The 144,179-nt window shown below is 29.2% G+C and overlaps 4 protein-coding genes across 4 annotated transcripts; 1 reads left to right on the forward strand and 3 right to left on the reverse strand.

The window, feature by feature from the left end:
- Window positions 1–16,154: 16,154 nt before the first annotated feature.
- On the reverse strand, window positions 16,155–17,168 carry LOC113859443. The gene has a single exon (XM_027492217.1). It carries the CDS (start codon window positions 17,166–17,168, stop codon window positions 16,155–16,157), a length of 1,014 nt encoding a protein of 337 aa, XP_027348018.1.
- Window positions 17,169–17,592: 424 nt separating this feature from the next.
- On the reverse strand, window positions 17,593–29,467 carry LOC113858084 (ycf3-interacting protein 1, chloroplastic). Its single transcript, XM_027490539.1, has 6 exons — window positions 29,109–29,467; window positions 28,995–29,039; window positions 28,045–28,158; window positions 27,314–27,394; window positions 18,700–18,864; window positions 17,593–17,849 (listed from the first exon to the last, which is right to left on the reverse strand). Exons 1-6 carry the CDS (start codon window positions 29,370–29,372, stop codon window positions 17,760–17,762), a joined length of 759 nt encoding a protein of 252 aa, XP_027346340.1. The 5' UTR covers window positions 29,373–29,467; the 3' UTR covers window positions 17,593–17,759.
- Window positions 29,468–61,802: 32,335 nt separating this feature from the next.
- On the forward strand, window positions 61,803–66,804 carry LOC113858948 (beta-amyrin 11-oxidase-like). The gene is made up of 8 exons (XM_027491757.1): window positions 61,803–62,049; window positions 62,143–62,623; window positions 62,845–63,108; window positions 65,213–65,302; window positions 65,913–65,991; window positions 66,125–66,231; window positions 66,342–66,463; window positions 66,559–66,804. The coding sequence occupies exons 1-8, from the start codon at window positions 61,817–61,819 to the stop codon at window positions 66,656–66,658; spliced, it is 1,476 nt and encodes a 491-aa protein (XP_027347558.1). The 5' UTR covers window positions 61,803–61,816; the 3' UTR covers window positions 66,659–66,804.
- An 11,159-nt stretch (window positions 66,805–77,963) lies between these two features.
- LOC113857744 (CTP synthase-like) lies at window positions 77,964–83,692 on the reverse strand. Its single transcript, XM_027489919.1, has 22 exons — window positions 83,408–83,692; window positions 83,113–83,192; window positions 82,912–82,998; window positions 82,778–82,828; window positions 82,543–82,660; window positions 82,391–82,447; window positions 82,240–82,304; window positions 81,968–82,051; window positions 81,715–81,765; window positions 81,554–81,616; window positions 81,423–81,469; window positions 81,238–81,307; window positions 81,090–81,152; window positions 80,909–80,998; window positions 80,775–80,813; window positions 80,441–80,668; window positions 80,280–80,365; window positions 79,395–79,443; window positions 79,239–79,319; window positions 79,061–79,154; window positions 78,301–78,497; window positions 77,964–78,102 (listed from the first exon to the last, which is right to left on the reverse strand). Exons 1-21 carry the CDS (start codon window positions 83,523–83,525, stop codon window positions 78,304–78,306), a joined length of 1,815 nt encoding a protein of 604 aa, XP_027345720.1. The 5' UTR covers window positions 83,526–83,692; the 3' UTR covers window positions 77,964–78,102; window positions 78,301–78,303.
- Window positions 83,693–144,179: the final 60,487 nt, after the last annotated feature.

Genomic DNA, 144,179 nt, shown 5'->3' on the forward strand with positions numbered 1-144,179 from the left:
AATTTAGAGAGAAAATTGGTTAAATCTATTTATTGGTCGATTATAATCAATGGAATCATAAAATATTTCATTTACTTTGGTCAAACTTATAAAAGCTTAAATAACAAAGTAGTAATAATTAAACAAAGTCTAAAGAGGAAATGTAACGCTCCAAATTTTTGTAATATTGATTATTATAATATATATATATATGTGTGTGTGTGTGTGTGTGTGTGTGTGAATGGATGTTGGAATTGCACTTGAGTGCGTGATGAGTATTGAATGATGATATATATGTGTGTGTGCGTATATGATGAATGTGGATGTTGATTGTGCATCGAGATTCACTATACTGAACTGTTTGAAATAGGCTGAGTGTAGGGTGCAGGGTGTTCTCGTAGTAGTGAGAGAGGTCTCGCTGTAGCAAGAGGGCCCTGGGAGGAAGGCGTGAAACTGTCGCCTTCTTGCTGTAGCAAGAGGTCCTTCGCTATAGCGAGAGACCGACAGTTTGTAGTACATTTTTAGGTGCAATCTCGCTATAGCGAGAGGGTCTCGCTGTAACAAGATTCTGTAGAAATTAGAGTATAGTTTCCTCTGAGATTTTCACTATAACGACAAGGGGAGTCGTTGCAGCGAGAGTGTCTCATTGTAGTAAAAGTGTCGCGACCAGAGGGGTATTTGAAAGGATTAGGATTTGGAAAATTCATTTCACATTCCTCTCTTCAAAATCCCTTCGATTCTCTCGACCCAAAACTCTATTTCACCGACTAAATTGCCTCCAAAGTCGTTCGTAAGCTAGATTAAAGGTTGGATTTGTGTTAGAAACGCTTGGAGGTGAGTTTTAATGGTTAGAGTTTTAAAGGTCAATTTTCATCCCTCTTCTCTGTTTTTTGGGTTCTCTTTGATTTCTCATGGAGTTTCCCATGTTTTTTAGGGACGAAATTCGTGTGGGGAACATTTTCTACTGTTAGTTTGTGTTGGGTCTTCGATTTGAGGTAAAGGGACTCTGCCCTATCTCACTGTGTTTGATTTATTATTTATTTTGTTAAATATTGCAATTTTGTTGAGATAGAGAGTAGAAAATATGTGTTGATGAAAATTATTGTGTGTTTGAATACAATTTGATGTGTGATGAGATAGTTGAACCCATTATGGTTGACTGTGTATTGTGACATGCCATTGATTGGTGATTTAATAATGTGATTTGATTGTGGTAAATTCTTATGAGGATTTACTGCTTAAGTGTGCTATGAATGAATGCGTGTGTGTACGAACATGAATATTGTGTGCAATTGAAATGTGTGTGAATGAGGCATGTTAAATGCGATTGTGAATATGCTATGAATGGTTTAGTGATACACTAGAGGTGTGGAAGATGGGGACGGTAGAAATACCTTGAAGAAGAGAGAGTGGTGGTGACACCAGCAGTAAGCGTGGATGCACCACAGGTCACACACTTTCCTCCTAACTAAACCTCTGACCAGCACTTTTGCCGAGCGACTCGTCATCGAGAACACGTGGTATCTGTGATGCAGGGGTAATCGGCGACCATCCATGGTGTGAAACTGTTATCATAGTGTCACAATGAGCATGGCTACGTGTGTGTAAATATTTTGGTGTCGTGAGTGCATCGATTGCGAATTGTAATGAAATGCTTGAAAGTGTTGTCTGTGATTGCCTATACTTGAGTAGAATATGTTACAATACATGTGGGTGTGCACAGTGAGTCTCTATGTTTTGTGTGTGCTAGATAGTGTAGAGTACTCACCCTTACATTTAATTTTCAAGTAACCAAGACGATCAGCATTGGACCTAGTGAAGGGATGAATGAAATTGTTATAGGACTGAGATTTTATTTTAAAATTTTGATGTAATTGGATTGGTTCTGTAGCAGTTATTGATATAAACTTGTAATCCCTTATTATTTTAAAATACTTTGATAAAATTTTGTGTTGGGAAATTATTCTTAAATGAAAATTTTATTCTTCCCATTTTGCAAAATTTATTATTTTGAAATTAAATTAAGGTGTTACAGGAAACATCAAAATAACATGAACATACATTATTCTCATAATGTACAAGATGTTGACATTTTCAAAATAGACATTAAAATATAAAAAAATACATTAAGACTCTTTTACAACATTTACAAGATACAAAATATAACAAGTCCTAATGAGCAGCCTATCCATCACAGGACCAAAGAGACACTAGTCATCCCTGTGCCATCCCACTATCATTGTGATATCATCGGAGTCGAGATTGTCATAAGATCCGAGATATAGATTACCAGAGTTTGCGGTACCAGTAACCCTCTCAAAAGTCTATCGAGATGATCGTAATCATGGTACGTAAACAGGTAGGTCAAGGTTGCTGGGGTCCTCATGGTGCCAGGAAATATGTACACACAAAAGGTAAGATGTATTTTACTTAGGGAAAAATCAAAGGAACACTATAGGCTAATTCTATTTCCATCGTAATAATATCCCTAAGTACATCATTAACAGAATTGTCTACAAGCCTAATTCTCTCGATGGGTGTTGTCATCCTAGTTCTCTGAAATTTTTACATAAGGATGAGTCTCTATTTTTATTACTAAGCATACAATCACAAATAAATCTATGATACAGATAAAGAAATTATACAATCATCATATAATAAGATCATTAATTATCTAACTTATTCTATTTAGGTCCCTTATTACTTTAAACTTTCATTTCTCACTTCCACTGCCCCTAGGATCTCTTGAGGTCTTTCATTTCTTACTTCCACTGCTCCTGGGATCCCTCGAGGTCTTCTTGAACATAGATAGTTGCTGGATAGCCATAGCTACACAGATACAACTTGTGCTGACCCGGCCCCTTTTAGCAAAAGCATGGTTAAGAGTATTTGTTAGGAAACGAGTGTGAAGCCTATAATGTAACACCCCGAATTTTGATAATATTAATTTGAAAATGATGTTTTATGTGTATTAATTACATGGATATGTGTATGTATGACTGGTTGGGCTGAAATGGGCTAAGTGCCTAAATACAAGGCGAGATACTGGGTTGTTCTCGCTGCAGCGAGAGGGCCTTGGGAGGAAGGACCATAATTGTCGCCTTCTTGCTATAGCGAGAGACGTCTCACTATAGCGACAGAGCGACAATTTAGGGTGCATTTCTGGGTGCAGTCTCACTATAGAGAAAGGGTCTCGCTGTAGCGAGATTCTGCAGAAACCAGAGTGTAGTTTTCTCTGTTTTTTTGCTGTAGCGAGAAGGTGTGTCGCTGCAGCAAGAGTTTCGCGACTAGAAAAGGATTTAAAGGGGGCTATGGTTCAGGGAAAGTAATTTCTCCCTCTCCCTTCGAAATCCCTTCGATTCTCTCACTTCGAAACCCTGTTCCACCGATTAATTGCCTCCAAAGCCGTTCGGGAGCAAGATTGGAGCTCGAATTTGTGTGGAGAATGCTTGGAGGTGAGTTTTAAATGGTTAGGATTTTTATTTTTCCTTCCCTTTCTCTGTTCTTAGTAATTTTCTCGGGGTTCTCATGGAATTCTTCCATGTGTTTAGGCCGAAAGCCGTGTGGGGAGCATTTCTGTGGTTGAGTTCGGGCATGGGTCTTCAATCCAAGGTAAGAGGAGACTCTATCCTACTCCTTTATGTGTGATTTGCTGATATTTTGTGTGATATTGTGATGTGGCTGAGTAAAGTGTAGGAAATTACTGAGATATGTGATGTGGGCACTTGTGCCGTTTATACACGTGTATATATCTGAATGAACATTGTGAAAATGTGGGCCCGAGGGCCGTGTAATATGAATAAAAATAGGCTAGGGGTCTTGTGTCTTGAATGACTTATGGGCTATGTGCTATGTGTGCTGTGAAAATGAAATGTGGGCCTAGTGCCGTAAAGTTGAACAAATATGGGCCTTGTACCGTGTACTGTTAAATGTGGGCTATGTGCCGTATACTGAAATGTGTGTGACTAGGGCGTGTAACGCCGTTGTAATGTGATGTCAATGGTTCAGCGATACATTGGAGGTGTGGGAGATGAGGACGGTAAAAATACCTTGGGGAAAAGGGAGTGGTGGTGACACTGACTGTGGAACGGGTGCACCACGGGCCATACACTCTCTTCCTGACTAGACCTCTGACCATTACCTTTGCTGAGCGACTCGTGACTGCCCACGTGGTATCCGTGAGGCGGGAGTAACTGGCGACCATTCATGGTGTAAATCTGTGATCACAGTGTCAATGTGAGTGTGGCTGGCATGAGTATGCATGGGTTCATGAATTGTGCTTATGGATGTGATAATGCTGCCTGTGCTTGTATTTGTTTAATGTATTGGAAATGTGCTGGAGCTGAGACTCTATGCTTAATTGTATGTTTTGGTAGTGTAGAGTACTCACTCTTACAGTTATTTTTCAGGTAATCAAAACGATCAGCACCAGACTTAGTAAAATGGGCGGATGAAACTGCTATAGGACTAGGATTTTAATTTGATATTTGAATGGGTCATGTAGTAGTGACTTGATAGAAATTGTAACCTCTTTCCTTATTTTAAAATATTTGATGAAACCAAGGCTTGAGAACCTTATTTGAAATGAAATTTATTTTATTCCGAATTTACAAAATTATGATTTATTGAAATTAAACATAAGGTGTTACATATGGTGCTCTACTCTCATTTGTCTTGCACAATTTAAAAGGAGCATCTGCCACCCTCATTTCTCCAATAATTCTCAGTCGTCCCCATCTTCCATACTTCCAGTGTATCTCTGAACTATCCATACTCATCCTTATCATATTCCTTCTTCATTTCATTTCTCTTTCCATATTTTCTATCTCATCTCTCTATATTTTACTCTAATTCCTTAATACATCATACATTAATCAACCATTGCTGAAAGTAGATCACCCTCAGACTCAGTCTATAACATGCGTACATATATACTCAGAGTAAGAACTATATACATCATGAAACATCACATACATAATTCAAAAATAATAAAAACATATTCTCATCCAACACATACTTAAAATCATATGCTTTCATAAACACAAACACAACAGTTTCGGGAGCTATTGCTAGGCCGACGTTCGCCGACTTGAGTTATAGATCGATTTCTACAACCACATACGTAATTTCAACCAAGGGAAGCTACTTACCCTCGGGTGAGGGGAAGGAGCGAATACTGACCATTTTTGCCCACTTTTTGGATCAATCTCTATTCCTTCCTTTGGTCAGGAATAGTCGGCCTTGTCCCCTTCCCTTCCCTCGCCCCTAGCTACATAGCTACATAGCTACATAGCGAGTTGGCTGGGTACGGTCCTTTCCCCGTGATATTTTACGTACCGATTATTTTGAATATATCATTGTAGCTTGTCTCCCTTATTTAGGGCCCTAAGGAGCTTCCTCAAATGTGTTAAATGGTTGTGGAAACTTGGTGATGAGAAAGTGAGAAAATGATGGTTCACAGACCAAGGTAGTTCTACACCTTATAGAAAAGAGTTTTTCTGAGTAAAGAAGAATTAGAGAGAATAGAAGTGGAAACAAGAAGTTCGAGCCCTGAAATACTTGCATACGTTCCGTGGAGTCAAAGTTTGAGTTCGGATTAGGTGAAGTTTCAAAGTTTCTAAGGCTTTTCTCTGTAATATAGAAGAGAGAGTTCAGAGGAAATGATAGAAGAACGTAGGTTTTGAAATGAAATGAAATTTTTATACTGGAAATCTCTTAAATACCCCTTAACCCCGAGCGCTCCTGCTTGAGCGACACACTGGTCGTCTAGGCGGGATACATCTCGCCTCAGCAAGATCTGCAGACAATGATTTTCCAACGTGTTTCTGATATGCTCGCTTGAGTAAGCTCCATTTCGCCTGGGCGAGATGGCATCTAAAGAGTACGATATTTTTCTTGTGAGTCTTCGCCTAAGCGACTCATCTTGCCTGAGCGCTAAATCTCGTTTGAGCGAGATTCCCTACGTCACTTCTTCTAAAACTCTTCTTGATTCACTCCTACCACATCCTAATACTATTTAATATCAAACAAAACATAATTTTTTGAATGATGAAAAAGAGGGTGTTACATACTCCCACACTAAAAGTCTTGAAGGTATGATCTTAGTCATCATCGCCGAACTAACCCTCTATTTCTTCTAATTCTTCTAGTACCAAGTCCTCGTCATAGTGATCTCCTTCATCAGCGATAATCTCTACACTAATAATCTGCTTTGAGGTAAAAGTGGCTGGTCTTCCCATCTAATCATAGTCGTGAAAGGTATACATGTAGTTCACGGCATCAGGTGTCCAAACCATTCCTCTATATACATACAAACACAGTGTGGTGTATTCTACCACCAGCAAGAAAATCAAAAGGAACATTATATCCTATGGTGAGTTCTACTATATATACATCATCAAGTTCATTTTCATTCATTAGGTACAATAAGCCTACAGTGGCTCTGCCATTTTCTAAATATATAATTTAGCCTACTTTCTATGATAAACTCTGCTAATCTAATAGGTCTCTGTAGGGTGGTCATCCTCGTTCCCTGAAATTTTATTTGTAAAAATGAGTTCTCTCCTCACCATTAAAGCATAACAAACATACAAGTATGAAACATCACAGCAGCACATACAGTACAACACATATAAAGAATATCATAACTCATGCACTGTAACTATAATAAGATCTATCTCTTTCTCATATACGCACTCTCTCATGCATTGTGATCACAGTTAACTATTGCCTGCAGCATTTCATGAGGTCTTACACATAGAGGTAAATGGTTGTCGATTTGCCCATGCACATGGATACTGTCACATATCTCAGAGAGCACTAACTAGCAAGTGTCCTAGTGCAGTTGTAGCAAGTTATAAAATTAAGAATTCATCTCAAGTATCATCCTCAGGGATTAGTTCTTTCAATTACCACTTCACAAATCAATAACTATTTGACTTAAGCAAAATTTGAAGTGTTTTGAACATTTGAAGACAAAAGTAATAAAGTGCAGAAAATTATAAAGTAACAACAAAACAAAATGCAATGTTCAAAATGAGATGATATGTGAATGAAGTTAGGAATGATTTTACTTCTTTATCAATTGCCAAACTAAATGAGATCTAAACTCTAAGTTTCTTAATTGATTGATGATCAATTTCACTAGATTAATCTAAGTTCAATTCCTTGACTCAATGATCCTAATATTCAATTAACTACCCTAATTATTTAAGTGTAAATCAATCAAACATTGCATTAAGCATGAGAAATTAAGATATCACAAGATCGCGAATTTTTATTCCTAAGATATCAATAACTTTGACATTCAATTCAAATATGAGAAATTAACTCAACTTCTAATGATAAAAATCCACTAGGTTCAATTCAATTAAATAGCTAATCCAAAAATTACATTAAGGATAGAATTAAATGTTCAATAAAATCAAGATATTAGAATCCATATCCATAATCAATTTATAATATCAAAATCAGATCCATCAATCCCTACAAAAAAAATATAACATGTTCCTAAAAGAAAAAGAGAAAGAAAGAGTAGAAGAAGACAAGCTGCAAAATTTCTTCATAATCCCTAGCTTGATTCCTCAAGGTCCAAAGCTTGGAAGCCGCCACGAATCTCCCTGTCTAACTCTCCTAAGGTATAGAAATGAAAAATTTCTGGCTTTTTATAAAATTCCTGCTCTTCTGGTGTGGTTACTATCTATACAGAAAGTAACCATGTGCACTTTATGTAATCACTTTATGTGAAAATAGTAGTCACGTGTAGCTTCATCCCTTCAAACAGACTTGTGTGTAGTTACTATATGTCTAGAAAGCAACCATGTGCATTCTTACTCCTGAACTAAGGCTTTGCAGTGATCACTTTTACAAAAATAGTAAACACGCACATTCTTCCACTTGGAGAAAGGCTCTTATCCTTAATCTTTGTTTTTCCACTCTTTGTATCTAAAGTTGTCACTTTTATCCAATTTCTTCTCTGAAAACCTTATCCTTAAGACTCTTAGCTTAGAATCTCCTGCAAACTAGTTCAATCAACAAAATTATATCAAAATTCTACTAAATCCAAACAATTTGAGCTACTAAAGATAAAAATTGACTTTATTGAATAATTATATATTTTTGTGTAGTTTTCATTTTCTAAATTACCTTTTTTCTATAAAAAAAATAGCATAAAAAACTACTTAAAAACTTAATAAAATATGGATTTATCAGATACAATGTACATAATAATGGGCCTTTAGCAAAAGTATAGTCAAGAGTCTACTCGAGAAATGTGTATGAGGCCTATGATGCTTCCACTCTAATTAGTTTATGCATAGCTACTACAAATAGCATTCACCACCCTCATTTTTCTAAGATTTTCCAAATCATCCTCGGACTTTATACCCCTAATATATCTTTGTAACTATTTACACTAGTCTCTTTTATCACTACCACTTACAAGATACTTTCCTAAATGAATTTTTGGGCATGAAAAACTTAAGATTTGTTTTTGGAATTAACTAACTAAAATTTCATAGTAAAAGTTATGAATAAAACCTATTTTAAGAAGTTTATATGATTTTGCTATTTATTATTATGTATGTGCAGTTAATATTGTAAATTATTATCTTGAACAATACGTACTGAGAAAAATGCTAAAATTTAGGAAAGATAATTTTTATTAAGACCGAGAGTGTGATATTTGACAATGTAACTATAGTATGTGATTTAATTTTAATGTGTTTTAACTGTACGATTGGAGCTGAATCCGGAGGTGTTCGACCTCTGACAAAATTGTTTGATTATTTAATTGTAATTCAATGAAACATTAGTATGATTGTGTATTGTCGTTTGAAAATTTATGTATGTTTGAATATTATCTTAAGGGAGTAGAAATATGACTTTTGAAATTATATGATTTGGGTTGAGTTCAGAGATAGCTGACCTTCAGCATATTTCACTAATTTGTATAAGGTGTTGTTTGAACTGTTAAGAATGTGTGAAAATGATTGCATGTGAAAGAAAACTATGAAAAGATAACTGCTGAGAAAATGGTGTCATGAAAAACTGACAAGATTAAGTATAGATAGTTACAAAGGTACACTAGAAGTACAAAGTTTAGAGACGATTTGGGAAATCTGGTAGAAATGAAGGTGGTGAATGTTCTTCGTAGTGGGTGCATATGAAATACTAAAAACAATAGCATCACAAGCCTCATACTCCATTTCTTGACTAAACTCCTTATTATACCTTTGCTAAAAGGAGTTGTGTGAGCACATTTGTATCCGTGTTGTTTCGACTAACCAGCGATTATCTATACTTAGAGAAGACCTTAAGGCATCACAGGGGTAATAAATGTGGAATTATGATATCTGTGTTATAACACAACAATCTTGTGATTATAATACGTGTGTTGGAATAGATTGATTGGTGTAATTATAATATAGGTATTGTAATACATCAACGAGTGTAATTATAATGCATGTATTGTAATGCATTGATTAATATGATTAAAACTCACATATTATAAGATATTGATTGATGTTAAAAAATATGAAATGGCATATCTTAGTGTATATTTTGAAATATTAATGATGTACTTGTTAAAATGTCTAAGTTGCTGTAATTTTATTAATATAATATGCAAACTAATATTATTGGTGTATATTGTATTTAATGATATTTCTGTATTACTTGTTCATTTATAAAATAAGGGATTTAATGAGGTAGTGAATACTCACTCTTACATTTACATTTTTTAGAAATTTAAATGAAAAATGATCTGTTCTACGATCATATTCTCATTGGTGTTACAAGGAAGAATTTGCTCTATTAGGATTTAAGTTATATTAAAGTTATAATAATTTTGATTAAGTCATGATTAGAAATTGATTTTGGTATGTAAATAATTTGATGTTGATTTTTAGAAGCTTAAAGAGTTTGATAAATTTTATTGTAATTAATTATTTGAAGTATATTTGTAATATTTAGTAGTTAATTCTCTCAATTCTACTTTTATCTTAATGTTTAATTTAAATTGTAAAAATACATTTCTATGTTATGAATGAGATTTATATGTAAAGTTTTAAGATTTGATAACTTCCATTATTTTAATATTTAAATCCACATAATTTTTTCTAATTTATCTAAAATGTTATCTATTTTAATTAAGTTTTATCAAAATTATGTAAAAATAATAATAGAGATGTTATAAACTTTACCTTAGGTCTCATGCAAATTAAATCATTTCCAAAGTTTAATTCCTTAAACAACCATTTTATTAAAAATATTTTTTATTCCATAAATATTTATTTTTATAATTAAAATTTAAATTAACAAATTTTCTCCATAATTTTTAGATAAAACTATGTGTCTTTAAATTTCCTATTGCACTTAGGGATAAGTAAGAGTGGAAACTAGACTTGTTGAGCCAAAATTAATTTTTTTCTATTCTAAAATATCAACTAAGATTTTCTTATTTATTGTAAATAAATCATCTCATTTTTGTAAATAAAATAGTAAAATTATTATTTAGGCGTGAAATAAATATTTTTAAAATTATAATAAATTTGTATAATTACTTTAAGGCAATTGTTATTTAAACAAGCATTGGAGGATGCTAATACCTTTCCTACACTTAATTAGCTCACAAACTCATATCCAATTTGAAAGTCCATATTATTTTCAAAAGTTTTTTCCAAGATTTTCTTTAAATAAACTTTAGTAGTGACTTCTTTGATTTTTTAGAAAATATTTATTTTAATTGGTGTTTTTAAAAGCTTTCTCTGTCATATTACTATTTACATTGCAATAATTGTGCACTAATAAGTCATTAGGTTAGGTTGAGTTTCAACGATACAAAATTGACACTCAACCTGTACTTTGTCAAGTTTCAAGTTTTTTACTTGAACAAACTCAACTACTCGAACCAAACCACTCATTTCATTTGGTTGGTGAGGTTATTGGATTTTGTTGACATGTGAACACCTATAATCGTGCTAATGTTTGCACATATAGAAGTAGTGAAAATTAGAGTTGTCAGTATAAGCTATAGCCCCTAACTTACTCTACATAATCTATTAAATAACTCTTTTTTTAAGCCCTATATATTATAAAAGGTTAGATTAGGGTAAAGGTTAAGGGTGGTTTAGCCCACCTTTTATTAGATAAATGAATAACTATGGTGTTATTTTTTTAATAAAAAAACATGTTTATTTATAATTTTGTATTAAATTATTTTATTTAAATATTAAAATTTATATTTAAATACAAAAAATATACTTTGAAAATAAAAAATTCTATCAAATAAGTTATCTGTGTCACAACCCCTTTTTATAGAGAATTAATGACATTTCCGCTTACTTTTTTTATATTCATTTATTTAATTTATGAGGCATTATATATCAATACTAGAGTATAAGTTTTTCAAAAACTAAACTCCAACATTCAAATACACAAATAACGAACCTCATAGGCATTTTATATACAATATTCAAAGTCTTTATATAAACTTCCACATTTAAATATGCTAACTCAGTGAAAATCAAATACAAGTGTTTAAAACATAAATTACATTACTTGAAAAGTATAGCCCAGCAGTCTAGACTTATTACTATAACCTAGACTGACCAAAAGTATTCAACATCAAAATTTCCACAAAATGCCAACTTTGTTGTTCCTTAGCCAAATCTCCTAGCTTGAGAAGTAGACGCATTCCCTGTACTTTCTGCTCACGTACCAACATACGATCTTTGCAGCACACATATCAACATAACAAAATGCAAGGGTGAGCTTATATAATTGACAACCTTATTAGTGAAATGTGAATTAGTATAGATAAAATTATTTAAACAGCTCATAACAGTCAGCACACAGCACATTACATAGCTTTAATAAAATGATGCAGCATGTCCAGCCCATTCCCAACCCATCTAATGCAAATGCAGCAATTCAGTTTCCATCTGGTTTCATAGCCTAATTAATCCAGAGGAACTGTTTCCGGTCTGGGAGCGATCCATCCCGGTATCTGGATCCAGACACAGAACAGCTCTAGGATGATAGTGATAAATGTGATGTAATATAGCTAAATTAGCATATTACAACACAACAAATCTTTCATTTTCAACTTTAATATTTTTATTCACAACAAAGCTCAGCATTCCAATATACAGCACACAATGAAAACTAAGTAGCTCAAAATACTAATTAAATATTCCAGCATATATTAACATTCTTGGCTCATATATGATCGCATTCCAGCATATTATATTTAATCATGGTTTTCTAAATAATGATCAGACAGCCAAGAAATCTACTTAACTATACAGACTCTGGGTTTTAGCCCAAAATTAACTCATACAGTCCACTATCCCAGCTAGAATGAAATAATTTACATAAACATCACGGTCTTTACTAAATGATCTAGATTAAATCAGGTAAGCTCCCCTTACCTGAAATGAGTTCCAAGATATTGTTTCTAGTGGGTTCCGTAGAGAGAGATCGACAGTTTGGGTGTGTAATACAGCTTGAACGATTCAGATCTACTCAAAATAACCCGATTTAAGTCCCTTGAGAAAGAAAGAGAAGAAACAAGGTAAAAATGAAAACTGAGCTCCGAAAACTCACCTAGATCTCAATGAGATAGAAGATCTTGCTTTGATAGAGAAGGAATGCTTTCATAAAGTTTTCTCTAAGAATAATAGGAGAGAGAACAGAGAGAGAATGAGAGAGAAAAGTTGTTTGGTGAAAAATGAAATTTATGGACACTGCGGCCCCTTAAATACCCTTCCAGTCCACGTGCTCTTGCTTAAGCGACCTACTTCTCACTTGAGCGAGATTTGCTCTCGCTTGGGCAAAAAAACCAGGCAGTGGAACCTCTCAATTTTATGATATTCTCGCTTGAGTGAGATGCATCTTGCCTGGGCAAGCAGCGTTCTCGATTGGACGAGATTGCATCCAGAAAGCTACCTATTACTCCTACGACATCTCGCTTGAGCGAGCACCTCTCGCTTGAGCGATGTCACCTCTTGCCTGAGCGAGATTTCTTCTCGCCTGGGCGAGGTTACAATTGGGCAATTGTATCTGCTCTCGCTTGAGCGAGACTAATCTTGCTTGAGCCAAATACCCTGCACCCAGACTCCAAAATTTCTCTCCCGAGTGAAATACTACCAATTCTAAATCATACTTTCTAAATTATCCAAACACTTAACACATTTAACAATCATTCTTCAATTCACATGACACTTCACATATATTAACATCATCGTATGACACAACAACTACTCTACTCCTTATTTGGCAATTACATAACCTTTATATTCCAACATATAACTAATTCACATGATTCAAGTCTACGCAACTCTAATCAATTAGCATAACAAGAAATACATATAATTAAACTGATTTGACAATTTGATTTTAAAAATAAATTCTATTAAATTAAGATAAGCCACAATTTAAATTTACAAATATTCATTAGTTTTTGCTAAATTTATAAGTTATTTTCTGCATCCATAAATTTTGTAATATTAAGTATCATACGTTTACAATTTTCATAATGACAATGTTGCATTTATTTTTTTTAATACATTGAATTTTATTTAAATACATTATCTTGAGCATTTTGATAATAGATAACTTAACAAATTTATTTAGTGTTGCTTTACGTTGTCATTTACATATATCTACTTTGACTTTTAAAATATTTATTGAAGATTTTTTAAAAATAATTTTATAAAAATAAAAAATAATATTAAAATTAGACAAATTTATGATTAATACTCAAATAATATTATAAAATTAATGTACTATGAAATTATTTATAGAATTATATGAATAAAAATATTACTACGATTTAATAATTATTAATAACATAGGCAAAAAATTAGATAAAAATAAAATTTAATTTGATAATAAATTATTATTTTATTTAATATCACACATATTTAATTATTTTTCGTCTATTTTTAAGCAATTTTTTTTGTCTATAAGTGTATTATAAAAAATATGTTATATAAAATAAATATTTCAATGGATTATAATAATTTTTCAGAAGTAGTTAGTCCTTGAGTAAATTCTTAATCCACTTAACTCTGTTAACATTTTAGTTTTGGGATGGACCTTTTGGGCTTAGCCTATGAAGATTAGGATTAAATTAGCTCTAGTGAAAATCAAGATGTTACTATGCATGAAAAGTTTTTGTTTTTGTTTTTATTCTAATAGATTTGTTCTTGTATTTGATCCTATAGGTTATTTTAATATTTGATTTATCATATTAAAAAATATCATAAATAGTGAATGACATTTAGCACTACAATATTGTTTCTAAATATTAATAATGTCATTAAATTAACATAAGCTATTTATGTGATGATACATGCTATATGGTTAGTTTCTTTGTCTATGTGTCGAATTAAGCACAGGTCATGAAATTTGTAACCTTGTAAAGTCTAATTTTATTTTCTTGTTGATACATGAGTAGACTTATTTCATATAAACTTATATTTTTTCTCTGACCATGGTTATGCATTTCATTATCTAAACTATATTATATCTTATAGATCTTTTGCTACATAAGAGAGCGCATATCTCATATAGATTACTCAGATTCTTTCACATGATTTATTTTATGTAAAACTTTTAACCTTATGATAATCTTGTTACACGTTTGATGGGATTAAAAATAAAGTCATCACATAGAAGAATCATAACTTTTGGTCAAAGGACAACATATATTATTATCACATTGAAAATTATTTATAATATTCATGCAACAATCATTACTCTTAGAGATGTATGAAGACTTGATATCTCATATTTATCATTTGTGAGACTTGATTATCAGTTTAATCATACTTGTCTATGAATATTTTAAAATTAATACTATGTTAAATTTCACTATCAAGTTATTTATTTTACTTCATATTATACAAATTATTTACTATGCTAAAGACATCATTGAATTCTTATTATAGAAATAAATAAATTTGAGTTGTGTCATTTATTTAAATAAATAATTGTGATATAAAAAGATGTGTTTATATCATAAAGGCTCATAATATATACATTAAGAATGAATTTGCATAATTTCGTGTAGATGACGTTTATCAAAGTTAGTCAAATATTAATATTATCAGTATAATATGTTGAGACTAATATATGAGTGAACCAATTATCCGATGCCATATATCATAAATATAAGACGTCAAGTCTATACACACTAATAGGGGTAACGGTGTATTAAACTAACCTACCATGAAAAACGTCGTGTAAATTATAGACAACTCTAAACTACCTTCTTTTTTCTACTATTCAACTCTAAACCTTTTGAGACGATAGAATGCTTTGAAACATAAAGTTTGTCAATGGAACCACGGTTAGTACTGTCATCGAGTCATGGTTTTTGGCTAAAGATTAAGGACAATTATAATGAGTATCAGGGATATTTGCACTAGAGGGAAATGATTCATCTAAACTCTCAATAACATAGGTGCAAGAAAGGTTAAATAATGTGTTTTCAAAAGCTCATCGTGTTCCACTAGTAAATCTTTTAAAGAAACAATAATTTACATCATCGCATATGCTTATATGATATTTTCTGTAGATGAAGGTGCGAAGTGCAAATTTGAAAATGCCAAATCATTGCTGAATCATGACTTAAATCGAAAACAAAGTCATTTATATGTTCTTAAATAATGACAGATTTTTGCCTTTGGAACACACATCATTTTCTTGCTTGAGGATGCAAGAAATTACGTACAAACATTATAACACTTTATTCTCTTACCCTATTGTTTATTTGTAAATGACACGAGTCTTAAAATACATTAATAAATTTGGCTAGTCGAAATCCTTTAATCAAAAGGTCTAGAACTTGTTTTCAGTAATATACTCTCCATTGATTTAATGTAAATTGCATTAAATTCGCAATTAACAAATTAAAAAAAAATGTGTTTCCTACTTTTGTAGTTGTGATGAGATTATATGCCTAAATTATGTAGTTAAATATACTTCTTGCATGATGAGAAGAACGCAATCATCCGTATCTCTCTACTTTTCCCCGTAGAAATTATTCAGTTAACATGGTGCTCATGCTAAACGATGGTAATAAAAGTGACAGAACCGATTACAAACAGTGTTGAGGAGTTTTCCGTGTTTTTTTCACTTCACTTTCCATAGGTATGATTCCAAACTCCTCATGCACTTTGTGCTTCTAAGAAGGCGTTAAAATCTTCTTTGACTTTTCTTAAACGAGGAGAAATGCAGGATGCTGCAGAGGCAGTGTGAGATGTAGAAAACCCAACATGGAGAGGTGATGTGTCTGATTTTCTACCACTAGTTCTGGAGGAACCAGTCTTGAGGACCCCTTTAAGGCCCTTCTCAAAGACAAAAGCTGAAGTAACGGGTGCATGAACATCATTAGCACTGCACTTGATCAATTCCATTGGAAGATCAAAGTAGGAATTCATGGGGTCTCCTTCAATTTCATGGCACAGTGCAGAAGAAGCCCAAGAACCACATTCAAACTTCTCCAAAGAAACAGTCCTAGATATTGCACCTCCCATTTCTGACCCTTCTTTTCTGGCTTTAACTGCCTTTGCTTTCCCAAAGCCAGGCAAATACAGACAAAGAGCACTGCACTTAAACCCCTCTTCTTCACATGATTCCATGTCCTTGCCATTCACAGGACCCTCTTTGATGGCTTCAGTTATGGAGAAGCTGCCATGATGTATGTTATCATGTTGTTCGGCCGTGCTTGGTTTGACCAACCAGAGATCAAACTCATCTAAGGATGCATATGCTCTTCCTTCACCATATGACTTGCTTCTCCTTAAGTGCATTTCTTGTACCAGACACTTATGCTTGAGTATACTACTAGCTTGACATGGTGATTCTACGCTCCTCCCACCGTTCGATTTCTTCTTCATCAAATTTGAAGTGAACATAGGTGATGAGTTGGCTGAATTTGGAAGACTATGGCTAAGGAGTTTTGGGTTTGGAGGTTGTAATGATATTGCACGGTGCAAATCAGTTACTACCAGAGATGTACTAACATTTGGTAAAGCAGACTCAAAAGTCCTGTGTTTAGTGGAAGATGCATTCTGTGACAGTGCATCCATCACAATACGCTTTTCCTTTTGCTCGTTTTCCTTCATTGAGATTTTGGGTCCGTCCATCTTTGTTACATGGAAATCACCCTCAGCTATCATTCCATCGCTTGCTTCATCTTATTTTTTCTGTTCTGGAAGGTAGCTGGTTGCGCTACTTGTATGGAAAATATATAATGCACAGAACGTTACAAGTATGCAGCATGGCCATCCACATCTTAGTCGTGATGACCATGTTCTCTAATTAAGAAGTATATATTTTTCCCATGAAAATATTTTGATTTCTCGTATAGTAAAAATATGATAATGGTCAACTGCCTCTTTTTATTTATATAAATATCGTATGCACGACATGATAAAAAGTTAAAAACAAGCGAGACACCAGAATAATCACCAAACGTGCTGGCGTTAAAGAGAGAGAGAGAGAGAGAGAGGCCATACGTGGGGTCATGGTAGCATACGAAAAATGTTGCGTCAACCATTATGAATAATTAATATGGACGAGCATTCATTAGGTAAGATATAAACTATCAATGGCAACAAGCATTGGCTTTTCTATCAATACCATAAGCATCTTTCCCGAACGATTAATTTTGATATATAGTTAGTCTAACGACGTTAGCTGAACATTGTGATATATTGATTTCAATACTGTGTAATGTTATACACTGAATTTGAGTAGAATGCCAGTTCCTACTGGAGGGAATTGTAAAACAAGATCAAAACCACTGAAATGCCTATAATAACAGGCAAAGCCGTAACCAAGTATAGTGCTCCATAGCCCTGCAAGGGAAATAACATTTTCAGTTTAAAGGGTCGATCATAACAAAAAGAAAAAAAAGTACCCAAAGATAAATAATAGAAACTTCTTATTTAATTTTTAAAACTCGTAGCAAATATAGAGTAATTAATGGGTATCACAAAATCACACTATAGGACGTTTACATCTACCACGGTCAGTAATCAGTTAGTGGCTTCACTTGACCTAGGAATTTGACATAGGAATCCGTTTGGTGTGGATCATTAAACCACTAATATCATATGGAATTAGAGGAGTGTTTGACATGAAACACCGATGTTATGTTCGGGAATTGAAATTTGAATAAAAAGTTGAGTAAAGAACAAATATTTTCTTTTTAAATTAAGATAGTTATATAATGTTAATAAAATTATATAAAGGATTCAAACATTAAGTTTATATTAATCTAGCATTTTATTTCTTTTATTTCAAAATATTATATGAAAGTAGATAATGCTCATTGAAAATGAAAAATTTCCTTTTCCTTCCCTTCCCTTTCAACACCCAACTCCCAAACATACCTTAAGTGTGTAATCAACCAACCCAGCTAGATATTTATACAAAGAACGTCATTATTTACAAAAGGAGCAAATCAGCACATGTATGATGAGTAATAATCTGTGTTTTAAATCGTTTAACTCTATCACAAATGAAAAAATAGAGGCACATACTTGAAATAATCTAATGATTTCATATAAGTTTATAGCTGCACCAAATTCCTTTATCATAAATATGGCATCATAATTCAAATAGGAACAGGCATGGTGGCCGACCAAACCAAACAAGAAAAACAAAAGAATCACAAATTATCTCAGCAGCAGGTTAGGAACTGACCACCACTGAAGGCACTTCTGTCTCATTGTCAACATTTGTCTCTTCAATTTCAGCAGCAGAATCCCAATCAACGTTCAGTTTCTTTGCAGCAACTTCAGGATCGATTCCCGTGTCTGTGGCTTTTGCATAGAGAGATTTGCTGGGCTTTTTCTTTGGCGCTTCAGCCTATCAAATTTTAAAAGTAAAATATAAGAAATAGCCATAACTGATAGAGCATTCATTTTCAAAGAAAAGTATCTTCATAATCAGCAAATTCATATATCTGATGGTACTAATACAATTATACAATATATCACAGGAAAAGAATGAAAGGAAATAAACAATTAGTTCAAGACAAAGCAGCAAACTTTGAAGTTTCAATTTGGAATTACATAGCATAAGAACAATCTAAATAACTACATCATAAAAATCAAATACGTCAAACATAAAAAAGGAAAATAGCAAGATAGCCCAAAAGCATTTGCTTTACTAAATCAAAATTAGATTTTGCAAATTACAATAGTTTATAAAGGTGACCCATTATTCCGCGACAATTGACCTGAAATTGATATTCATGATTATGCTAGGAACAGAGACATAAGAATCACAATTATTCTCACCCTCTGAGAAGGAAATTGCAAGCATGCAATCATAACTTCACAAAGAATGGACTTGCCACAAACAGCAGTTAACTATCAATAACATAGAGATTAATACATTTAGTTATCTAGTAACATTTCATTCACAAGAGGAATTTGTGTGAGAGAGTTTATAAAACAAAACTGATGGGAGAAATTTACTATGAATCAAAAAGAAATGACCCTGAGCTCTTACAGCACCCAGAACAGAAGCTCCTGAGGGAAAATAGAATTTCTCTTTCCAAACATAAAAAACAAATGCATAACTAACTCACCACTGTTCTCCCAAATTGCCAATATTCCCTACTCCTCTAACGAACTTGCCAACTCAGCATTCTCCTCCCTCTCTCACCTTGCTAGTTTTGTTTTTTTTACAGGCATGCATTTTCCAAATCCTGGGCCTTACACCATTTAAACCCACATTCTGGTCCAGTACTCTATCACATGCCTCTGAAAAAACAGCCTTGTCTGTAAGGCTGAAAGAAGGAAACTGACAGCACAAGTTCAACTCATCTGCCCTTGTAGGATGTAGCATCCTCAATAGTCAATCCTTTCCATTGCACTAAAAGCTGTCTATTTTGGATGCCATTGTGGGCAATGTTTTGGCTGACCAATATAATCTTAGGTTCCATATTATCCAGATTCCACTTCCAACTCAACTGGTAGATTAACCTCCGAAATATAGTCTCCAATAGCCTTCTTTAGTTGTGATACATGAAACACCGGGTAAACCTTAGAAGAAGGTGGTAACTGTAATGTATGGGCTACATTTCCCAATCTTTCTAGTATATTAGGACCATAAAATCTGGGTGCCAACTTTTGATTGATTTGATGTGCCACAAATTGTTGCGTATGTGGTCGTAATTTGAGAAAAACCACCCACTCACCCACTTCAAAACTCTGCATTTTTAGCCCTTTGTCTGCATACTTCATCATTGGGTCCTGTGCTTTATTCAAATTACACTTCAACTGCAACAAGGCTTCATCTATGTCCTATAGTCCTCTTGCAGTCTTGCTACAATTTCAACTGTAGTTTCTCTGGGAAGAAATCGCAGCATGGAGGGAGGTTTTCTGCCGTAGACAACTTCAAATGGTGTCATGCTCGTAATGTAAAACATGGTATTATACCAGAATTCTGCCCAGGGTACCCAATCTGACCAACTTCTGGATTGTTCTGAAGTAAAACATCATAAATATGTCTCTAAACATCTATTGATCACTTCAGCTTATCCATCCGTTTCAGGGTGATAAGAGGATGACATTTTTAACACCGTTCCTTGTACTCTAAATAACTCCTGCCAAAATATACTGATAAACAGTGGGTGTCGGTCACTAAGAATTGAATGTAGGATACCATGTAATCAAACCACTTCACAAGCGAACACAGCAGCAACAGTGCTTGCTGTACAAGGATGCTTAAGTAGAATAAAATAAGCATACATCAACAGGCAGTCAACCAGCATAAAAATAGCATCATAAAGGCCTGTAATGAACTCAAGGGAAATATTTTCCCAAATCTGAATTGGAATCGGCAATGGTTGTAACAACCATATGGCGAAGTGGCTGAATGCTTTTGAGGTTGGCAAACGTTACATGCCTTCACAAATTCTTGAATTGTTTTCTTCATACCAAACCAAAAAGGTTCCCTGCTATCCTTCTATAAGTTCTCAAAGACCCAGAATGTCCATCCATAGGAGTAGAATGAAATTCCTTTAGAAGCATAGTAGTCAATAGCGGAAATAGCGGCCGCAATCGCGGCGGAGCGGGGCGAAGCGGCCCTTTCCCGCGACGGCGACGCTGTCGCGTCGCGTTTCACAGTAGCGGCTGTCGCGCCGCGATTCGCGGCGGAAAACACCGAAAATAGCGGCTGGAGCGGCCGCTATCTCATTCTCGCGCGTTTCCCCTTTTTGCCCCTCATCTTTTACCGTTAGGGCCCTTTAAGGGGGGGCAATTTTGGAATTTCGACCCCCCCTTATTTTTCTGAATCATCTTCTTCAACCCTAGCCTCCATCAGTCTGCTCTCCTCTCTTCTCCCGTCGGTTCTCTCTCCTTTGTTCTCGGTTCTCTCTCCTCTGTTCTCGTTTCTCTCTCCTCTGTTCTCGGTTTTCTGGTCATCCTCTGTTCGCTGTGCTCTGTTTTTCCGGCGAGACTTCCACTTGATTTTCCGGTCATCTTCTTCGTCTCCGGCAAGCTTCTAAGGTGACCCAAATTATTTTGAGTCATTTTCTTCATCTCTTCTCATCTTCTTCAAGGTCAGCACAACTTTCCGGTCATCTTCTCCAACTCCGGCAGACTTCCGGCGAACTTTCCGGTACTGAACATTTTTTTTTCCTATATTTTTCTCTGTTTTTTTTTTCTCTTCTCTATTTTGATTCTTCTATTATTTTCTGTTCGAAATTTCAAAGCTTAAAGAAGTAATGGCTACTCCTCCCAATTTGTCACAAGGAACCGGCTCTGTTTCAATTTCATCCTGTGCATTAGTGAAGCCTTCAGGAAATAATTTGGATATAGGTTGGCAATGGAATAGTTTGAAAGACATAAATAATAAAAAGTCTGTTACTTGTGACTTTTGTGGAAAAACGACTACAGGCGGTATTACCCGAGCAAAGAGGCACCAAATGGGAGTGAAGGGAGATGTTGATAAGTGTCCAAGGATTCCCAAAGAAATAAAAGAAACACTAATAGCAGCTCATGAGAAGAAGAGAATTGAAAAAGAGGTATATTTACTTCAGCATGATGAAGATGATGATGATGAAGAAGAGGTGCAAGAAATTCAAAATATTCGTAGTGGAAAACGACCTGCAACCTCAAGTGTTGCATCAGTTTATGTTAGTGGTTGTAATGCCACCAAAAAAGGAAAAAATGTCAAGGGCCCATTGGATTTATTATGGTTAAAGAGTCCAGAAACAAGCATCAAATTAGCAAAATCAAAAAGACAAACAAGTATAAATGATGCTTGTGTCAAAGAGGCAAGAGCAAGAACAGTTCAATACATAGAGCGATTCCTTTGTAGGAATGGAATTGCTTTCAACGTTGTGCGCTCAAAAAGTTTCAAATTAATGGTTGAAGCTATTGGAAACTATGGTCCACATCTAAAGCCTCCTAGTTATCATGAGTGTAGAGTTCCTCTTCTTAAAAAGGAGTTAGAGTATACAAAGGAAATGTTGAAAAGTCGTGAAGAAGAAAGAGAAAAATGTGGATGTTCAATTATGTCAGATGCGTGGACGGATAAAAAAAATAGAACATTGATCAATTTCTTAGTAAATTGTCCAACTGGTTCTATGTTTGTAAAGAGCATTGATGCATCTGCTTATATGAAAACTGGAGAAAAGTTGTTTGAGCTCTTGGATAGCTTTGTTGAAGAGATTGGAGAGAAAAATGTTGTGCAAGTAGTTACTGATAATGGAAGTAATTATGTATTAGCCGGTAAGAATTATTCTTAACTCCCTATATTAATTTCAGTTACTAATTATTTTATTAGTTTCTAATTTTAGACTATGCAATTTAATTTTAGGTAAGTTGTTGCAAGCTAAAAGACCACATTTGTTTTGGACTCCATGCGCTGCACACTGTATTGACTTGATATTAGAAGACATTGAAAAAATACCTAGAGTCAAGAGAACAATCCAAAGGGGAGTTACTCTTGTGGGTTTTATTTATAATCATTCATTGACTTTGAATATTATGAGGAAGTTCACCAATAAAGCTGAATTGGTTAGATATGGAGTGACAAGGTTTGCCACAACATTCCTCACATTACAAAGGTTGCATAATAAAAAAAACAACATTAGAAAAATGTTCACTTCCGATGAGTGGTTAAAGTCCAAAACAGCCAAAGAAGCTAAAGGAAAAAGGGCAACAGACACTGTACTTATGCCTTCTTTTTGGAATGATGTGGTTTTCTGTCTTAAGGCTATGGGGCCACTTGTGCAAGTTTTGAGACTTGTTGATAATGAAAGAAAGCCTGCAATGGGTTATATATATGAGGCAATTGATAGAGCTAAAGAAAGCATTCAAAATGCATTCAAAGGAAATGTAGACAAATATAAGGAGATTTTTGCTATAATTGATAGAAGATGGGAGTGTCAACTTCATCATCCATTACATGCTGCAGGTTATTATCTGAATCCTCAATTTTTTTATAGCAATAAACAAATTGAGAATGATCCTGAAGTTGTGGAAGGCTTGTATAAATGTATTGAGAGGCTATGTACAAGTGAAGATGATGTAGACAATGTTACAGTTCAATTGTCAACATATAGAAGAGCTGAAGGTCTCTTTGGTTTAAGTGGAGCAAAAAGACAAAGGGCTACAATGGCTCCTGGTAAGAGATTTGTTTAATTTTTTTATTGTAATGTAATTATGTAGATATAACACAAAAGGTTAATAAGTTGATGCATAACTTGCAGCTGAATGGTGGAAGAATTATGGAGTACGTACACCACATTTACAAAATATTGCTATTAGAGTGTTGAGTTTGACTTGTAGTTCATCTGGATGTGAACGAAATTGGAGTACTTTTGAGCACGTAAGTAAATATCTGAATCCTCAATTTAAAGTTCTTTTATGAAAAGTGAAAATCTAATATTTTTTTTTTATGGTAAAATAGATTCATTCTAAAAAGAGAAGCAGACTTGAGCATCAAAGGTTACAAGACTTGGTTTTTATTAAATATAACCAAGCTCTTAATGAACGTTTTGAGTGTTCTGACGTGGTGGATCCTATTATCTTAAAGGATGTTGATGATAGTAATAATTGGTTGCTAGAAGGAATAGCTGGAGATGATGAAGATGCTGTAGATGAATTAGTGTTTGATGATGATAACTTGACTTGGGGAGCTGTTGCTAATGCAATTGGGGCTAGTGAGCCTATAACCTACACTAGGCAACAAGCTAAATCAAAATCCAAGACAACTACAATTGCTTCTTCATCTAAATCTAAGGGAAAAGGGAAAGAAATTGTACAAGAAGAAGAAGAAGAAGAAGAATGTGATGACGAAGACACTGAAAAAGAGGATGAGGAGGAGGAGGAGGTTCTTTACAAAAGTAGTGATGAAAGTGAAAATGAAGAGGACATTGCAAATCTTGGAGATGAAGATGATGATAATTATTAAAATATTTGTATTTGAATTGAATACTTAGTATTTTTAAACATCTAAGCATTAGAGACTTAAATTTAGTTAGTTAAATTTATTTTTATATTTTGTTGTTACTTGTTATTGACATCTAAGCATATATATATATGTGTGTAATTTAATTTATGAGTTTATGAGTATATTTATAATACCTAAAATAGCGGTCATCCCGCTATCCGCTATGCCGCTATAGCGTTTTTGAGGTCGGCCGCTCCGCGCCGCTATCCGGGATTGACTACTATGTTTAGAAGCAATGGAATAAAATTTAAATGCCTCCAAACTCCAATGCAGTCCTTCCTTCTTAGTTAGTTCAGTTGATGGCTAAGCTAATTTTCCATATACCTGAATAAATTTGGTATAATATTCAGTCAAACCCAAATTACCCCTCACACCTTTGACATTATGTGGAATTGGCATTCCCGCACACTTCTCGCCTATGCAAGATTCAGTGTAACTCCTAATCCTGAGATCACATGATCCAAATACTCTACTTGCTGCCTCCCAAAAGTGCATTTCTTTTGGTTGGCTACAAAGTGATTACTCTGGAACACCTGTTGAAGATGTGATAAATGTGTCTGCCAGTCTCTACTGTACACAAGGATGTCATAAAAAAATACCAGCACAAACTTCCTTAAAAATGACTTAAAAATCTGGTTTGTTATAGATCGGAAACCAAAAGGCATAAATAGGTACTAATAATGTCCTTCATAAGTCCTAAATGCTGTTTATGAAAGTCTTCCTCTCTCGCCTGAATTTGATGATATCCAGACTTTGAATCCAATTTTGAAAAGTAGCAAGCCCCATTCAGCTCATCTAATAGCTCATCCACTACAAGAATAGGATACTTATACAGAATAGTCACCTTGTTCATGGCCCAATAATCAACACATGCACCATGAGAATTCTTTCTTTTTTACCAAAATTACTGGACTAGAAAAAGAACTTGAGCTATGTCAAATCACCCCCAGCTGTAATAATCCTGCAACCTGTTTTTCTATCTCATTCTTATGCAAATGAGGATAATGATAAGGCCTTTCACTCACAGGTTCACCTCTGGACTGCAACTCAATCACATGCTCAACTTCCCTCTTTGGTGGTAACCCCATCACCTCAGGAAATTCATTAAGAACATTAGCAAGTTCTTGCTGTTGAACAGAATTTAGAGCATTTTCATCATCTGTCAGAATTTCAGTTTCAGCTTGGTACCAGTCTCCACACTCCTTTCCACTAACTTATTTCAATGAAGTATAAAATGATGCTAGGTCACTGCTGTAATTACTTCCTCTGCGTGGTTTATCACCACTATAAAATGACAGTCATCTCGCCCCAATCATTTCCACTTTTCCCAAATCCTTCAACCAAGATACCCCTAATATCAACATCCAACCCTCCCAAATCCAACATCTGCATCAATAATGATCTCAATACCACCAATTTTAACTCTGACATTAGAGCACTTACCCCATGTGACAACCTTATGCCCATCACCAAGGCAAATACTCATATCTCGAGTAGGAGTTACAGGAAGTTCCAGAGCAGCAGTCACTTGCGGTGAGATAAAATTATGCGTAGCACCGCTGTCCACCATAATTAAAACAGTAATTCCCTTGAGCCTACCTTCCATTTTCATAGTCCTCACTCCTTGTAATAAATCACTAGTGACCCCACAAAGACCCATGGCCTTGCATTCAAGTGCTTCATCATCTTCAACCTCATCTACTCCAATTGCTATTATCTCCCCTTCTTCATTAATAATCTCATCATCTCCAAGGACCAGAAATCTAAATTGCTTCTCAGGGCACCAATGCGGGAGATGATACTTCTCTCCACACGCAAAACACAATCCCTTAGCCTTCCTATCCATCATCTCTTGGTAAGAGAGGTGTCTAAGACCTCTGCTACGTTCACCACTTCCCTTCCTAACATCTTTTCCATCACATGTAGAAAATGTGGGTGTTGAACCCCCTCAATTTTGAGACCCAGCTGTATGTCCAAAACCCACATGAACTCGATTTGACTCATGCTGACCTGTACCCACAGTATTTACATGTTGAGCTACCCACAAATGTCCAGTCCAATTAGGCCACTGACAAATATCAAATCTTGTTAAGTCACTCTTCAGTTTAACAAATTTCACCCACCAAATGTCCTGTCCTAGGCATGAGGGGGTTTGTTAAAATATCTCACATGGACTAGGAATAGATCCAAAATACTCCTTATAAAGCTTAAGCAAAGCTCCTCCTATGAGCTAATTTGTGAGAGCTAGGCCCAGTTTTTTTAATACTGCCTATATAATATAGTTCAATTTTATCCATTGTCAACGTAACTTTTTATTTTAGTATCATGAAATCATATGTTGACACCACATTATTAAATATTTAAATAAATTGGATCATGAAAAGTTCTACTTGAAAAGTCAAACTCTTTTACTGATGTGACTGCATGAAATTTCAATAATAGTGTAAAAACTTGGTATGACTTCCTAAAAACTTTAACATTATATCAAAAAGAAAAGAGTGACTATAATTTCACTAAACAACTAAGACTCACAAATAAGATATCTACTGAAATTGATATCCAGGTCATGTAACATTATTATGAAGCAATATATAGAACCAGACGTAATATCTTAAAACTTCTTCCTTTTCGGTTAGAGCACAAGTTCACCTTAAAATACAATTACTGTTTTGATCCACATAACAAGATATTAAAGAAATAAAACCTGCACAAAACAAAACAAGGAAGTTGACACAGAGTAAAGCTCAAACTTCATAAACACAAAGCAATCACCAACCTCTTAAACACATTCAAGACTTTATGCATGTGGAAGCAGAAATTATTACATATTCAAATTCAATCATACCTCTAGATTAGGCCATGAAGCCAATTCCTCAGCAAGCATCTGGAGAGCAGCTCTATTCTTTGGAATTTTTCCTTCATTGACCTAGTAAATGCAAAGTCATTATTTTAATTTCTAAAATCAGCAATCAACTTAAAAAGCCAAGGTCAGGTCACCTTACACAATTACACAAGATAGCATTTTAGAAAATAAACGGTTGAATACACTAATTCTTAACATTTTGGGTTTAGAAACATAACGGAGAACTAGAAGCTACCAAAGACATAAATAGAAGGTAATGAAACTATCAGGAAGCTTCTTTTTCATTGATGATAACAAAAATACAATTTATGATGCTAGTGCTAGAGGAGTTGCTCGGGCAGACAACAATAGTGGTTTCTTCAAAACATAGACCACAGTCATGAACAGTAAAGGCAAAAAAATCAAAAAATACATCATTTGAGATTTACTTGAGGTTATAATGCTAAGTTTGGTTGTGTAAAATAGAGAGAGATTAGAAAAAATGGATCCTGTTTGGCTAGGAATACAATATAGTATAGTACCGTCCACAAATTAATTATGTGCATAATACATTATATAATTAACTCTAAACAGGCTGGACCCTAATGGATAGGTTTTCAAAAGCATCAATACCCTAAAAATTGACCCATTCAACCCTAACAAGGTTTTCAAAAGCCTGTCTCTAAATCTAAAGCACAATTTTGACAATCATGGTTACAGAATGAAAAACTTACTTCTTCCAAAGCATCAGCTAGATCATCTCTTGTTGGGGTATCAGAATCATCAATACCAAGTAATCTTTTTCTCTCAACTTCTCTGGGGTCCTCAATCATTATGGTTAATTTGACCTGGAAGTAAGATAAAAAATTCACTAGATTGACCATAGGTAAAGAAAATATGATTGGGAGATGCAGTGGTGTAGCAAGCACAAGTAGTGTGTAAAAAGTAAAAAGTTTATTTTCAAAATCTCAATTAAAAATTTTGGGCAATTCTGTCCCGAAAAACAGCACACACCAACTCAAATATTCTAAGATGCCGCCTTTCGCTTCGGTACATTTCCTTTTAGAATTTAGCTGAAAAAGAAAATTTAAGGATAATGAAATCATCACAAGTCACAACGTCAGTACCTTGTCCTAATAACAAGCATTTCATATATAGGCAAAGGCCGCTAGTTATTTTGCTCTTGACAACTAATTCTCCCTCTTCGCACTCAATATCCCCTCTCTCACAAGGTCATTGGCATCATATCATAAAATATCATCACCAACAAAGACAACACTCATTAGTAGTAGTAGTAGTAATAATAATAATAATAATAATAATAATAATAATAATAAACAACTTCTCTATATAATTTGATAGTACCTACTGTTAAACGAAAGTGTGTTTAGAAGCTTTCTCAAACATGAGCACTTTTAAGAGTTAATTCACTTTCTCATCATGTCAAGTTTTTTTTTTTTACATTAAGTATTTATTTGTAATTTAAAATTAACTTAAATCTTTCATAATTTTGTATTTTAAAATTCATCTCTTTATTTAATTTTATTTAATATAATAAAATATTTATTATTAATAATCACAATATCTATTTTTAAAAATTTATAAAATTTTGAAATAATCATATAATGTATTTTAATTATTGAATATAATAACAGGATAAGGTAAAATCACTGGTAATTATTACCTCGGAGAAGATCATGTCCCGGTTTTTCCTGAGAAGCTCCAAAACCTGCAAGTGAGCGCGGAAATGCAATAAGGAAGAAGAAAATCGAAATTGTGAAAAAGGAAATTAGATTACGTTTTGGATTTGGGCGACGTATTGAAGGTCCTGAGGGTTTGATTCATCTTGGCGTTGCTCTTCCTGGAGAGAAGAGACACGCAGGTCAGTGTCTTCCTTTCCCACGGAGGGAACACAAGAAAGGCTTGTGTCTGAGGTTCGACGATTACGGAGCCTCGTGAATGGTGCTCCATTGCTAAAGAGAGAGTGCTTATGGTAGTGAAAAGAGGGAACGTTCGATGAAGAAAGGAAAGTTGGTAGTGAAGGTAGCGTCAGTGATGCCATTGCTACCGTTCTATCCTATCATTTTCTGTCTGTTTCTTTTTCTGATCCTGCTTCTCGCAGTGCCACTTAAAACCAAGTACAAACCAACTAATCTTTCTACATTTTTCTATCAAACGCATGTTAAATCTTTCTGAAATTATTCTTTCACTGTTACTTTATAAAAATATAAATTCTATGCTTGATTAAAACATTTTCTTAAATTTTTATATTCTTTTATCTAATCTTTCATTTTTAATATTTTTAAACATTTTTAATAAAGTATTTTTTATTTTTTATTTATATCCGATCGTTATAAATATTATGAGCTTTATATATAGAGTTTTTTTATTAATGAAAAATAAGATTTTTATTTTATATATAAAATAAAATATATATTTAGATGATATAAACCTATACTATAAGATTTTATTTGAAAAATTAAAATAAAGGAGAGACTAAATATAAAAATAACAAGCCTTTTAGAGACAAAAAGTTAGTTCACTTGAACTTTATTATTTTAATAATCTTAAATATTGTGAGTTTAATATATATAGTTTCGATTTAAGAAAAAAATAGAAAAATATATAATAGGCATACAAATTAAATAGACAAAAAAACTCAAAATTTTTAGATGAGTCAAATAAAAAACAAGAATTATAAGAATATTATATATATTAGAATCTAATGACATTATGTATTAAACTTATATATTTATGTTATTTAATATTTTTGTATAATATAAATTGATTGATTCAATAAATATTTTATATTATTTTTAATTATATATATTAAATTTTAAATAATTTAAACATTTATAAATAATTATGTAAAATTTTATATTTATTTATATTTTAAAAACATAATGCCCATTAAAATAAACTAATTCGATAAAATACATAATAAATTTAGTTTTTTATGAAATTTTATATAATTTAATCTATTTATTAATAATTTTTAAATCAATAGTTGAATTATTAATTTCATATTTTATTAAAAATAATAAATTTATAAATTTAACTATTTTAATATATAATATAATATTTTATTTATAAAATAAAATAAAATGAGAGACTAAATATAAAAATAACAAACATTTTAGAGATTAAAACGTTTGTTCACTTAAATATTATTATTTTAATACTTTTAAATATTATAAATTTAATATAGATAGTTTTGATTCAAGAAATATAAATGAAAAATATATAATAGTTATCTAATCAAATCAAAAACAAGAATTATAATAATATTATATATATATATATATATATATATATATTATAATATTTTATTTGAAAGATTAAAATAAAATGAGAGACTAAATATAAAAATAACAAACCTTTTAGAGAAAAAGTTTGTAAGCGTAAACTTTATTTTTAATAATTTTAATTTTTTTATGCAATAAAATAAGTATATTAAATTTTTAATTATTTTTTTAATTATTTCATTATCTATTTTATTTAATACATAATATGTTATATAAAACAAAAATAAATAATATATTTATGTAACATATATAATCATAAGTTTAGATTTCATGACTTAAAAAATATTAAATTACAATTTTATAATATCCAATATCAATTATTTCATTTGATATTCTAATATACCATATTAACTAAGAAAACAACAAACTGACACATTTTGTGTTTTGTTTTTCATATATATGTAAATTTCAATTGTTTAATTTTTTAGGATTTAATTAAATATTTAGTTTCTAAAATATTTATTAATTTAGATTTAATTTCTATAAAAAAATTTAGTTAAATTATATATCTACTTCCAATAATTAATATACTTTCACGAATTAGTTCTTATCCTTGAAAAGTAATATTTTAGTTTATATATAAGTGTTTTGTTATATTTTGATCTCAACTGTTATAATGATATTAATAATAAAAGAGACTAAATCATAATAAAATATTTCTAGAGGAACAAAAATATTAGTTATTTTAAATATATGGACTAACAGGTAAACTTTTTTTAAAAATATATAAACTAAAATATAAATTTTTTTTGAAGTATAAGAACTAATTCGTAAACATGTCAAACATAGGAATTAAATATGTATTTTAACTAATTATTATTTTAAAATAATACAAATACACCAAATTTAGTTGAAAAAAGTTATGTATTATAATTTTATTTTATTTTTATAATGCTTTGTTCTTGACTAATAAAAAATTTTACTTAATTGTTTATTATCTTTTATCCTACTTTTATAAGGATGAATAAAATATCAATGTTAGCATGTTTAATATAATTTTATAACATGTAACTATATTAATTTATATATAATGTTTTTTTTTCTTAATTAATTGTTTGATCCCTAAAGAAGTTGCACAATTTGTACACTATGCTAGAAACAAGTTTTTGAAATGTTAACTTAGATAATGGTTAGTAAAAATCATTCTGTAAAAATATATTTAGAGAATGATTAGTGTTGAATTGCTCTCACATCTATACTTTAAAGAGCGATTCTCTATTAATTGTTCTTTAAAGTCACTCTTGGAGAGCGGTTCTCCATTAACTGCTCTTTAAAGTCACTCTTTAAGAGTGGTCAATAGAAAACGGCTCTCTGAAGTCTTTAATTTTTATAAATAAAACTCGCTCAACTCATGAATCTATTAGTTCTTCATCTTGCAAGTTGGTCTCTTTTACTTTTGTAAGTTCTTTTCGTCTCTTTTTTACATATGTAGATTCTCTTCGTCTTTTTATGCTCTCTTCATCTCCTCTACGTTAATAAATTGTTCTTTTTCATATGTATAGATTCATCTCTTTTATGTAAATAGCTTCTCTTCGTCTTCTATACTTTCTTCATCTCCTCTGCGCTAATAAATTATTCTTTTTTCACATCTACCTTTTTTGCAATTCTCTCCATTCTTTCTTTCTTTCTTTCTTTTTCTCTTTATTAACGGTTAATCATTCTACTAATTTGTTCTCTTTTTCTCTGTTTACTTGTGTTTGGTTCATGCAGATGTAGACTGTTTGATTAACACACCGTATAAATTCAAGATTCAATTTTGGTTTGTGATAAAAATAAAAAAAATTTGAATGTCAGACTTATAAATTAAAATTTAAACATAATAATAAATTAATTTTAGTTTGCAACATATCTAGAAAGCTCGCAAAGAAATAAATTTCAAATTTCAAATTTGCAGTTTACACCCATATTGTGGAGAGCGGTTCTGCGTGAAACCGCTTTCTAATCTTAACAACCATACTTTAGACAGCGGTTCCGCGTGGAACCGCTCTCTAATCTTAACATTTGAGAGCGATTCAAATAATGTTCTCTTAAATCTAACACATTAGATAGCGTGAGATTTTATAGCAGTTATAGTAACACCTCATATTTTGTAATAATATTTTAATTACTATATATATATATATATATATATATATATATGGGAATTTCCTTGTGTTGGTATGTTTGAATATATGATGATGATGTTTATTAGATAGTGGTGTGAACGCATGATGTGGACATATGCGTATACATGAGATAAATGTGGATACTGATTGTACATTATGATTAGATGTGCTGAACTGGTTGAAAATAGGCTAAGTGGGTATTTCTGGGGTGTACTCGCTGTAGCGAGATTCTACAGAAACCAGGGTGCAGTTTCCTCTGAAATTTATTTTCCCATTCCTCCCTTTGAAATCCTTTCGATTCTCTCTACTCCTAACCCGTTCTTACCGATTAAATTGCCTCCAAAGTCGTTTGGAAGCTAGATTGAAGGTTGAAATTGAGTTTAGGACGCTTGGAGGTAAGTTTCTGAGTTAGGGTTTTCAGTTTCTAGTCCCTCTTTCTTGTATTCTCAGTTTCTCATGGGAATTTCCATGTTTTAGGGACGAAAATCTGTGTAGGGAGCTATTCTATTGTGGATTTGGTGAAGGGTCTTCATTCCAAGGTAAGGGGAGTAAATCTCAAACTCTAACCTCTATTGGGTAGTTCAAAATGGGGAATCCTTAACTATTTAATAACTATATAAATGTAAATTGTAATAAAGGCTCTAAATAAAAAGGTCTTTAAGGAATAATATGATTTTACTAAGTAGACACTGATAGGAGTGGTCGAAATATGCTATTTGATGCTTTTGAAATAATGGATTATGCTAGACCTTAGGATAGACGATTTTATTTTATTGTTGAAAAGATGTGCATGTTGAATCGTACGATTGGGCTAAGTCTCGAGGTGTCCGACCTCCGACACATTATATTAATCTGTGTGATGTATGAATTGTTTGAGGATTTTCTGTGTCAAGTGTTTGTTGATGATTGTGGTATGAGGATATTGGTTGAACTAGGTTGTAATGAAAAATGTTAGAATATTGTGAATGAATGAGTTGGTTGGTGGTTCTGTGAATTGCTGAATGTTGCGACATTTGAGGCATGTTGAGATTAATTGATGGTAATTGGTGAAGCATGATATATTTATGTTGTTTGATAATTAGGTATGTCAAATAAGTGAAACCATGTTATTAATAAGAGTGTTTGAATATTCTTGAATAAAGGAAAAGTTGTTTGTATGACATGATCATAATCTCACAGTGAGTGTGGCAGAGTGCAGTGAGCGCACGTGTGAATGAATTAAATGAAATGCTGGAAAAAGTGATTATAATACATGAGTCATGATAGATGAATGAATGTGATTACAATATAGGTACCCCAAGGAATTAAATGAAATGCTAGAAAAAATGATTATAATACAAGAGTCATGATAGATGAATGGATGTGATTGCAATATAGGTACCCAAGGGGTGTACTCATAATATATGTATTGTAATACACCAAGTTTTTGGTCAAGACTCATGTATTATGACACGTTGTCCTATAAAAGGGTATGGAAAAGAATGAGAAATGTTGGTGGTGAGTTTAGATAGCTTAGAGATACATTGAGGGTATAGAGTCTAGAGAAGATTTGGAAAATCTTGAGGAAATAAGGGTGGTGAATGCTTAGTGTGAACGGGTGCACATTGATTTGCTGAAAGTGGTAGCATTAACAGGCCACACACTCATTTCTTAACGAGACTCCTGACTATACTTTTGCTAAAAGGGGCTAGAGAGGCACACGTGTATATGTGTTGCTGCAGCTAACCAGCGGCTATCTAAGCTGTGAAATCCTCAAGGGATCCTAGGGGCATTGAATGTGAATGTGAAAAAAATGTGAAAGTGTGATGTGTATAAAGTAGTACAGAGATTGTACAGTTGTAATATATACATTGTAACATATAGGTTGATATTATTATGATATGTGTTGTAATACATCGACGGGTGCGATTAGAACACGTGTTGTGACATATCGATTGACGTGGTATAATACATGTATTGGGACACACAGATTAGTAGAAAGATGCATGATCTAAAGTGGTGAACATGATCGATTGTTTGTCCTGTGTGCCTCTTTGTGATGGTGATTAGTGATTAAGTGTCATTGCTGATACAAATCGATGTAAAATAATATTTCTAACATTATGTATATAAACATGTAATTATCTTGCTCTTGTTAACCAGAGATTTAGTGGTGCGGGAGGTACTCACCCTTACTAATATTTTCAGATGATAAAAGTGAAGAGACAAAGGTGTTGGGTCCATCCAAGGATCATAATCCAAGGGTATTGGAAGGAAGACTGCTCTGTAGGGAGTAAAGCTATTTCAGAAATTGTGTTGTTTTATCTAATTATAATTTGTGTTGATCACAGTCTGTAAATGACTCTAATGTCATATTTTAGAATTTAAATCCTTGAGCAAATTTTGGTTGTAACGAATATTTTGAAAATGTTCTTAGTGGAAATCCAAAATTTACATATATTCAAAATGAACTAAATGATCTGCTAGAAGTAAAGTTAAGTTTTATTTGATCACTTCAAAGTTTTACCCTTGGAAGCTTGACTCTGTTTTTGGAATCTTATGAAACTTTTATAAGAAGGAAAAATAAATATTTGTCTTTATTCTACCATTAATTCCATGAATATAATTAAATTTATTTTCCAATTGCCATAAAAATATATTTATTCAAATAAAGAAATGAGGATGTCACAGTTATAAATGCGCTCTAATTTAAAACGGAACTGCTCTCATAACCCTTTTTTGGCGTAGTGGTACTTAGGTATCTTAATTAAGTGTTTGTGCAACTTTTGTCAGAACAAAACACTTAATTAAGCCTAAAATTATTTTATGATATATCAATTTTTATAATATCTTTGAAAAATATTTTTTTATATAAGAAATAAAATATTTATTATATTTAATATATGAAATTATACTATTACTCAAAATTTTAAAAGATCAACTTTATTACATGAATGAATTTGTAAATTTCTATTATGATATAAGTAAGCAATTCTTATTATATTTCCTAGTGCAATGTAATCATAGTTATTAGTTGCCTCCAATCTTTCATGAGATCTTACACAGATAAGTAAATAGTCATTGGTTAATCCTTGCATGTGGATACAACGTGTATAATATATGGTCCCTTAGCAAATGTATAGTGAAGAGTGTTAGTCAAAAAATGAATGTGAGGCCATGTAATGCATTCGCTCTCAAATAGATTGTGTACACTATTTTTCCCAGACTTTCACAATCGACTCTATATTCTATATCCCAATGTATTTCTATAATCATTCACACTAATTCCTTCATCACTTTGTACTCATAATACCCTCTTTCTTTCATTCCATTCTCATCGTTCAGTCAATTAAATCATATTTAAAGTAAGGCACTTCCAGACTAAGTCATCATCACATATATTTAAGAAACTACATTACAATTACTCAAAGTCAACCAAGCATGTATCATTAACTTTTCACAACAATCAAAATCTCATTTGAACATATACTGTAAACAAGAAAACACACCATCTTACTCTTGTAAGTACAAAATATCTGTTATGTTCTAATGATGGAATGAAACTCTCCTTACCTCAATGAGAAGATTTGGAAGAAAATTTGTAAAAGATATTGTCTAAGGGACTAGCAAACTAGAATGTCCTCAAGAGTTGAGGATGAGATGAGTTCTCAGTCTTCAAGTACGATCGTGCTTGTGTATCAAAGCACCCACATGCTTGCTACTAAAGTCTAGGTGTATTGAATACTGCGAAGCTCTGTTTTTTCAACCAATTTGGGCCTAAAATGCCCAAAAACCCAATTATGACCTTTTATGCTAAACTGCATAATTAATATATAAATCAGTGTAAAACTCAATTAAAATAATGGCTATACATAAATAAATAAGCTATAAAAGCATGTCAGAATACAAACTTATTACTACACTCCACAATATCATTGGTGGAATTTAACTGCAACAAAAAATAAGTAAAATAGGCTATTGATTATGAGATGAATCTATTATGACATCTTTATTTTTATATATATCTTATAATTGAATGATTATGTTAAATTTACATATAATTTTATATTGAAAGAGAATAGAAAAAGTTATGAAGTGTTAGAATTGTAAGGCTCTCGCTATAGCAAGATAATTTTCGCTGTAGCGAGAATGAGGCAGTGAAAATAGAACATTTTGGAGCGCTCTCGCTGTAGCGAGAGATCCCTCTCTATAGCAAAAAGTGCAAAAAATAGAATGAAATTTTATATGATATTTTCACTTTGGCGAGAAAGAGTCTCGCTGTAGCGACAGTCTCTCGCTATAGCGAGAAATGACTCGCTATAACAAGAAGTATTAGAAATAATCTCTCGCTGTAGCGCGAATATCACAATTCTGAGGGCATTTAAGAGTTTTCATGCATGAAACTTTATTTCTTCACCTTCTCTCACGTCTCGCCTTCGTTTTCTCTAAACTCTCTACATTTTCTAAAATAAAACCTCTCCAAACACCAATTATTCTCTAAATATGTTTGTTCTAAGCGATTCTAAGTAAGTTTCTCTAAGTTTAATCGTGTTTTTACTGTTTGTTTTCTTTAAATCTTGTTTTTAAGAAATAAATTCGTGTTATCTAGGTAGACGTATTATTTTAGGACGTTTTTCATCATTAATCTCTGTTTAGATTTTCATTATAAGGTAAGGGAGCTCTATTCTATCATTGTATGATGTAAGTTATATGTTGAGTTCATGAGAGCATGTTTATATAGCAATTTTGATGAGGTATGTCTAAGTAATGAGTATTAATGAAGAAAGATTGCTAATATGCATATGTTTGATGGTTGGTTAACTGATTATACTGTGTAAATATGAAATATATGATTAAAAAAAGTATAATATTATAGTTGAACAAGTTTGATGAATGTATTGAATGTGATATGCGCTTATTGCTGAGATATGTCTGAAAATGATGAATGAGTCATCAATGATTTATTGAATGATGTGATTATGTAATTATTAAGAAAATGAGTAAGTAATGAGCAATATGAAATCAATTAGAAGTGCTATTAAGCATGATCTTATGAATGGATTGGTATAAATAGTTACAAAGATGCACTAGAGGTATAGAATTCGGAGACGATAAGGAAATCTCATAAAAATGTAGGGTGGTGAGCGACATTCGCGACTGTGCACATATTATTGTTGAGTGCAAATGTGGCACATGGCCTCACACTCGTTTCCTGACTAAACTCCTGACTATTCCTTTGCTAAGGGACTCATGATTGCATACGTTATATCAGTATTGCATGAGCTAACCGATGACTATTTACATGATTGAGTAAGACCTCAAGAACTGCTGGAGACATCGAATGATTGTGATCATAGTACACTGAAAGTGCGTATTTAGAAATTGAATGATAAGAATATATTGAAATTGTGTGAATTTGTATGTTAGGAAGAGAATAATTGATACGTGGTAATAAGTAATGATAATTGCATATTTACGATTATGGTAATAAGTGACATGATGCAATTGCGTTATGTTTGAAAGGTAGAATAGTTACTCATTCTTACACTACTCTGCAAGTAGATAAGATGACAATGCATCCTGTAACGCCCCGAGTTTTGTATTATTAATTAATCGTGTATTTATATATATATATATATATATATTTTATTTTTTTAATTTTGTGGTGTGTTGATTGATTTGATGGTGATATGGATGTAAGGATGCACCTTAGTTTAATGGGAATGTGTGTGTGTGAATACAGATATATGCAAATGTATGTATATATATATATATATATATATATATATGTATGTATGTGATTGGAATTTGGATTGAAAGAAATAGGTTAAGTTCTGATGTAGGGCATTCTCGCTGTAGAGAGATAATTCTCGTTGTAGCGAGAGGTCCCTGGGAGGAAGGCATGCAACTGTCGCCTTTTCGCTGTAGAGAGAAACGTCTCGTTGTAGCGACAAAGCGACAGTTTAGGGTGCATTTCTGGGTGCAGTCTCGCTGTAGCGAGATTCTGCAGAAACCAGAGTGCAATTTTCTCTGGTTTTTTTACTGTAGCGAGAGGCTGTGTCGCTGCAGCGAGGTTTATCTCGCTGTAGCGAGAGTGTCGCGACCATAGGGGTATTTGAAGGGTTAGGGTTCGAGGAGAGGGTTATTTTTCATGATTTCCCTCTCTCTCCTTTATGATTCTCTCCACCCAGCCTATTTTCGACCGTGTAGGACCCCTCCAAGACCGATTGGAAGCTAGACTAAGGATTTGAGAAGTGTTTGGAGCTCTTGGAGATAAGTTCTATGGCTAGGGTTTCAATTTTCATCCCTCCTTTCATATTCTGAGGTTTTCCTTAAGTTCCCTTGGAATTTCTGTGTTTTAGGGACGAAATTCGTGTGGAGAGCCAATTCTACTATCGTATCACGTTGGGTCTTCGTTTTTTAGGTAAGGGGAGTACTTTACTCTAGTTATCTTTGTTAGGAATGAGTTTATTTGAATGAATATAGTAATGTGATAGAAATAGGAGATGAGGTTATGTGTATTGATGAATGGTACGAATTTGGTTGAGTCTAGAAGTGCCCGACCTCCGGCATATTGTGTGAAATTGAGTGATGTGCTTGTGTTAGTTGCCATTGGATGCAAGGAAATGATGTGTGTATGATAGAAATGTGATTGTGAATAAGTCAAGCATGATGTGTGACAATTGTGATGAAATGGTTGGTTGTAATATGAATGAAATTGTGTTGGCATGCCTTTGATTGAAATTTGAATAATGTGAATGGTTGAAAATGAGTGTGGATGGCATGTTGAATGAATGATGATGTGTTTGGGTGTTGGAACTATGAATGGTTCAGAGATACACTAGGGGTGTGGGAAATGGGGCGGTAGCAATACCTTGGGGAAGAGAGGGTGGTGGTGACACCAACAGTGAGCGTGGGTGTACCATAGGCCACACACTCTCCTTCTGACTTGGCCTCTGACTAACACCTTTGCCTAGGGGGCTCAATACCGCACATGTTGTATCCGTGGAGCGGGAGCTATTCGGGCGACCATCCATAGCATAACTGAGTAAGTCCCTGAGGTTGAGGGCATCAGGAATCTGTGATCACAGTGTCACAGTGAGCGTGGCTACATGCAGTAAGCGCACGTGTGTTTGTGTAAATGTATGTATTTGTAACTTGGTTGTCGGTGCAGTGAGTGCACCTGCTTGTGATTGTTGTTGTGTGCCTTGAGTGGGATAGTTCAGGTGAGTCTTATGCTTGTTTGTATGCTTATGCTAGAGTAGAGGACTCACCCTTACGCTTATTTTTTAGGTAATCAAGACGATCAGCACCGGGCCCCCTGAAGGAAGGATGGATGACACTGCTATAGGACTTAGAAGTTTATTTTGAAAGTTTTAATGTACATTTGAGTCCTGTAGCAAGCTATGGAACAAACTTGTAATCATTTCCTTTAAGAACCACCTTATGAAATTGAGTTTTGAACTACCGTTTGAATGAAAACCTCTAATTTGTTAACATTTTTACGAAATTTATTTTATTTAGAAATTACAATTATAAGGTGTTACACATCCCATGCAGATTGATATAGTAGATGTTTATGCTAGTAGTAGATTAAATTATGTATTTAAGGAATATAGACGTGTTGTACATTTACATTTTAGAGTATATTTTGGAAGTGATGGGAGTACATATTAGAAGTAGTCTATAATTATGTAGTTTCTTTTGATTTCCTGACCAGTGGTCAAATTTATCAATCTCTTAGTTTTTATCTATACCAAGGAATAGAAAGGCATTCTTGTATCATGAATAATATATTCACTTATCATGATCACGATTTGTTAAGAATACCTAATAGTTATACATTTGAGAGATTCCCTAGTATAGAAATGGTGGCGAATTCTGGTGATGCCTATCTTGGAGAGGAATACCTAATTGTTAAGGATTTAGCAAAAATTGAGGGCTGGCATGATATAGAAGAATAGTTTCAGGCCCTCAGTATGTTGGAATGATCATAAACTGCTGTAAATTTTGATATGTTATGGATAATGATTTTGTATATATTAATTTGTAATATATTTTATGCAGTTATTTCCTTAAATTTGTTTGTATAGGAATTAACTGCTATGAGAGGTTTTATCTCTAAAAATTTTGATTAATTGTTATAAGGAAAAGTTTATTATTCTTTCTAAAATTTTATAAAATCAATATATTTAAAAGGGACAAATGTAGGATGTTACATCTATCACTAAGCCCTTGAAAATGCTTTGATAATTAAGTTGGTGTCCAATCTACTCTCAATAGTTTTTTGCTAAAGTCAACTTGATCCTTAAGAAAGGTCGTGAAATTGACATCGTCAAAATTTGCAAGGACTTAAGTGCCAAAAAATAAAATCATAGATTACCACCATTCAAACTAAATAAAAAGCAATGAGATATGTGTCCTAGTAAGCAAAAATTAAGAAAAGAAATAAAGTGAAATAGCACAAATACTATCTCACTTCCACAAACATTTGTTTTTGTGTCTTGAACAATTTATACATAATAAATTTTTTAATGCATGACCAATGGAGATGTAGACTCTTGGTTTGGCTTAAAATCATCTATCACACTTATGCAACTCTAGATCCAAAACAGTCTTATGCATAATAAACAATCTTCTTTTGAATTCCAAATATTACTCACCTAAAGTTGTTATTACTTATTATGAATCCAAGATTTTTGCAAATGCTTATTTCCATTGGGTTTAGTTATTAATGTCTAGTTATGAGTTCAAAGTCTCAAATATAATTGTCAGACCAACATATTTATAAATGAATTATTCCTATTAAGTTATGCCACATATACTTGGAATGTATGAAATTTCATATACTAAAATGTGAATGGGTAAGTTGTGTAGTCACTGGATGGAAGTTGTGAGTGCAATGCTATTTGGTTGATTGATGAGTAAGACTAGTAATGAGGAATTTAATTGGATATCAAACATTTATATAGGTATTACTTATTTTAAATGGTGTTGTATATGCTTAGATTATGCGAAAGTTGTATGATTGCTGGATGGGTAGCAATGTATTCACAGTGATGTATGATGATATTGTTGAAATTGGTTAGCAGTGAGGGTTAGGGATTGAGTGTTAAGGGTGTTATGCTTGTGATAACTTAAGAATTATAGCCAAGGACTTGTGTTATTTCATTTTAGGAAGAATTAAGAGTTTGGGATGCTGAGTGTCTCGCTTAAGCGAGGTAGTTCTTGCTCAAGCGAGACTGAGTCGTGCAGAATGAAACATTCCAGGGTGTTCTTGTTCAAGCGAGATCATACTCGCTCAAGCAAGATAAGATAATATCTCTCTAATGGTTCCCTCGACTAAGCGAGAAAGGATCTCGCTCAGACGAGAGACGACCTCGCTCAAGCGAGAGAAACTCGCTCAGGCGAGGAGTAACAAGAAAACTAAGTGGCTCTCTGGACCTAATCTCACTCAGGCGAGAATGCTGCTTACTTAGGCAAGATGGAGCTTACTTAAGCAAGGTATTCCTCTCTCAAGCGACAATAGCAGAAATCTAAGAAGTTCCATTGTCTGGTTTTCTCGCCTAGGAGAGGGTGAGCTTGCCCAGGCAAGAGAAGATTTCGCTTAAGTGAGAATTAGTTCGCTCAAGCAAGTACGCATAGATTTGGTGGGATATTTAAGGGGCCTCAATGCCAGAAATGTTCATTTTCTCACCAGATAGCTTTCCTCTCCTATTTTCTCTCTGTTCTCTCATTTCTTATCCTTAGAGAAAACCTTCTTGAAGTTAAATTCTTTCCCGAACAAAGTGAGCTCGTCTATCTCATCAAGATTTAGATCTGAACAGTTTGAGCCATAATTCATACTTAAATGCTTGATCTATCTCTTTGGGATTCACTAGGAGTGTGATCCTAGAAACTTATTCTAGGTAAAGGGAGTTTACCCTAGTGGGCTTTATATATCCAGCTAATATTGAAGTGTGTGAATATATATATATATATATATATATATATATATATATATAAAGATGTCGTTTTGGCTAAGGATAAGTTGATGAATGAGCAAAACCTTAGGGTAGAACCCAGAGTAAACATGGTTGAGTGATTTGATGGTTATTGATACGTGTGATAAGCCTGATATGTTTGTGATGGAGTCTTATGTTGTTTCATTCTGTGGTATAGTATTTATTAAGTTGAGAAAATTGTCGAAAAATGATTGTATATTATGTTGATATTTACTGATGAATATTATGAATGAGGTGTTTTAATATTTATTATGTGATAGTGTTGAAATCATGTGGAAAAGTGGTAGGCCAACGTGCCGAGTGGTAGGCTCCTTCTGGATTCACTAATGTTGTGATATCAGATGAAACTGAGTTGTTGTTGTAATTATTGTGATAGATTTTATTGATGTTATTATTGAAGTTGACATTGTTGTTCTTGTTGTCATAGTTGTAATTGTTGGTATTTAGTGAATTAATAAAAAAGGTTGTATTGCTGAGTAAAATGTTGGGGAAATTGCTGAATAATAAGTTGTTTAAATATTTATGTTTGCAATATAATGTATATGAATTTACAAACTTAATGATTATGACTATGCTCCGTAAGTTCACCCTTTCACTTGTTGTGTTGTCGTGTGTGTGCTGCGATGATTGTACGATGGTATGTGAGCAGAAGTGACAGGTGGAGTGTACACTTTCTATGCTAGAGAGTCTGACTAAGGAGTAGTTCGGGCTGAAGATTTTGGAGATATGTATATTAGTTTTTAATAGTCTAGGTTTTAGTATGGACTTAAGATACTTAGCTACAGATTTATTGTTTTGATGTAATCATTATGCAAAGAATTTGTGTTTTGAGCTCCATTTAGAGCAATTGTTGTAATTATGTATATATACTTATATCATCTTTGTATTATGTAAAAATGCCTTTGGAGCTTTATTATTTTGTTGATTTGGATGTTAAAGTTAAATTTTCTTTTTAAAATTATATTATTTATAATGTACATGTATTATCTCATGAATGAAGTTAAATTGGAAGTAGTAGTTTTGAATGTCATTGATCCTTTATAAAAAGAGGTCATGATAATAATTACATGTCAAATTTCTCCAAGTGTGTTCACTAACATATTCACAGCCTTTTAGGGGCTTAAAATCATAAATAGTGTTCGCTCTGCCTACCTCTACCTATATACATATTCTCAAGTCCTTATACAATAGATTTTTTTTAATTTACAAACCATATATGTTCCTTACCACTTTCAACAAAACTCTCAGGTTGGTTCATATAGACATTCTCAAATAAATCATCATTCAAGAATATTGTCTTAACATCTATCTGATGAAGTTTTAAGTCAAAATGAGCAACCAAATCCATCATACTATGAAAGGAGTCTTTGGTAGAGACAGGAGAGAACGTCTCTTTATAGTTTATGACTTCCCTCTGATTGTACCCTTTAGCAACAAGTCTGGCTTTGTACCTCTCTATTTTACCTTTAGCATCACATTTGGTTTTAAAAAACCATTTACAACCAACAGTTTTGCAACCTTTGGGCAACTCCACCAAATCCCATATATCATTCTTTTGCATAGAAGCCAATTCATCTTCCATGGAAGCTAATCATTGTGAACCATGAGAATTAGAAATAGCCTCATGAAAAGTAACAGGATCAGAATCCTTAACACAAGTAAACTCATGTTCCTGCAAATAAACAAAATAATCACTGAACTTAGTGGGTCCAATAGATTTAGGAACATGTTCAGATCGCCTCAATTGAGGCATAAAATCAAGATTCTGAACATTATGATCAACATATGGATCAACATCAACATTAACAATAGGATTAATGGTTTCATCATGGGCTACAACAATTGTCATAGGCTCGAGCAAAGAAGTAATAGGTACAGGAATAATGACACGTTCTTCTCTAAAGTTGAAAATACGTGACTCCTGATTTATAACATGTTCTGAATTATATTCAAAATAAATAGCACGATCAGACTCAACAACTCTGATGGTATGAGTAGGACAATAAAATTTAGAACCCTTGGAGCCTACATAATATCTTATACAGAAACCGTTAACTATTTTTGAATCAAGCTTTTTTATTTCTGGATTATAGAGCTTAACTTCTGCTTTACAACCCCAAATATGAAACTGCTTCAAAGTAGGCCTCTCATAAGTTCATATGGAGTCCTTGGAACTAATTTATCAGGCACATGATTTAAAATGTAGGCAGCTATCTTCAAAGATTCTCCCACAAAAAATTAGGAAGAGTTGAATGGCTAAGCATACACCTAACCATCTCCATGAGAGTACAATTTTGCCTTTCAGTGACATTGTTTTGTTGCAAAGTGCCTAGCGTAGTATATTGTGCTTTAATACCAGAATCTTGTAAAAACCTTGCAAAGGGACCAGGATTCCTACCAGTTTCATCATACCTTCCATAAAATTTGCCACCTCTATCTAACCTAACACACTTAACTTATGTGTTAAACTTTAACTCAGTAGCAGCTTTAAAATCTTTGAAAGCATCCAAAGAGTTTGATTTCTCATGTAGCAAATGAACCCAACCAAATCTAGAGAAGTCATCGGTGAATGTGATAAAATATCTAAATTATCCAAGAACTATGAGAGTAATTGGTCCACATATATCTGTATGAATCAACTATAATATTCCTTTACTCCTAGCAACCCTCTTCTAAGTCTTCTTCCTTATTCCAATAGTGAGCTTCCCTTTCACACAATCAATGCAAGTATTAAAATTTGAGAAGTCCACATTACGAAGAATGTTCACCTTGATCAATATCTCCATCCTTTCTCGCGATATATGTCCTAATCTCTTATGCCACAACATAGAAGAATTCTCAACAACTTTTTCACGTTTTTACCCAACAACGTTATCAACATTGGAATATTGTTGTTCAACAGAAAAGGGGTCAAGATTCAACATATACATGTCATTCAACTTAATACCATAACCAACAGCAACAGATTTATAATATAAAACCACTTTATTAGATCCAAATTGAAAAGAGTAACCACAATTGTCCAAAACAGAAATTGAAATCAAATTGCTTCTCATAAAAGGTACACAAATAGTGTCTTGCAAAATTAATTCATTTCTACTACTTAATTTTAAAGTAACCACTCCTATATGTTCTACTTTGACATTCATTCCATTTCCAACTACAACAGACACATTTCCTTCATTTGGCCTTCTCCTCGTTTTGAACTCCTTTTTTTTTTTCACTGTAGCCACTTCTTGAACTTAAAGCAATCAGATCGTTTGTACCCATACACATTACAATGCTTGTAAGTGCCATTGAATTTCCATTTCACACCAGATGGTTCACCATCTTCATGGAGTGAAGAAGGTCCAAAATTATTATTCCCTTTCCTCTTGAATTGAGGCTTGCTACTCTTCACTTTAAAGTGATTCTTCTTGTTGTCATAACTTTTATAGAAAACCAACTGAACAACTTAAGTCTTATCCTTCCTCATAGTTTGCTCCTTCTAATTAAGAATGGTTATAAGCTCATCAATAGACCATTCTTCCTTTTGTGCATTATAAGAAGTCTTCAAAACATCAAATTCAGAAGGAAGAGAGTCCAATACTTGCCAAACTAGAAAATCACTTTCCAGTTCTACTTTCATAGATTTCAACTTGTTGTGCCAATTAGTGAGCTTCATAACTTGTTCATGAACACCATATACACCATCATACCTAGTCTTTGTCAGCAATGAATGATAATAAGCTTTCTCTGTTGATAAGTCTGTAATTAGGCCCTATTTTACAACCCATATATTCATATTTGACATTTATTTTATTTGGATTTTACACTAATTTATATATTAGTTGTACAGTTTGGTATAAAGAGGCTGCAAGTGGATGTTTGGTGCATTTTGGGCCCAAATTGATAGAAGATTAGAGCTTTGAGCAGTTAGCACGCCCAGACCCTTTCAACAAGCACGGGGTGCTGCGAGCCCATGGACGATCGTGCTTAAGGCCTTGCATGGCCGTGCTCATCTACAAGAAGCTCAATTATGAAGAGTCTTTAGGATTTTCAAACCCTATTAAAAAGGGAGATCTCAGGCATCATAAAGGGGGACCGTTTTTGACACCTAGTCTTGCACTTCTCATCTCCTTTCTCGTGCACGGGATCCTGGGCACATGCTTGGCGGGACTTGGAGCTTCGAGCGATCGTACTTGAAGACCAAAAACTCATCTCATTCTAGTTTGCTTTTATGTCTTTGTTTATGATAGTTTTAGTTCTTTTATTTAGCATGAGTAACTAAGTCCATAGCTAGGGCTATGAGAACTATTGTTCATGAATTTATGGGATTTTGATGTCTGAATCTAAATTTGATTTCTATTTTGTGATTAGATTTTATCCTATTGTGCTTCTTTCTTAATCCTAATTAATTATATCGTTAGGCGACTGTACCTCGATTAATTAATAGATCTATAGGGTAAAACGAGATAAAGGATTAGGTGGACCAAACCAACCTTTCTTAAATTGATGTCTTGCATGACCATTGGGGATGTTAATTTAGAGAAAAGAATATTAATATTGCATGACCATTGGGTATTAATAGTATTCGTATGAATGATTTGTAATCACAATAAAATCAGATTTAGAGTTAAACAGAAAAATAACATAAAGGATTGAATGAGAAAACTCATATGCCCTAGGTTCCTCTCTGATAAGTTTAACCAAGACGTGCATTATATCCCTTACTCTTAGTTTTATAATTTATTTTATAAATTATTGTTTTTAATTAATCTCGTATCTTTGAAGCTTAAACAATTGAATTAGGAAATTTTTAGTAATTGGAAATCAATCCCTGTGAGACGATATTTCGGGAACTTAATTTAAAAACTCTTTATTACTTCTCGATAAGTATACTTGCCCTTCGAACATCTGTCTTATCAAGCTTCTTAAATTTCTTGCCCATAGACTTAAGAAACTCCTTAGCATTCTTCGTCTTAGGAATGTTATCTTTGATGGTCTTATCTATAGTGAACTTCATAGTCATTAGACATACTTTACTAGAATGAGTCCACTTATCATATTCTTTTCTAGCATCAGCAGAAGATTCATGTGTGGGAGCATCTTACTCATTCTCAGTAAGGGGAACATCGACATTAGAAAAGGCAAGCAATAGTTCAACAGAATCAGCTCTGTCCTCATAATTACTTCTATTCAGCTTTGGTAAAGAATTCATGGTCATTGGCAAAGCTGGAACTTATGCATAAATAGGATATTTTTGTAAAGTAAACCTAATAGACAAAATAGAGCTTATGACAACAATGAAGTTACCTCATGCAATTATAATCCCGTTGAAGGATCCCGAATTATAATACAAGAGTTAACTCTCACATTATAGAAGACAATTATATTCTTAAAGTTAATATCGAGAGGATACTAAAAACTTTAAAATATAATTACTAATCATCAGGAATTATATCTCTATCAATAAGGACAAATCAATAGGGTAGGTGCATTACTTAAGATAATTCTCAATGTCACATCAATAACAATAATTTTTCATATATCAGTATTTTATCATAATCTGTTCGATAAAGGTGAGTTTACAATTGTGAAAAATACCCAACAATAGTATTAAATGGTCAAAACAACACATCTCAGAAAAATATATTACAAGATTTCGCAATAGCAATATAACACAATTATAATAATCAATAATAAGTATATAATTGAGCAGAAAATTATTTAATTAATTAAACAATACCATATTCAAGAGTATTTCAAAACATAATATACAAAATTAGTAATTAAATACTAATATGAGACTTCTAATTTGTTAAAATTGTAAAAGCACAAATAGAGTAAATTATTATGAACAATTTAAATTAGAATGTAAATTTTTCCAATCAAAATAAGGTGAAAGCAATATTAATCTGGCAACATTGATCCATCATAAAATATTTTCATCGCAAAAAAAAATTTGAACAAAAATATTACCAATAATATTGATGAAGAAGAATAATGTAATAAACAAAAGCTTCTTACATAATTTTGATTCGACGATACTAATTCACGAAACGCAACATTGATTTGGCAATATTAATTCACGAAACATAATAAACAAAAAAAAATTAAATATTGGATTCACGAATAATAATGTAATATTGAGCACCATTGACAATTCGAACTATATAAAAAAATTAAGGATTGGTAATTTAAATATGAAATTCTCTTTGTACACTAATCCATTTCACACAATTTTTATGTCAATTTTTTCACAATATTAACAATAACAAAAGTCTCAAATTAATTTTGAGATTAATTAAAGAAGACTTAAAATTCTAAATTGAGCTCATTGTATATATGAATATATATATATATATATATATATATATATATATATTTTCAAACAACTATAATATCAGTGATATGTCAGAATTAGACAGGCTCTTATACTACTTGAAGAAAAAATTATTTTCTAATTCTAAATATGATAGTGATAAACATTCATTATAATAGGATTAGAAGTTAAAATTATTCGAAACGGTTGAAGTTAATAAGTCCATTACTGAATGCTTCCTTGATTAATGAGAGAAAAACAAAAAATAGATAAAGAACTCCTCCTATCACTCTTTCAGATACTATATGTACAATGTTTCAATTGGTCAAACCTATCTACTATGACTCAACTCAATAATAATAACCATAAAAACATATCTACTAATAACTTTAAAGTTATTACAAATAAGTCCAGTAATAATAATTATTTATAATATGAGCTAAATATCATAGTTCAATATTTTGGCATATAATTAATCTGTAATTAAACTGAAGTTACAAAAAAAATTTGATTTATGTAAATACACAAATAAAATATCTAACAATAATTGGAAGAAAAGAAGTTTGTTATACATTCCAAAAAAAGGAGATGGAAAGCTAAAATTGCAAGGAACAACACATAGTTTCTGCGCATCTTATTTTGTATGAGTTCTTCCCAAAAAAACTCCAACACAAAGGTTGTCATATCAATAGAATGCGAAATTTTTGTACTTCCATTTTGCAGTTATTGGCGGGTTAAATGAACTCTAAATTGAGTCTGCGATAGTGAGTTAGAAAGATATTCCTTTTAGGAGCACAAAAATAAACTTACATGTCACTTTTGAAGATCACTTTCGAACGAGCAGAGTGTACTTACAATTTCATTCATATATTGGTGATTCGGGCTCCAATCGACATTATGAAAAATGCTATGGATAGTTGGAATTTGTTAAAACAGAGCCTTCTAGGGGCATTGAAAGTCCGAGAACAGAGCATATGCATGCAAGGAATTTTTTAACTTTTTGGAGCAGAATTTGTAGAACTTTCAACACCCTTTCCTTGTGAGTAGTCCTATAGCTGAAAGAGAAATGCTTAACAAAAGAGGGAGAAAGAGAGTTGTGGTCTTGGCTTGTCTTAGAGAAATTAGGAAAATTAAAACAATTGATGTTGGTCCTATCTTTTTTTTGTCTTTAGCTGTAATGAGAGAGTTAGTTTCTTGTTCTATTATTGTCAAATATTCAATGGAATGCTGGTTGGTAGGAATTGATTTGGGCAATAACTGTTGCACTATATGAGATGATTCACGTGAGGTTCCGATCTTTCAAATGTATTAGAAGGAGAGTAAAGTTGGGGTAGCTTATGCCAATGAAGTGGATGTCTAATTCAGCCAAATGAAATGATTACTTTAATGACATTAGTATTGTGGCAGAACTGATCATAAGACAGTCATGTAAAATTTAAACATGAAGCTAATGTGCAATTCGGCTTAAGTAAGTGATTTAGTGGTTATAGAGAATAGATATTATAGAACCGACAATGCAAGAGCATTAGCTTAAGGGTGCTGCATTATAATGAAAATGGATGTCTGTACATGTTACCCTTACTTAGATGATCATTTTGTATTCTAATCTTGGCTTGGACCAATAAATTTTGGAATTTAAATGTTAAGGAATTCAAATTTTAGGTGTAACTAAACTTTCCTTTTAGATTATCTTTAGGGTAGAAAAATATTTCTATAGACTCAGAGATGAATGTCTATGACACTCAGTCTCTTCAAAGCTAATTAATTAAGGTATCTGGAATGATCATATTATTGATTGTCTGTTTCCTTTCGTTGAAATAATGAGTGTGAACTTTAGATATTTTGTTTTGCCTAGTACAGTCATTTCTAAAGAGGTGCATATTTTTACTAATTAAACAATTGATATTTTGAAACTAATAATTTACTAATACTTAATCAATTTTATAGTAGTGTTAAATTATTTTTCTCAATTTAAATAATAGCAAGAATAAATACTATATTTATGTTCACTCACAAGGAGTGAAAAGCAACATGTTACATAATACTATACATACTTAAATTTTACTATGTGTAAGCATTTTTATATACGTTAGAGACATCGTTTTTTAAGTTACTATTTGGTGTATTCTTTTTAAATTTTTCGTTTTACATACATGAATAGTCATGATAAGTGCATCAATTATTTTAACGAGTATAAGACAAGAATTTAGTCAATTAGTCAATATATCTTTTAATATTTGATTAAGCTTAAAAGAAAATAAAATTATAAATATTTTGGTTTAATATAAATTAATTTATTTTTTATTAATTGAAGAGACTAATATAAAAGAATTAAAATGCAAAAACAATGTAAATAATAACAATATAAAATAGATACTAAAATATCTGTTAATAATAATTTGAGAGACTAAAAAGTTTGAATGACAATCTTAAAGATTAAAATAAAATAAAAAATAATATATTATATTATATATAATGTTATTTTTGTTACGAAATTAATTATACATATCAGCGTTATATTAATCTCTATTAATAATATTTAAATTTAAAAATTAAAATGTTTGATAAAAATAAAAATTAAAGACTAACATAATATTTTTTAAATTTCAAATACTAAAATACTCAACAGTTAATATTCCATACATCAAAATGAGAATTTAGTGTTATGAATTTTGAAATCATGATTCAAAAAGACTCCGACAAGAAATTAGTATCTAACGACGTGTTGGTCGATATAATTATTGATTTGCCGCAATCGATGTTGCTGAAATCTTTAAAAAAAAAATAAAATGGCTTGGGTTTACAAGGGAGAAGCCACTAAAGAAGAAAAAAAACGTTTATAAGAGACAGAGTATAGATAAAAATTACTTAAGTTTTCTCAAAAATATAACCTTTGTTACTTAACCATGCTATTTAAATTTGGTGTTAGTCAAATGTCATTGTCAAAGGGTTTTGGCAAAAAATAAACTCTCACCATAAGTTTGAGAGATAAACTGTGGCTTAGATAAAAGTTGAAAGAGACAACTAGAGGTTTTTTTTTAAAAAATTATTATTGATATTTAAATAATAAAATATTAAAAATAAAAATAACGTGATAACGATGAGTTAGAATTTCATTAATCAACTCGTCACATAAAAAAATTTAGTTGACAGTAAAGATCAATTATTATTATTTTAAAATTATTAAGAATTAAATCTTAACAAAATTTATTTTTGTAAAAACTAATTTTAAAAGGTGTTACTTTTTTAAAAATAAAAACATAATTAAGTCTAATCGTTTTTACTATCAGTAATATATTATTTATATTTTATATATTTTTATTTTCTTAAATAAAAATTTAGTATGTTTTGATGTTAGAAAAAATTACATTATAATAATAAAAAATAATGAATGGTTAAGATTTAATTTATGGAAGTAACTGTTTGCAAAAGGAATGACATTAATTTTTTTAAGATGAAATACATAGATAATAGGTTAAAGAAAGAAAATCCAAAATTTCGTTAGTATATCTAACAATGAATTAATTTTAGGTCAGATTATGTTAAAGCGTGTATTAATATTTATATATCTATGTATTTTGAACTTTTTATTTTTAAATCTTTGACTTTTGATAAAAAAGAAAAAGAGCATATTACTGTTTATTGCATTGAGAGATATTTTATTTTATATATATATTTAAATATATATTTCTTCTATTAATAAGCTTTAATTTATGTGCCTCACTTAAATTTCTTCTTGCGATTTTTCACATTCAAAAATCTTGAAAAGTCTGTGTTCATTGTTGAATCCAGTTGGGGTCCTTCAAAGAGACTATCTTTTATCATCTCTTTTCTCTTTCCTAGTTATACCACCTTTTTCTTCATATTTTTATAATCTATTTTTTTAAAATATGTTTATTTTATTCTAAAAATTACAATTTTTATATTTATTTCTAAAATTTAATTTTTAAAAATAATTTTAAATTTTAAAAATTAAGTTTTGAAAGTCATTCATTAATTAATTAGTTTTCGATTTAATTTCTAAATTAATTATATATTTTTATAAATCAAAAAATTATTTTTTGATAATATATTTAGTGTATTTTAGAAAATTAATTCAATATAGAAAAGAAATAGTGTGATTAATAAAAAAAACGGTGAATTAAAAAGCAAATTTTAAGCTTTAATCTAACTAAAGAGATAGAACTTGAAGATTACATTTCCAATTACCAAATTGACTTTAATTCTTCAATTTAAAATAATTAAGAATAAGAAAAAAAATTTAATATTACAATAAAGCATGTTAGTGAATACATCTTTTATTAATTATTTATTAGTTAACATTAAGGATATGTTTGATTTATTTTTATTAAAAAATAATTTTAAAAATAAATTATAATACAAATTTTGTACAACAGTTTATTTTTAAAAACTAAAAACTATTTTTAAAAAGTAAATTTTCACATAGTATACTCTCTTAACATTCGTTGATGATGACATATTGAAATGATAAAAAAGAAGATAAATACATATTTTTATAATTTGAAATTTATTTTTTTTATATAATTTTATTTAATATAAAAATATTTATCAATTTTTATGTATAATTTATGAGTATGAATTTTTAAATAAAATATTTTTAAGATTTTTTAAAATAAAAGTACTCTTAAAAATTGGTTCTCTTTTTTTATCTTAACAAGTTATTTTTTATATATTAAAAATTGTTATTTTTAATTTAATATAAATTTAAATTGATTTTTTACTTAATATAATAAAATATTTATATTAATAATTACAATATATATATCTTTTTTAATTTATAAATAAACTTCTATGAGCTTATTTGACAAACTAATTTTTAAAACGGAGTTGCTTATGAACTGGTGTTTTATTTCAATTTTTTATTATAAATAATTATAGAATATTTTTATTTATAAATTAAAACAATAAATGTTTAATTTACAAAGTCATTTAAAATGATGGAAAATGGAACTAATCCCTAAACACGTTGTCGTTTGAAAATTATTTAAGAATGACTTTGTTTAAGATTTATAGCATGTTTGATTTACCTTTTAAAAACAATTTTTAGTTTTTAAAAATAAATTATAGTACAAATTTATACTATAATTTATTTTTAAAAATTAAAAACTATTTTTAAAAAGTAAATCAAACATTTTCTTAGTATTTACAAATTATAGTTTATAAATTATATTTAAAGGTTAATTAGTTTTATTTTTAAATTTTCTAAGAAATTAGTTTTTATAATAAGCATTTATTTTTAGTTCAATATTAATTTCAATTTCAATTTTTTATAATTTATTTTTAATTTTTAATTTTTAATTTTTCTCCTTATTTATTTAGAATATTTATATTAATAATTATAATATTTACTTTTTTAATTTATATATCAACTTCTACGTATACTTTGAGTATTAATTTTTAAACTTTAATATTTTCTAAGAGCTTTCTCAAATTGAAATGCTTTAATGAGTTAATTTTGATATTAATTAAGCCTTTCAATTTTTCATAATTTATTTTTTAATTTAAAATTTATCTTTTTATTTTATTTTATTTAAAAAAATTTATTATTGAGTTATAGTATTTTTTTAAAGCTTATATGTTAAATTTTGAAAGTAACCACATAATTGTTTATTTACAAAAATTAATTTGATAATTGCCGTATATTTTACAGAAAAATCATAAACTTGTGATAAGGGCAATATCAAAAGTGAAGCACTTCAAATTCTTTGTGAATGAATTTAGGGGAGAAATGTTATGTCTAATCACATGGACCATTGTTCTGCCGATAAGATGAAGTTACGTGTGGACTTAGCTAACCCAATCTTCAAGTCAAATTGTCTTTCTTCGTGACTTTTTAAAGATTTTTAAATTATAAAACATATTTAAGGTTTTGATAACCAAACAATATTTTTAAAAATAAAGAAAAAAGAGTTTTAGTGCTTTTCCGTAAAAAATTATAAAGGATTGCTGTAGAAAGCACTAAGCCATAATTCGTATCTTGAAGAGGCACTGTATCATGATTTTTCAAGTTTATTCAAAGTCACCGTTATATTTGGCAGAACTCGCTCAAAATGGGTCAAATTTTACGAACCTGATTTATCTAGCCTACAGTATAATTTTTTTTTAAAGTCCTAAGTGAGTTTTTCTTATTAATCACGTTTTAAAAAGTAATTAATAACTATTATATTATTTATTTATAATATTTATAAAATTATTTTATTTAAATAAATTAAAATATATATTTTAAATGAATAATAAATACTGAAATGTCTTTTTGCAAAAAGTGGTTCTGCTAGAGTTTTCTAAGGGAAAGTTCTTAGAGAGGGGCGCCCTAAAAGCTTTGCTAAGGCTTTTAATCCCTCCGCTTCTCTGGCCAGAGAGGTGCTGAACTTGGCAAATCTCACCGTAAAATTAAAGCTCCACCTCTGCTAGGGCCTTTTTCATACCCTGATTATTAATTAAGTCCTTATCAAGAAATAGATCGCTTTACTTGTATGACTTACATGTCTCGTATTTTTTGAAAAAGTGATTCGATTGATGATAAAATAGAATTTTGGGTCTCGAACAGTGATTCAATTGATAATAAAGAAAGAGAATTCTTGGTTCAGTTCTCTACCTTAACGACAGAAACAACGATTGATCAAATTCTATTGAGTCTGACTCATAGTGATCATTTATCAAAGAATAACTCCGGTTGACATTCATAAAAAGTATCTAATGCATTATGAGTTCAATACATCCTGTTTAGCAGAACGTCCCGAATAATCAACCCGTTTGCCAAGCAGAGTCTCGAGATATATGGATATATCCATTTCATTCAAAAACGGATCCTTTACTTTTTTCTAACTAGTTTCTAACTAGAATTCTAGTATTATTTTGATATATTATATTTAAAAATGTTTTCGTATTACTATTTTATTTATAAAATAAATAATTTAGTAGGACGATAAATACTCACATTTACAACTATTCTTAGTGGTGTTGCAAGGAAGAATATACTCTATTAAGATTAAGTTGTATTAAGGCTATAATAATTTTGTTTAAGTCTTAGTTAGAAATTGATTTTAGTATATAAATAATTTAATGTTAAATTTAGACACTTCAAAAGTTTGATAAAGTGTATTGTAAATAATAATTTGAATTATATTTGTAATATTTAACTATTAATTCTCTCAATCTTATTTTTAAGGTTAAATTTAAATTGTAAAAATATATTTTTATGTTATAAATGAAAATTATCTGAAAAGTCTTAAAATTTCTATTATTTTAAGATTTAAATTAACATGAATATTTCCTAATTCATCTAAATTATTACCTATTTTAATTAAGTTTTATCCAAATTTATGAATAAAAAGAATAAAGATGTTACAACTTTCGGTATGAATTTAATTATTAAGGTATAATTTATCTTTGTTATCTCAATCATCGAATTCCACTTTGACTGGGCATCGAACTCATGCATATAAAATGTAGGGCACTTTGATTAAATTGAAGAAATTTCTAGAGGAGAAGACGGGTGGAAAATAGTATTACTTTGACAGATGAAAAGTCCTCACACATTGACAAAGTGGATAACAGTGAAAGCATAGAGCAGTATCTACCACATTTTCCACCGTTTACTAGACTTTTGGTAAATGCAAATTATCATAAATTTCATATTCGTTTCGGAGAATCAAAGTAAAACACGCTCTCTGGAAAATACTTCAATAGACGCGTCTAACTTTCAAAACGTGACAAATCTTACAATATTTTTTTATTAAGTTAACCACAAAGAAAAGACAAGTATTAATAGCACAACAATTTTAATTTTCTCAAACAGTCATTTTAAAGCAATTTGCTTGCTAAATAAATAAGCCAGCTTCTAAATTCTACAAAAGATTTGTGTTAAAATTACGAAAACAACCATTTATTCTTAAATTATAAATTAAAATTCTAACTCTCAAACACACATATGTTTTAGATATTATCTAATATATTTTATTTCTTATTTTTATGATTTATAACATTTTATTTGTTAATTTCGTTTATATTTTCCTCTTTATGAAAAAAAATTATCAAATATTTATACTATTTCTTTTATCTCAAGTTACAACCTTTTACTTAACTAATTAATTTAAAAATTATAACCTTTTTCTTAACATTATTAACTGTACATTTTAATTTAAAATTAAAATTTTAAGCCAAATTTCTTTCTAATTATTATTATTATTATTATTATTATTATTATTATTATTATTATTATTATTATTATTATTATATTTTTGAAATTATAATTTTCCAATAAGTGGATAATTTTTCAATCACGTAGATGACAAACTTTTGTCATAGTGTATTGATATTTAAATTTAGATTATAATAAATATTTACCTCATTTGAAAAAACATTACATAAAAAATTAACTGTTTTGTTTTATAAAGTTAAATATATGCATTATTATGAAGTGTATTGGTATTTAAATTCAGAAATATGTGTGTGTGTGGTGTGTAAGAAGGTTTATCCCAAGCATAATAGGATAGGTGTAACTTTGTGTTATATTTTATTTTCTTAAAAATAAAAATTCTACCTCTCCAAATAACTAATTAACCCTCTATTCACCATTTGCTTGACTAATAATTTTTTAAGAATTATTTGAATAAAAATTAATACTTTTTAAAACATTATTGAGTCTGCATTTGAAATTTAAAATTAAAATTTTTAACCAAAATTTCATCCTATTTATTATTATATTATATATTTAAATATTATTTAAAAAAATTTAATTAATATTTAAAACATGTGGACAATTTTTTTATCAAGTGAATGACAATTTTTTACAGCACATTAATATAGGTAAATATTTATTTTCATATATAAATTAGATAAGTAAATAACATGTACTAATCGAAATATTATTTTATTTTAATGTTTGATTTTTTAAAATTGGTTTATTCTTCCTATTTGGTATTTTTGTAGATTTATCAAATAAGAAAATTTATATTTCCAGTAAATTTTATGTTTGCTTTATACATGATATATTGTAGATTTTAATAAAATTCATTGACTATTAAATATTTTCTTTTTATCCGAGAACTTAAATGTGTAATATGGGTAGCAATATCATGAGATAGATTGCTTTATGCTTTTGTTGAATATACAATTCCTTTAGTAAGGGCCACTAATATTATAAATTATGTAACTCAAAATAGGTAAATTTTTTGAATCTTTTGCAGTTATCAATGCTTCACTTCCTAACATGTTATAATTATTTCACAAATCTCAAAATTTTCTATCTAGTTCATGTATTTGAAGAACCTTAGAATGAGTTGTTATACGAGTTGGCTCGTTAGGATAGATTTCAACTGCTATTTTGAAAGATCCAAATTTATTATCTTTCCTTTATTTTCATTAATACAGTGCTTACCTTTTTTTTTTATAAACTTTCTAGACTAACTTATGCATTTTAAGTTTTTAAATTATAAAAATAAACATATTAATTAAGTTTAATACAACCTATTTTAAATATTATTAATATTGTTATAAATAATTAACATGTTAATATTATTACTTTTAAGTTTCTACTTTTATTTGAATTGATAATGCACATTTTCCATAATTTTAAACCTTTTCTTGTAATATTAATATGCCCAAGCCAATTTCGAGGGTGTTTCAGCCATATTTTGTTTAATGAGACCAATTTTTTTAATTACTAGCTAGTAGTTCATGTAGTTAAAAAAACAGTAGTTAAAGAATTAATCAATACTAAATTTGTTTCTAAAAAATTTATATTAGAAGTATATTAAAATATTTAATAAAATACATTAATAATGATTTTTAATAATTTTGTTCTAATTTTTTTTACAAGGCACTAATTAATATATAAAATATCAAAATTAAGGATAAAAGAAGTCAGACTATTTAACATAAGCTTGGCTTAAACTTTTTAAAGTTTATTATAACTTTACCTGTTTAAATAATAGACTTAATTTAAATTTTTTTAAAATTTTAATTAATTAAATATGTTAAACTTTAACTTAAGATAATGCTTATTAGGCTTGATAAAATGACTTGTTTAAGACTCAAAATTTAAAAGAATATGTTAAATAATATCATATTAAATAAATTAAAATTTTAAAGTGAATAAAATTTTAAATTAAAAATTTTAATTTTTTTTGTTAGAATTGTAAAGTACTTTTGTTACATATATTCTAAGAGAGAACATTGTTTGCTAGAGTTTTTTTGCTTATTTCATTTGTCTTTTATGCATAATGATATACAATTATGTTTATTGTAAGTTTAATGACTTAATTATTTAAATCAAATATATAATTTAAAATTAGTTTAAAAGTAATATATATATATATATTTATATAAAATTTATTATAAATATTTAATATGCTGAATATTTTTTATAACTTATTTAATAAAATTTTATAACTTTTATAAAAATATACATATTTAAATGATTTGATAATTCATTTATAAATATATTTAATAACTTATTAAAAGTCTCAGTATAAAAATAAGTCATTAAAAAGCTAATAGAACAAATTAAATTTTAAAAAAAATTCAGTCTAAATTTAATAAAAAAAACTTATAATAAATAATGAGTCAGAAATAATAGATTAAATTTAACCTAACTTATTTCTATCTTTAATAGAAAAAATGTTAAAAAATATGTTACAAATATTTCGCCATTTAAATTATAAAAACATGGCTAAAAACAATGTGAGAGTCCGAGTCATCTTTAATTGTAAATTCAATGCCCAATCATGTTTAAAAATGAATGGCGCTTGCTCCTTGCAAAAATATATCTCTATCTCTCAAACTTTGAGAAAAAGAACAAAAAGACGGTAACCGATATTTGTTTATTTTTGGTCAACTGGGGAACCAATATTCTACACACATGCATCCATCCCGTGGAGAATACTGTGAAACCGATAACTTATTGGGCCAAGAAGTCAACAGTGAAAGCAAATATTCAGAAGTGTATATGCACTGTTTAACTATCACAATGACAATGGAAACAGCATTCGTTAGTCTTAACGTGGAAACACTTGTAAACGCACTCCGAACAAAGGAGCTCTAGTCTCTAGTCCATTATTTGGTTCGCAACGTTCTATTCGTAGCAATGGTATATACACTTCAATAAATTATTACACCATTTCAAAAATTATATTATTTTCAACATTGCTTACAACATAATTAATCTTAGATAGATTTTAAGCAATTTAAATTATAAAAAACTTCTTTTAATAGTATCAGATAATATAATTATTATCTATTAAAAAATTAGAATTACTTGACTACAAAACTCATACTAAATAATGTCACAGTTCAAAATGTAATAAAAAATTAACAATTTACATTATAATAAATCATTCTAATAATTTTGTCTAAGGTTCCAAAATTTATAGACATGACTCTGATCAAGTATTATGACAATTAATGAGTGGATTATGTTAGAAGATAACATTACTTATTAACATATTTTTCAATATTCACTTCAATGACAGCAATGATTAATCACATCTATGCTATTATTATAAATAAAATTTAACTGCAGTGCTTTAAATATTTTTATTGTGATGGTCTAAGTAGTAAGTGGTTCAATATTGCTTAGAAAAATTTTTGAATTTAAGTTTCTATGTATGTAAAAAAAAATTAATAATAAATTCGCTTACCACATTTAAGTGAGCGACCTGAATCGAATTCAGATTAAATTGAATGAACAAAAAATATTTTTTTATTGTGTTTGATTAAGTAAAATTTAAATTTTGATTTGATAAAATATTCACATTTAATATTATAATAAATTATTAAAATAAATTTAATTTTAATTATTTAATACCTATAAATAACGTAGATACGGAAAGTTATATTAGCTGAGTTTACATTTATTTTTATATAAACCACAAATATTTTTTTCTAATTAAACACAATTGCATTTAAGTTAAAAATATTTTATCATGGTAGTAACTAACTCTCTTAACACGATTTTTTTTTATATATACAAATTTTAGATCCAGTATCGTAAGATATTAAGCATGCAATATTTAAATCAAGCACCCATTGATTTGATGAGTAACTTGGTTTAACAATGCATAATAGAGACAACAATTAGATAGAGAGGGAGACAAAAATTGTGAGTAAAAATTTAGATAGATATACTTATCATAAATAAAATATAAAATAATTTTAAATAGATAGATTGAATCATATTTATCCATATAAATGATTAAAGAATAAATTGGATGAATTTTAATTAAATGAAGCATATATGGACTAAATTTATTTCAAAATATTTAATTTTAATGGATCGTATAAATTGTTTTTATATATTCATTATAATCTAACTTCAAATTTATCCAATAATCCATTTGTCAATCCTAATTTAATATCACTAAACCCTAAAAGGTGTCTGTAATTTGTTTGATATTATAATGGACGAGCAAGTGTTTGACTAAAACATATTTTGTTTATATTGTTAATATTTTTTTTAAAATTGAAGTCAAAATTACTAAATAATATTGATACACTATATTTTTTAACCTATAAATTTTTAGTTTTATTTTATTGCTGGGTAAAAATATTATAGTTAGCATTCCATTATAACAAAATATTTGAATCACATCAACTGTGTATATGGATTCACAGTTATTTCAACATCATTAAATTAAATGTAACTTTTGTGTTCAATTAATGATTATAGCTAGATTTTTAAACATAAATCCAAATAGAGATCGACTAAAGGATCCAGTGTATCAAGATTCAAGAACAATCAAGTTATAAATAGAGTGATAATCTGAACGGCAAAGGATATATAGAAAGAAATGGAATTACATTGGGTATGGATGAGTTTGGCCACTTTGTTCACATCCTATGTTTTTGTGAAAAAGATAGTGAGGAGGTTGAACGAGTGGTACTATGATCTGACACTAAGAAATAAACAACACCCACTACCTCCCGGTGATATGGGATGGCCCATAATTGGCAATCTATTGGCTTTCGCCAAAGATTACTCATCTGGTCATCCTGATTTACTTCTCAACAATCTTGTTTCCAAGTATCATTTAGAGTAACTTTTTATATGAATTTTTTAGATGTAACTATCCTTCAAATTAAATTTATATTCTTGTCTTGTTTATGCATGTTTCAGATATGGAGCAACTGGAATTTACAAGACTCATTTGTTTGGGAAGCCAAGCATCATTGTGTGTGCACCTGACATGTGCAAGCGAGTGCTAACAGATGATGAGAGCTTTAGGTTTGGTTATCCAAGTTCGAGCTCAAAGCTTGCACGAAGTAGAGCCTTGAATGAAGTCTCAAGTGCAGAACATAGGCGTTTTCGGCGCCTAGTTACTGCTCCCATCGTGGGACACAACATGTTAGCTGTGTATATACAACATATTGAGGAGATTGTGATCAATTCTTTGGAAGAAATGTCTAGCATGAAACACCCCTTTGCGATTATGAAAGAATTGAAGAGAATTTCCACTCATGTCATCGTTCACATCTTTTTGGGATCTCGCAATCAACACATTTTTACTAAAATAGGAGATTTGTTTACTGATATTAGTAAGGCCATGTTCTCTGTCCCCATTAACGTACCTGGGTTCTCTTTTCACAAGGCACTCAAGGTTCTTTCCATCTCTTCTCTCATTATTATTATTTTTAAAATATTCATCTAAAATAATCAAAAGTGATAAATTTTCACTAAAAAACTATTTGTTACATTGAATAATAAATATTTTTTTTAAATACAAGTTTAATTACTATTTATATATATATATGCTTGAAATTATTTGTATTTGTTTGAGTTCTAATATCACTATTGCATGGGTTTGACTCGTTATATTAGGCACGTGAGAGGCTGGCGAACATAGTTCAATCTGTTGTAGATGAAAGGAAGATGATGATAAAAAATGGTGAAATTGGGGGCCAAAAAGACCTTATAGATATTCTTTTGCATGTGAATGGCCAGAATGGTGAGAAATTGGAGGATGAGGATATTATTGACTTATTGATAGTATTTTTATTTGCTGGTGGTGAAAGCACAGCAGCTGGAATGATGATGACAATTGCATATCTTACACAACATCCACATATCTTGAAGAAAGCCAAGGTAAACGACGCTTACATCAGGCATGCGTAGAATCAATTACAAATTTTATGGAAAGCGTTTAATATAAGTTTGATGTGTTATGAATCACCATAGGTTTTATTGTTGTCGTTTAACGATTTATAACCAGAATATCACAAAAAATAAATCAACTATAATTTTAAAGATATAAATTGTTTTTAAATAATATATCAACATATCTAGTTATGCCTTTCTTTCTGCTAAATTTAGGTACGTAAAAACAAAATGCTTATTATTTTATTTTCGCATATGTTGTCTAAATTATTTACCAATGCATTCATTCTTGCTAAAAGCAAATATTTATAATATTATAGTTATCAATTATTGAGAATACAATAAGTTAGATCCCAAAGAATATTTTTCAGGTCATACAGTGAACTACAACTTAATTTGTAGAACTAAAGTTTGATTTTTTTTTATAGGGTGGTAATTACATCTAATGGTATTGGAAAATGAGGATCGAATTAATCCCATATAATCAACTATTGAATTTATTTTGCTAAAAAAAATTATGACTCCCTGATGACAGTAGGAAGAGATACCAATTGAGTTACAATCAACCAATGAAAAGATAATAATTAGTGTTAAGAACAATTAATAATTGTTTTCTTTTAATAAAAACTCTTTGTAAATATATGAAAGTACTTTACAATCGACTTATACTTTTATTGTATAAAAAGTATAGGATATTATTATTTGAAGTCAAAGACGGACCAACCCTTCAACATAAACTGATGTATACAATGAAAAAGAGGAATAAATATATCAAATAAATTTAAAATTAATATAGTAAAAGAATTCACAAGGCATTAATTTTTCGTGCTATAGTAACTATTGTTCACACAAGGTATATCTTATCAATGAAAGTTGTTTGAATATTAAATTATTCATGGCATTCTTAAGTATGGATTGATAAATTGAACGACTGATTATTACTTTAATATTGAGATTTTTTTTTTTATATATGTTTTCTCTTATATAATGTCTTTTTCATTATATGATTTGTCTTTTAAACTTACGTGTAAAATTAAATTAATATTTTTCAATTGATTATTCAGTATGAGAATATTCTTATCATTTTCCACATAATTAAATTTCTTAAATATTTTGAATTTTTACATTTATATTCTACCAATTTTTATTTATTTTTTGGATATGCGCTTTTATACTTTGAAATCTTTTTTTGAATCAATACTTTTTAAAGTATACTTCAAGTAGTTATTCATTTATAAATTATAAATAATTTTATTTATATTTTTAAGTTTACAGTAACTGAAGTAGACATATAAATCCTTAAATATCTATTATGATTACATAATTGAAAAGACTTGCGTAATTACATATATAAGTTTACACAGGGCTTCTTACGAGAAACAGTTTTTTGTATTTTGTGACATTTATATGGTGGGATCAATTATAGGTGTAGAAATATCAATTAAATAACTGAAAACAGCTGTATATAAAAGCATAAATTAAGCAGCTATTTATTTTCAGAAAATATTTTTTGTTTTAATTTGTTATTTTTAGTTTATTTTCTGCTTTTAAATATTTGTATAGGAAACACCGAAGAAAACTTTTTTTTTTTCATTTTCATTGTTTCATAGATAAATTAAAAAAGAAGAAGAAATAGAATGAGTACAAGGTGACAATTTTGTAATTAAAAGTGAAAACAGAAAATGAAAATGAAAAATATTTTCCAGAAATCAAACAGCCCTAAATCATTTTGGATAATCCATTTCGATAGATAAAAATTGTTAAATTTAGATATTTTGTAAACAAAAATTCAAATAATTTAAGAAAAAACTTTTAACATATAAGTTGAATAGGCTTGTGCCCATATAACACAGACTGTACAGAACCCAAATTAAAGGACTTGTAGCAACCAAATTTCTTTAATATTAGCTAGGATTATTACTAGCCGTTTTGTTACATGGTTGATTTGATATTACAAGTATGTTCACTTGTTAATGATTGTATTTGGTTAAATTGACCATCAAGATTCTGTTCAGAATATTATGTCATATTTAAGACAATCTAAGTCGACTGCCAATAGATAAGGTAATCAATCTTTGTTTATATCTTGTAGGATGAGCAAGAAGAAATCATGAAAGCAAGACCTTCATCGCAAAAACAATTAACTCTTAAGGAGATTAAGCAAATGGTTTATCTCTCTCAAGTAAGCATAAAAGAAAATGACAAACCCCTCCCTTTAGAATTGTTATAATTTAAATTTAATGGTACTTTTATCTCTTTAATTGAGTTTAAATGTGATTTTGGTACCTCAAATATTATTTGAGCTACTTAAATCTCTTTAATTTTAAGGCTATGCACATTAAGGTTTATCATGGAGTTGGAATATAGAATTTTATATAAAAGTTCAAAAGTACAAAAGTTAGTGAACAACTGATAAAATTTAATTTGGAAATGAACAGAAAAAGATTTAAATTTATTTGGGGTAAATTTTGATATTTTAATTAATTGTTAGTTTTGAATAGAACGCATTTTAGTCAATTCAATTTGTAAAGATTTTGAGTGGAAAATGAGAATTTATGAGCTTTTAAAAAATTGATAAAAGAACTAATTTGAACACTTTTAAAAATAGAGATTTATTAATTATTTAAAAAATTAAAATACTAAAATTACTCATCTCCAAACTAAATGGTCCAAAAATATAATTAAATCTTTGAATTATAAAAGAATTTTAATTCATCTTATTTTATTATTTTCTTCTGCAACTTTTAAGATGCTTGTCCAAGTAGGAAAATGTTGACTGTTACGCTGTGCAGGTAATCGATGAAATGTTACGTCGTGCTAATCCTGTCTTTTCGATTTTCCGAGAGGCAGCTGTTGACGTGAACATCAATGGTTATTCACTGTTCACTGTTCACTGTTCACTGTTCAGATTCATTGCAAAAATATAAACTCTAGTTTTAGTTAACTTTGATTGTTAAAGGAGAATAGAAACGTATGTATTCATATCATTGGCTCAATATTTTAGGTTATATCATACCAAAAGGATGGAAAGTGCTGGTTTGGATAAGAGCTGTTCATATGGATCCTGAAAATTTTCCAAATCCACAAGAATTTAATCCGTCCAGATGGGATGTAAGTTAGAATAATATATAACCTTTTACAGATACTTACAATTGGACACGTATCAATTGATTTTTTTGAAAAATGCATATAGATTTATGAATTATAATTTATATGTGCAGGATTGCAAGGGCAAAGCAGGAAACTTCCTTCCTTTTGGGGCAGGAAGTAAGCTTTGCCCTGGAAGTGACCTAACCAAACTAGAAATTTCCATATTTATGCATTATTTCCTCCTTAATTACAAGTAAGCATTATATCTTTCGGACATTCTTTTTATCATCCTTTTACATAGATCCTTTACAAGTGAAATTGTGCTTTATTATTATAATTATTTTACAGGGTCGAGCTCATGAATCCTCAAAATTATCTTACGTACTTCCCAGCACCTAAGCTTATAAACAACTGTCTCGCTAAGGTCATAAAGATCTCTTGTGCTTAGCTAAAGCAAGTTTATAGATCCCATGGTTGTAATGTAAATCAAAATTTGCTTTGTAACACTTTGAGGAGCTATAACTTCCTAGTTTGCTGTTTCTGTCACTGACTACTCCCTTGTTCAAATTTGTGGAAGAATAATAAGTTTGTAACTCAATCCCACTCCTTTTTGCTTTTCCGCTTCCTCTGTCAACCACTACCACTTAATCACTTAATAAAAGTTGATAGCAGTGATTAATTTTAAATATTTTAAAAATATTAAGAATTAAATTTTGAAATTTTTTTTAAGGATTAATTTTAAAGAGTATTACTTTTGTAGAGACTAAAAATATAATTAAGAATTAAATATTCCTTAAACTAACTACAAGAAAATAGACTAAACCTAACTCATTCTTAAGAATTAAAGAAATCGGGTAAACATTTGGTTTGTAAAATTTATAACACTAAATTTTTGCCGGTAATTCAACGTTAAGATTATAAACTTTGCTTTCATACATTAAAAAAAATTGCACTTAACTTAATCTTAAGTACTTATTAAAAAGATAAATTCTTTTAAGGGTCATAAAAAATATATTTTTCCTAAGTCTAATGAAAAGTATTCTAGTCATGTTCCTAACTACACATTAGAGATATATGCATCCTTTTATTGTAAATAACTAGAAATGGACCTGGACCTACTACACCACGCATCTTCATCTTTATTCCCACGATTTATCATACTCTTTTTCCTTTGGGATTCTTTACTTCTGGTCAGACCTTCACTCGGGGACTTCGGGTCTTCCTCCTCCAAGGCGTATAAGGAGAGACAGATCTAGCATCAGTGCTTGTTTTTATTTGATGCGAATATTATCATGATTGTGTTATTTTATTATGTGTTCAGTTGGTATCCATCAGGTAACAGATACCATTAAAAAGATGTATATTAGTGTACCTCTAAACTATCCATACTCATCCTTATCATATTCCATTCTCATTTCACTTTCTCTTTCCATATTTTCCATCTCATCTCTATATTTCTCACTATCTATTTATTCACATATCATTCATGCTTTTATATCTTTCTTTTACTCTAGTTCATTATTATATTACACATAAATCAATCATTGCTGAGAGTTAGTTCCCTTGGACTCATTCCACCATGTACATGCATATACAGTTAAAATAAAAATCATACACATCATCAAACATCACAAAACAGGCTTCAAATATAACAAAATATGTTTTCATCCAACATATACTTAAAATCATACATTTCATCACAACATCTTCATGAATACAAGCATACCACTCTCTTAGTAAAGGGTTTTTGAAGGATCTTGCTCAAAAGGCTAAGTTCTTCCTAAATATCACAAGAGTTTCTCTTTAGAGGAGAAAGAACAAAAAAATAATCAAAGAAATAGAGAACAAAGCTCCGAAACTTACCAAAGAACAAGGGAAATGATCTTCTAAACTTTGATTGGAGAAAAGTTGGGGTTTTTCTAAAGATTTGCTGAGAAAATTAGGAGAAAAGTCAGAGAGAACATATGAGGGTCGTGACTTGGATTATAATCCAACTTTCTTAACTTGAAAACTCTTAAATACCCCTCAATTCGCGATATTCTCGCTACAGCGAGACCTTCTCTCACTACAGCAAAAAAATTAGATAAAATTGCACTTTACTATCTGTCATTCTAGCTACAGTGAGAGCATCCTCGCTACAGTGAGAGAGCATCAAAATGCTTGATTTTGGATGCTGATTTCTCGCTACAACGAGACACATCTTGTTATAGTGAAAAATCCTACAGCTTAAATATAAAAAACTCTCCTAATTTCAAGCAACATACATTAACAACTCATACCAAATACAAAACTAATAAATAATAAAAATAGGGGTTACATTTTTACTGCTTTTGCATAATTAAAATTTTGCATTCTATACTTTCCTGTCTTAAAATTCTACACTTACCCTATTTTTAATTTGCTCTGTTTCTATTGTTGCATTTTCTACATAATTCTGCGGGTTTGTTAGGTGGACTTCTTTGCATTTCTCTGCATTTTTTCTACACTTAATCTGTTATGCATTACTTCATATTTTTGCATCAAATTGCTGCATGTTTCCATCATTTTTTTTGCATAATCCACATTTTGCATAATTTATTATTTTAAATTTTATGTTATTTAATTTATCAATAGAATTTGAGAGGTTTATTAATTGGAATTGCAGGAGAAGTTGCTAAACAGACCACCTACACACAGAGAGGTGTTCAAGGAGACAGACACTCGCTAAAGAGACAAAATCGAGTGGGTTAGTGCACAATCTCAGGCTACATATATAAGTATAGTTACTAACATTATATTATTTATTAAATATTTTAAAAAATATTTCTTGAGACAATATATAATTATTTGCAATAATTGTAGGATGGCTGTGTTCAAAGGCTAGAGGCTGCTTCTACTGAGAACCCAGAGTCCATTGATGAGGATGCAATATGATCAGAGACGATGGGTGATCTTTATAAAGGCTGCATTTATGGCATATGGAGCCACTTCGCAAACTTGATGTTGCCTGCATTTGTCATTGGAGGTGCCTCTTCTCTTGTGCTTGAGGTGGTGGAGGACATCGTTTGTACTCAAGTCCATGCCCTTAATAAAGATATCTAGAAGCAAAATGAGGAGATGTGGCAGACCAAGGAGAGTACATAGAAAAAGAAGTGGGCCAAGAAAATAGAGAAAAAAAGAGAGAAAAAAAGGTGGCATAAAAGATGCAGAAAGAGGTGTAGCAGCAACATACACAAATGCATGCATACTTCAAGTTCATAGAAGCAAATAACTCTACACCTTTTCCTCCTCCACCACCAGCTCTAACACAACTAGTATTTGGTGTGCCTCCTCCTCTATTGATGATAATGATGTTGCTCTTGATGATGATTATGCCGAGTAGTCGTGATATATATTGTTAATTTATTTTTCACATTATTACTTTGGATGTTTACTTCTTTAATTGTAATGACATTTTAATTTAATAATTTTGAAATAATTTTTTCAATTTTGAATTTTGATTTTATAAATTTCTTTATAATTATAAATTATTATGATAATTAGGAATAACGAGGAATAATTATACAAATAAACAAAAGAAAAAAATTAAATATTATAGACAAAAAAGTCTGTCTGTAACTTACAGACAAAAAAATCAGCCTGTAATGTTAGAGACTAATGTTTTCGTCTATGTGTCTATATTGATTTACTGACAAAGAAATTACAGACGAGTCAATTTTGTTTGTAATAACAAAATTTGTCTGTAAACTTTGAAAAATTCATCTTTATTTCATGTGTTTTTGGTAGTGTAAAGGGAAAATGACCTAGGTAGTTGTGATCCAAAATGGTGTGGTAGCATCTATGACGGATTGTGGTTTCTAAATACCTTTTATAAAATGGTTTGTACTCATGACGATATGTAGCATTTATAACTCCATTTTGGTTTCTAAATACCTTTTATATGCTTTATTTTTAGAGTTTTTATCATTTTCTAATTATTTGAATAAATTACGACTCGGCTTTGAGCTGGCGACATTGTCAAAGTGGAGCATTTTGATGTGGTGGCCATCCCAGCTGTATTTACAGCCATCGTAGCCTCATTGACAGTGCAACAGTGTCGTTGGAGTATAAGTCATCAACTTTCCCTTTCTATCCCCAGAATGAAGCAAATTTTAGGGTTTTTTAAGGGTAAAAAAGACTTCTTATCTTGTAAAAATAATCAGACTTTCCCTTTTTGCCCTTAAAATGACTTTGTTTTAAGTCTATTTTAAAGGTAAAATAGTCTTTCCATTGAAATACCTTACCTAATCCATCTTTTCATTCTCCTTTTCTCTGTCTCTATTTTTAGTGAGTACTTCCCTGTCTTTGGTTTGAATTGAGGGTGGCTCCCTTCCCTCATTTGTCTTTGTTTATGTAACACCTTAAATTTAATATCCATAAATAAGAAATTTTGCAAATTTTTGAGATAATAAAATTTTTATTTTTAATTCAAGTTTCATTAACCATTTCAAATAAAGGAAGGGGTTACAAATTATATCAAACAGTTACTATAAGACTTATTTAAATACAACAGTTTTCTAAAATAATATCCTAAGTCCTATAGCAGTTTCATCCACCCCTTCACTAAGTCTGGTGCTAATCGTCTTGATTACCTGAAAAATGAATGTAAGGGTGAGTACTCTACACTATCCAAAAACACACAATCAACGTAGAGTCTCACCTCCAGCACATTTCTAATACATTAAACAAACACAATCACAGGCAGCATTCCATATCTATAGGTACAGTACACAAAACTCGTGCATACACACACACCAACCACACTCACTGTGGCACTGTGATCACAGATTTACACCATGAATGGTTGCCGGTTACCCCCGCCTCACGGATACCACGTGGGCAGTCACAGGTCGCTCAGTAAAGATAGCGGTCAGAGGTCTAGTGAGGAAGAGAGTGTGTGGCTCGTGGTGCACCCGTTTCGCAGTCGGTGTCACCACCACTCCCTCTTCCCCAAGGTATTTCTACCGTCCTCATCTCCTACATCCCCAGTGTATCGCTGAACCATTCATAACACATTACAATAGCGCTAACACGCTCATTCACACATATTCCATTCACGCATGCAGTAATCATGCTTACACATGACACACAGCCCACAATTATCGTTCACATTACAGAGCCCTTAGGCCCACATTTTCACAATATTCATTCAAATATACAACACAAGTGCTCATACTCATTCTATCACACAACATTTACATACAATTCACATATATCAATTTTGGATCAACACATATCATGTTCACATATCACAGCACATGACCCACATTACATTTCTCAGCAATTTCCTACCCACTAACTCAGCCACAACACAATATTCAGCAAAATAACAACAATTCATGCACAAAAGAGTAGGATAGAGTCCCCCCTTGCCTTGGATTGACGTCCCACGCGCTAAATCCACCAAGAAGTGCTCCCCCTCACGAATTTTGTCCTAAACACATGGAGAAACTCCATGAGAACCGAGGGGAACTACGAAAACAGAGAAAGGGGATGAAAAACCAAAACCCTAACCATTAAAACTTACCTTCAAGCGTTCCCCACACGGATTTAACCTTCAATCAAGCTCCTGAATGACTTTGGAGGCAAATAATTGGTGGAATAGGGATTTGGGAACGAGAGGATCAAAGAAATTTCGAAGGGAGAGGGAGAAATAACTCTCTCCAAACCCTAACCCCCTTTAAATCATTTTCTGGTCGCGACACTCTCGCTGCAACGAGAATCTCGTTGCAGCGAGGGCAACGACACGCCCTCTTGCTACAGCGAAAAATTAAAGAAAACTGCACTCTGGTTTCTGCAGAATCTCGCTACAACGAGACTGCACCCAGAAATACACTTCAAACTGTCGCTCTGTCACTACAGCGAGAAGGCGACAGTTCTGGTCCTTCCTCTTAGAGCCCTTTTGCTACAGCGAGAATCCTCTTGCTGCAGTAAGAACAGCCCAGTATCATGTCCTACATTTAGGCACTTAGCCCATTTTCAGCCTATCCAGTCATACATACACATATATACACACATCTATGTACTTAATACACATAAAACATCATTTTCAAATAAATCAACACACATATGAATATATATATATATATATATATATATATATATAAGAATAATAATAATTAATATTACCAAAATTCAGAGCGTTACAATTTAACTTCCCCATCTTTATATTTATACTATTTTACATGCATTTATACAATTTTGTAGGATCTTACGATCTGTGTTATGATTTTATGAGTTACGATCTTTCATCCTCTCTCTGATCCTACATAAAATCTTTATTTTGACTACCATGATCACATAATCAATATGTCAGAAACAAGTTTTTAGAGTGCTAACTTAGGCAATGGTTATTAGAAAACGGTTAACATTGAACTGCTTTCTAAGGTATACCTCTAAGAGTAGTTAATAGAGAACCGCTTTCTAATGTACACTTCTAAGAGCGGTTAGCATTGAACCACTCTGTAATGTATACTTCTGAGAGCAATTCATAGATAACCGCTCTCTAAAGTATACATTAGAAAGCGGTTCTATATGAACTGCTCTATAAAGTGTGTAACTTTAGAGAGCGGTTGATAAAGAATCGCTCTCTAATGTATACTTCTGAAAGTGATTCTTCATTAACCACTCTCTAAAGTCTTTTTTATATTATATAAATGAAGGATGCTCTATGAATATCTTCATCTTACTAACAAAGTTAGTCTCTTTTATATCTATAAGTTCTCCTCATCTTCTTCGTCTTCATTTTTTATGCGTTAATAAAGTTGTTCTCTTTGAATTTTTCTTCGTCTTCTTTGTGCTAACAAAGTTGGTATCTTTTTCATCTGTTGCTACCTTTCTTACATCTCTCTCTATTCTTTCTTTCTTTCTTTCTTTTTCTTTTTAACCGTGAACCATCCTACTAGTGTTGTAGATGTGAACTGTTTGGTTAATATAACATATAAACTCAAGTTTTAATTTTGATATGTCATAAAAATGAAGAAATTTTGAATTAACAATAAATTAATTTTGGTTTAAAATAGAAAACTCAAAAAGAAAGAAATTTCAAATTTCAGATTCATTGTTTCCAAGTGATATCCACCATGTGAGACCGATTCCACGTGGAATCGCTCTCTAATATCAACATTTGAGAGCAGTTATTTAACCATTCTCTTAAATTCAACACATTTGATAGCACAAAATTTTATAGCAGTTCTAAACGTTTTCTAAATTAAAATGGAACTGCTCTCACGTCCATTTCTGGCATAGTGAATATGTATTTAAGGTTGATGAGGTCTTAATTAAGTATGTGACTTCAAAAAGGACAATCAACCAAAATCCTTCACTGCATTTTCTTTCTTATTTGTCTTTCTTTATTTTTTACTTTCTTCTGAAAAATCTTTTTCATCCTCTTTCAAATTTTTTTTCCTTTTACTTACATTTTTTTCTTTCCTTGTTTATTTTCGTATATTTGTTATCTCTTTTCTCAATCTTTATAAATTTTTCAGCATTTTAACCGCTTGTACTTTTTCTGCAGCTGAGCTTTACCTTTTCAACTCCAAACTTAATCAATTGCTTGTGCTCAAGAAATATGCAATAATACCGCAAATTTAATTTCAAAACTCATTATGGAAAAACCTAAAATTTTACTTATTTTTTGTTATTAGAGAGTTAATTGGTTTTTCACTTTATATTGATGGTATCTTAGAAAAATAGTTTTTCAGCTCAAAGGGGTTAGCTTGTATTTTTGCATATATAAGGTAAGCTACACTTGCATATAATGTGAAATGCAACTTTAAGTAACAAACAAACCAAGTTTTAGAGTGAGACTTCAAAAAGTGAGGCCACAATAGCCGAAATCAAAGATCAGCATGAAGGCTCAAAATTGCACTTGGCTACACTTTAGATCAACACTGTGTACAAGCAATTTACAGTGTATAACAGGTTTAAAGACCAAAATGAATTTGAAACTAGACAAATTATCATACAGGTATCTAGTAGTGCAAAAATTAAACATCATACAGTACTTTCGTAAAGGTAGTGTTAAGTGCATAATTATCTAGAGAGAGAGACTCCCTGAAGTGTGCAAGAGTGCATGTGCAGTGTGTTTCAGTAGATAAGCATAATAACATGACTGAAAAGAAAACTAAAAGGAAGATATCCCAAGCAAGTTTTGAATCAGGTCAAAGTGGTTGTCTATGGTGACAATTTGGGTTTCCAAAGTGGTAAAGTTTGCCTCATAGATATGTTGCAGATTGCCTTTGCAGGCTTTGCCATCCTTTTCTTTGCTTGCCTTTGAGACTAAGGTGGGATATTCATCTTTTTCTTATAGGTCTCCTCATACTTGCGCACAGTGGATTCAGTGATCGTCCTTCGAGCCTTAATTAAGAAGTCATCGAGTGGCCTCTTAACTCTTGCATGCTCACTAAGTAAAAAGATCAATGAATACACAAAGGAGTATTAAGTGACTTTACCAGCTCTGTGATCTTGTCAAAATCCACTCTCTCAATGTTGATTTCCATGTTAGTTGCAAGACCTAAAGAAGTTTAGCGCTCTCAATGCTGAGATGGTTATCATGCTATACAAGTAGAAAAGAAGTGATTAAGAAACCACACCATGCTTTTGTTTGGGATGTGCTTGGGTTCTGAAACAATCAATTATTTGGGTTGATCTATTTGATCCATTGGGCACCAGGTTTGCATGATGTTCTGATAATGTCTTCAGGGTCCATGGTATGGAAGTCGCTATAGAAATTAGGTACAGAGGGATTAAGAATGGCATGTGTTTCCAGCACATAATTAATGGTTTGGCTGTCCAGTGGTACTTGCTTGCTCAGCACAAAGGAGTGTAAGACTGATTCTTCACTCACACAGCTTTGGCATTTGCATAGAATTCATAAATGACTTCAGCCCCTCACAACCAAAATTGCAGAAGAAATTCCATTTTTTGTTAAGGTCCTTAAGGATATAATTGTTGATCTGCAACCACTCACTTTCTTTTAGGACCAAAGGGTGTTAAGGAATGGTTGATAAAAAGGAATGTTTGGACTTGTTCTGATCACAGGACTGAGACTGGATTGTGATTCTGATACAGGGTTGATAGGTTCTGTTTGATTTGAAGGGTTCGATGGTATGTTGATAGGAGTCTGGTTCAACATTCTGAGTAGATGTTTTGTTTTGCAACCTAGCTCTTGCTGATCTCCCTGCGGGTTATGTGAATTTCCTTTTGGGGACCAAATATCAGGAAGGTAGGAAATAAAGGAAGACAGGTACCTTTTTCAGACGAAACTCACAAAGAAAGTGTGAAGGTTTGAAGCTTGAAAAGCACGTTACTTCTGCAGGCTCTCTAGTTCACCCGGTCTTGTTTCGTTAGAGCTATTTCAAACTATATAGTTCAAAGAATAAAATATTAGTATATAAAACTCAGATAAAATCTTAAAATTTCCAATAGCCACACAATTTAGAAATAAATTAATTAAAATTAAACAAAGGAAAATTAAAATTGAAAGATGACAGAAATGCTTGGTTTCGAGTCTTCAATTTGGACTTTACTTTCCTTAATTTCCTTCTATGATGTTTAGAGAAATTTTCCCTGTCAAAATAAATTTCTAAATATCTTTTTAACCTTTCTCTATTTACTTTGAACTAGTATGTGGTATTTGGATTTTTCAATGTTACTATTCCATAAAAGAGTACTTATAAAAAATAGACCTCATCACTTTTATCTAAGCTTACCAGGAAACAATTTAAGTCTTGAATTAAAAAAAGCACTTGTTGTCCTTAAGAAATGTTTTATGAAAAATGTGTTTGTCATGATATATTTATTTTACTTTTTTCTTGTATATTACAACATTTTTGTGTGCATATAATCTCCATTTATCTAATTCATCCAATAGTCTAATCCTTTCTACTCTACTTGTCTTATTATCAAAATTCATCCATTTTAAAGTTTAGAAGCTTTGTATTCAAGTTCAACTGAAAAATGATATGACTTACCATAGACAAGTTTATATGAAGACAAACCTAAAGATATTTTAAATATTTTATTTGCCCACAATGCATCATCAAGTTTTTTAAGATCAATCTTGCTTAAAATTACTATTTTTTTTTTCAAAACTCTATAATTTCCATATTTACTAATTCAATCTGTCCATTTATTAGTAGATAATATGGTATATCTATTTAATGTTTGACATTATACTTAGGTATATAATACCATGCAGTAATTTATTACATAAATGAGTATATCCATCACTTATCAAAATAAGTCTTCTAATAATAATTTCATTTTTCTCTATTATATTAGAATATTACCTTTTTAGAAACTGATACAAATCATTAATATTATTTATGAAATATAATTATAATGCTAAGAACTGAACTATACTACATCACAAGTATGCTTTAATATTCTAAAATTTTAAATTCCATAATCAAATACTTTAATTTTATAATGATAACCAATTAAGGAATTCAATCTTCATATTATTTATAATATCCAACAATAATTATCAATTAAAATAGACAAATCATATAGTTTCATGATTTCTTATAAATTATTAAGTATTTTATATATATATATATATATATATATATATATATATATATATATATAATTTTTTGTTAAATTAGAAAATGTGAGTTAAAAATAAAATAAAATAATATTTTAAATGTGATATTTATAGTTCCTTAATTTGTATAAAACTAGAGACAAGAAAATGAGATTGTTTAACTGGATTACTCAAATTTGTCCAATGAAATGTAAGACTTGGACTTTCAAATTTTAGTTATTTTGAACATCATTTTTTTGTGAAATGAGATTTACTTAAAATTTATTGTGAAAACTTGTTCATTATTAAACGTGCATGTATTTATAATATATATATATATATATATATAATATTTATTTATTTGTTTATTTGATAATCACATTTAATAAGATTAACACTCATGTTCATATTTATCAAAGGATGACAATAATAATTTTAATCCTACGCGCGTTGATAGATATTATATTACAAGAATTTAATGAAATTATCAAAGTACCTAAACCTCAACTAAAGTTTTATTTAGCTTAGTAGCGTTATTGAAACAGTTAAGACTCAAATTTTCATACAATCAACATATAATTAAGAGATTGACATTAACACTTTAAATTTCAAATACCCAATTGAACTTATGACTCTAATGATAGATCCATCCAAACTAATTTTAAAAATGCTTTTATAATTAAAAAAATCAACTATTTTTTAAAATCACGTAACTTAATAAATAAATATCACTTTAATTCTATAATTAAAATAAGTATTATTACATATGCAAAGTACTACAAATAACATTATTAATAACATTTCATTTATATTACCTAATTTTTTATTTTTATTTTTATAAATTCTACCATGTTCTGGTAATGAAAAAGTGAAATATTACAACCATTAGGGGTAACATCACATGATTTAACAATTATATTAAATAACTCATCATTTGTAAAGTTAAGTGTTAAGTTATGATCCAATCTCAATTTTGAAATGTTGGTAAACTTTTTTCTCGTTTTCTGATTGGGCTCAAGTTTGACACAGAAGATGAAAGGATCTAACTTAGTTTTGGGATTCCTTCTCATGCTTCCGGCTAGTGAAATTAAAAATTTAATGTCGATATAACTTTAGCTCTCAAGATTTATATTAAAAAAATTAAAAGCAATTCAAGCTTGTATAATCATGAAGATATAATTAAGATTTCATTGACTAAACACCTCCTAAAAGAATGTCAAGAACATTCAAATCACAATAAGAAAGTCCAATGGAATCTTTCTGTTGACAGCATAAGATCTTTGCAGAACCAAAGGGTTGCCATTGCACTAAAATGTAAGACAAAGAAAGCTTGAGAATTCCCCACTCTGAAACCATTATAAACATAAATGAGCTGGACCCATTAAAAAAGACTGGGATTAAAGCTCTTCTCTGTATCATCTGAAGATTCTATACCTACCAAGGATCAATTGACTGTACAGACAAGTTCTCATAGACAACTGAAAGCCCTCAATAGATATTTAACCAATTCAACTGAAAACGCTATGATAAAGGAAGACCAGTACCATTTAGAAATGCATCCCATTGCAATTGCCATATACATATTCTGCCCTTAAAGTGGCTGTCTTTGTTGCAGTTCTATTTTGGTATGTTTTCACTGCTGAAATATCACTGCCTACACCTTTTGAGAGACTACTATTATCAACATTCGAAGAGTGCTGTATGACAGCATCCAATTGTCCGCATGCTGCTCCAATAAACCCTGCATTTGACATGACCATCAAGCAATCAACAAGTTAAATTTAAGTGTAGACTCAGTGAGAAGCATTTAATGCTTCATAAATTTTGAAAAGACTTGTATAAAAGATAGCGTACGTAATTGTATCCCTTGACTTAAAAATGCATCTAAAATATAATAGTAGTTTTTGGAGGAAATATAACATAAATTTTGGAGGGAAGTGCATATGGACAAGTAACAAGAATGAGTACAAAATCTATTCTCTATCTTGACTAATTTCTACTGTAGAATGAGTAACATCAAAACATGTTCCCAAATCCCATTGGTCAGTTAATTTTGCAACAAATGCTATTAGCATTTACAAGATAAGAAAGTGCAACAGAGTTTCTTGTTTACCTTTTAGGTAACAATCAAAACCGAAATTTATTGTTTGAAAAGAAATAGCATCTAGTTATATAGTCCAATGTTTCAATGGAAAGCTAACAGCAAATAAGTACCTAAGAACATTATTTGAAGATCATATAATGCAAAGATAATAAATTAAAGTCAACCTGGACGTAAAATGCAGGCATGTATCAGAGAAGTACCTAAGAACAATGGCGATGGCTTTCCTGGTCTTGATTTAAATTCAGGATGGAATTGAACACCAATATAATAAGGATGGTTCGGTAGCTCAACAATCTGCAACGTGAAAAAACAAATAATTCATTTTAAGTACATCATATGCTTATACTAATTCAAAACGTGTCACAAGAATGTTTATACCTCCATGCGTTGACCAGTTTCATCCTTCCCAGTAAAAGAAAGACCAGCATTTTCAAGGCGAGCTACCAAATCAGGATTCACCTGCATATGAATGACAAGATCATTTTTTGTTCTATTCACATTTACAAGACAATTTTATGCATGGCAATGCACTACCTCATATCTATGCCGATGTCTCTCATCAATGAAGCTTTTGCAGCCATATCTAAGAACAAGAGTCAAAGGGTTAGAAACCTAGTAAATCTCATACAAAATGTATATTTTTACCCATATTTCAAACCAAATAATGTATAAATCATTTACAAGACATGACCTAACACTATTCATCTAAGTTTCATCGAAGAGAACAACATCGTCCTGAGTATTCATGAAAATATTTCGATAATTTTTACGTTAAATGCTGAAAGCCTAACACAACCCTCTTCCTTTACTGGACTTGAGATTGGCTATAGGAGAGTTTAGAAAAGTAAGAATAAAAAACTTTTACAAATGTGAAGATGTAGTATGAAATTTTGTCTTTTTGGGTGTATTTATGTCAGATAGTTGTGTGAGCAAAATCACTTTGGATAGTAGGTTTCAAACAAGTAGGAAAAACAGATTCTCACAAAGTGAAGAAATGTGAATATTAGATAAAGACTTGAAGTAAGAAATAAAAAAGTTCTTACAAATATAGGAATTTAATATAAATTTTCTCACAAAAACATGTCTAATCCTTTGAGTGTAATTAGAACTAGGTTAGTTGTGTGTCAAAGATAATTTGATAGTTTATTCGTGCATAATTTGTAAGAGATGGTTTGCTATTTTATTTTTTTTTGTGCAAAAATTGCTAGTAAAATTATTTTCTCAAGAGTTTGTGAATAAATGTAAGAAGTGTCAAACTATATTAAATTTGTAAATTCTTTAATTTTATTAATTTTATTATGTAGGCGCTTCCAAAACAGAATCCGGAGGTCTCTTGGCCCTTAACAAGACACATACTACTCTTTGCATAAGCACATAAAATGTGTCTTCAGAAAAAATGAATAGACCAATAATGCTTACAATTTTGCAGATTTGCATTCCTTAGTCTGGAAATATGTCCTTCTAGATCCAAGACGCATGGTGCCTCCCATATGTGTTTTTGATCCCTATGCAATAAAAAATAAGAAAAAAGACCACAATACATTTTCTAATCAATAGAATAGGATAACACAGACAGAAACCTCAGGCATAAATATGATGTATGGGCTTTTAGTATGGTGATCAAATTCAGTGCTGTTAGCATCTTGTACACCCAGAACAGATCGTGCAAACTCTATGACAGCAATTTGCATTCCAAGACAAATTCCAAGGAATGGAATTCTGTTTTCGCGGGCATACTTGGCTGCAATTATTTTTCCTTGCACTCCTCTGTCCCCAAAACCTCCAGGAACAAGAACACCATCTGCACCCTGAAGACAATGTGGAGTTAGATAATAATCTAAGCCATTTTTGGAGCTTAAGAGAGTGAAATAAATCAATAAACAACTCGGTTCATTTCAAGACTCTGAATGAAACCTTTAATAACTTCCATGCCGCCTTATAAGCATCAGGGCTCTGCAACATTGAACAATAACATATAGATGAAATTGCTTCTATGAAAAATCTTTATTAAACTTGCTTGTGATACAACGATTTATAATTGATCTTACCTCTTTAGCAGTTGCATCTTCAAGGTTGCTAGCTGGAATCCAGTCCACAACAAGTTTCTTTTGGCAATGAACAGAAGCATGCACTAAGGCCTGAAGTCAATATTGAAGGTGAAATCACAAGCTTGTTCTTACACAATTATGCCTAAACTATATATATACGTATATTTAAAGCTAACTCCACCTTTAGAACAGAGAGGTAGGAATCTGAAAGGCATGTATATTTCCCCACCAAGGCTATACGAACCTGCCATTCATAAGAAATAAAAATAAAACTATTGCCAATAATCAAGGATAAAATAATTAAGATTAGCTTTGGAGTAGGAACCCACTGGTTCATGAAGCAAATCACTAGATTCAGCTCTACTAATCCATTCCTCTAAACTAGGCTCTTGAGCTACACTGTATGTACAATAAACTGCAATTTAAGCTTTCCAGAAAAATCGATAGAAAATTTTCTACATCCATTAAATTGCAATCCAGGAGAAAAACATATATTTGAGTTTGTGAGATTAACCCGTCAAGGTTCAGCACTTCAAATATCGCTTCATGAGCCTTCTGATCCTAGACCAGAAGAACATAATTTGTAAGAAATGGTACCTACAAATAAGATGATATGAAGTTCAGCAGTTTTAGAGGAAAACTTACTCTTAAAAGCAAAGGAACGTGCCAGATGTTGGGAACATCATAAAGAGTAATAATGTTTTCTGCCTGAAAATATGCAGCTTCAGTATAGAAAACTCTTGCAAAGCAGACACTATCATTAAGCAAATACATACACCAAAACACTTATCCTTAAAAACTCGTACCGGAATCAAGCAAAATTGAGAAAGTTTTCCCTTTGCATTCTCATCCAGTACCTGAGAAACAATCGAGTGTTAGAACCTTCAATTAAAAGTTTAAGGTCAAGAACTGTTTGAATGCAAGTATGCATTTGTGTTCTTTTTGTGCATCTTAGTTTGTGCTTGTGCCTTGTTTGCATTCTTTGTGCACATTATTTCAACTTGTAGGGGAGAGAGAGAGAGAGAGAGAGAGAGAGAGAGAGAGAGAGAGGAGAGCAACCATTGTGCTGCGGCATGCTAAGATATGGGGAGTGAGTCCTTGGCCTCTTAGTCCACGAACACTATGCTGGGTTGGTTTAGTTTTCTGAACATAATAAACGCAATTTTTCCCATGTTAGATGAAAGTAAGGGTGTGTTTGGATTGGCGCGTGAATTCATTCCAGTGACATAATTTATAGCTTTCACGTTAAAACATGATTAAACATAATTTTAGTGAGTTTCCAAACACATTAAGCCATTTTCTACACAGATCTCAGGGTTGTGAGGCGTTACCTGTTCACCAACAACATTTAAAACAGGAACAAGGCTGACATGAACTAAGCAAAAGTTGTCAGCACCTGAAATGTTCAACAAAAATTAACATCCAAATTATAGCTCACACATAGGTGAAATTCACACCTTGTCAACAAATCAAGTATCTCACCTACTCTGTATGAGAATTGCCCCAATGCCTGAATAAATGGCATGGATTCAATATCTCCTGCACCCATAAATAAATGATGTTGTAAATAAATTCACAAAAACATAAACTATTGAAACCATGAAGAAGAGTGAAGAATGTTTTCAACAGTGTACCTATTGTTCCACCCAATTCTATGACACATACATCAGCTGGACCGGTCTTTCCATCTACCGGTATGTGGGCCACCCTTTCTATCCACTCTTGAATAGCATCAGTGACGTGAGGAACAACCTAAAGTTGAAAACAGCATATTAATTAATATTATTAATAATAGAACCAAACATGAAAACCTTAGTTTATAAATAATTATGATGAAAATAAAACATAGTACAATTATTTAAGACGGACCTGAACAGTTTTTCCCAAATAGTCCCCTCGTCTCTCTTTATCAATCACAGACTGTAATGAAAGTAAAGTTGGAGATGAAAATTTTGTAATGATCTTCAGAAACTGTGTGATGGGTAATAATAAAAACAACTTGCCTGGTAAATCTTCCCAGTAGTTATGTTATTATCACGGGTCAACTTGATATCCATGAAACGCTCGTAGTTTCCAAGATCCAGGTCCACCTTTCAATAAAAAGAGAGTCAAAATTTCATTTTTTTTCAAAGAAACCACTTTTGATCAATTTGCCGACCCTCTCAGCAAATTGCATAAAGCTGTCATGAGTGCAAGTTGTGTACCTCTCCACCATCATCCAACACAAACACTTCTCCATGCTCAATAGGGGACATTGTTCCAGCGTCTGTGTTTAAGTAAGGATCTGAATTGCAAGTGAGACCAAAATTAGAATGTTACAAAGGATGAAACAAACAAACAAACAAACAAACAAAAAGATGAGAAGAAGACAAAGAGCAGGGACGGGGAAGAAGAAGAAAACACAAATCTAGACAGCAAAACTATTAAGAGTTTGGTGGATAAAAAAGTGTGCATGCTTTATCCACTTAGCTTTTACAAAAAACATAGAAAGAAAGATACCAATTTTGATGGCAGTGACTCTAAGTCCACAAGCTTTGAGAAGCAAACCAATACTACTGGCTGTAACTCCTTTACCAAGGCCACTAACAACTCCACCAGTCACAAGCACGTACTTCATTTTCTCTGTTGTGGGGTCTCAGTGCCTTCTTATTCTTCACTCTCTGCAATGAGAAACAGAACAGAGCACTCTGTTCACCCAATACAACTCTTTTAATGTTTCTTTTCTTCACTTTATGCAGAAGAAGAAGCTGCCTTAGACGAAACACACTCTCTCTCTTTGCAACCAAAATATGCAGAGTTTGAAGAAACTTAAGAAACCGATGCCAACCAATTGTAACGTTCGTTGCTTTATATACAGAGCATTCTCTTCTTATTCCAAGGGGAAGGGAGAGAGAAATTAACGGAAAAATCAAAAGCTTGACTAAAAACTAATAATAAATATAATAAAGGTTAATCGCTTATTTGTGTTGGCCTCGATGCTTTTAATTATTATTTTTATAATCCATACAATAAAAATTATTATTAAAATTTATATGTATTATTAAAGTAAAATTTTAATCTTAGAGAAGAATACTATAAACATCAATAAAATAAAAATATAATATTTTCATTTATTGTGTGAATTTAATATTGACTCAAAAATATTTAGAAATGAATTTTGTTTATTATAGTATTAAAACCTGACTAAAAGATGGTAAAAATAACTTTAAATTTTCTACTTTTAATTTTATAAATTTTCTTTATTGTTAAACAAAAAAGTATCAAATATTTTTATTGAATATTTATTTTATTAAACAGAAGGAATTGTTAAGAAAAATTTTTAAAAATAATTTGTATTTATCATGAATTTAACGCATGCTTCTACATTTTCTTTCAGATTATTTTTGAAGGAGTTAATCTCTCTTGTCAAATTTAACATAATAATACTATGTACATATCTTTCTGATAGACAATAAATAAGCAATATTTATCTAATATTTATTAAAAGAGAAATCAATATGAGATTTGAACATAATTTATCATCTACATGAGATAATCTAATTTTATTTGTAGGTGAATTTTTATTTTATCTATTTTTATAGTGTTTAATTTTGGCTATTTTTAAATATAGTACTCTAAGATAAATTTTAATATTTTTTTAAAAAAATGTTTTGTTTGAACAGTATCATTTTTAATAATATATATATATATATATATATATATATATTATGGGTGATACTTTTTTTAATATGAAATAATAATTTTTTAAAAAAAGTATGTGATCTTATAATCTATAATTTTAAAATTAAAATAAAAGATACTGCAAATATAAAATTTTAAATACACTCTTAAGTTTTTTTTTTAATAAATTTAAAATTCATACCTCATAAATTAATTTGACTTTAAAAAATGTGCTATTAACGATGTTATATTTAGAATATATATATATATAAACACTATGGAATATACTTTAATTTATCCAAACAAGGTTAATATACTTTAATTTGTTCAGATTTAAAAGTATTCTTTAATATGATATTGTAATTTATAACAAAAAGTTAATAAATTATTCTATAGTTATCATGGAATTATTATTTATTTAATATCTCCAAACACAAGTAGTATTTTATATAATAAATTATAAAAATAATTAACTATATTTATAATTGATTATTAAAATAAAATTTAAAATTAAACCAATCCTAACCCACTAGATTTTATGTCTGATGTTCCAAATGTACTTCTCTGAATGACATTGTAATAGTTTTAATAAGGTGGGAGAGAGCTCTATATTTACTTTTAAGATTAATATAAAGATCGCACATGAATTAGAAATCTGAACAAATTCCCAACTTTTTCTTTTCAAACTTTTGCCAATAATTATTTTTCAAAGCATGTAATATTTCATTAATTATAAAAATATATAATATTTTATTATATAACTAGAGAAATATTAAACTATATATTAATTTACATGAGATTTCACTTGATATTGATTTTTTTAAATTATGATAATACATAAGTTTTTCAAAAAAGATAATTTTTTTTTTTATCATTCTATCATGTTATTATAGGTTAAAATATCTCCTTTTTTTTCTTTCAGTGTTGTATGAATTTAATATCATAAATATTTAAAAAAATATTAATAAAGTAAAATTTTAAAAAACTAAATTCATATATGTGTTGTGTTTTTTATTTATATTGATAAGTAAAATAAATTATAATTACCTACTCTCAGAAAACTCCTATACTAATTTTTAATTAAAAATATTAAATTTTAATTCTTTTTTAAAAATTGTAAAATTTCAATTGAAGAAAATATTTATTTTTATCTATTCATTGGCTAGTATTATCAAAATTAATATTATTCTTATAAAATTTTAGTATTTAATGGGATTTTTCAATGCGTAATTGATTCATGGAATTATTCAATTATAAATATCGTAATAATTATAAAATTAAAATTTTAATCTACAATACTTCGTAATAAATATATATATATAAGGCAGGGATCCAATTATTTTAGACTTCAATATTGGTTAACTTACTTCACATAATAACTTTAATACATGTCAAATTTTATTAATTTAACCATTTATTTAAGATATCTCAATAAATAGATTAAATTTACAAAATTTATAAAGTTTAATAAATATTTGATACTTTATTGAACAATTTTATTTTAATGTATAATATATATTTTAAAATATAAGTAAATTAAGCTATAAAATTATATTTTTATAGATGTTCAATTTATCTAAAAAATAACAAGCATGATTATAGATATAATATTACATCATTCAGTAGTTAAATTAATAAAAAAATTTATTTGTGTATATATACACCATAATTAAGTTAATTAAAATTAAAATAATATTAAATTAACAAATAATTTAATACTCTGATGGATAGACAATTTTAAATATGTTTCAATATAATTATTATTTTAATTAACTTCTATCTCTCAAATCTTACTACTTTTTAAGTTATTTCATTTAAAACTTGTATTATTCTATTAAAAATAATAATCTATCATATAATATCTTACATGTTATCAAATCGATATCTGTATAAATGGATGTATAAATTTTTTACTTTAAATTTAGAAATATATTAGCAGTATCATTATTTATTTATGATTTTTTTCTATCTTTTTATATCACTCTTTCTATCACATTACTTTATTAATGGCTTTTCTTTCTTTTATTTATATTTCTATTTAAGTGTTTACACATTAAAAAATATTTGTCATTTGATTTGTATAAATAAGATTCAACTACCTTACTAATAAAAGGTATAAAATAAATCTAAAAACAAAAATTAGGTAAACTTTTATTGAAACTTTCAAGAATTTATATTTGCTTGATTTTAACGTTACTCCTATAAACAAAGTTTAACTAAGTATACACAAAATAAATTAACAAATATTTATTTAAATATTATTTTTTTATTTGTAAGAATGAATAAAAATTCAATTAAAATAATAATATTAAATTAGTATATAATTAATGTACATTGTATGACATACATATTATTAAAAAATATTAATTTTCTTATCGTTATTTGTTTGAGAAATAATTTTTTTTTAAAAAAAAAAGGGTTAAAAATACAAAAAGTTAAAAGTACATGAATAAAATAAAAATATATAAAAATTAAAAAATTATTTTTAAAAATATAAAAAATTATAATAACATACTTGTATACAAATCAAATTATATTAATGTAAGTTATATTAATAATGACACAATTAATAATAATACGTGAAATGAGAATTTTATTCAATTTAATTATTAAATTATAACTATATTATTAAAGTTGTATATTATTTTGATATAGCGTATATAAAGAAAATATTAAATTATTTTCAATTGATTTAAAATTTTGTAGATGATAAAATTTTTAATTAAAAAAATTTAACAATACAATTACTATTGTAAGAAATTTTTTTATAAATCTGATGTAATATTAATTAGTTCTTAATGAAATTTATTTTTGTATTATTATTATTATAAATAATCCCTTTGTCACATCGTCGTGTCAGCTCTATGTAGGAAATTAGGAACAAGAAAAAGAAACTTTTTGAATCTCGCGACACACTGGTTGGCGTGGGGGCGGCACACAGTAGGGCCAAAGTGCTAATTTGTAAAAATACAGCGCTCATCCACATTTTCAATTTTTTACTGTTTTCTGAATTATTTTTTAAAATTAGGAAATATAATTATAATAAAGTAACATTTTTATAAATAAAAATAAAATAAATTTTGAAATAAAATTTTTTTCTGAAGAAAATGTTTTAAAAGCACGGTTGCTAACTATGAATTCTTATTTTGATGTTATTTTAGCTTTTAGGTAATTTTCATTTCGCTTTAAATTTCTCATTTTGCGTCTTGGCGACACTAAAAAGACTAATGATGGGATTAATTAAAGTTGCCGACACTAAAATGGCTGCAAAAAATTAAAAAATTGAAAAAACTAAATTTAAAAGTTTAAATGAATATATGTAAGTTATTACTTAGAATGAAAAGACTACGTTCGTCTCTTCAATTAGGTATTATTTATTATTAATGAAGAGACTATGATTAAATTTCGTGTTGAAGCATACAAGCTATCATTATAGTATATTAGAATACACGTTACTTCTTTTATTTATTTTTTAAATGATTAAAATTGTGATAAGTTCAATTAACTATCATTTATTAATATATTTAATATATTAACATCATATATTACCCTTAGTATAATTTTTAATATTATTCAATAATAGATTAAATATATTATTTAAAAAAAAAACATCTTTAAAACTTATAATAATAGACACTAACATATAAAGTTTGATACAAACCTATAGTTTGAAGGAAACTTGTAATTTTAAAAGCTACTTTTTAAAAAGTGATTTAAAGTAATGTTTAACTTTTAAAAATTAATTATTAATCATTTTTTAAAATTTATATTTGAATACATTGTAATTTTAAGATAAATGTCTCTTCTATTCTCTTGTCACACATGATACTACATATATAATGATCTCTTATAGTGTCTATCAAAGTTTCATTAGGCTTTTTTTGTTCTAAAACTTTAAGATAAGACTTGGGTATTAAAAGGAATTGTATACAATGAATTAATACCACCCTGTAGCCTTTAGTTCTTCAATGATATCAATTCCATTCTTTGAAACTCTCTTGGTTGGATGAATATCCTAAGGTAGAATATCATCCTATCATTTATTTCTTTATGTGTGAACCTTAGTCATAGAAAATGTATATAAAGAGCAAAATAATGTGAGTGACTAGTAAACTTTGAAAATTTTCAAATGCTTCTAACTTTTGAAATACCAAGTGAGAATGTGGAGGAAAAAAAGGAGAAAAGATTTTGTAAGGGCGTTAAATACCTTTTAGAAATTGAAAAGGTGGAACAATTATAGAAAACCATTCCAGTCTTTTAGATGTAGAAAAGAAACTGAAACACCATTAAAATTATAAACAATGGAAGACTTGTCAAGTGGTGTGACTCAGCATCTTGTTTCATGATATCGATCAACATGCAACATGCGACAAAGATTCAATTAATAAGAGATACTATATATCTATTGCACACATGTTGATATGTTTTCATGCAAATGCAAATCTATTTTCCGTTAGGGGTTTTGTAAATATGTCAACCCATTAACGATCAATATCAATGAATTTAATATTTATTACTCTTTTTTAACAGTCTCTTATAAATGATACTCAATTTTTATATGCTTATCTCAAAAATGTTGGATAGGATTCTTAGATAAATTAATAGCATTAGTATCATCACCAAAAATAGGTATATTGTGTTTTTAAAGAGAAAAGTCCTCAAATTGATATCTTACTTAAAGGAGTTGAGAGAAACATTGTGCAACATAGATGTATTTTTATTTCTTGTTAGCCCAATATATCATATTAGCCTTAATGAATTGAGATCCTCAACTAATGCTCTTTCTTTTAACTTTGTCTCTAACAAAGTCAACATCACAATTTCATATTAATCCAAAATGTTTGTGTGCTTATACAATAGATTATAGCTAGTAATACCAATTAAATATCAAAATATTATTTTTACAACTTTTAAATGAGATTCATTGGGATTGGACTAAACTATATCATACAAATATATACTAAATATAATATATAGTTTGCTAGTAGTTAAATATAACAATCATCCTATCAATTTTGATAAATCTTTTGATCTACTAATTTACTAAATTTGTCTTTGCTTAAGATGATTGATGAATGCTAAGAGGTTACCATTGATTACGATTCTTCTATTTTGAATTTCTTTAGAATTATTTAGCATATTTCTATTGATGAATGATGATAACCCCTTCACATTGCTTGATTTATAATTAAAAAAGAACTTTAGTTGTCCCATCATGCTTATTTCTAACTCATTTTGCATCATTTTTACAAATTCTTTACATAGACAATTATTAGCTGTGCCAAAAACAATATCATTAAAATATATTTAAACTATAATAAATTCTTTACTATATGTTTTCTTAAATAAACCAGTGTCAACTTTTCTTTTAGAAATTTTTTTTGTAAAATAAGAAAGAAGCTAAGTTTATCTTACCAAGTTATAGGAGCTTCGTTTTAGACCATTCAAGGCTATTTAACAAAAACTTCTTATTTTATAAATTCATTTTAAAAGAAACTTTTCACATCCACTTAAAAAGCTTAATATGATGTCATGCAATAAATGACTTATAATCTAGTTTCAAGTGCAAAGGTTTTATAGTAAAGTCAATACTTTCTCGTTGATTATATCCTTAAGCTATACATTGACTTATTCTTTATCACTTTTCTTTCATCTAATTTGCTTTTGAATACTGACTTTGTTCTAATAATGCTTTTGTTTTATGACTTAGTCCCAATGACCATACATGATTTATAGAGAATTGATTTGAATCCTTTTGCATGCAATTAATCACTCATTTTCTGTTAGGGCTTCATCAATTGTCTTTGGCTCTATTTCAAACACTAACGTAAGAGTTTATTGTTCCTTTAATGTTTATCTATTTCTTACTTCTTTTGAAGTATTTCCAAGTATTAGTTCTAAAGGATTATGAGATTTGTATTTTCATTTGTTTTTAAATATGCCTTTGTTATTCGTTTGTTTGTTGAACTGTTAGTGGAATTCTTTCTTCATTTTTAACTTCAATATGAGGCTCATCGTTGATTTGTAGTTCTGCAAGATTGTCTTAAAAAGTTTAAAAAAAAATATTTCTAGATGATTCCTTATCAATAAATCTTATGTGTATAGATTATGCTACTACTAAAGTCTTTGAGTTAAAGACTCTATGTATCTTAGAATTTGTAAAATATTTAAGGAATATACCTTTACATATCTTGGAATCAAATTTTCTAATTTCATCTTGGGTGTTAAGGATGTAACATGTCCAGCCAAATGCATGCAAATATGATATAATATGTTTCTTTTCCTTCTATAATTTATATGAAATCTTATTCAGTATGCCCTAATTTCAAATTTATTTTTATCTGTAATCTAATTTTTATTTGTATATCTTCATTTTCTAAATCTTTATGCATGCTACTTTTCTTTAATATGTTAAAGGTGCAAGTTGTTTATATCTTATATATTTGCATTAAATGTGAGAGTATTTTTAATTTAGTTTCATTATTTGATATCAAAACAAGCCTTTAAAATTCTTTAACAACAATTATTTACTAATTTATGAAAAATACATTGAGTTCATTCAACTTCTTGAAAAATTAACCAAAAAAAAGTAAACAAAATAATTTTTCAAAAAGTTATATAATTATACAATAAAAGAAAGAGTAACGTATGTATCTGGAGAAAAATATAATTTTTGATTTTAATGTATACTAAACTATGGTGACGTTTACATAATAATTTGATATATTTATGAGAAATGCTTCCAGCGTCATGTATGCATCAGACAAGAGACCCTGCAAAATGGCTGGTTGTCCTAAAGTTGGTTCTAAAATTTCTAGAAAATTATATTTTGCTTTGTAAAACTCAAATTTACAAACGAAAAATTTAAACCCAAAAAGGTTGATACGGGGCGTGTCTGTAATAGACTGGAATAGATTTATCTGGAATACTTTGATGTGACTATGTTCATATCCATAATGTGATATTTTTTGTAGGATAAAATTTTGTACATGGATCATAAGGGATTCGATATAATAATTAAATAATTAAATAATTATTTAATAGCAAATAATTTTCACAAACTTTTTGGTGCATCTATCGTTTAAAGTTATTAGAGTCTTTATTATCTGGATTAATTAAATTTAAATTGTGTATAATATATATTGATGTCAATATGTGACATTATTTTATTATTAACTTACCATTGTATCCATACTGATACAGGTTATTTAAATTTTTCTAAAATATATAATTATGTAATGAACAAGTATTTTATTTTAAAATACATATCTATACAGTTATATATATATATATATATATATGTATATTTGTGTGCGTATGGATAATAAAATTGTTTTTTAAAAATTATTTTCACTTAATTTTATAACCACAAATAGTGTGTATTAAAATAAAAAAATATTTAATAAAATTATAACAATTTTAAAATATGGTTTACTTTAAAATGATATTCTTATGTACAGTGCTAAAAAAATTTCTTAATGAAGTGTAATTAATTAAGTAAACTTCAAATTCAAAACAATAGAAAAATGTACTTAATTAAAACAGATTTAGGGTATAGCATTATATTATAAAAATGTTTAGGGTGTAGCACTGCACAATCAAAATAAATTCTAAATTCAAAATGATAATAAAAAAATTAGATTATGTACTTATTAAGTTCAACAAAACATAGTGAGTTTGTTTGAAAATATCATGAAAAAGAAAATTTAAAAACAATGCAATTTTGAAGGAAAAAGGAAAATGAAAGTGATTGATTCAATCAATTTTTGAAATTAGAGTTTATCCTAAAGATAAGTAATTACTAAAAAATTTAATTATGAGTATTACAAATAATAGATTAAATATTATGAATTTTATAAAAATACAGGTATTTAAAAGAAATTTAAAAGTTTATGAGGTAATTTTTTTTTATAAATATAATCATAAGTATTTATGGAAATATTAAAAATTTATATAAAATAATTTTAAAAAATTTATAAATATAAATGTTTTTGGACAAGTGTATATATAAAATAATAATAAAAAAAGTAATTTAAAGTAATAAAGCAATGCACTTTTAATTATACTATTGAAAAAGAACTTAAAGTATATGATTCATTTTTACACTTTTTTATATTTATTTTTATTCTAATTTTAATTCTAACTTTTTTTTTATTATTAATTACTTATACAACTTTTATTAACATTTAATGGTCATACAATATTAACAGTCTTTTTTCTAAACTTACTCCAAGTAATTATGTAAAGTAAAATGAAGAAAAATGATGAATCACTTATGAGTTTTTTAATTTAATAATAATTAAAAAAACTAAGTTTAATCTATTTAATTTTTAATTTTTTTTATCTTATAGTTTATCCATTGATTGAGCTAATAAATAATTTACCAATAAAATTACGGTAAAGTGATTTCATGACATATTTTTAACTTCACGTTGATAATTATTTAGCAATGACAATTGTTTCATGTACTTATGACTGAATTAATAATAAAAGAATGAATAAATTAAAAAACTAAGGCCAAAAATAATTAATTAAATCATTAAAAATGAGATGGTGAAAATATAAATATTGAATTAATCATAATATTATCCAACAAATTTTTTAAGAATTCATAGTGTATGGGTAGAAAAAGTTTAAGTATCATGTTCTATTTATGATAAAGATGTCACCATGTTTATGCTTATAATAAATATTATAGGAGGATATTGCTAATTAATACCAGTTAAACAATTGAAAATTGTGTTAAATTATATTTAAAATAATGATTAGCTTTTGCCTAATTTATATTTGAAAGGGGTGGGGATAATGTTTGTGTTGATTTTCATAGGAAGCACTGAAAGTAAAATAAAATAAAATTAAAAAAGAGATTATTTTATATAGTATTTTATGTTGTAGGCAGTTGGTTGGTCGTTAGGGTTGCTTTCGGTTGAAGGATACTTTGTTTCATCGGTTGCTTGACTTATCGATATCTAATGTCCTTTTCTTGGCTAAGGTTTGACCAAATTTCCACGATTCATTTATCCAATTAATTATTTTATAAATTAACATAAGAAAAATCATTAATTTTTATTTAAAATATGTAAATAATTTTTAATTAGTGTTTTTTAATTAATATTTTTAAGTAGCAGATGACGTTTACTTTATTTATTTATTCTCCCTTTTCTTAATTTAAAATGTTTTTTTCAAGAACTTTCGGCAAAGAAGCCAAATGGATTACTCCTCCTTTTTGTGAATACCGTTAGCTTTCATCATAGAATATCCTTTTCTTCTACACCACACTTGCTCGCTATGAGAGAGACTCGCTTTCCCTTTGCCCCCTTCCCATTATTTTATTATTATTCTATCTTTTGCACCTTTTTTTTTAAGTTTAAACTGCTTATTTAATTTTGATACGAAAAAACTATATTTTACATAGGATAAAATTGAGAAAAAGAGAAAAAAATATAAATTAATTTATTTTAAACTTAAAAGAGAGTGAGATAGAGATCAATTTGTTAATATGACAGACTAATTTTTTTATAAAAATAATTTTATTTAAATAAAAAATATTTATAATATGATAGGACTAACTCTCTCATAAAATATTTTTTTTATAGAAAAGGAAGGTTGAAGAGAAATTAAATGTATATTTCTTGAACCGTTGATTGTGATAAATCGACTTTTGAGTATTTGTGTTCATAACACAAATAAAAAGTGGGTCCATTTCTCGTTGACAAGTTGTTAGGAGGTTAATTTAAAAGAAAAGAGGTCGTTGGGTGGTTAGATCTCATAAGCATAGAACTAAAGAGAAAAGAGATTTGTATTATTTTTTAATATCCTTCATCAGTTAAACCAAATTTATTCGGTCGGATGTTTTAATTAGGAGTATTAATAGTTCCATTTTGTATTGATTTTAAAATAAAAATATATTAAGTTCGATCTTAACAAAATTTTGTAGTTGAATTTTGTTTGAGAATAATATTAAATTTAAATATTCAAATGAATCATTTATATTCTAAGAAAAAGTTGTTTCATTAAACACTTGGTTCTCATTCTTGTAAATTATCGATCAATGAAGGATTACGAAGTAAGATTATATAAAAATTCAATTAGTTGATGTAGTTTTATCTTACTTGTGATAAACCATTACATTTTTATTTTTATAAAATTAATATAAGTTATATTTAAGTCCATTTAGTGTACATGAATAATTTAAATTTTATTTTTTGGATCATAAAAAAAAAAAATCTCTCCTTTTAATAGGAGAGTATAATCTCTTTAGATTTTATTTATAAGTTCGAAGGAAGAATAAAAGAAAGAATTTGAAAAGTAAGGGAGGAGGAATAAAAGTTAATACAAAACTCTAAAATTGAAAAAACTTAAAAATATGTAATGATAATGAAGAGTTTTAGATGGTTTATAAATCATCTCGCTCCTATCTAAAAACTCTCAAATATAACTAAATATCACCTAAGTCTTTCACTTCCTTTCTATTTTCTTCAAAAATCAACTTCCAAACAAAGCATTAGTTATATATACCCAATGCACTTGATAGAAATCATATGATCTAATGTTATTTGTTTTATACGCATTAGGACTTAATTGATATTTATCAATTTGATATTAAAAAATAAATAGTATTAACTTCAACAACATAACATTTATGTTATTAATTGTACAATTTTAATTTTTTTTTAAATATAATGACTTCATTAATTTATCATTTAATTGTAACATATAAAAATGAAATACTACAATAAATGAATAAAATAATGATTTGCAATAATTATATTCCAAAGCATTTATACAAAAAAGCAATCAATATTGCATGTTATATATAAAACAAAATTTTATAAAAGTTATTATTGAATAAGACTCCATATAAACTATAAAAAATTAAGATATACAAATAAAAATTAAATTATAGATAAAAATATATTTAAAATTAAGGTATACAAATGTTTAACAATACTTTAATGAAAAATTTAAAATTAATTAAATAATACATTTTAACTTTTTAAGAGAAAGAGTTATATAATATTAATAGTGAATATTCGCATCTTTTAAGAGAGAAATATAATTTACTCTTTTATATATAAATATATGGTTAATATACTAAAAAATAAATTATAAAAATTGTATTCATTTAGAATGATAGCAAATAAAAAATCTTAAGTTTTCTTGTTTTTTTTTTCTTACTTACATGTTTATTTGATTTTAATCTCATTTTTCTTTAAATTATAATCACTTCATTAATTTATCATCTAATTGTTACATGTTTGCCGAAATGGCTTAATTGCACTTTTATCCATGTCTCATCTTTCTTCTCAATTTTCATCGATGTATTACCTCAAGTTTTATCACCTTTGTCACCTCTTCTAACTTTGAAATCATGCTACTCATAAGTCTTATAGATGCAAACCTTATCTTTTTTTAGTTTTCTCTTCTGTCTTCTTAAACAACAATGACAAATTGAATCCCTCCAAAAATGATATTATGTGAAAAATATTCATTCTTGATGGTTATGATTGTAGTTTCAACTTTTCCTCCAAATTCAATTTCCATTCATGTCCTTTTCGCCATGCTTTTTGACACCAATTTCTTAATCACACTCTTCAAAATTGTGATTTAGGTATTTGGGTTTAGATCAAGCAACTTGGTAATTCAATGCAACACTTTATATGCAACAAATTGTCGTATTGGAGGTGCCAAGGTTGAAAGTAAGTAACCTTGTTTTGTATAAGATACAAGTATATCTACTTCAAATCTCTTATTATTGTAAAAATATTTGATAAAATTATATTATAGGACAATATATATATATATATATATATATATATATATGCTATAATTAGGAGAATAATATGTGTATATTTGACCTAGCAATATAGGAATTGAAGTAGGAAAGCTATTGATTTAATTTAGGAATAATTGGGGGGTTGTAATATCACACATCTTGTGTTTATATACTTATACATTTTGATAAATGCGATCATCGAAAATTACCAAACCATTTTAGCATTATGACATGGATATGCGTACTATGATCAAACAATGATGGAGTATCCAAAGAGCGAAGAAACGTGTGACAAGGAATTTATGCTGAGTTGGATAGAGATTAATTTGAAAGGGAAGAGTGAAATGTATGAAAACTCGGCTTAAGAGAACCATTTTCAGGTAAAGGGAGTTGATCCTGAACCTTAAGTCTTATTTATGTATTTTAACATAGAAAACTCAACTATGTGATTCTAAATGACAAAACTACAAGGCTTTTCCTTAAAATCATGGTGTAGAAAACAAATTTTTAGGTGAGAAAAACCTATTTTGAATTCTAACTCTAGTATTTTCATTTTGGTTAATAAAGCTGTAACGACTCTTAAGATTTTAGTACAAAAAATAGAATTTTGAGTATGTGAAACCAATAATTTATTCCAGTGATTATCTCAATAAAATTATATATATTAAAAACTATGAGAAACTAGGTTTCGGAAAGATTTTTAAGATTTCAATATTATTTAAGTATGTACAATTAGTAATGAATAATTATTTTATATGATGCATGTATTAGAATATACTAAATTTTAGGATAGGTGACTTTATTAATAATCAGAAAGTGTGTATATTGAATTGTATAATTGATCTGAGTCTGGAGGTGTTTAACCTTCGGCACATTGTATTGATCCATGTGGTGTGAAATTGATTTGATGATCTTTCTGTGTTATGATATGATAAATATGGATGATGTGTGATGACTGAGCATGCTAAAATTAATAGATTTATATTATTAATGACAAATGTTTGAATGTTCTTAGATGAAAAGAAAGTATTATGTACAAAAGAGAATAATGTGATATGATCAAAGAATTATGCGATATGTGATTATAATGCGTGGGTTATAGCAAATTAAGGGATGTAATTATGATACAGGTATTGTAATACATCGAAGGGTGTACGTATAATACATGTATTATAATATATGGATTTGTATAATCATAACTCACATATTATGACATGTTGATCTATGAAAAGAATATGGAAATAAAATGAGAAATATTGAGAAATAGAATAGTATGAGAAATGCTGAGAATAAGTATAGATAGTGACATGATACACTGTAGGTATGAAAGATAGAGGCAATTGTAAAAATCTGGGAAAAATGAGGGTGGTGGATGCTTTTCTTTGAAATGCGCATAATTTATGAAAATAGAGGGAAAAGACATCACAAGCCTAACACTCATTTCATGACTTAAACCCCTGACTACACTTTTGCTAAAAGAGGCCGAGTTGGTACACGTTGTATCCGTGTACAGCGGCTAACCAGCAACAATCTATGTGATGACACTTTAACAAGTCTGGTTGTAAAGATTAATTTGAGTATATGAATAAGACTAATGTTAGCTATTTTAATTATAGATTGTATTTACTTTATATAAATTTACTCTGCTAGGAAACAGTGCTATTCATGTTTCAAATTTTTATGTATATATCATGATCTAAGTAAAATTTGGGAAAGGAAAATGTTAGTTTTCACTATGTTTGTAAACTTAACTTTTATAAACATTTTCTTTAAAAAATTTGAATACCTTTAAGTGATTACAAAATGGAATAATAGAATAAAAGTTTGATCTTTTCCTTAATGCTTTTAACCATAAGTATAAAAAGTATTTATCACCCTTTGTTGCTTTGTACTCAAATAAGATCTAATGGATTTTATTTTGTTGCATTTAATTATGTAGTGTTTAATTTTATCAAACCAATTAAAAGGAGACTTAAAATAACATTAATATATATTGTTCTAATGAGTTTACAAGAGGCTAACATTAGCAAAATATACATCAAAATACATTAAGACACATCTATATCATTTATAAAATACAAAATAAGAAAAGTTCTAATAAGTAGTTTATCCACCAAGGACCAAGGACGATGCTAGTCATCATCCCTAAACCTTCCCTCAATCTTTGTTATCTCCTCTGGGGATAAGTCTTCGTCTTCATCGATGTTGCCTTTGTCAGCTACCAGCTCAAGGCCTCTGATTCTTTCAGCAGTGTAATGACTGGGTCTCCTATGCTAGTCATGGCCCGAAAAGGTGTACACGTAGTTCCATGCATTTGGTGGCATGGTCAAACCTCTGAATATAACTAAACAAATGGTATGGTGGATTCTACCACTGTTTGGATAATCTAAAGGTACATCATATCTTATAGTCATTTCTAAAGTAAATATAATACTCGACCCATCATTACTACGTACAATAAACTATAATGGCATAACCGCTGCAATTCCCTAACTAGTGGGTCTATTATACTAGTAATGAGTAACTTAAACAGGCTAACAAGTCCCTGTGGGTCCGTCATCTGTATTCCCTGAAAGGTTATGTAAGGATGAGTCTCTATTCTCATTACCAAGCATATATTTACAGTTAAGTCAAACAATGCAAACAAAGGTAATACAACAAACAGTCATGCCACAGAATCATATTCATATAAAAGCACAATTATTATTTACTCGGCTTATTACATTCCCCCTTTATTAACACTTGGAATTCTCATTTCACAATTTCACTGCCCTTGGGATCCCTCGAAGTCTTCCTTAACATAGATAGTTGCTAGATAGCCGCAGCTATACAGATACAATCTGTGTTGACCCGGCCTCTTTTAGGAAAAACGTGGTCATGAGTTTAAGTCAGAAAACAAGTGTAAGGCATGTGATGCTCTTATTCTCATTTGTTATGAGTAATTCAAGAAGAGCATCCATCACCCTCATTTCTCCAATATTTCTCAATCGCGTCTATCTTTCACACCCCTAGTGTACCTTTGAACTATCCATACTTATCCTTATCATGTTCATTCCTCATTTCATTCCTCTTTTTTTTTTATTATTATTATTCAAGTTCATTACCACATCATTGATGACTTATATTTGGTACTCACATATATAGTCTTATTGCATCTTCCAAAATACCTTTTCCTTCTTTATTTCTTTCATTTAGCATATTTTTACATTTTTTGCATTAAATTGGAGTTTTTATAAATACTTATTATCTTTACTTTATATTTCGTATTTTCTCTATTCTGACCTTTGTCTACTATTTCGGCTATAACTTTTTTGTAGATTTCCTTTTTGGTTGATTTTTTTTGCAATGGATTCCTAACTCCCTGGGCTTCAATTTGGGCATATGAATCGTACTGTTTAGAGTTCGGAGCTATTTTTTATTAATTTTTGAAGTTTAGACTTAAAATATACCTGTTATATTTAGGGTTTTTATTTAGGGCTTTTATTATAGTTACTTGCAGCAGCCTTGGCCCATTTAATTTCTGTCTCATTTAAGATTAGTATATATAGGGGTCAAAAGGTTGCCTTTGCTCTCTCTCTCTCTCTCTTCATAATTTTCATTTTTGTAAGACTTTCCTGCTTTTGAGAGAAAACTTTTTTCGTTTCCGTTTACTTGCCTCTTTGCGGATTCTGCAAAAATTCAATTTTTTATTCCGCTGCAATTCTCAAATATTCTTTTCTCGCGAATCATCTTGTCTTAAGCGTAGATTGCAAGATTGATTGATCACTCCAAGTTTGTTTTTTTACTTTCTCGCAATTCTTGATTAAGATTAGTGCATGCATATTCAATTGAATTTGGTTTTTATTCTTGAGTGTAAGATTGATTGATTTCTTTTGCGTTTGAGATTTAGGCAAATTCAGTATAGTAATCCTAATTTGTGTCTGTGATTTGTGGCTTTAATTAGTGTTCATTTTAATTGCTTTAATTCGTGTTCATTTTAAGTTGCATTCATTCGTTTTAATCTGCATTTGTTTTTCTCTTAATTTATTTTCCAATTTTTTCATTTTCGTTTTCAATTCATTTTTTGGGTTTTGTTTTCAATTTGTTTCATTTTCAATTTGTTTCATTTCATTTTTTTGGGTTTTAATTTACTAATTTAATTTAATTTCAATTTCAATTTTAATTGTTGATTTACTGCAATTTAATTTCTGTTGCCAATTCATATTTCTGGTTGTCATTGTTTTTTATTCACGTTAATGCACTCCAATTCCAATTTATGTTTCAATTTAAATTTTTAAAACTTACAAAACTCTCAATCTAACCACTGTTACATGTTTTAAACTGGAAACAAAATGAATTTGTGTTCTTATGAGATAACCTAGTTTTACTTTCTCTATTGTATAATTATTCAAGGAATCTAGTTTTGTTTGAAACCATTACGACGTGGTTGTCAATCATATATCACAATCATTGCTGAAGGTTGGTCACTCTCGGACTCAGTCCACAACATACAGTCATATAGCTCCAAATAAAGACCATACACATCATCAAACACAAAAAAAACATGCTTCAATCAAACATAAATTTATAGAATGATGCAAATAATGAAATTAATGCATGAATTAAATTACATGAATTAAATTCTAAATTATAGAATTGTAATGTTATGGCTATGTCTAATCAAAACTAAAAAGGTGAAAATTTAAAGGAAATTAAAACAAATAAAAAAATTTAATAAAAATAAAAGAAAAATAAATACAAAATAAAAGAAACTAACTAAATTGAAAGGCAAAAGTTACTAGTAAAATGAAAGAAAATTTCAAATTGTAAAGAAAAATGTTAATAAAATAAAAAATATATATATTCTTATGAAAACAAAATTTAAATTATAAACTAAAAAAGTTCAAGAGTTAGTTCTAACTAAAGAAAGAAAAGAAATGAAAAATAGAAGATTAAAATTGACAATATTACCAAAAAAATGAAGAAAAGAAAATTCAAAAGAAAAACTGCTCAAATAAAAAGTTTTCTAAAGTTTGTAGAAATTGAAACCTCAATCCTTAGCAACAGTGCCAAAATTTTGATTTGTTTTTAGAAATCGATTTTGTAGACATAAATAGCTTTAGTAAGTGTATTAATCATTTTAATAATTATAGAAATTTATCATTTACATAAAGACTGAGCCAATTAGTCAATAATATTTCTTAAAATCTCTTATTAGGCTTAGGAAGAAAATAAAATTGAACATTAACCTAGTCAAATATATTTAAAAGATATGTATAGTTAAGGAAATTGATATTGAAAGATTAGTATGCAAAAATAATGTAATGAATGTAGAATGATGCATATGATGCAAAGCAATACAAAAAATGTAGACAATGAAATGAGCAACATAAATAGAGATAGAAATAGGTCAGGCCGTCCAACAAGGGCCTACAACCTAACCTTTTTAAAGCCTAGTTCGGCCTAACCTATTTAATTAACAGGCTTAATTTAGGTTTTTTAAAAAACCTAATTAATCAAATAGGCCATGCTTGAGCTTAAGAAAAAGCCTATTAGGCCTATTAGATTAGCATATTTAAAATTTATAATAATATATTAAATAATTTTATATAAAAATTATAATATAATAATATATTAAATAAATTAAATTTTAAAATAATAAAATCTTAAATTAAAAACTCTAATCCTTCTTGTTAGAGTTGAAGAAGGTTTCTACTACATACCCTCTAAGAGAGAGAACCCTATTTGCTAGAGTCTTTTGCATATTTTATACGCATAACATAACAATGATTTACATTGCGTTGTTTCAGATTCGTCTATGTCGTTTGCAAGTAATAAATATATGTAATTTTATTATACATATTCAAGGTGTTGAATAATTTTTTTGAATAATTTAAGTCTTTTACTTTTAAAAAGATATACATATTTTGATAGTTTAATAGCCTATTTACAAACAAGCTTGATGACCTATTGAATGTTTCAAGATGAAGTAGGCCGTTAAAAAGGCTAATAGGTCAAATTAGGCTTTTATTTTGACCAGGCTAGGCTTAATAAAAAGCCTTCAAAATTACTAAACAAGCCAAGCCTATTTATGCAAAGCCTAGCCTAGCCTAACCTCTTTCCATCCCTAAACACAAACACCATTGCATGTACAACACAACATGCATAAGACTTCTTGTAAATCTCACTTTATGCAGAACAAATGTCTATTTTAATGTTTGACACCTCTAAAGCTGTCAAAAAGCCCATTTGACCTAGCCCTAGCTTTAGCCCATGTGGGTTAGGGCCAAAAAGCCCAACAATTTATAAGTCCATAGGGCCAAAAAGCCCATAAGGCTAGGGTTAGGATCAGGGTTTTGTGGGCCAAAAAATTTATATGTTCTTAAAAAATTAGATTTGAAGAAATTTGATATAAATTGCGATAATTGTTAGAATATTTAGTAAAAATATTTCTTTTATATAACATTTTTTATAATAAACTTATAGTCCAATAAAATTAATTAGAAAAGAGAAAGAAAAATAAAATTTATATAATATTAAATATTTATAATGATTGTTGTCATTAAATAAAATTAATAAAAAAACAATTTTTATATAATTTTTATTAGTATTAGTAATAATTATTAAATAATTGTAATAAATTTTTATATAATTTTATAAATAAATTTTAAAATATTATTTGAGTATCAACTATAAATTTTTTCATATTATAAAATTTTTATATTATTATTTTTTAATTTATTTTTATAAAATTATTAAAAATATTATATATATATATATATATTTCTTAAGATCATATTTTTTTTATGTAAAAATATCTTGTATTTAATAAATAAAGTCATCGTAAATATATAAAATTGACAATAAAAAATAATACTCACAAAATTTATTAAATCTAGTGAATGAAAGTTAATATTTTAAAATAAATAAATAAATATTTTCATCGTAGAAATTGTAGACGAATATTTTATATTATAAAATTTATGAATGTAGAAAATAACATGTAAACATAGTAAGAATTAATAGATATTTAAAAATTTAAATTTTGACTCATCTTATTTAATAAAATTTATATTTAAATTAAAATAACTTGTGTTTTTAAATTTTTATCTTAATAAAAATTTGTGATAAAATTTAATATAAAATTTTAAACTAAATGCAATATATATATATATATATAATATTTAATTTTATTTTATACATTAATTTATTATTTTAAACTCATAAATATACGTAAAATTAACTACACCATAACATTAATATAATATAAAAAAATAGTTTTGATGAATTGATTTTTGTTTATATTTTCATTCATATTTGGTACCTTCTTTTATGCATAATTAAATTAATTTGGACCACTTTTGCTATTTGAGTCTTGGTTATGTCATAATTCAATTATTTCAGCACAGCACATTTCGTCCACGGTTTAATATTTGGGTTATAACTTGAGCTGTAGACTTCATTTTAAAGTAAATCTTTCTTTGTAAGAAAGTTAAGAGATGGCCCTACAGCATTCATAAAGAAATCAGAGGTTAAATCTTAAAGTCTAAATTAGAATTGGACCTAAACCAAAAGTGAAAAGAGGCAAACACAAATTTTTACCAGCGTGAAATGTGTAGATCATATCTTAGTTCATAAATATCTAATTGGACTTGTTCTAATGAACATTGAAAGCGAACATCCAAGATTTTAATTTACCTTTAGAGCATGAAGCCAAACAGACACAAATTTTGGGCTAGATTCAAAAACAAAGTTGTATATTCATTATAAGAGATTTGATGGTTATTATTTAGGATATCTTTTTCCTTAAATTAGGGTATCTTTTCAAATTCCAGATTTTATAGCAATCTGATTTTTTGGATGATTATTAGGATTATAATTTTTAGTCATTTGATTATTTTTATTTTTTAAAGAGAAAGGGTGAAATGAGATTTAGTTTACTTTTTTGCATCTTTTTCTCTGTTCCCTCAACTCTGAATTTTTGTACTCTTCCTATGGAAAAGTAGTTTTTATTATATAAATCAAGGATCAAGGAAATACAACACTTTTGAGAATTGGTTTGCAACATTTGTTCTCAATTCAAGTTTTTTCTCTTCTTTTTAATTTATTTAATTTTATGAACTAAAATTATTTGTTCTAATTTTAATTGTGAAGTGATTAATTCATCATTATTCAGTTGAAATGTATAAGTCAATTATAGAAAAATAAGGTTAATTAAGTTCTACAAAAAATTAATACATTTTGATTAAATTTTAAAGGTTTTTGAATTTTAATTAATTATGTGTAAATAAAATGCATGAAAGTTTTCATGTGATCACCTTGGTTTGGATTGAGATTTCATTCAAATTTAAGTTTTAACCATTGAATTAAAATATTTTAATTTTGGATTAATTGAGTGTTGTTATTTTCCTTTTAATTCTTGAATTAGGTGATTAATTATTTTATTAATTCCTTTGTTTTATATCTTTTTCTATTTATTTTATTAAATTCCTTCGTCCTAAAATCTAATTTGAATTAGGTGCTTGCCTTGTGCTATTCATAATTAGGTTATTATTATTTTGACCTGCGTATGACCACAAATCAAGTTCCCACCCCAAATACCTACGAATACATGGTAGGAGAAACCTACAAAGTAGTAACTCTACTTATTACTAATCTTAAAATGTCTCCTACTCATATGTCATTCCTTTAGTAACTCAATCTCAAAATGTCTCCTACCTACATGTCATCTAAACTCTTCTTGATGTTCAAAACCTACAACAAACGGTCCATAATAGCTAGACTCATGCAATTAAAGGTCATGCATCCACACTCTATCATTAGAGCACAACAACTAGATCTTCATGAGTTCATGACTCATATGTCGTGTGTGTATCATCGTCAAAGAAATAGAGAGGAGAAAAGGACACATGCAAATACAAGAAATAATATTATATTTTCAGATTTATTTCATAAGTAGGTTCTTCTAGTAGGAATACTAAACAAGAATTCACACTAGTACCACATGTAACACCTGAAATTTTCTTTTTAACAAGTAAACAAATTGTCATGGCAGATAAAATAAATTCATTTTGAATACATACAAATTTTGAAATTTCACTAAAGACATTTCTAAGTTATTCTTTACAATCAAAATTTGCTCAAGTATTTAACTTCTAAAATCTGACCGTGAAATCATTTACAAACTTTAATCAACATGAAATATAATTAAATAAATCAATATAAAGTTCTCAAATTTTCTCAATCCCTACAAAGCAGTTTTTCTTCTAATACCCTCGGATTATGATCTTAGGACGAGTCAAAAATCTTTATCTCTTCACATCTGTTACCTAAAAATATTAGTAAGGGTAAGTATCTCCCGCCCACTAAATTTCTTATTTAACATAGCAAAAATAATTATAGGTATATATATATATATATATATATATATATCACTAAAAATACTTTCTGACATGGATTGAGTTAACATTGACACTCAAGTCATACAATTCACTATCACAGAATAGTACACACAAGATAGACAACCAATCATATTCACAAACTTTCATAACATGCGTCTGTCTACTAACCTGCACATCACAATATATGTATTATACCACATTAATCGATATGTCACAACATATGTGTCCTAATCGCACTTGTCGATGTATTACAACACATATATTATAATAACATCAACCGATATGTTACAATGCATTATATTATAACTATACAATTTCTATACTACTTCATACATATCACACTTTCACATTTATTTCACATTCACATTCAATGCCCCTGAGATCCCTTGAGAACTTCACAGTTTAGATAGCCGTCGGTTAGCCGCAGCAACACGGATACACGTGTGCCGACCCAACCCCTTCTAGCAAAGGTATAGTCAGGAAACCCGTCAGGAAATAATTGTGTGGCCTGTGAATGCTTTCATTTTCAGCAAATCGTTATGCATTATTCACACTAACATTCACCACCCTCATTTCTCCAAGATTTCTCAAGTCTTCTTCAGACTCTATACCCTCAGTTGTATCTCTATAGCTATCTAAACTTACCACCACATTTCTCATTCTTTACCACACCTTTTTATAGAGCAACGTGTCATAATACGTGAGTCTTAACCAAATAACTTGGTGTATTACAATACATATATATAAGTACACCCCTTGGGTCATACCACAATACCTGTATTGCAATCACATCCATTCATCTATTCTGACTCCCATATTATAATCACTTTTTTCAGTATTTCATTCACACGTGCGCTCACTGCACGTCGTCACGCTCATTGTGACACTGCAATCTCATCACACATAAAACCCTTCTTTATTTAAGGACAGTCAAACACTTGCATTATATCATTGGTTCACTCATTTGACATACTTCAACTAATAAACAACACATATACGATAATTATACCATTCATCATGCAAGTATCATCAACCAACTCATTCATTCGCAATACTCTAACACTCTTCATTACAACCTAGTTCAACCAATGCCAACATACCTCAATCATCATTAAATATTCATCCAACACAGAAAATCATCACACTATTTCGCACATAACGCAATGAATACAATGCGTCAGAGGTCAGACACCTCCAGAATCAACCCAGTCATACAATCTATCATTCACATTTCTCAATAGTAACAATAGAGTTGTCTAGCCTAAGGTTTGACATCATTCCAACTACCCCCGAACAATGTTGGCTTACTGAAAAAGTAGTGTTTCTTCAAAAATATTTTATTTACAACCTTTATTACAAATTACATTTAGATAATTATCAAAATAATTACGGATTTCCCATTTTAACTACCCAAAAGAGGTTAGGTTTTGGGATTTACTCCCCCTTACCTTAGAATGGAGACCCACCACGAAATCAACAGTAGAAACACCTCCCACACGGATTCTTGCCCTAAACACATGGAATAATCTATGAGAAACCAAGATAGATGAAGAAAAGGGTAAAATCGAGAACCTTAACTCAAAATACTTACCTTCAAATGTTCCAACACGAATCTAACCTTCAATCTAGGGCACAAACAGCTTAAGGAGTGGTTTAATCGGTGAAAAGGCTCAGAGATTGAGGGAACCGACGAGAGAGAGAAGAGAGGAAAGTGGGAATCTACTTTTTGATAAATCCACATTTTACTATATTTTTAGCCTAATTTTTGTTAGTAAATAAGGAGTTAAATAGTAAATAAACTTGAAAATATCATAAAAATTGCATTAATATTCATAATTGTATAAATAGTTTAGAATTTTAGATTTTATTCCAATTCTGGACAATTTTGTTTAAAAAGACTTAATTTTGTGCAGAAGGTTGAGCTGAAGATGTTTGAGTTGAAGATTGAAGTGAAGAAAGTAGAGGAATTGAGCTTAAAAGATGAAGAATCAAGTGTTATGTGTAGGGCGTAATCACTCTGAGTACATAGAGTGAACACTTTGAAGAAGAAAATTTATGAAGATCAAGAGAGTAGCTACTTCAAGTGTTCAGAGTAGCTACCCAGTGAGCGCGTAGCCACTTCAAGTGTTCAGAGTAGCTACGCCCAAGGCTAATTCAGAATTGCACAGTGCGCGTAGCTACTTCAAGTGCCCAAAGTAGCTACGCAATTGAGCACGTAGCCACTTTAAGTACCCATAGTAGTTATGCAGTAAGCGCGTAGCCACTTCAAGTGCTCAGAGTAGCTATGTGTGAGGATCTTCCCATGTAGAACACTTGCACGTAGACACTTCAACCACTTAAAGTGTCTACGCAAAAGTAACAGAATTTTAAATATTACTTCTAAGTGTCAACTTTTAACGATTTGAGTTCTTAATTCAATTTTAGAAGCTTTTAGAAGACCTTTCATGTTATTATCCTTAGAGATTAAAGTGTGGAAGTGGAAAAGGAGGGAAAACATTATAAATAGAAGTTAAGAGTTCAGAATTGGAAGTCTTTTGCCATTTTTTGTTTTCTTTTCATTTTTACACCTTAGGAGAGTTAGAGAGGGAGATTGGGGGCGACTTCCAAGCTCTGGACCTTGAGGAATCAGGCTGGGGATTGGATTTATAAAGAAATTCTGCAGCTCCTCTTCTTCTACTCTTTCTCTCTCTTTTTCTTTTAGGAACATGTTTTGATTTCTTTTTGTTAGGGATCCATGGATCCATATTTGATATTGTGATGTAATTTTGGATCTGGACCTTGAGGTTTTAATTAAATTGAGTATGTGATTCTGTTCTTAATGCAGTTGTGAACTAATCCTTCATTCAATTGAATTTAGAGGAATCTTCATCAATGAAAATTGAGTTTATTTCTCATATCTGAATCATATGTCTAGGTTATTGAGATCTTAGAAATAAGTATCATAATATAGTAAACCTATAATTTCCAAAACTTAAGGTAATATTTGGTTGAATTTCACCTAAGGAATTAGGAAGGTTTAATTAGATATTAGGATCAATGCATTGCACAACCATTATTCGTTGGAAGCAATTAGAGGACTTCATTCCCTATTGGTACAGACACATGATCAAAACATCATTAACAACACATATTCCCATGTCAGTGTGTCAAAGATTTGCAGCAATTGGCTTCGCCAACAAGCACGACTCTAGGCCATTGAGGCACACCCCTAGATTATCCTGAAAGTTTACTTTAGAACATAAACACCTAACATAGCAGTTGTACCAAACTATGACTTTCACAACAACATTGTTATGCCGTAATTAGGGATGGAAATAGGCCAGATCAGGCCAGACTTTACTCTAAACAGGCCTGACCTGTAACATAATTATTAGGTTTGAGCCTCACCTGTTACCTGTTAAAGGCTTTATTTTAAACTTACCCTGCCCTGAAGCCTGTTAACAAAGTCAATTACAAAAAAAAATTAATATTAATAAAAATATAAATATTTTATTATCAAATTAGTTTTTATGTTTTTTTTAATTTCTATCTATGTTATTAATAATTATTAAATAATTATAATAATATTTATATAATTTTATAAATAATTTTTAAAATATTATTTAAGTATTAATTATAAATATTTTATATTAATAAAATTTATATTTATATTTTTCTTGATTTATTTTTAAAAATTATATAAATAGTAAATAGTTTAGTTTTATTTTAGAAACATATTTTGTTTGTTTAAAGACATCTTATATTCAATAAATAAAGTTATAGTAAACACATAAAATTGATAAAAAAAAATAAAATAACATTCACACAATTTGTTGAATTAATTAAAATAAAATTATTATATTTTAAAAAATAAATAAATTTAAACTTAATCCAATATATATATATAATGACAATAATAATAACTATTAAATTAAAAAAATAATTACAAAATATTTAATTTTCTTTATTTCATTAATTTGTTATTTTAAATTAACAAATAAACATAAAATTAACTATATTATAATATTAATGTAATATAGAAAATATTACTGATACAATAAATTAAAACATATACTTATATATTACATATAAATTGATAAATTAACTAATAATTTAATTAAAATACGTGTAAGTTACAAAAATATATATTATGATATAATTTATTTATAATTATATTATTTGTTATATGGTCTAATTATATATATATATATATATATATATTATAATAATTTTTTTTATTTTCTTATCATTTTTTATAAATTTTTTCTTTTGAATAAAATATAATTTATATTTAAACAATTTTTATTTATTATAAATATAAAAAATTATAACATACTATAATAATATAATAATTAAATATTAATAATAATAAAATTAAAAATATGAAAAATTTATTAAAAATTTATTATTTTATTTTTAAATATTAGTTTATCTAATTTTAATTGCATTCTATTCTTATTCAAAGACTTTGCTGCTCTTCAACTTGTTCAAACAAATATAATAATTTATCTTATATGTATATTTAAAGTAACTATAGATAATAATAAAATAAGAATAAAAAATAAGTGCGATAGTAGTTTTGGCTTAGAAGTATGTGGTTGTGCTAAGTTTGTAATTTGTTGTGATGTAGTTAATATAATCAATGAAATTTTTTATTATAAATTTTATACTAATAAAATTGCTTAAGAAAAGATAAAAAAATAAAATAAAATTTTAATAATATTAAAAATTTATAATGATTATTGTTATTGAAAAATATTAATAAAATATAATTATTTTATTATCAAATTAGTTTACATATATTCAAATTTTTATTTATGTTATTTATAATTATTAAATAATTGTAATAATTTTTATACAATTTTATAAATAATTTTTAAAATATTATTTGAGCATTAATTATAAATATTTTTATATTATAAAATATTTTTATTTTTCTCAATTTAATTTTATAAAATTATTAAATTATTACATATTTTAATTATTTTTTATGATAATTATATTTTTTTTGTATAAAGACATCTTATATTCAATACATAAAATCACAGTAAACACATAAAATTGATAACAAAAAATAACATTTACAAAATTTATTGAATCAGCTAAAAAAATTATTATATTTAAAAAATTAAATAAATATCATTATTATAAAAATTGTAGATAAAAAATATTTATATTATAAAATTCAAAGATGTAGAAAAATAACATATGAGCATAGGAAGAATTATTAAATTTATATTTAAATTAAAATAACTTATATTTCTAAATTTTTATCTTAATAAAAAAATATGTGATAAAAATTAATATAAAATAACAACAATAATAACTATTAAATTAAAAAAAATAATTACAAAACATTAATTTTATTTATTTCATTAATTTATTATTTTAAATTAATAAATAAACGTAAAATTAACTACACTATAACATTAACGTAATATAGAAAATAATACTGATACAATAAATTAAAACATATATTTATATATTACATATAAATTAAAATATTAACTAATAATTTAATTAAAACACGTGCAAGTTACAAAAATGTATATTATTATATAATTTATTTATAATTATATTATTTATATTATTTGTTACATGGTCTGATTATATATATATTATAATAAGTTTTTTATTTTATTTTATTATCATTTTTTTATAAATTTTTACTTTCAAATAAAATATAATTCAGATTTAAACAATTTTTATATATTATAAATAACAAGAATTATAACGTAATATATTAATATAATAATTAAATAGTTAAATTAATAATAATAAAATTAAGAGTATAAAAAATATGTTAATATAATTTTATTATTTTATTTTTAAATTTTATTTCGTTTTGTTTTGATTACGTCTTATTTCTGTTCAAAGACTTAACTATTCTTGAAATTGTTTAAATATAATAAATATATTAATTTATTATTAAATAAATTTATTATTTAAAAAGTGTAATCATGTATAAATATTTTTAATTTTTAATATAATATAATTTCTGTTTATTATAATTATAAATAAATAAAATTATAACATAATATATTAATTTAATAATAATAGAATTAAGAATATAAAAAATCTGTTATTAAATAAGTATTATTTAAATATATTTTGACAACTCTATTTTTAAATTTTATATATATATATATATAGGCTGACCTGTCAGACTTAACAAAATTTATAAACAGCTCAGGCTTGACTTATTTACTTAAACAGGCCTGAAAAAAAGCCTAAGTCTGGTTTGTTTATTAAAAAAGTCAGGTCAAGTCAGGCATAAACCAGGTCAGGCCACAGGCCCCTGTCAGACGTTCTGGCCTGTTTCCATCCCTAGCCGTAATGCATGGCTTATTAATCATATCAAATTCATTGTTTTTTAACATTGCTACTTTTATAATCCCTTTTGGTACAAGTCTCATGGACTTTAGGCCATCCTCATCTAGGTACCATTGTTTACCTCACGCAAAACTCATCTCATACATTACATTCAATATGTTCATCTTTTTACGCTCATTGCTTATTTCTTCAAAATTATAGATTTGTATAAAAACCTTTATTCTATGTTTTAAATGGAGTTTGAGAAAGGATCAATATTAAACAGTAAAAGAGATAAACATAGGAAAAATGGTGGTAAAAAAGATGTGGAAATGACAATTAAGTATAGAGAAAGAAAGAAAACTACAAAGGGTGGTGGAAGGACTTGGTGCTCACAGTTCTAAGTAAGAAAAAGAGAAAATTTGGAAGTATGAAGGTGGCCAAATAAAGAGAAGGGTCTTGGCAATGTAGGGAGAAAAATAGCCAAAAGGTGGTTCTTTAGCTATGATAGAAAAGAGGAAATAGATCTAAAACTCGAGATCAATTCTTCTAATAATACATCAAAGTTAAAGATGATTTTAGATCAATTGTTTATATTTAAAGATGATTTTAAAATAAGGTTATGACACCACTAATTGTCATAAGAAATAATGACTACTTGTCATATTAATGATGACTAGTCACATCAATCATTTCACCTCGATTACTAGTGGATTTTCAATCTAGAGATAAGTTTTCTCTACAATATAATATCATTAAATGTCTTTGATCCCAAAACACATGAATTTACATGAGAAATTCATTTATCAATATAACCATTTATCACAATCATTAATAAAATTTATATAATAAATTCTAGAAATTTAAATTTCTCTTAAAGAATAATTTTATATATCCATCTTTTGTCTTTGAAAATTATTCACCATGTAAAGAAATTAAACAAATATTATCAGTTTGCAAATTATAGGATTTTACCTAATAGATATTAGGACAACTTCAAACAATCACTGTACATTCAAATTGGCATTGTAAATAATTTCCTCAAATAAATATTCTCCCTGTCTAGGGTACGAGCTTAGTAAGAACTAATTTTACACCAATCATGTTTGATAGTCATGTTTAGAAAAAAAAAAAAAAAAGGGTGTTAAAGTGTTCATACAAGCATTGCATGATCCTTGACTATATTAACCACATTGAAACTCTAACTCCTATGTCTAGGTAGGTAGAACAACAATAACACTCACTTCAAGTCTAAATATAAAAACAACATGTCCATTGTGAATTACACACTCTCAATGCATTCAAAGAAAGTATTAAGTGCATAAATAAATTATACAATTTCTCATGCAAAATTAAAATAAAAACAACAAATGTAATCAAGTTCTTTAGTCATCTTTGAATTATCCAAACTGTTAATGTAGTAAAATCTAATGTCTTAGTATTATACCTTAATTCCTAACTAGAAATGTATGATATCTTAGTGAAATTTTACTAAGAATAACATGTGCAGCAACAAATGTTAACAATCACAATCTAATTTCAAAGAAATTGTTTCATAACAATTGTTTCTAAAATAAAAAAAATAAAAGAATTAACTATAAAATAATTTTAAAGGTGATTATTTCACTATTCTTGAGTTAGAACAAACATTGGATTTTTTTAATAATTTTTTTAAATAATTATTTACTATAAAATAAACTTTTTAAAATAATTTTCTTGGTTTTATTGTTTTAATAACGTGTTACAAATCTCATTATTATAGATGGCTAGACTTATCTTTTTTAAAAAAAATATTAGTATTTCCATTAAAAGCACCGTATTATGGAATCTTAACATGTGTCCAGATCCCTCAAGTTTCTAACGTATTGTGGCAAAACTGAATTTCAAAAGAAAAATAGAAGTGTTATCTGTTGCATATGTTGATACTATTATTTTTTTAAAATAAAATTAGTATCGGCACTACATATAGCTAGGGTGATAACACATGTTATTATCCTCTAGTTCCTTTCATGTAAGTGCAATCTTTTATCTATAAAAAACTTTGCTATGCAAACATAACTAGTTTTTGCCTTTTTGAAGACATTGAAGAAATAATTTCAAAGGTATTGAAATTAGGTTCGCATTCCTTTTTTTAATTTTAAATTTATATAATAATTAATTTGTATTAAATTACTTAGTATTGTTAGTTAAATTAAATTTTAATGGGTAACAAAATTATTAATTATTAGTTTTTAGTTAAAATATACTTTTATTTTACTTGAAATTTATTTGTATTATTCTTGAGCAATTGGTACTTATTTAATTAAATTAATATTTGTAAAAATGCAAGATGAGTAGAATTGTCATTATGGTATTAGAATGGTAGAATTTTTTAAGGAAATGAAGAAGTGATGTTTGAAGGAAATAAAATATTGATTAATACAAAAACGGGTTAAGTTTGGAAGCATTACAAATAAAGATTAATATGAAACTTAATCTTGATCACAATCACATTATTCTTAGATTAATTTCACATTTTTTTATTGATATAAATGTTAGACAGTACATTAGTTTGAAGATATGTGACAATGAAAACATTGATTGCATAATAAGTCCGTATCAACAACAATAAGGTAGAATTGTTATTTAATTATATGTCAAAGTCATGGTTGGTGAGTTCTTTAATCTCCTCATATATTTTGGATCTAAATTTATCACCTTCACATCTAAATGATACAAACATTGTTAATTAGACAAATTGCATTTTATATTTAGTAATTCTTTTGTATTAAATTTGTGTTAAGATAATTAAAATTTAGGAACTTATTACAATAAAGAAATTAGAGATGAATATGAATATAAAGACCAAGATTATGGTGATGATAATGACGATGATCATGATGTTGAAGAAGAAACTCTCTTAGACAACTTTTCTAATACTGACTTGGAGGGTAATTTTGATTCTAACTTGAATATATCTTAACAAGAAACGATACGAGGTATTGTTATCAATTGTCACATTTAGTTCATTATATAAGTATCAATCTCGACACTAATATCATTGTACGGTAAGGGAAGATGAAAATTCTTTTTGTAATGTAAGCCCACACTATAAGTATATTAATTGAGAACATCCTGATCAACAAATGAAAGCAAAAAATTTTAAAGGGTCCAATCCATATGTTTAAGGAGATATGTTATATGTTGAGTTATTTTGTGATTAAATCTAAATTAATCAGTTTATATGTGAATTGCTTAAACCATAATTCTGGTTATCCATGAAAAATGAAGGCTATAAAATTTAAACAAGTGAAAAATTACAAAATGGGGTAGTAACCATACATGTATTAATCATGAAATTTCTCAAGACCACCAACAGCTATATTCATATTAGATTTGCTCATGCATTCTTTGTATGTAGGAGTTTTAGTAAAATGAATTTTCTTATTTTCATGACAACATAATAATACAATTATTGTTGCCTTTTACATTTCATGAATTTTATGTAGGTATGGAAATAGAATAATGCAATTACATGCTGGGGATAAGGTGGATCCTTTGCACAATTTATGTGAACTTATGGTTTTATTACAATTGTGGTCACATTTTTAGATTGGTTTTGTTTTAACGTGTTTATATTTGTATGTCTAAAATTGATCACTTTTCACATATCATAATCAATTGCATTATAGGCATCTATACCACATATAGTTAATGGAAATATAGGATAAAATAAGTTAAAGAATTAAGTAGACTAAACTTAGTTTTTTTCTTTCAATCAATTATTAAATTAACAAATATGTAGGCTTTTTACACTTTCCTTTCTTTTTTACCTTGCATGACCATTGAGGCTAATAGTTTATAGAAAAAAATATTAATATTGTTTGGCCATTGGGTTTTAGTAATTTTAGTAGGATTGATTGACAATCATAGGAAAATTGAAATTAGAGTTAAACTAAAAGTTAACATAAAGAATGTACAGGTAAAACCACAATCTCTAGGTTTATTTCGAGTAGTTTCATGTCAAAAGTTGTATTGCTTTCTTTTCATTTAATTACTATTCTTAGTTAAGTCTTTTATAAATTTCTCTTACGCACTATTTAGGTTCAAACAATTAAATCACACTTTTCTCGGTAATTGAAAACAAAATTTATGGAACGATATTCTGATAACTCAAATTGATAATCTCTTTTTTACTTTTCTATGGCTACACTTGCACATGAATAAATACTGTCTACATGGAAATGTTTAGTAGCAATGATTTGTTTGCATGTTACAAAAAAGAATGGTATTTGTTTGATATTTGATTGTTATCAAAGTATACAAGACATTGCATCAAATTCACACATTAGATAACAACCAGCAAATGTTATATCATGTTTATTGCATTCGTCACATTGCTAACAATTTTATTTACCTATTCAAAAACATGAATTTGAAGAAAGATCTAATAAGATTAGGTATATTCCATATAAAGGTTGGTAAACATCTTTTATTTTTTATTATATAATAACTAATATTGATTTGTTTTAACTATAGGATATACACTATGCAAGTTGATATTTGAGAAAAAATTGAAAAGATTTTGTAATGAATCTCAAGACATATAAAGGTGAATTAATTGCATGTTAAGAGAGAAATAAGCATTGGCTTATGACAAACAAGGGCTATGACCATATGACCATTAATCTTTCATAAACAGCTAACAAGGTTTCAAAATGTGGTTTTCTTCCTTTCTTATTCAAATTGTGAAAAAAAAAATTAATGAGAAAAAGGAAAGTATTTGAATTTCTTTATACTTATAGTGAGAAAATTTGACAAAAATTAAAACTTTCTCTCATATGATTCAATTTATGAAAATATAAAGGTATTCAAAATAAGATGAGATAAATATTTACCAATACATCGTAACTTGCTAAATAAATTTACACTTAAACAGTAAGAAAATATACATACATTGATTTTCATTCAGATATAAGAGTTCAATATTTACATATCATAACCCCAAATTACATTATGACTTCATTTGCATAATTACAAAATCAAAATACTCTAAGTCCTAGTGAGCAATCTATCTCTACACAAAATACCGAGAATATGATCCTAGTCATCATCTTCAAACCAACCTTCTATCTCTTCCAACTCTTTCGGTGTCAAGTCTTCGTCATAGAAATCTTTGGCATCTGTTACGACCTTTGTGTCAATTATCTATTCTCAGGTAAAACAGATTGGTTATCCAAGGTGATCATGGGTAGTATAAACAAAATTTACAATGTCTGACGTCTGGACTGTCCCTCGATATATGTACAGATTGAGGGTGTGGTGGATTCTACCACTAATAAGGTATGAAAAGGGAATATTGTACCCTACATGATTTCTATTATAATTACTTACCAATTCCATATTCATTATCTATTACAAGTTTACATTGGCAAACTCTCTACAACTCACTAAATACATAATTTAACCTACTTTTTATAATACATTCAGTTAGTTTAAATGATCTTTAGGATGTGGTCATCCTTGTTCCCTGAAAATATTAGTAAAGATGGTTTTTTTTTTCTCACCACTAAAACATAATCAATTCAATAATTTTATAAGACACATATTTAAGGTAACACACCAATCAACTCATAATGACAATGGCATCAACAATATTTTCATATTGATACAACATTTTTCCTATATAATAATTACATTTTGTTAACACTCTTAGTATTATTGGGTCCTTATTTCAACCATTCACTACCCCTGACACCCCATGAAGTCTTCCTCATGTACAGATAGTCGTTGGTTAGTCGTAACAACACGGATACAACGTGTGCCAATGTTATCCCTTTTAGCAAAAGTATGATTAGGAGTTTAGGTTAGCAAATGAATGTAAGGCTAGTGATGTTTTCGTAATCATTAATTATGCGCAACTAACAGAAAGCATTCAATACCCTACATTTTCTCTAAATTTCCAAAATCACTTTATCCTCCATACTACTAACGTATCTCTAAAACTATCTATACTTATTACTTTTCATAATAACATAACTTTCACCCTCTTCCTTTCTCATCATAATAAAATTTTACCCTTTCAATTTTTATCATAAAATCATTCAATTATGCCAAAGGTCGAACACCTCTAAACTCAGTCCAAATCATATATTTTCAATATAAGTATATTTCATGTCATTAAGAACAATGAAAACATACTTCATTCACTTCATCAACTTAAAAAATTTACCACAATCTCATTCAAACATATATTTTGAAACAAAAGAGCATATAATCACATGTATGAACCCAAAAATGATTTCAATAATTCATGAGGAAACGTACTATCACACGTTCATGATGACAATATATATATATATATATATATATATATATATATAATGTTTTAATGATGGAACAAAGCTCTCCTTATTTTGATGAGATGATCTTCTGAAGAGTTTAATAAAAGAGGTCATCCAAAGTGTAACGCCCCGAATTTTGGTAATATTAATTATTATTATTATATATATGTATATATATTCATATGTCTGTTGATTTATTTGATAATGATGTTTATGTGTATTAAGTATATAGATGTGTGTATTGTGTGTATGCATGACTGGATAGGGCTGAAATAGGCTAAGTGCCTAAGTTCAAGATGTGATTCTGATTGTGTGTATGTATATATATATATATATCCAGCGAGAGGATTCTCGTTGTAGCGAAAAGGCCATAGGAGAAAGGACTGAAACTGTCACCTTCTCACTGTAGCGAGAGACGTCTCGCTGTAGCGAGAGAGCGACAGTTTGGGGTGCATTTCTAGGTGCAGTCTGCTGTAGCGAGAGGGTCTCGCTGTAGCGAGATTATGCAGAAACTAGGGTGCAGTTTTGTCTGATATTTTCGTTGCAGCATAAGGGCGTGTCGCTGCAGCGAGAATATCTCGTTGTAGCGAGAGTGTCGCGACTAGAAAAAGATTTAAAGGGGGTTAGGGTTCGGGGGAGAGTTATTTCTCCCTCTCCTTTCGAATTCCCTTTGATCCTCTCATTCCCAAATCCTTTTCCACTGATTAATTACCTCCAAAGTCGTTCGGGAGCTTGATTGAAGGTTGAATCCGTATGGGAAACGCTTGGAGGTGAGTTTTAATTATTAAGGTTTTCGTTTTTCAACCCCATTCTCTGTTTTTGTGGTTTCCTTGGGTTTTCATGGAATTCTTCCATGTGTTTAGGCCGTAATCCGTGCGGAAGAGCATTTCTTGGTGGATTTAGCGTGTAGGTCTCCGATCCAAGGTAAGAAAGACTCTACCCTATCTCAACGTATTGAAATTCTTGTGTGTTTCAATGAATAATGCAATGTGGCTGAGGTAGATAGTAAGAATTGTGTGTTTGATGAAAATTGGTGTGCAATGTGATATGTGCCAAAATAGTTAGGCCCCGTGGGGGTAATTGTGTGTGTGATAGAATGCCATTGATTGATAAATTAATGTTATTGTGAATAAATGAAGGTTATGTGTCGTATATTGTGAACAAATATGGGCCCGAGGGCCGTGTAATATAAATAAATATTGGCTATATGCTGTGTAATGTGAAATGAATGTGGGCCTAGTGCCGTGTATTTGAATGCAATGTGGGCTGTGTGTTGTGTGTAAGCATGATCATTGCATGCGTGAATGGAATATGTGTGAATGGGCATGTTAGGGCCATTGTAATGTGCTGTGAATGATTCAGCGATACACTGGGGGTGTGGAAGATGAGGACGGTAGAAATACCTTGGGGAAGAGGGAGTGGTGGTGACATCGACTGTGGAACGGGTGCACCACGTGCCACACACTCTTTTCCTGATTAGACCATTGACCACTACCTTTGCTAAGCAACCCGTGACTGCTCACGTGGTATCTGTGAGGCAGGGGTAACCAGCGACTATTCATGGTGTAAATCTGTAGTCACAGTGCCACAGTGAGTGTGGCTAGCGTGCATAAGCATGGGTTTGTGAAATGTTGCCGATGCCATGAGTGTATCGGTGTTGAATTGACATGAGCTGTGTGACTATGCTACCTGTGATTGTGTTTGTATGTAATGGAAATGTGCTGGAGGTAAAACTTTATGCTGACTGTGTGTTTTTAGGTAGTATAGAGTACTCACCCTTACATTCATTTTTCAGGTAATTAAGACGATCAACACCGGACTCAATGAAGGGACGGATGGACTGCTATAGGACATAGAATTTATTTTGAAAATGTTGTAATTGAACTAGTCCTGTAGTAGTCATTTGATATTAATTTGTAATTCTTCCCTTGTTTCGAAGTATTTTATGAAAAATTGGTTATTCTAATTTGTGAAATTATTATTAAATTAAAATTAAAATTAAGGTGTTACACAAAGACCAAGTTCTTCCTATATATATTCAAAGTAGAGCACTTTTGAGAATAGAGAAAATAGAGAAATAGAAGTAAGTTGAGATGAATGAGTTCCAAGGAACTTAATTAGAATAAAAAAGAAAGGACATCTTAGCTCAGATTTGAAGAAAGTTTGAAATTGAAGCGAGTTTTCTCTTAAAAAAGGAAGAGAGTTCAAAGAGAAAAGTGAGAAGTGTTTGCTCAGATTGTAATGCAAGTTTTCGAACAAGAATTACCTTAAATATCTTTTTTGGTTGGCAACTTCTTGTTTGAGTGAGACTCTTCTCGCCTGGGTGAGAATACCAAACAAGAAAATTTTCTATGTTTTCTGATAATCTTGCTTGAGTGAGATCCCTTCTTGCTTGAGCAAGACAGGGTCCAGAGAGCTTCCACTTTTCCCTATGACTTCTCGCTTAAGTGAGATATCTTTTCACCTGGGCGAGAGGACAATTGGTCCAAAAAACTCAGTCTCGCTTAATTAAAATATATCTCACTTGAGCGAGATCTCTTACAGGTTCCAAGGTTTAAAATTTTCTATTTTAAAAACAAAACATAATAATAATAATAATAATCATCATCATCATCATCATCATCAACAACAACAAAAATTAATCCTCATATAGCATATGGTCCTAATGATCTTGAACTAGTAGGGAGGATGCATGTTATACCCATCGAAAAGTAATAAAAAATTCTAAATAGGTTCCTGAATTATCGTTCTACACGGATTATTTCTAATTACCAATAATTTCTTAATTCAATCATTTGAGCCTAAAGGATGCAAAATTAAATAAGGATTCAACTAACAAATCAATTATGAATGAAATTTAGAGCAAGTAACACAATACACTTCTTAGTTGAACTTATACGAGAGGAACCTAGGGTATATAGGTTTACTCATTCAATCTTTTATGTTATTCTTCTGTTTAATTCTAAATTCGATTTCCTTGTTATTACCAATCATTCATATAAATACTATTAAAACTCAATGGTCATGTAATATTAATATTTTTTCTTTAAATTAACATTCACAATGATCATGCAAGATATCAATTAAAGAAAGCATAAAGTACCTATGAACTTGTTAATTTAATAATAATTAGAAGAGAAAGATTGGTTTGGTTCACCTAATCTTGTCTCGTTTTATCCTAGAGATCCATTAACTAATCATGGTATGGTCGCCTATGATGTAATTAATTAGGATAATGTTATGAATGGTAAATTCACAACATACAATTATGTGTAATAGGACAACCACTAATCCCAGACGAAAATCAAACTTAAATTCAAACATCAAAGTCACATAAATTCATAAGAAAGAGTTCTCATAGTCCTAGCTATGGACTTAGTTACTCATGTTAAAAAAAAAAAAGAACTAGAATAATCATAAATAAAACCTTAGTCAAAAGGAAATAGCAAACTAGATTATCCCCAAGGATTGGCGATGAGAAAAGTTTACGGTCTTCAAGTACGATCGTTCGAAGCTCCAAGTTCTACTAAGAATGTGCTAATGATCATTAGCAGGGTTGTGAAAAAGATGTGTCAAAAGTGTGGGTGAAAATCAGTATGAAAGGAATAATGAGTCGTTGCCCCCAAGGTCTTTTTTAATTGGGTTTGAAAACCCTAAAATTTCTTCAAGTTGGGCTTCTTGCAGATGAGCACAGTTGTGCATGTAGTCAAAGAACTCTCGTGTTAGCTATTGGGGTTTAGGCATGCTGACTGTAGCAAAATCCTATTTTTTAACCAATTTGGGCTCAAAATATACAAAAAATCTAATTGTGACTTTCTCATATTAATCTGCATAATTAATATATAAATTAGTGTAAAACTCAATTAAAATAATGGGTCACATATAAATATATAGGTTATAAAAGCATGTCAAAATACAGCCTTATCAATGTACTAAATGCCTATGTCAATTTCTGGCCCCATGATGAGGTAGGTCTACATGAATGATGTATCATATGCAGTTGCTTAAAAGTAAGGACCAAAGGCAATTGACATAAATAGTGATGCGTTGAGTGAGGTGTCATAAAAATGTCAAGCTATGGAGATACTCCTTTGAGCTAGAAAATTAAATGGTGGCCTAAGGGCTGTGAAGGGTGTTGGATAGCCTGAGATGAGTGGTAGGTGGTTTGGGCATCTATGAAGGGTGGAAAAGGAACTATGATGGTACAAGAAACACACCATAAAAACATTTTGTAAAGGAGGGATTGACCACTTTGTTCCCTGTACCTCTCTTCAATGATGCTCCAACCCTCTACCTTCCTTACATTGCCTCGGTTGTGCTCTAAACATTTAGCTCAACAGTTTCTCCACTTTGCATTAGAGGGTTAAATAACGAAACAAACTTCAAGAAAATGGGTTCACTGTTAACGCCAAGCTACTATTCACACTGAATTTACTGTTCACACAGACTTTACTGTTTATTTTTTTAAAAATAATTCAGACTCCATCTAAATCTATTCCAATACCAAATAATCTTTTAATTAACATTTAACAAGTACAAAACATTATAGATTACTCAATAATAAATTATAGGCTTGACAATTCTCCCTTGAAAATAAATTTCATCCTAAAAAATTTCATCCCTCAGAGAAAAGATGATGATACAACTCTCTCATTTTCTCCTCTAATTCCCAAGTAGCATCTCTAGTAACTGAGTCCCAAACAACCTTTACAAGCCGAATAAACTTACCTTTGAGCTCCTTAACCCTAGTATTCTCAATATGAGCAGTTGAAACTTCAACAGATAAAGCATCTCATCTCATAAAGCATCTTTTATCTCCTTTGCAATGCAATATCTGATATGACCCAATCAACTTAGGAGTCAACTTCTTTTCCTTCAATGCTCGTCCCGCACCTGTAGTATGTGACACTTTCAAGAATACATGATCTCTAACTTCAAACTCCAAGGGACCCTTGCATCAGTCAGCATAAGACTTCTGATGACTCTGAGTAGCTCTCAACTCTTTTCTGATAAGTTCAATTTTCTCTTTAGTTTCCTGCAGTATTTCAGGCTCAACTATCTTGGAACCAATAGATAGGGGTTCTACGTCTTCTATTATACAAAGCCTCAAATTGTATCATGTCTATACGCGAATGGTAGCTATTATTATAAGTGAATTCTACCAAATGAAGCATATCCTCCCAATTACCCTTTTGCTACACAATACTAGTCCGCAACAAGTCTTCTAAGGTTTGAATAGTATGCTCAGATTGACCATCTGTCTATGGATGATATGCAGAACTCAACCTCAACCGCGTGCCCATAACTTCCTGTAAACTCTGCCAAAATTGAGAAGTGAATCGAGGATCTCTATCAAAGATAATACTAGAAGGTACTCCATGTAACCTGACAATTTCTCTGATGTACAATTCTGCTAATTTCTCAAAGCTATAGGTCATGTTGATCGGCAAGAAATGCGCACTCTTGGTCAACCTATCAACTATGACCCATATAGCATCATGATTCTTAACTGTTCTAGGTAGATGGGATACAAAAATCCATAGTCACATGGTCTCACTTCTACTCCAGAATTTTCATCATATGCAACTCTCCTAGAGGACTCTGGTGCTCTGCCTTTGCCTTCTGGCAAGTCAAACAAGCGTCAACTATCTCTCGCTTAATGTCTGGCCACCAAAAAATCTGCTTCAAATCTTGATACATGTTGGTAACACAAGAATGAATATTGAGACTACTGATATGTCCTTCTTCTAGAATTACTCTCTGTAATTCAGCATCTCTAGAGACACAGACTCAATCTTAGCATATGAGAATACCATCAGCATCTCTACTAACCCTAACATCAGGATACAAATAAGATTTACTTTATACTTTTGTCCCTCAACTACTATGAGACACCTAACACAAACTGTCAAAGTCTTGATCAAACTCAAAGTAGGTGTCGATACTACCAATTCACATCCTAGATCGCTCATCGGCAATCCTAAGTTTCTCACAAAAATATCTCTAATCCACTGCTCGACCACATCTGACCCATCAACTCCAGTAAACTAAGGAGGATCATTCTTCCTGAACTCAAACATTTCCTGATATTCAGGAAGAAATACAGTTGAGGCAGTGGTTGCTATTGTCTGTGCTGTAGTAGTAAATTGATTTGTAACTTGTTGTTGCTGTATCACTTCTAGACTAAGCCTTACTATGGCTGCCATAGCCTTCATGGCGTGAGCCATTTGGTTCACGTTAGCAAGAGAATGAGGGTTTGCAGCAGATCTTTTCAATCTAGCCATCTTAATATACAAAATAAAACTAGTTTAGATTACTAACATTCAACACATTTAGCAATACCATCACATAGCTATATTCATAGATTCAGCTTATAGTGATATATTTATATTAAGTATATCATAACAATTTAATCAATTTAGCGCTTAGCATAACATCATATCAGCATTCACACAGCATAGCAAACACACTTATCTCAGCAATCATTTACAACTTAGCTTAACAGCCTATTATTCACGCAACATGACTCGCCTATAGCTCACTCAAGTATCATATACCAAAATTTCTTACATTTGTCGTATCTGAGAACCGAGGTGATCAAGCTCATTCCCTCATAACCTAATAATTAGAAATTATGATATATGATTCACAGCTAACATTCACATGCCTAATATGCACAACTGACGCCTAACAACCTTACCCTGTAGGTTTACCTTGACCATGCTCTGATACCACTAAAATGTCATAACCCCTTTTTATAAGGAACCAAGAACATTATTTCTACACCACTTACTTATTTAAGATAGATAAATAATAGAGAATATAAGTATAAAATTCACTTCTCATTTAAAATAAAACAAAGTTCCTTACAACAAATATCCAACAAAACAACATAATATTACATTTAGTTCATAATACTCAAAATACACAAAATTATGCTACATAACTCCCTCTATATGAGGTCTCAAAATATAAGAAAAATGACTTTAATGCAAAATTACTCGACTCTAACCTTCTAACACTTCTCCACTGGCCCCTCAGCCTATGAAGTAGATGCAACACCTACTACATCTGCTCACGTACCACTATACGATCATCGCAGTACACACGCACATAACAACATAGATAGAAATGCAAGGGTGAGCTTACAAAAGAAGAATTATATATATATATATATATATATATATATATAGAACAAAATATTACTCACAGTAGCAGCCCCATGTATTCTCCGTCCATCTAATGCACAACATGAAAACAGTTTCCAACTGGTTTCACAACACAACTCAGCATGCTCTATCGTTACACGTCTACCCACCTAAACGTGTAACTTAACTCTATAATGATGCAAGACATATCTTAGTATGATGCAGCACAGACAAAATCATATTCTCAACATCTCAGCTAAAATAATTCATAATATTTCAGCCAAATCTCAGCTTTTAAATCAATTAACAGCAGTTACAGCATAGAAAATAGTTTTTATCCAAGATATCTGACAAAATCATCTCAAAACTTCTTGTAGTAACATACCAAATCATTCCAAACATTGTTTAATAGTTAAAGTAAGCTCTCCTTACCTTAGAACAACGATTCACACCAAATCTACAGAATATTACTTGTTTTAAGAAAAGATCTGCCGAAGATTTAGCTCTACAACAAAGTTTCTCCTAAGATATCATCAACTATAAATAAGAAAGAGAAGAAGAAGAGAAACAAATGGTAAATCTAACTTCAAACTTATAGAAACTTACTTTAGATCAGTTAGAATAGATGTAGAATCTCATATCTGGTGAGAAATCTAAGTTTAAGAGAGTTTAATATGGAGAAAATGGTGGTATATGGCCTTAGGTCTCTCTAGAACCCTTGAGAAGTATAAAGAAATGAAAATTTCGTACAACGCCCCTATTTATAGGCAAAATTTTGAAAAAATATTTTTGGAACTATTCATACCGACTTACTGTTCATGCCGAAGTTACTATTCACACCGACTTTATTGTTCATTTTTAAAAAAAATAATTTCAGACTCCATCTAAATCTATTCCAATACAAAATAATCTTTCAATTATCATTTAATAAGTACAAAACATTACAGATTACTCAATAATAAATTACAGGTGTGACACATCCAAATCCATCCCATGTAATCGAACTTGATCTTATCCAAATTCGAGAAAATCTCTCTTACAAGGTATATCCTGTGAAGATCGCTGACCACTGAGTTAAACAACTATGGGGTGAAGGCATATCCCTAGTGAAAGTAATATGGAGTGCAAATGACAAAGGAAATGCAACTTGGGAACCTAAAGACAAAATGTGGCTGACGTATCCTCATCTCTTCCTCAGTTAGTGAATTTTGTGGGCGAAATTCCTAAAAAGGTGAGAGAGTTATAACACCCTCCTTTTCATTATTTGGATAGTTGATGAATTACTTAGTATTATATAGTATTAGGATGTATCTATAAATGAATTTTGAGCATTCTGGAGAAGTCTAGTTCAGAGCGATCTTGCCTAGGCAAGGTATGTCTCGCTCAAGCAAGACTGAGCGTGTAGATCTGCATGTTTTCAGGGCGATCTTGCTTAGGCTAGATTTATCCTATCTCACTCTCAAGTGAGAGTGATCTTGCTTAGGCGAGCTGAGACCTCGCTCAAGCAAGGACTCACAGGAAAAACATCCAACTCTTTAGACATCATCTCGCTCAAGTGAGATGGGGCTCGCTTAAGCGAAAAAATCAAAAAATAGTTGGAAAACCACTGTCTGCATATCTCAATAGATCTTGCCGAAGTGAGGATAGTCTCGCTCAAGCGAGAGCGCGCGAGTTCAGGGGGTTTTTAAGCAATTTCTGACCTTAGACTTGCATTACACTCCAAAAAACACTTCCCAACTTATTTTCTATGAACTCTCTATTCCCTCCTCCAGAGAAAAGCCTCAGAAACTCTAAAGCTACTCTGAATCCAAGCTCAAACCTTGACTCCATAAAACCATTGGTAAGTATTTTGGAGCTTGACTCCTCATTTTTATCTCTATTTTTTCTATTTTCTCTCTTCTCAAAGAACACTCCTCTATAAAGTGTAGGACAATCTTAGCTTTTTGGACCACTTTTTCCATCCTCACCTTCACAAAACTTGTTTTTTGAGGTAAGAAGAGCTCTATCTTGTTACTAAGAATGTGGTATGTTTGTGCTCATGGAAAATAAAAAACATGTTGTGTTGTGATTGAGAATGTGTATGACTTTATTTTGAGCAAATTCGATAGATGAAGGGATGAATAATATGTCTATAGAAAATAATTAGTTCAAGCTATAGTGACTGTTGAGAAGAGCCATAATGAAAAACATGGAAATGAAATAGAAAATATGAAAAGAGAGATAGAATGAGAAGGGAAAATTATAAGGACGAGTGTAGATAGTTCAAAGGTATACTATGAGTATGGAAAATGAGGCGATTTGGGAAATCTTGAAGAATTAAGTGTGGTGGATGCTTCCTTGAACTATGCATTATGAATGAAAGTAAAAGCACCACAAGCCTCATATTCATTTCCTGATATAAACTCCTGATCATGCTATTGCTAAAAGGGACCGAGTCGGCACACGTTGTATCTATGTAGTTGCGGCTATCCAGTAACTATCTATGCTAAGAAAGACCTCAAGGGATCCCAAAGGTTGTGAAAGTGTGAGATCATAACTCTAAATGTTATTAGGAATGAAATGTCATAAGACTGAATAATTAATGATTATTGCATGTATATGAACTTGATTTCGTGGCATGAATAATTATTGTTTAGCTTTATTTGTATTGCATGACTTAAATGTGAATGCATGCTTCATAATGAGAATAGACACTCATCCTTATATAAACTTTTAGGAAACTAAGATAACGGCACCCAGAGAAAGGATTAGCCTTATAGATAGCTATGTACATAATAGGCTTAATTATGTGTTTAATGAGTATCAGAGGACATGCTACTTTAAGCTGGCTATACATGTTGATGATATTCCTAGGAATATTATTTTGCTAGAGATGGACTTGTATTATAGTATCCCTTTTGATTCCTGTAAATAGAATACACCACGCTCTATGTATACATATCTATAGAGGCACGATTAGGACCCCAGCAGACTTCACACATCTATTTATGTACCATGACCATGATCATCTTGAAAGATCGACCAGAGTTATCAATGAGCAGGTCAGAAGAGTTGAGGTTACGGCAGACTCAGGAGATTTATATCTCGGATCAGACGACAATCTCCATTTCGAGGATATAGAGGAGATAGAGAGATGGCATGAGAATGACTGGCGTCAGGTCCTCAACGTTGGGATATTTTGAGGCTACTTTGGGACTTTATCTATTTTGGTTATGTAATTATTATTGAGTCCATATATTTTAACAAACAGTATGTAAATTCTTACACTTGATATATGTATTGTATGTTCAATATCCAGATTAGAATAATTTGTCTTTGGTTTATTATGATCATTAATTTTTATTGCTATTTAATTAATATTACATGACTGACAAATTTTACAAAATAAATTGATTAACAAAAGATTTTAATTAATTGGTATTTATAGAGTTGATCGCATATGAAAATTCTATTTTTTCGACTTTACATAAATAAAACAAGTCGTTTTAAGAATTTAAAATTGTAGGATGTTACAGTTGTCTTCCACAATTTATCTTCAATCACTTTTTATTAGTGCTAAAACTAATCTCCTATCCATGCATAGCCCCAACAAAATTCCAACAAAATTTCAACTTCTTGAAGAGTAATCATACACTTTTTAGGAGGTAAGTGGATGTGTGCATCTTTGAGCCTTCACCTTTCTACTAATACTGTTATCAGTGCCAAATGGAATTGACAAAGATAGGCAACTCCAATAAAATTGGATGTCTGTAAATGGGGAACATTCTCCTCCAAAATATCTTCCAAGCCATTAAGAATAAATTAACATTTTGTAACCTTAAGCATTGGCTAATAACGACCATTGCATATGTTCAAAGACATGAATACTTTGAAACCAAAATAATGAAGAATTCTTTAATTTAGGATTAATAACTCTACTCTATCCCAAAAAAGATAACATATGAATCAAATTTAACATATAATAATAATAATAATTAATAACAAAATTATAACTAAAAATAAACTAATATTATTCTAACCTATATTACTAATAATAACAAAAATTCAAAATTATTTAAACAATACTAATCATAATTCACAAATAATCATATTAATAAAAATAATAAAAATTAATAACATGAATATGAATAATAATAATAATAATAATACATTGAATTCTTATTTTTAAAATATTTAAATATTTTTTATGTAATTATTACTTTATATGGACTATTTTTTTAAAAAAAATATGACTGGTAAAGGTAAAGCCTAACTTCTTAAGGTCCATTTATCCACCACTTCCACCATTTATCATTCTATTACTTCCGCCTCTCATCAAATTTGTGCTTTGTAAGGAGGGTCACAAACATAAGACTTTGATGGGAGGTTGCTTGACTCAAATGGTAGGCCACTTGGGTTTAATGATAGATTGCTCGCCAAATTAGGTCAAACAATAAAGGGACGGTAAATACAAGTATGTTTAACCTAATTGTTTATAAAAAATTTTCATTTTGCATTACGTACAATATTTATAAAATTTTATTGTTTTTAATTTTGTTAATCCAAGTAAAAATTTTAATTTGTTTGTTGTCAGTCACCATCGAATCATGGAGGTTATTTACAGAGTAAGTATAAGCACCTGTCAAAGAGGCATGGTGGCATAAATAGAACATAATTCTATGATTTATTCGATTTTGTTAAATATATATTTATATTATTATATGCTTATGATTCTTTATGTGTTATATGCTTGGAACATTAGGTCCTTCTGGTGATTGTGAGATGTGTTTCATGATATGTTCTAGTCACCCAACCTTCAAAGATAGGTCTTGCAAGGGGAAGAAAAATCATGCCTTACAAAAAGGCAAGTCACTTCATAATGCACCCAAGAGGAGATCCATAAGCATTTGGTAAATCTTTAACTTTTTAAAGATTAATATATTATTAAATGTTAATTTATTATATTTGAATTATGAAAAATACTATGTGTAAGCAAGGGAGTTAAATTGCCCTTTGACCCTAGAGATAATTGTTTAGAGAGACTCGTACCTAAAAAGGAGAGATGCAAAGGGAGTTTAGAGAGGTGTGTGTTGATCATCACTTCTAGGATAATTATGTAAATTTTAATTTTGAGCTCTTTCTAGAGAAAAATTATTACTATTTTTATGTATGACACTATTACTTACATTGTGTTTTACTATTTTCCTTTACAGTGGGAGTTTACTCATCACCATTGAATGGTGTGAATGACTTCAATATATTAAATAACAATGATGATAGACAACACTAACTACAAGGAGTTTATATACAACTTGTTATTTGGCTTTTTTTTTTCATTTTAAATATTTTTTACATTTCTTGTCATTTGTATACAATTTATTATAACACTTTCTTTACTTATTGCATTACTTTATTGATTTGATTATTATTTTATTAGCTTTTATTTATTTAATATTACTTTATTTGATAATTAAATTATTATATAGATAAATATAAAAGGCAAGTAACACTAAATAATTCACACTTTAAATCAGATATTTTAAATATTTTTAAATTATTACTGACAAGTTTTATTAAATTTTCAAATTAATTAATTTTAAAAATTAACGTACCCATAAATAAATTTGTTGGTAAATTTACAATGAAATTATTATTATTTTTAATCATTCATCAGTAAAATTACATATACTCATAAGTAATATTATGCACTTGACAATCTTGATAATGCCTTTAATCAAACTGAATACTCTATTCATTTTTGTACCGCCTATTTGTTTACCATCAACGATAATTTGCCTCTCGGTTAAAATACCGACGACCACCACCCCCCATCGGTAAACATTTCGCTATTAATTGTAATGGTAAAAAGTTCCATCAACAGTACCATTACTATTTTGCGCATGATAATCAAAACATATTTTTAATTAATTACTTTTTTTTTTTTATCAAAAGTACATTCTATCAATCTAACCTTTTAACTCTTAATATTTCTACTAAGATCATGTTTATAAAATAGATTAAATGCATAAAATTTTTACTCCCTCGTACTTTCATACTTTTGATCATCTACAATTTAGACTCTAAGTTTTTAAATTATATTAATTTAAAATTTTAAAATTTAAATTGTATAACTTAAAAATATTATGTGAGTAAAATGTTTTTTTTTCTCTTTTAAATAGAGGTATTTTTGTTAACAAATTATGTATCTAAGAATCACATGAGGAGTTAATAATCAAATTAGATGTCTGTAATAGAAAGACTTTTGTTCATAATTTGGTAAGTACATAATGTCATTTTACACAATTTAAAATGGGATTTAAATTAAATATGACTAAACATATAAAGAGGAAATTAGACTTTTCACTATGTGTTTATATAATTGAAATTCTTATCGTACTTTAAGGAATAATATACCTTTTTAAATATAAGTGAATAGTTATTGGTAGATTATTTATTTAGTAACATTTATATTATATAAAATTTTATATAATAATAATATAATAACATTAAAAATTAATTGTTGAATTGATAAAAAGAAATACTTTAAATAAAAGTAATTTGATTTTTATTTAATTACTTAAGTTTGACAAGTAATAATAGTTTATCCTAACCTATATAAATAAATATCTAATATTATGTTCAAACAATAAAAATATCATAATAATATTATAGTAATTTAAAATATTTAAAAATAACAATATAAACTATTTAAATAATATTTAATAATATTATTTTATTTCTATATTATAATTAATATATCATAGTATTATAATTTATAGAGTTTTGTTTTTTTGCTATTAATTTATAGAGTATTTATATCATAATATGTTTAAAACATGATATCAGAATATTTTTAACATATTAAAATAATAATATGTATGATTGTAAATTATGAATATAGACTTAGGCTACTTTGTTTTTATATGGATTTTTTGTTTTTAAATTAAAAAAAATATGATATTTTTGTTAAATTAAAGGAATATGGAGTTCAAAAATCGTAAACAATTTTTTAATGCAGCACAAAAATTCAGAGATAAAAAAATAATAAAGTTTCAAAAGTCACTAATGGTGAATTTTAAAAATAATATTAAAAAATTAAAAAAAACCAGAAGTCGTTAATGACGATTTTTAAAAGATAATTAAATATTTAAAACGTTCACCAAAGTTAGTGATAGTGACAGTTTTTAGCCAAAAGTCACCGATGGTGATTTAAAAAAAATCATATTTCTGTAATTTTACAAAAAATTTCATATTTTTTGAATTTAAAAAAACTACATATAATTTTAATATTTATTTTGTAAAATAAGAAATTTTTTATAAAATAATATTAAAAAAATAAATATATACACAAATGGATTTGACTTCAATATATTTATCTAACTAGACATGTTCTCTGTAGTTCAGAATTCGTGTCCCTAGGGACCGAATTTTAACCTGTGTTTTGTCCAAATAGCTAAATTTTTTTAGAATTTTGGTCAGGTTTTTTTTTCATTTCAAAATTTAGTTTTTTTGTTTTTATATAATAAAATAATTTTTATGTATTTTTTTATGTTTATATATTCATATATTGTGAAATTTAATAAATATTTAGTTAATTTAAATAATAAAAAAAGTTTTATTATTTGAATCATATTTATATTTTTATATTATGTAAAAATGAATATTTATATTATGTTAATTTGTGTGAAATAATATTTATATATTTATATTATGTGAAATAATAAAAAATATTATGTTGATATATTTTATTGAATATGTAAATTTGTGTTATGAATTTTTAATATTAATATGATACTATTATTTTGAATAAGTATTTGATTTTAAAAAAATAAAATTTGTATATCAAATGAATAAAAATAATAACGAATATAGGTATATATATATTTTTGAATATGTAAATATATGTTATGAATTTTGAATATTAATATGATAATATTATTTTGAATAAGTATTTCATTTTAAATACAACGTGAGAATTTTTAATATTAATATGCAAAAGCGATTCAAGGGCAGTAACGTGGGAAGTAAAACTATGACATATATTAATGTAATGTCCTCTCAAGTTAGGTTTTCCTTTTTTTTTATAACTTGTTACAATAAAAGAAATCAATGGCGGGAACTAGATGCATGACCAATGTTTGGACATGTCTTCCTTGTGTGATTAGGGGTGTGATAATAGGAATAATTTTTTGCACAATTATGTTGTTCTCTAATGTCCATTTCTGTTCTTATCTTGTTGAACTTGGATCGACCCTTTGAAGTTTTTTTCAGTTCTAGATTTGGACACAAAGTTAGGCCAGTGTAAGTTGACCAATAGTTTTCGTGTCTGAGTTCTCCAAACTGACTTTCGTATACCTTAGAAACTTGTTGTAAGGTATATATGGAGATATGTAGATGTCAAAGTTGTGGTGTGTATATAATCATTAAGCAAGTACATGTGAGCATGTGATGTAAACTTTTTGAAACTTGCCACAATCATACCACATTTCATCTAACCGTACTGTAAATCTTCCTACGGGTCGAACTTGTCTCGGATGTTGCATTTCTTCGACTAAAAATCTAGTGCTTATTCTATCAAAAGTGATGACTCTATGAAGGTTCGTCTTTGACTGTGCATATTGAATTGCTTTAGTTGCAACCTCACAATGACAGATCAATGTTTGACCACATTCAGGCTAATCAGGTAAATCTTCATAACTAAAATTTTAATTTTTTTCTTGTTTTATTTTGTTTTACATATTATCTTAATTAACAAAGTTAAATTTATTTGTAGTTTTTATGGGCGTCATATCAAGAGTTGCAAACATCAATGCCTATGGAAGCATACAGAATGTCCAAATGTGGACTTCATGTACCGCCATCTTTTGTTTTGCGATTGTTGAATGGCACCAATCAGACAAAGTCAAATTACAATTTAGCCCCTTACAAGAAGTCCCTTCTTCACCCAATAATTTGGATGTTCTCCACACAATTGACATGAGAGAAAGACAGGATAAAAATTGAATCACAAGACATGCTCGATGGACAACAAACATGACCTGACATTAATGGGTCATCTAATGTCAGGCCTATTGTGTCATATACGAGATTACATGGAATGGTACATTACTATTTTCATCTATTTTCTATCTGTACCACCACTACTACAAGATCTAAGGAGGAGCCACCAACAGTTAAGGACTACCACAACATTTGCCACCGTTACGAATTCCACACTGTCGTATCACGAGATTGCATCAATTCTTCTACTGGATATCACGTCAGATGCAAACATAATGGACAGAAGACATTCGTTTGCAACAACTTCGGAGGATTTTTTTACAAACTTATTTTGAGTTTATTTTACAACTCCATCTTTAGCATAGAGTTACATGCAGTCTCTTTACCAGCCGAATTTTGCTAATGAACCTGGTAGTTCCTTAACTGCATTCCAACAACTAGACCTTGATAATCATCCTCCATAAGTTCATCTTAAATTTCCACATCAATAACCACAACGACAAAATCCAGCACATAACAGACGTCGCCATTGTTGTAGAACTAGACATCATTACAGAGATAGTGATAGTGAAAATCACTAATGGATGTTGTTATCAATATTATATTAATTGTTGTTTTCTATTAAATATTTAATAAATTATGATTTCTTTTAAATATATATAAATATCTACATCATATTTTTTATTCATTTTATTAATATTAATAAATTTTATATCCAAATATTATAACCATAATTTTAAAAATTAATTAAGTATATATTTTAATAAACATATAAACAAAATATTCTTCATTATTTTTATTCATCTTATATACAAATTTTATGTTTTTAGAATCAAATACTTATTCAAAATATTATTATCATATTAATATTCAAAATTCATAACACAAAATTACATATTCAAAAAAATATATAAACAAAATACTTTTTATTATATTTATTCATCTTATAACATAATATAAATATTTATTTTCATAAATATAATTCAAATAATAAAACTTGTTTTATTATTTAAAATTAATTAAATACTTATAAATATATAAACATAAAAAATACATAATATTTATAAAGGTAGAAAAATTTTGATTATTTAGGCAAAACATAGGTCAAAATTTAGTCTTTAGAGACACGAATTTTAAATTTATACAAAAAACAAGTCTAATTAGGTAAATATATTGAGACTAAATCTATTTGTGTATATATTTATTTTTTAATATTTTTTTAAAAAAATCCTTAAAATAAGATAATTTAATATTTATAACTGGTTTGAATAATAGATTAGGTTAAATCAACTCATTGTTTTGATGGGATATCATCATCTCTTGAGTTTCTGGAAACAAAAAATAAAAAGAATGTGGTTTGAAGATTGAAAATAGTAAATGGAAATAGAGAAACCAAACACATGGTGACACCTGAGAAAAGAAAGTGGAAGATGAGGTCCCAAGAGAGACACGGAAGTCGAGGGAAGGACAAAGTCACGGTTATTGTCGGTTATGGCCGTTTGCCACGTAACACCCACGTGCTCCTCCATTCTCCGCCCCACCGACAAATCTCTTTCTTTAGTCAAATGTAATGTAACGTCCCTTCTGATTTCTTGTCCTAGGCCTCTGCCCCACTGTTATTACTCCCAAATACCCACTATCTTATTTTTAGACTTGTAATTTCTCTAATTAGTGATGCACTATATTTTGACCAAGATATTAGCAGGAATCATGCCGACACTCTCCCTCTTCTGCTTCTGCCTCTCTTTTTCTTCCAACTTTCCTTCCGATAATCGTGCCTACTGCTACGTAAATAATTCTTCTTCCAACATTCTTTTCAAAGACCTTCTTTTCTTGCCATAGTTACGTAGTCAATAGCACGAATTATATACGATGAATCTACAATCAAAACCAGTCTCAACAACCAAGACTAATGTTCAAGATAAATATTGCATAATCATGCATTATATTGATATGTTTTACTTGTGGATGAGGAGTTTGAGGAAAGTTAAAAAGTAAATTTAAGAGGCCATAGAAGGAAGAATTAAACTTTCTACAACTATAGTTGTGGTCAAGGTTCACGTTAAAAGCCATCAAAAATGGACTTTTAGAGTTCACTGGAAACTTATGAAAATTCACATAATTATGATTCAAGCTACATCAAAAAGCATTTGGAAAATAAAATTAAAAACTTTCACATCTTGGTAGTGAAAATATCCACAGGCATGGATCGTACTACTTGGGCACAATTTGACTTGTTTTTAATTAATTATAAGTGGGTCAAAAATAATTTTAACACCTTAATTATAAATAGAAACATAAGGACGCAAAATTGAGGGGTTAAAAAAAAAAAACTATGCTAAAAATCCTAAAAAGATCAAAGTAAAAGTGTAAACATTTTGAGGTATGATTTTTAATCAACCTTCACAACTCTACAAGACCAACACACTTCTAAGGAGATTATAATTTTTCCTCTTCTCTACTCCAATTCTCTATTTTCAACAAGAAAAGTATTATTTAGCGATCGAATTTACCAAACAAAAAGTGTGTTGTTATTTGTGATTAAATTAGTGATAAATAATTATTAAAAAATTAGTAACTAAATGAGTGATTAGTTTTTTTATCATAAAAATCAAATAAGAATTCAAGTATTAATTTGGTCACTAGATTGTACAAAGTTATGTAATGACTAAATTAGTAACTAATTATTTTAGTTGAAAAAGCAAATGTTGTATCTATTGATGATTTGTAAAATAAGTGTCTAATGACCAAATTAGTAAATGAATATTTTTTTTTTATTTTTGTGACCAAATTTGTTTATCATTATTTTGTAAAATAAATATTTAGTAACCAATTTTTGTTTAACCAAAAAGTAGTTAGTCACTAATTTTAAAAAATCACTAAAAAAATAAAAATGGACTAGATAAAAAAAATTGGACAAAGCTTAATTCACTTAGGCAAAAACATTTCTTCTGCTTAAGCAAAATTATGTAGAAAGGCAAGCAACAAACTCCTACAAAATTCATTTAAGCATAGTCACCTTTTATTATTATTCAAAAATTTAATAAATATTTTTTTATCCAGATTTGTTAGGATAACTTTATGACTAAGTGTAAAACATTAACACTAAATGAATATTATATTTCAGTGTGTTATTTTTTTTCTCTATTATATTATATATATAGAATAAGAAATTTAAAATAATGAAAAGTTATTGCATATGTTTTACTACTATTTTGTTAAAAAAAAATCAAAAATAGAATTTTTTTTAAGAAATATGAATAAAATAATAAAAATTAAGTATTAAATAAAAATATTTTAAAAAATATCGCGTAACAAATTATTTTTAATGTTAAGGTGTAAACTTCAACGAAGATTTATATAGATATTTATAAATAACTTACGAATGAATAAATACAAACAGAAATTCAACCAAGACCTTTTGGTCAAAGTAAATCTTTTAGGTTAACAAAAAAATTATAAAACATTTAGGTTGAGCAAACCCTCTCTTAAAATGAAATATAAAATTTACAGAACTCTATTTGAAGTAGTTTTTATCACTTTATTTTTAACTTCTTTGATCACTTCAGCATCTTAATGACGTTATACGTTATCAGCTTCACTTTAGGATATTTTCTTTTATGGATTGGATCATAAGTTTATGTGTCGATAGCATTGAATGTGACCGACATAATTAAGAAAAATAATATTGAATGTTAATTGGTCATTGATCATCAAGGAAAAACAAAAACCTGTACTAGATCGTAATTTATAGCATCTTTATTAATTATAAATTATTTAATAGATATGCACTATGTAATTTTGATTAAATCTTTATGGTATGGAATAGCGCTGGAAAGCACATAATATATATATAGTAGATGGACATACACGTAATATACATACTTTAGATGAGACAATCACTGCGGAGTCATTATATAAAGAAATATTGATGTACTTGATCAACTTTTTGTTTCTATAAAACCTAGAGTTGGATTCGGGTTCAGGACAACTTCTTAGTATGTTATATGCATAACCACTTTGTATATCTTTTTGTTGAGATTGATGATATATTCTTATTTTACACGCACAATTTTTTCCTTATCTGAACTTTATTGTTCTAATGATATATATTCATTTTCAAAATTTTTAAAAGTATGTAAATACTTTTTAAAATTCAAAGTTTGATAATTCTTGATCATAAAAGATTTATTTTAGTTTGAAATTAGTTAAAAAAAAATAATTAAGAGAAAGGTTAGCTCGTTACCACGTTTCAAAGTCTTGATAAATCAAGAGCATCAGCCAATACACATATCAACTTTCAAATCAATCATTTTTCAATTCTTACGTGCTTAAATAAGTCTAGTTTATTGAAACGTTATTTGTTGAGGATAATTATATTTGACTTTTTTTTTTCTTGTCAGGTCAAAATAAAATTTTACAAAATATAATGAAAGTAAAATAAATATTGGGCGAAGTTTATAAAAAAATAATATGTTTGATTAGACTCAAGTTAAAATATTGGTGTTTGAAGAATATTTAAAGACGAAAGATTTGCTTTGGTCATAAGATTGGACCGATCCACCTATGAAAGCAGAAAGAAAAAGAAGAAATGGGGCCAAACGAAATCCAAAGCTTGGGTTTAGGTGATATAATAATAATAATAACAATAATAATGTGTAGAATTAAAAAGACAAGTAGTTGAATGGACTATGGAGTGTGAAAATATATTGATTTGGTAGGTGGGTTTCCTTGTCAGATACAACACAGCACATTAGTTGTAATTTTCAGTCCCACGTAGTGCCACGTGTTTGTTCTGAAATATTCAAATGGGTGAAAGGCGTGCTTTGACGTATTTTCTTTTCTCATTCAATTCCTGCGTGCCACGTTAGCGTGCCGGCAACCGAATCAACATCCTTCGCTCACCCTTCTTTCAAAGCTAAACTTTCAACGATTTATTATCAACATTTAATACCAAACTATAATAGGATAATGTTTTTATTCTACGCTACTCCATGCGTGTCATGTGACCACAATTTTCCGTTCATTATTATTTTTCTTTTTTATTTTCCCCTAACCCTGCATTCTTAATAATAGACTTAACGAAATAAGTTGACATGCGTCAATGCGTCTTAACCCCATCAAAATTTGTCAAAAAATATAATTTATTTTAACTTTTTTTAATTTTCTTAAAATATATTATTAGTCCAACTCATTTAAATCTTATATCTGAAAAATATTTTCGTGGGAGATCTAATTGAATTATTTTTTTTACCCTTTTATTTTCTTTCTCTCTCTCTCTCTCTCTCTATATATATATATAAGGTTTGTTAAGATACTCATACTTGTTTCAAAATGAGTATTAGGGACTTATATCTTTTAATGTATTATATATACAATAAAACGTTATAAGTTACTAACATATTTCTAAACAATATGTAGCTATACATTAACATATTTCTAAACTATTTTAAAATAAAAAAAACGTGTAAAATAAGAAAGTGATAACTTATTTATTATTAATTTAAAATTAAATATTTTAATATATTATTCAAATTTAAATCATAAACTCGTGTTTTCTTTTTGTTTTACTGTGCATGTCTCTTTACTTTTAAGAATCCAACTATGACCCACATGTATCACTTACCTTTAGCCATCTTTCAATAACTAATCTAAAATACAATCAGATTCAGCCAAGAAAAGCTTGTTTAGTGTGATTTGCCAAAATGGGGGAAAGTTAGGTTATGCATGAAAATGGATGAGAAAACGAAAAGAAAAACATTTGTCAAAAAAAGACTTTTTGAGCAAAGGCATGGGTAAGGGTGTAATAATGAGGGTTTAAAATTTTCCAAGATAAGGAGAGAGAAGTAATTAATGGGACTTGAAAATGATAAGCGTGTGTTGAAAAGAAGTGGGAAAGTTTTGTGGCTTTGTTAATCATTCCATTCTATCCGGATATGAAAAAGGGGAAAGGAGCGAAACAAAGGGTGTTGCATTGTTTATGATTTGGTCCCATTCAGAGACAAGAACGTGATATTGGACTTTCTAACTACCATACCTAACCCTTATTTCACAGTTGAAGATTTTATGCCCTATGGCAGACCATGTGGGTTTGTGCTCTGTGGTGCCCACCTCGTGCTTTCTCCTCTTATTCCTCCTTTCTCTCTCTCTTCTTCCTTGTCATCCCCACGTAGGACACCAAGCCAAATCTATGCATTCAATTTTTGAATCTTACATTTTCCTGAAAACATTTGGAACATTGCAGAAAAAAATAGAGACAACTAGCGGGGGAGAGAGTGCTTGAATAGGTTGTTGTTTTGTTGTTGTATTTATATTTTAATGAGAACCTACCTTTTATTTTTGGTCTGACATGAGAACCTACGTAATAATGGCTATGGGCTATGTGGAGGGTTGGTTGATGAAGTTCAAAATCCTTGGACAAGCACATGCAGATGCAGATGCACATACCAAACAAAGCCATAATAAATGCCACTTTTGTCTGCACTCTTGGTGGGGGTACACCCTCGTGGTCAAACTGAGAGTAATAAATTATATACTGAGTAACATTAACCAATTCCACTTTTCTGCTCCCTAATATTTCTCCAAATTTTAGTTTATGTAAAAATTTGAAAATAAAAATGAAGAAAAATAATGTTGGTGTAGGGGTGAGGGAAGCTTTGCTCAGATCGTTCTGCTGTTCACGTGATGGCAGCGATCTTCAGGACGCACACATGGAAGCATATCTTTAAGGACAAAATGATCTCTCTTTTCGCCTTCAATTTCTCATTTGCTGCTAATAAATTACACAAAATTAAGTTCAATTTTCTTATCATACAACTAATTCTTGCTACATTCACATATCCATTGCATGTTTTCTTTTCAAATTTTGCACTGTTTGAGCTTTATGATAAGCTTTTTAAATTTGGAGTACTTATTTAGGTTTATCACGTAACCTGCATTATAAAATTTCGGATTTAGGTGATTTTAAAATAGGTGAATGTTAGTAAATATGCTCGTTGTACAGGTTTTTTAATTGAAATAATGAAGTAAATTAATTTATAACATAATTTTAAATAATTATTTATCAATTTAATAATAATAAAATTAAAATAATAATTTAAAATTTTAGAAATAAAAATTAAGATAATAAAAAAAAGTAATATTATGTTGCATCTTAAAAAATACTAAAATAAATAAGTAACTTTTCAATTTTTTTGTGATATATATTATTAGTTATTTTAAAATAAATTATAATAAATAGATTCATATGGTAATAATTATAATAAATTTTAAAAGATAAATAAATATCAGCATATCTAGAATATTAACATTATTAAATGAAATTTTTAAAAAAATTTCTAAATTAATTAAAAAAATTTGATGATAACATTAACAAATATTTCATTTATTATATAAAAATTATAATTTTTTATGATTATGAAGAATATATTAATTTACAAAATTATGATACATTATAAATTAATAATATAATACATATTTTTAATATTTTTTTAGTTTTAATTATTCATTAATAGATAAAAATAAATAAATTTAAAATTTAAAACTAAAAGAAACATGTTAATTAAGTAAGTATAAATAAAGAAAATATTTTTTATTATTGTCTTAATTTTATTTAAAAGAATAATGATAATAATAATATTTTTAGTATAAATACATAAAAAATTATATAATAATGTCTATAAATTAAAATATATTATTTTTTATTGTTATATAAATAAATTTATTAAAAAATATTATACATATTAGAACAGTATTGTAAAAATAAAATCTATATAATTTAGTATTTTTTAGAGTTAATTAAATTTATTTATAATGTTTAATATAGTTAAAAAAACTATTTATGATAAAATTAAGAAATTAATTTTAAATATCATAAAATATTTTATTTTTAAAATTTAAAAATAAAATTTATATTTCACAATTTCATAAAACTATTCATCATTATAAAATTTAAAAATAAATAATTATAACAATAATTTATTAAATATAACAAAATTTTTCAATATGAGTTATAAAATTTAAATAAAAGATCCTATAGTTTTTAACTTATGTATTTATATTTATTTGTTGAACTAAATTTATATAATACATCATTCATTTATAATTATAATTTAAAATTATTAATAAAAATTTTACTATATAATTATTAAAAGATGATATAATATTTTTTTAAAAATAACTCATTGGATTAATAATAATAATAATTTAAATAAAAGTAAAAATGTGACACCCTTAAGTCTGTATCAGCAACATGGATACATCTTATGTCGATCTAGTCCTTTTTAGCCAAAGTATGATTAGGAGAATGAGTCAGGAAATAAGTGTGAGATTTGTGATATTTTCATTCTTATTAAGCAATGTGCACTCATTACAAATAGCATTCATCACCCTCATTTCTCCTAAATTCCTAATCAGCTTTATTCTTCCATATTCCCAGTGTATCTCTGTAACTATCTACACGTATTTTAATAACTTTTCATAATAGTATAACTTTCACCCTTTTTTCCTTTCTCATCATAACACAATTTCACTGTTATAATATAGATAATCATTCCAATGCTTTTGTTCTTTTGTTATCTATCACAAGTGGTTCTACTATTTCCACATAATTTCACATATAATTTGAGAGAGAACAATAGAAGAATATAAGCTTAAACATATTTCAACTTCCAATAAAAGACCCATGGTCACAATAACATGTCATTCATACATATAATCAATTCATCAACAAATTTTTCAGCGGTCAGACACCTCTAGAATCAGTCCAAATTGTATATTGTTTGTATTTTGACATACTTTTCCAGCATGTTCATTCGTACTTATTCTTGATTTGAATAGATTTTTACATTAATTACCTTATTATTTTCTACATATGAACGTGTTTAAGACTACATGTGATTTATGGACATTTTGGGAGTAAATTCAAGAGAATCATGCCAATATTAGTCAAAATACGCTCAGCCCATAAGTAGTTAAAATGTCCATGCTTTGATATGATGCACGACTATGCATTTAAAGAAGCACACCCATGTTCTTAGTTTAAGCTTAGTAGTGCATACTGCTAGCACAGCCATGCTCAACTTCATGACCCCAAATTTTCAACAAACTTTAGGGTTTCAAATCCTATTAAAAGAGGCAGAAGGGTAGCATTTGATATTGGCTATCTCATTTCTTCCACGTGATCGTCAGCACATTCTTGGCAGGACTTAGAGCTTCAATCAATCGAACTTGAAAATTGAGAACTCCTTTCTAGTTTGCTTTTTACCTTGTAATTATGACTTTATTTACGATTGTTTTAATTCTTTCTTTTAGTATAAGTAATTAAATCCTTAGCTAAGGCTAAGGGAATTTTTGTTCATAAATTTATGAAATTTTGATGATTAAATCTAAGTTTAGTTTTCGTTTATGATTAGTATTTATCCTATTGAGCATGATTACATGTTATGAATTGGTCACTTGTAACATAATCCTAGTTAATTATATTGTAGGCGATCATACCTCGATTAGTTAATGAATCCATATGATAAAATTAGATAAATGATTAGGTGGATCAAACCAATTCTTCTCTTTCAAACGTTATTAAATTAACGAGTTCATATATGCTTATTGCTTTCTTAAATTAATATCCTACATGACCATTGTAGATGTTAGTTTAGAGAAAAGAATATTATTATTCCTTGACCAATGGGTATTGATAGTAATTGTATGAATGAT

The sequence above is a fragment of the Abrus precatorius genome, unplaced genomic scaffold (assembly GCF_003935025.1).
Source record: "Abrus precatorius isolate BTA unplaced genomic scaffold, Abrus_2018 Scaffold2, whole genome shotgun sequence".
Classification (NCBI taxonomy): Eukaryota; Viridiplantae; Streptophyta; class Magnoliopsida; order Fabales; family Fabaceae; genus Abrus; species Abrus precatorius.

Excerpts from the sequence above, each read along its gene's own strand:
- LOC113859443 (XM_027492217.1), bottom strand. The coding sequence starts at position 17,168 with ATGATAGCTGAGGGTGATTTCCATGTAACAAAGATGGACGGACCCAAA.
- LOC113858084 (XM_027490539.1), bottom strand. The coding sequence starts at position 29,372 with ATGGCATCACTGACGCTACCTTCACTACCAACTTTCCTTTCTTCATCG. Across the intron at positions 27,395-28,044 it reads TAGCTGATGCTTTGGAAGAA|GTCAATGAAGGAAAAATTCC; the intron begins GTAAGTTTTTCA and ends TGCATTTACTAG. Across the intron at positions 18,865-27,313 it reads CTTCATGGCCTAATCTAGAG|GCTGAAGCGCCAAAGAAAAA; the intron begins GTATGATTGAAT and ends AAAATTTGATAG.
- LOC113858948 (XM_027491757.1), top strand. The coding sequence starts at position 61,817 with ATGGAATTACATTGGGTATGGATGAGTTTGGCCACTTTGTTCACATCC. Across the intron at positions 63,109-65,212 it reads ATATCTTGAAGAAAGCCAAG|GATGAGCAAGAAGAAATCAT; the intron begins GTAAACGACGCT and ends TATATCTTGTAG. Across the intron at positions 66,232-66,341 it reads TTAATCCGTCCAGATGGGAT|GATTGCAAGGGCAAAGCAGG; the intron begins GTAAGTTAGAAT and ends TTATATGTGCAG.
- LOC113857744 (XM_027489919.1), bottom strand. The coding sequence starts at position 83,525 with ATGAAGTACGTGCTTGTGACTGGTGGAGTTGTTAGTGGCCTTGGTAAA. Across the intron at positions 83,193-83,407 it reads AGTCACTGCCATCAAAATTG|ATCCTTACTTAAACACAGAC; the intron begins GTATCTTTCTTT and ends CTTGCAATTCAG. Across the intron at positions 82,829-82,911 it reads CTACTGGGAAGATTTACCAG|TCTGTGATTGATAAAGAGAG; the intron begins GCAAGTTGTTTT and ends CTTTCATTACAG.